At 51.3% G+C, this 121005-nt stretch overlaps 1 protein-coding gene and 1 pseudogene across 2 annotated transcripts; one reads left to right on the top strand and one right to left on the bottom strand.

The window, feature by feature from the left end:
- Nucleotides 1-12756: 12756 nt before the first annotated feature.
- On the bottom strand, nt 12757-96838 carry UNC5B (unc-5 netrin receptor B). Of its 2 annotated transcripts, XM_090278153.1 has the most exons (17): nt 96315-96838; nt 31339-31563; nt 26905-27048; nt 26329-26432; nt 24860-25040; nt 23965-24132; nt 23152-23316; nt 22904-22936; nt 20915-21109; nt 20258-20647; nt 19526-19613; nt 17675-17843; nt 17310-17543; nt 15650-15799; nt 14864-15028; nt 13864-14045; nt 12757-12922 (listed from the first exon to the last, which is right to left on the bottom strand). In XM_090278153.1, the coding sequence occupies exons 1-17, from the start codon at nt 96391-96393 to the stop codon at nt 12757-12759; spliced, it is 2838 nt and encodes a 945-aa protein (XP_090134279.1). In that variant the 5' UTR covers nt 96394-96838. The 2 variants fall into 2 exon arrangements, with proteins under 2 accessions (XP_090134279.1, XP_090134280.1); XM_090278154.1 differs by lacking the exon at nt 22904-22936.
- On the top strand, nt 96392-100887 carry LOC150010239 (small ribosomal subunit protein eS8 pseudogene; annotated as a pseudogene).
- The last annotated feature ends 20118 nt before the right edge of the window (nt 100888-121005 follow it).

The raw sequence follows: 121005 nt of genomic DNA, 5'->3' as shown, positions 1-121005 counted from the left end.
GTTGTGTGCTGCTCTATATAGTGAATCGTATTCCGAAGTGTAACAAGGAGTTAGCAGAATTTATTTTTTAGTTTATATACGTACTTATTTCCTTTCCTTCAGATCATCTCTGCCTCTGCTATTTCTCGTCGTAAGTGCCTAAACAAACCTGACTCATTTTGTTCTATCTGTGGCAGTTTCACCATTCCCAAAGGACAAACATCAGCGCATTTGTCAGGCAAGCCTATTTTGCATATTTTAAAGTAAAACTTGGTGATCAAGAGAAGTCTTGGGCCCCTCACAAGGTGTGCAAGCAGTGTGTCGAGAGTTTATGGATGTGGACGAAGGGAACACATGATAAATTGCCATTTGGTATACCTATGGTTTGGCGAGAGCCCAGAGATCGTTCAAGTGACTGTTACTTTTGTATAGTGAAAACGTCAGGAAATAACAAGAAAAATAAATGTAAAATAGAGTATCCTAGTCTGCCATCAGCTATATGCCCAGTGCCTCATTCAGCTGAAATCCCAGTGCCAGTTTTCATTGAACTACCCTCTTTCAAAAAACAGGAGTATGGTAAAGAACTAAGTGACAGCACCAATGAAGATTTTGAAATCAAAGATGACTCAGTTTGTAAGGGATTTGATCAGCCTGAGTTGAATGATTTGGCATGAGATTTGGGACTATCCAGAAAGGCTTCGGAACTCCTAGCATCAAGACTGCGTGAGAAAAACTTGCTTGAAAAAGGAGCGAAGGCATCCTACTTCCCATCAAGAGAAAGTGCATTTCTGCAATACTTTCAAAGTGACGGTGACTTTGTGTATTGCCATAACATACATGGTTTAGTGGAGGAATTGGGAATTCCAATCTATAACACAACTGAATGGTGACTGTTCATGGATAGCTCAAAGCGGAGCTTGAAGTGTGTCCTCCTCCACAATGGCGATTTATTTGGTGCAGTCCCAGTTGGCCATTCAGTTTGTTTTCATGAAGAATATGAAGACGTAAAGAGAGTCATTGATCTGTTGCAATATCACAAGCACAATTGGATTATCTGTGTTGACCTTAAAATGGTCTGTTTCCTTCTTGGTCAGCAACGTGGATACACCAAGTATCCCTGTTTTCTGTGTATGTGGGATTGCAGAGCTCATGAGAAGCATTGGGTGGAGTCTAACTGGCCTCCAAGATCTGACCTCAAACCTGGTGATCCAAACATTCTATGTGAGCCACTTGTTGACAGAAAGGACATTATATTCCCACCTCTGCACATAAAACTGGGTCTCATAAGCAATTTGTTAAAGCTTTGCCTACTGAAAGAAACTGTTTCAAGTATCTCATTTTGGCATTTCCTAGCCCGTCTTTGAAAAGATAAAATACCTTGTATGTTTGGTAGCAGAACTTTACTACTTGTACACCATTTGACTTACAGTAACAATATATAGCCTTTCTATGAATAAAATAACTCTAAATAAACACTATTCAAGTAATTTTTTCTTTATTTTCCTTTGTATGTACATTTTGTATGATTTTTGGGACAAAGGGAGAGTATCCTGTACCTTAAAAAGTTGACGTTATAGAGAAAAACTGGAGTCATTTTTGGATTCAGCTGCCAGAAGTTAGTCAAAAACAAGTGTCAGATCCGACTCAACGAAAATCACGTTCCCCACTGTGAGCAGTACTGATTGCTGTCAGAGGAGTGTTTGCTGAGCTCCTGCTCTGGCTGCCCGTCCCACCCACCATGGGACCATCTCCTTAAGTCCAACATGCCACCCCATGAGGCAGGCACTCTGGGTAGCCTCAATGTTGCACATGAGGAATCAGGTACACAGTATCTGGCTCAAGTCACAGTTAGTAAATGACAGAGACAAGATTCACATCAATGCCTTTCTGTCTCCAGAGCCCAGTCAGGGCTCCATCAAAGGTAGTTGGCTGCGAAGGTCACACAAGTTCTTCATCTTACCCAGAGTCTGCTGACCTGTAGGTGACCAGATGCCAGATGAAGCAGTAGGAAGAGCCAGAATATCCAAGGAAGTCAGGCCAGTGGATGCTGAGGGCTCCAGGCGTGGGGTTTGTGGGCCGGTGCTGCCATCTTGTGGTTTCTCCCTGTCATTGCTGCGCTCCTGGGCTGGGCTGGGCTCCATTTCCTGCTTTCCAGGATTTACCAGACCCCCGAGCAGGGGCCATGGATGCCGGGAAATATGAATCAACCATAAATGCTGGCCCACAATTCTCTGCTTCCACACCTTGATCAAGCCCCCACTCTGACTTTAACTACCTCTCCTTGCTGTGTTCAACTGCTCCCTCTAGGAAAATTCTGAACCTCCTGCAGACTTTAGTCCTTGACCCCTCTCTCTTCCCTATGGGCATCGGGCATCTTTCCATCTACTTAGATCCCATGGTTCATCATTTTAGTAACATCTTAGTAATACCATTAACGCCCATGTCCCTTGTCTCCTAGTGGAACTGCTGGCCAGCCCTGGGCCAACAAACCTACGCCTGAGCGATGGAGCCTCGCCGGAGAAAGTCCCCTGTGGATTCACGATTCCCATCCTGAGATGCCTACAGGATCCCAGCAGTCCCTTAACATGCCTGAGCTCCTGTCTCTGTGAGAACTATTTTGCCCTGCCCCCCACCGTGGACACACCCATCCCAAGATAGCCTTGCCTCCTGTCTCCTACTTAACAGAAAATACAGAAGCCCCAGAGAGGAAATCCTGAAACAGGCCCCATCAGCTCCTGTTCTTCCCTCTCCCCAGTCGTAACTGTCTTCCTCCACCACCGCTAGAGTTGTGATACCCTGCCTCCTGTCATTGGGATTGTGTGGGACTGAGACTGGACCTGGCTTACCTTCCACACCACTCTGGAGAACAGGGCGTGCCAGGCTCACCTCTGTCCACACAGGGCCTGCACGCTGCCCGGCCCAGAGTGGGTGACTGCTGAATGAGGGACTGAAGCATGAGCAACCAGGAGCTGAGGTGTGTGGGAAGATCTGAGATGCTGAGAAAGAATGGAAAAATGGGTACGAGGTGGGGCAGAGCAAGGTGGAAGGTGCAAGGACGATGACTAGGGTGCTAGTGTGCTCATCTGGGTGGATGATGGGGCTTCTACTGGGTCAGGAAATGCAAACAAAGCCAAGACATGGGGACAGAACACGAGTCTGATTTGGAAGGTTGGGTTTGAGGTACCTTTGAGGCCAGGTAACGATGTCAGGTAGGCATCTAGAGCTCAGGGGGCAGGCTGGGGCTGGAGGCCTAAGCTCGGGTGTTGTCAGCTCTGGGTGGTAGTTGAAGCTGTGGGTGTGGATGAGATAAACGAGGAGGAGGGGAAGCAAGAGCCCAGGGCTGTGCCCTTGGGTCTGTGTTTCCCCCTCGGCAAAGCCAGGAGAAGAGTCTCTGAGCTGCCCATCTCCAGAGTGGCAGTCGTGGGGCTGATTCTGGAGATCAAGGAGGGGACTGGTGTGAAGGTGTTTCAGGAAGGCCATGGGGTATGTCAGTCAGGGGTGGTGCTGGCTGGGGAGGCAGGGCTGCAGCTGGGCTGTGTTCCCTACTGTGTGGGGCTGTGGCCGGAGCCCTGAACCCAGAGTCAGAAGAGGATTGGCTCTACTCATGTGGCTCACTGGCCTCCTGGTTACATGAGAAGGAAAAACATGGGGTGCCACTGACGTAATATACTTGAAACAGCTTTGTGATCTCAGGTGTCTGCAGATGCAAAGAGCCATTCCTTCTCATCTTCACCTAATAGGGCAGGCTTAGACTGTATAAATAGATGTATAAAGCTCATAATAAGGGAGGTGATAGTAAAAATTCAATGATGCAACTGAGATTGATGCTGACAAAATGGAAAAAGGAGTAATTCTTATTACTTTCTTAATATTTACACTTACCATCTCATTTAATTCTTACAGTAAATCCATGAATATTGAAGGCCCCAGGGATTTAAGTAATTTGCTCAAGGTCACGTGGTTAGCAGATGACAAAATCTGGGTTCAAATCCAGGTCAGGCAGATCCCAAAGCTTGTCCCCTTAAACTTGAAGCTGAGCTGGGATCAGGGATAATGCCAGGTTCTGTTTCCTGAGTATCCTCAGTGCCGAGCCCTGTGCTCAGCTCCCACATGTGTTGGTGCCTTTATGCCTCCAATGTTCTATGATGTGAAAGTCGAAGACACAGAGGCAGGCCACCAGGGCCCTGAGCAGCACAAAAGGGCACATGGATGCTGAGCCATGTCACGTGAGAACTGGGGACATTTAGCTGGAAGAAAAATGGTTCCAGGGTGGACCATAAGAACTGTTTTCAAAAATATTTTAAAAGCTGTCAGGGAGTGGAAGACTGCCTTATTCCTGTTGAGAATAAAATCAGTCCCTGCAGTGAAAATAAGCCGTCAATGAACTCCAGCTATTATTACTATTGGAAGTAGTGAGTTCCCCATCTCTGGACGTACTCAAACAGATAATATATAAGCCCATGCCTAGGTCATTGTGGAGGGAATTCTGCCATTGGATGAGGATGGATTAGATAGGAGCCAAGGATCCTTATCTCTGCCATCCTCGAAGTCTGTGAAATAGATCCTGATGAACCCCGGTTGTTCTCGGGGGGCAGCCTCTGCCCAGTGTAACCCTCTTGGGTAATCACAGTATTTACTGGTGTGAGTACTGGGCATCTATCTCTGGGCACCTGGTAGTAGGGGAATTGCTGGGACCTGTGGGGCTGGCAGCCAAGCCCTACTCTGGGATTTATCAGGCAGAGGAAAGGCTCCTGGGAAGAGGACCAGCCAAGGCCCCCATCCCATGGAGAGAAGCAGGAGGGGAGCTGGAGCAAGAGCTACTGTCCCTCTGATGCAACCTGGGGAAAGAAGTGCCCGGGGGTGGGGTGGGGCTTGACAGTCTGTAGAGAAGGCCAGGGCCTTGGGACCCGGTCCCAGTCACGAACGCCTGAACCAGAGCAGCTCTGAGACGGACCCTCCCCTCCTTCAAAACCTTTTTTCAGCTCCCCACAGCCCAGCAGATCACAAACAGGGAGGGTCTTGTCTGGCCTACAGTTTTAAAAACGAATTAAGCCAACAATTACAAAGGGAATGATTTCACATATACATTTTAATCCCGGTGTCTGATTTCTCAAAGCAGGAGGATGGAGCAATCTGGGCACTCACTCCCGCCTGGCAGCATGGGATTGAGCCAGTAGTGTGGGCTTGCCCCTCCTGGCGGGCCGTGTGGTCTCCAGTCGGCCACAGGCCCCACTTCTCCCTCTCACTCCCCTGTTGCCCTGAGGCTAAATGTGGGAAGCCATTTAACAGAACACATCCTCCTGTTTCAGTCAGTGCAGACCCACGCTGCTAACAGAAGTGGGAAGTGAGCAATGTGCTGAGGTAGCCTTATGTTTCAAGAAACAGCCAAGAGGGCATATTTCTTGCCTGTGAAGTGTTGACGTGGCTGCCTCTCTCATTCACATGACCCAGCACGCTGGGTGACAAAGACATTTGTTTTTGACCCTCGGCCTGTGGACCAAGCCCTGAGGCCTGCCATGGGGCACTTTCATGACCAGTCCCAACACTGAGGAGCAGATCAGTGAGAATCTAGAGTGTGTGGTCTTAAGAAAGCCACACTCCTGTGGGCGTTGGGTCAGCAAGGCGCCTCTGTCCTTCCCTGCCCCCCAGCCCGATCCTGCACCACCTCTGACTCCACCAGCCCGCCTTCCCTGCTGTGGGCTTTCTCACCCTCGTACCTGTGATCACGCTGTTCCCACCATCTGGTGGCTCCTTGGACCCAGCCCTCCATGCCCACCCCATCTCTACCTGCCTAAATGCTACCACCTTCAAGGTGGGCCAGCTGGAATCACCCTCTCCCTCCTTCCTGCTCCCCATGCTCTGCTGGTCCTGTTCTCAGGCCGGCCGCTTCTCGGTCCTGGCATACCAGCTGGGGGATTCACTTATTCTGTTGGGAGCTGCCCAGGCCTGATTCAGCAAGCCCCTGCCCCTGGGCTATGCCCTCCTATGGATTAGAAGCTTCTTAGGCTGAGAAACTGGGGTGAGCAGACTCAAGGCACTCACAGCGAGGCCTGGGCTGAGCCAGCCCCCAAGGCTGTCAGAATAGCGGTGACTCACCGGGTGCCCTCCCCCAGAGTACCCCATGTCCCAAGCTAGGGTCCCTGAGAGGACACCAATCACCCCCCTCCATGCACACACCCAGACAACATCCTCAGACTATGTCAGCACCTCTGGCAGACAGCGGCCTTCACATCTGCTACCAGGACATAAACATCTTCCTAAGAAATTTCATAAAAGAAAGTTGGGGCAAATTTTTGCCTAAAAGCGTCTTCCATAAAATGCATAATTGAGAAACTATGTGTCAGGGAAACCAACTGGTGTTCTAAAATAAAGTCTCTTCTAGAAAGACTTGCTGGACCCCAGGTTTACTCGGGGGCTCCTCTGATCTTCCATGCCTCCCTGCCCTCTTTTCTGTCTCCCCTCTAGACCGTGGGCTCTGAGGGCAGTGTGTACCCAGCTCTGGTACCACAGAGTGACCAAACAATGTGCAAGTCTGTTGTTGGACAGTGAGCAAGGAACCCCATTCCCTGCCCTGTCAGTTTGTGTTTTGAAAATTAGGACTTGGGAGCTCCCCCTGCTCCTGGAGTGTGGGACCCAGGGCAGGGATTATGTTAGGGAGAGCATCCCTTTGAGAAGGGTCACTCAGTTCTCTGGGTCCCAGTTCAAAAAAGACTTGATGTGAGATGCTTGTGCCAGTGCAGGAAGTGACAAGGGGTTTGATGGCAGCTATTCCATAAAGTGACAAGGGAAGAGGTCGGGAGGGAGGAAGATGTCCCTGTGTTGGGTGTGGAGAGTGGTTGGCTGAGTCTGTGCAGAGAGGGGAGCGGGAGTGGGGACATGGAGAGCAGACTGCCAGGGTACCCCAGTGACCTGTGTGGGGAACTCTGCGGCCTGTAGTTAAAAACGAGGCCAGAGTCCCAGCACGGATGGGTTGAGCCTTAGCAATCCGGACAAGACTGTCCTAATAACACCAGGGGAGGGAACAGTTGGGCACGTCCATGGAGACATTGTTAAGGGAGCTGGCTCTCCAGGGGCAAAGCCAGCTTCAGTGTTGACAAAACGAAGCTCCAGTTATTGGAAAAATAAAACTATTTCACATTTATACCTTGAGGGGTTGAGAGCCTTGGATCAAATCCATTATATTTAAATATTTACATGTACAAATGCTAGTTTCTGCATAGATCTTCCTTAGAGGATATATAAGTGGAACAACTGTCTCTACGGGGGGAGGGAGGACGGGAGGGGGATTTGATTTTCACCTATTCTTTTGTACCTTTTGAATTTTTTATACCATAGGCAAGTATTACAATATATTTTCTATTAAAATGGGCAAAAGTTTTTTTGTTTTTTAACTTTGTTAAATGGAACTGGATGAGGTTTTCCTGAGTCTGAGCTTGGGAACTAGAGTTGAAATGGGTTTTCTCCTCTTAAGGCCCCTAGCAGCAGAAGGGGCAGCAGCTGCCTGTCCCACCCGGCAGCCCTGCACGGGCTACAGCTGGTAGCCCGAGTTTGCTGGCTGTGCCCGATCGGCTGACGGAACACGTGTGCCAGCTGTCACCTCACTGGGCAGTACTTGGTCACAGGATTGGAACCAGCCCATCTTTTGCTCACAACTGGGTTTTCCTTATCTACTTCTGGGACTGTGACAGAAGAGGGCTTTCACACCCCTGCCTAGAGCCAGGGCCCCCCAGATTATGGAATGCCAGCCAGAGGGCCCTAGCAGAGCTGCAGATCTAAGGCTCACACTTATGGATGGGGAGACTGAGGCTGAGGGGAAGACGGTGACCTGCACAGATTCAGGACTAGAACTCGGGTCCCATGCTTCCCAGGCCAGAACTCTCTGAATGCCACCAAGCAACAGGTGACAAGGAGGGGTCTTCCTGCTTAGGCAGTGGCAGAGGGTTAAGGGATTTAAAGGGACCCAATAGCTGCCTGTCTGTGGGAGCTACTTATATAAAATACCAGCCCCGCCTCTGACTCTGCCACTGCCTCCCTGGGCTGCCGCTCCCACCTCTGGCTACATCCCCCATGCTGGCCTTAACACACACACACACACGCACACACACACACACTCTCTCACTCACACAGCTGTCCCCTTCCTCTCCTCCCACCCTGCCTGACCCACTGGAATGTGATGGCTCAAGATACTCTGGGTCCCCAGGGAATGATGACAATCTGAGCTGATGGGGCTGTGTATGTATAGGTGTGTGTGTTGCCTGCCCCACTAGGCCATAAGACCCCAGAGGACCTAGCCCCCAGGGGACAGCCAGGTGATAGCTGGTGCACACCCCAGAGACACAGGTCCCAGAAAGTTGGAGCTGGCAGGGCTCACAGGAACATAAAAAGGTTGAAAACAGGTTCCATGGCCAAATATATCTCAGTCACCCTGTACTGATATGAGGAAATCAGCTTCTTCAGGTGGGACTTCTCAGAGCCTTTAATGTGCTGATGGACACTGGCTCCCCTGACAGGGCCAGAGGGTGCCGTCACCATTAACTGAATCCATTCACAGAGCAGGCGACGCATGCTGGGAAATGCTGGCACCAGATGCAACTCACAGAGGGCAGAGGGGACTAGCTGAAGCATGGCTGCTGCCGGTCATCTCACACCTCTGTGCATGTTAGAAATAAAAGCCCCCTCAAGACACTTCCTTCTGTGGGAAAACAAACACCAATGCAATTTCATTAGAACGAGATCCTTTACTGCCACCTGCTGGAAACACCTCATAGAAAATACAATCCTATGGGAATGGCACCACCCTCCTGCTAAAGTACTCTGGTCCAGTGTGTAACCTGCCCAACCACTAAAGGCCGGCCTCTCAGCAGTCCCTTTCCTGCATGAATGCTTAGGTCTCAGGTGAGTTCTTTGAACTGACTTCCCAGTATCAGCCCCGCTGGGACACATGCTTCTGAACTTCTCACAGGCAGACAGGGACACTGGGGGCCTCGTCTCTGTCCGTCCGTCCTGCACATCGCTGAGTCCTGGGAAGGCTCAGACGACTGACCCCTGAACACATTCCTTGCATGCTTTTGCACTGAGAATACCAACTAGGGAGCAGGGACTGAGATCCAGGTGCAACACGAGCTTGAACCTGCTATGTGAACGTGGGGGAGTCCTCATCCCTCTCTGGGCCAGTTTTCCCTTTTGTAAAATGAGGCAGTTGAGTTTGATCATTCCCAGGAGCTCAGAGTCCTGACAGTGACCTCCCTGCCCCCAAGCCCCTGGAATTTTGAGAGAAGTGGGAAGGTCACTCCCAATTGCTGACAGTCCAGAAGACAGCAGAATACAACCTGGAGTCTTTTATTAGACTAGGAAATATAATTTATTTCATAAAAATTAATTTTGTTACAATAGGAATGCTAAGTGTTATTTACAGGTTGTAGTTTACAGAATAAACAGAGGTGGGATTGGGGCCATTCCTGCAGCCCTGCAGCCCCAGGACATATAAGCATGTCCGCGGCCCAGGCAGGGGGTCCAGCCCTTTGCCCCCAGGAGAGCTGCTCCCTGACCCCAAGCTCCTGGATCACCTCCCCTCAGAGGACCTGCTAAGGGACCTGGCTCAGTTGCCTGGTTGCTGAGGGGAGGGGGCAGGAAGGTCCCGGATGGTCCAGGAGTCGGGAGGGCTCCCATGACCTCGGGAGGACCCTGCTCTGGAACTCTGGATCCTGGGCACTTTGAAAGAAGGCAGAGGGAGAGGCACGTAGAAGATACACTGACTGACCCTGTGGACTCGGAGAGGGCAGAAACAGCACGCCAACCTCTGGATGTCCCAGCTTGGGACTCGAGGAAGGCACACTCTCACACAGGAGGGGACACGTCCCTGGAGGAGAGCCCTGATGCAGCTGTAACAGCACACACACAGGGCAGTGCACACACACGCAAGCACCAACGCACCCCAGAGACAGACAGAGAGACATAAACACCCACGCGAGGGCCATACAGGCGCCACAGTGGGACCTAACCTGCCACACTCAGTGTACGTGGTCCCGTGGGACAGCTTCTCAGGCCTGTTCCCACCCCGAGGTGGGCAGCATGGGAATGTAGTCACAGCAGACTCGGTAGATGGATGAAGCCACTAAACCCTTTCCCGGCTTTTTCTATAAAGCTGGACAGTCTGAACCTTCCCAGGAGGCTCCAGCCAATTGCTTCTGTGCTCCAGGCCCTGATGCACAATTTCTAGGAATCGGATCAGTCCTTGCAGGCACTGAGCAAGCCAACTTCTGAGGGCTGGGTGGGCAGACCACAGAACTTCTACCCACGAGGGTTCCCATCCAAAGTCTAGAATGATAGCGCCAGGACCCACAGGGCTTCAGACAGCAGCTTTGAGGCCTTCTAGCTGGAGAAAGGAAATGAGGCCCAGAGAAGGCAATCACATGCCGGAGGTCACATAGTTTAATGGCAAAGCTGAAGACCGAGCTTTGGTGTTGGGACTCCAAGCTGCCTGTGGGCATGTTGGAGCCTGTGATGGGAATGGCACTGGTAAAGCCCCTGGCGGCACTCGTTTCACTGCCCTCAGCTCCATGCTGTCACACAGGCCCCTGTGACTTGAGCTAGGAGTGACTGGGGAGGCTTAGCCCCAGTGGGCAGGAACCGCTGATGTGCAGGACTCACTGCTTTTGCCTGAGGCAGCATCCACATCGGCCCTGGGGTCAGGAGCTGGGGTCCCAGCCTCCATGCAGGCCTGTGCCCTTCAGCAGTCCTGACACAGGGAATCCTCTCTCAAATCTCTGAGCAGGACCTCGTCTGCCCACGGCTGACCCGCACCCTGAGCGGGGCAGGGAAGCCAGGCTGGGGACGCTGGGTGGGACTGCAGCCCTGAAACCTCTTTCCTCTCAACAGACTAGACTTTCAAAGGCCGGGAGATGCCCAGGCTGGTTCCAGTGTTTGCTCGTGGGCCTGCTGGGGCAAGCCCCAGGGCCAGTGCCCGGAGCTATCAGGGTAGCTTGCACTTGCTTTGCCTGGGTGCCAGGGAGAGGCCTTTGACGAAGTCTCTGAGCCAGCTGTAAGTGCTGGTCCCAGTCATTGTCAGACAGCTGAGAAGGGACAGGGATGCATCCCTTACCAATCAGGGACCCTGCTGGCCCCTCAGGACATCCTAAAATAGGCTGGGGGGGGGGTGCCTGTCCCTCCTCTCTGACAACCCTTCCTGTTCAAAGGTTACCCACCTCAAGATCTCCCAGACTACAGAGGGAGGGTGAGAGAGAGGAAGGGAGGTGACTTCGGAGAACAGAGTTGGGAAAATCACCCTCCCCCTGCCCCCTCCACTCCGGGCAGGCGGGCGGGAGGGCATGTAAAGCACAGCCAGGCCACCCACCTCCCAGCCTCCCAGGCTGCAGGGCTGCTGCTAACACGTTCCTCAAAGCCACCCCAAGGCCCAGAACTCAGGCTTCTGCTGCTAGAGGCCTCTCATCCACCCCTTCTGTCTCATAGGAGAAACAGGCTGGGGAGAGGCAAGTCCTAGATTCCTGGGAACTCAGAGAATGCCAACCTGCTCCAGCCTACCTATTCTAGGGGCTGCTGGGACGGGGGTGTCCTGGCTGGCCCCACCTTAGGGTGAAGCAGAAGAGGTGTCCACGGGAGACTCTCATCTCCCACATCTTTGCGAGGGCCCCACTTCTGGGCCATATCCTTCTCTAGAAGCCACCAGATCATGATGTTGGAAACAGTCTCCCTGGCACACAGCTGGCCTGGGCAGCCCACATTTTCCATCCTAGGGCCCAGAGGAGCCTGGATGGGGGTGGGGGGGAACCCCACTCCACTCCAGAGCTCAGGACTCCTTGGCTTCATGGATTCAGTGTCTCCTTAAGATTTTAAAGGAAAACATGTACCACAGCTAAGTCCCCACCTAAGCCTGTACAAAGAGGAAACTGAGGACTTGTAAGAATTTAATCTAAGATGGAATTATTAGCAGCAAAGTGTTCTCTGTTCAGTCTCTCTCTCCCTGATTCACACACACACACACACACACACACACTCAATCCTGGCCAGAACCATGAGCACGCCCACATTCATCCACACTTAAGAAAAGAGTTTTCTATTTGTGTGTGTTATTTTTCATTTTCTTTCTTTTTTTCTTAAAAAGGACTTATCCAAATATCTGGATAATATATCATTTGCGTTTCCTAAGAAACTGGGTTTTTCTTTTCCCTTGTGGTTTTGGTCTTCTTCTTCTTCTTCTTCTTCTTCTTCTTCTTCTTCTTTGAGACTTACTAGCAGTATGAAGCTTGCTTTCTGTCTTTCCTTTTAGCTTTTGGACAGGATAAAGCAGTCTGTCTGAATTGTACTTGACTCTTCAAAGAGGAAAATGGTGTGAAGACAGAGGGCTTAGGGAGGAGGGAGAAAGCAATAGCTGAGGAAGAAAATTAACAACAAAACTAAAACAAACTTAACCCAGAGGTCCCAGGGCTGTGAGTGGAGGGTGGGGATGGAGGGAGGGCTGCCCCCTTGCTCCCTTAACTGCTTCCAGAGGCCTCAGCCCCACTCTGGTTTCTGCACGAAGGTCTGAGGTCAGGAGGGACAGCAGGGGTGGGGAAGGAACATCAGGGCCTCCTGACACCAGAGTACACGGAATTCCTAAGGCTGGTCGTGGTCTGGGGTGGGGCGAGGGAGGAGGAGGAGGAGGGGTGACTCTGGCTGTGAGCTGGGGGACAGCGGAGGCTGAACTGCCCCCTAGGAAGCTGCCTGGACCCCCCAGCACCGCCCCCTGCCAGTCCCTACGAGCCCGCAGTCTGGGACAGCTCAGCAGTCCCCGTCAGTGGCCACGGCCACCAGCATCTCACTCTTGCCCATCTCCTCCAAGGCACTCGCCAGGCTATTGAGGTCACCGTCATCCTGCTGCAGAGCTTCCCAGAGATCCAGGATCACACCTGTGGGGCTTGCTTTGGTGGCAAAGTAGTTCAGGTACCTGGTGGAGGGAAGGACACTGGGCTGCCCAAAAGCTCAACATGTCCCGGAAGCCTGGGCGTGGGGAGAGCACAGGGAGGTGGCAGGACTGTGGGCTCACTGCACCTCTCTGAGCTCTAGTCTCTTCAGCTCAAAAATGGAAACTGTCTAGTTCACCATCACTCATCATCTTACTATTATCACTGAAAGACACTGTCCCCAGGAGAGACTGTCAAAACCTAGAACTCCATTCTCTCTTCTTCCTACCTTCATTCCCTGCCTGAGCTCGCTCTGTGCTCTCCCCTGAGAGTGGGAAAAAAAGCCCGAGACAGCTTCGTGAATTCCACCCATTTCTAAATAAGATATCTTAAAAAAATTTTATTTATTTATTTATTTATTTATTTATTTTTAGAGATCGGGAAAGGGAGGGAGAAAGATCCACGTGAGAGAGGAATGTCAGGATTGGCTGTCTCTCATATCAACTAGGCCAGGGGGCTGGGAGAACAAACCCACAACCTAGGCATGTGCCCCAGCTGGGAATCGAACCAGGGACCTTTCACTTTGCTGGAGGACACCCAATCAACTGAGCCACACTGGTCAGGGCTCTAATAAGGTGCCTTTATAGCGGCACTTGCTCAATACAGGTTTGTTAAACGGTTTCTCAATAAGTATAACATTATTAATAATGATTATTACTGCCATTATATGCATCCAGCATTTTAAGTTTTCTAGAAGGGTTTTGACATCCTCAGCAAGCATTTTCAGAGCACCTGCTCTGTCTTGAACACTGGGGCGCTGATGGTGCTCCCACCTAGCTGGTGCCTGGCTTGATTCGACTGTCACAGGCCAGCACTACCAGCACAACACTTCTCAAGGAACAGGCATCTCAGACTTAGCACACTCGAAGGGGAGGTAAAAGTGAGCTGTAGTTTGGACAGACCCAGCCTATGTCCCAGCACTTACCGGTCCATGGACAGCTTCTTCGCCAAGAGGCGCCAGTCATTGCCCCGTGAGCTGGGGGCATCCAGGCTGTTGCATATCTTTTGGCGGATAGACAGTGGGATCTTGAAGGCATAGGGTCCCAGCTGGGTGGTGAGTGTGCTGCTAGGGGCAGAGCAGAGGGCATCCAGGGAGCCAGCAGGTGTCTGGAAGGGCAGCGGTCAATGGTGAGAGGGTCAGAAGGTTCTCCCATGCACGGTGCTGGGCATCTGCCCCTGTCACCTTCCTGCCTTGAAACTATGAGCTCACGAAGGCTCCATTCAGTCCCTACCTTCTCTGGATAGACCCCAGCTGCTTAGTCAAAGGCCTTCTCCCCTGGAGGGTCAGACCCTGAGGGCCAGGGCTGCATGCCTCACCCCCGGCCCTCAGGGGGTATACCATGCTAATGTACTGCTCAGGGTGAATGTTAATGCAGCCTCAAGATTACAAAGCCATGAGGAGCCCCAGGTATGTAGAAAATGAAATCAAGAATTGGAAGTGACTTTCCCATGATCACATGCCAAGCTAGCAGCAGAGCTGGGTCTAGACCTGTATCTAGTGCTCTTTACAGTGTCCTACCCGGGAGGTCTAGCACTGTCTGCCTGGGTGGCCTGGTTTTTGTGGACCTCAATCCAGATTTATGATGCTGGAGAGCTGCAGGCTTAGGCCAAGCAATGACCTGACACAAGGTCAATGGGACCCACCCTCCAAACCTATTTTTCCATCACCCAGGTGGGATCACTGCATGTCTCCCTGGTGATTGTGAAGACTCAGTGAGATAATCTATGCCACCTGGTACAGAACACATCAAGCAGAGTGGGCCTCAACAAATGTAACACATTGTTAGCACAATGTGACAAAGCCCCAGATCACACGCGGAGGGTGAGGGGTCATCTTTGTGTTGATGGTGCTCCCACTCAGACGACATTTCCACTCACATGTGGGGAGAGCATGAGGGTCTGCATGCTGTAGCCCCAGCCCTCACCTCTGCCAGTGTGGTGTGCAGCTGGAATATCTGGCCTTCCCCTTCCACCTGCCGCACACAGATCTTGCAGGTGAACTCTGTGGAGGCCAGGCTGTGCCTCTCCAGGGTAAACGTGCAGTGAAGGGCCTTCTGGCTGCCACTCCAAATGTGATAGAAGGGGATCTCCTGGGGAAGGAGGGGAGTCAAGGTCAAGGAGACAGGCCAGCCTGCCCTGGCCTCAGGGAGTGGACATGGAGGGAGGTAATGGGACCAGTGTCAGGGAGGACTGGGATCTCTCAGTGGGGCAGTTCAGACCTTTCCACCTAGATGGGCAGAGGAAGGGTTGGTCAAAGATCCTTCAGCTGAGAAAGGGAAGAAGAAGGCATAAGTCTGAATGTGTGAGTGTATGCGTGTGTGCGCCTGGGGTAGGAAGCCGATGGACTCAGTGGTGTCACAGATGGGTGGGGGCAGAGGGATGTGACCATCATAGATAAGTCTGGACAGTCTGCCAGGCCTAAGTGCTCTTAGAGCCGGTAGGGCCTCTTTGGAAATGATGTGGACAGACATTTGTGCATGGGCATGTGTGATGGGTGGGAGTGTGAGAGTGGCTGTCAGTGGTACCGAATGTGGGGATGTGCCTAAGGATGACTGGGAAGGGAGCGTGGCGAGGGGTGGGAGGGAGATGGAGATGGAGATGGAGGGGCAAGGAGCAGAGCCTGGGAGGGGAAATTGGTCTTCCCTGGGCAGATCCCCAAGTGTGCCCCCTCTGCAGCCCTAGACCTCCCCCTCCTCCGGCCCAGCCCCCACCTGGTATTTGGCCAGCAGCTTGCTCCTCCAGTGAGCATGGGGGATGTCATGCAGGGAGAGGCGCAAGTTATGGTAACTGTTCTTGAACAGCAGGGGTTTTGGCTCTTCCACAAGGTAGCCGCCCAGGGTCCGCTCCAGCTCTAGCACCTCCTGTGGGTCAGGGTGGGGGGGCAACAGGAAGAGGGAGTCCATCACACTCAGCCAATGGGGCCCTTTCCTACTGTAAGCTTGGGAGTTGAGACAGATTTGGACAGAAGGAACCAGGCTGTAACATTGTGGGTAGGGACCCACCAAATCACAGGACTGGGTATTTGGTAAGTACTCGTTTTACAAGGCTTATGTGAATATGTGGATGAAGAGACAGAGAAAAAAAAGGATAGATAAGTGGATGAATAGTGGAATGAATGTGTAAATGGATAGATGGATGGACTGATGAATGAATGGGTAGATGATGGATAAACAGAAAAAAAATGGGTAGATAAGTGGATGAATAATGGAATGGATGTATAAATGGGTGGACAGATGGACTGATGAATGAATGGGCAGATGGATGATAAACAGAGAGATAAACAGATAGAGACAGAGAGATGGATATACAAATGGATGGGTGTAAAAGAGGACAGATGGAAGGAATGGTAAATGGATGGATGTGTAAAGGCTAGATGTACAGAGGAACTGTTGATTGAAATAGTATATAGACAGATGGGCAGAAAGTTGGATGGATGGATGGATGGATGGATGGATGGATGGATCAATAGATGCATGGATGGACAGACAGACCAGGACTGTCAGCATGCCAAAATATGGCAACTTCCCTCTTAATCTCAACCCCATTCTCTGACCAAAGCTGGGCATTAACCAATGCTTCCATACCAAGAGATCCAGGCTACAAGGCCATTTCCTAGGAATCTCCAGCCCATTATCGGCCCTCCTGGGATTTCAGGCCAGCATGGTCCCAGCAAGAGACACTCACTTTCCCACGAGGCCTTTTCACCTCTGTTGCATTAGTTGGCAACTTGGAACTTGAGACAAGTTCATGAGACTGGGACAAAGGAGCTGGAAAGGAGCACCTATAAACAGGTGTCCTCCACGTTTCTGCCCCTGTCCACTGGACAATTTCCAAATTCCTTGGCATGGCCCCAAGGGAATTGGGAAGCTGCGCTCTGTCTCTCCAGCCGCATCTTTCTCCTTCACGCATCCTCTGCACGTTTTGGTCACATGGAAAGACACACACACCTGCTTTTGCCTAAGCTGCGCTGTCTCCTGTAATGCACTCCATCCTCTATCCAGTAGGCCTATTTCCCCTCTGGAGCCTGGCAGCTCTGCTGTGAAGCCCTCCCCAACAACCTGGGCCCTGAAAGCCCCTTCCAGGCTGGTGTCACCATCAGGGACCACCTCTCTATAGCCCACCTCTAGCCTGGAAATTGGAGAGGGCAGGACTCGTGCCTGATTCATCTCTGTATCTTGAGAGTCTGACACCATTTCAATGTTTGATGAAGGAATGAATGACTGACTGAGGCTGCTGGTGATGGAGGATTGCCTGGAAGGTACCATGATCTTGGGGCAGGGGATACTAGAAGGTACCATGCAGCTGGTTGGCTGGGGGTGATGTACCTAACAGGGTTCCAGGGCTGTGTGGGTACCTGTGGCCTGGCCTTACCTTCAATGTTACAGGCGTGTCCTCTAAGCAGTAGACCCTGAGGCTGTACTCCAGAGATGTGCAGAGGGCTGGGGCGAAGATGGCCAGCTGGAGCCTCTTGACTGCTGAGTGGGAGTAGGACTCACCCGTGAACACATAGGTGCCCAGCTGGTCTAACAGGATGTGGCAGGACCTGGCCTCCAGCTGGCAGTAGCAAGGGGTATCCAGGGTCTCCTCGTCCAAGGTCACCACCTCCTGCAAGGTGAGATGTGGGTGGGGTAGACAGGTCATGGTCGGAGCTCTGGAGGGGGTCCCTCCAGGTTGGGCCAAAGGGAAAGGAGGCAGGTTTGGAGTGTGGGTCTGGCCCCCCGGCTTGGGCTCCTCACCTCCCAGTGGCCTTGGTGGGCCTGGGTCTTGAGCTGGAAGATCCATTTGCTGGCACTGACTTCGGCACAGTGGGGTACCGTGAGAATGATGGGGCGGCAGAGCAGGAGGCCTGTGGGCCCACAGGTCACCGAGGGGCTCAATACTGTATGGGTTCCTTCTGAAAGTGGGCTGGGGGAAGGTGGGAGGCAGTGAGGGGAGGACCAAAGAGCTCAGCCAGGGCTTAGGTGAGTGCTGGGCTCCCGCTTCTCTCTCTGCTACTGGGGTGACTGAGGGCAGGTCTCCACCCCTGGGGTTACCAGGGGTTGGGGGTTAAGGCGAGCAGAGAAATAGCATAAACCCTCAGATTGTTTCCAGACTTTTGCTATCACACAGCCAAATCTTTGCTCACATTTTCAAGACTCTGCACTCCTGAAATGTTTTCGAAAGGTGTTGCTAAACTGTCCTACGGAGCCCTGGCTGGTGTGGCTCGGTGGGTTGAGTACCAGCCTCTGAACCAAAAGGATGCTGGTTCGATTCCCAATCAGGGCACAGACCGGGGTTGTGGGCCAGGTCCCTGGTTGGTGGTGTGTGAGAGGCAACCAACTGATCGATATTTCTCTCCCTCTTTCTCCCTCCCTCCCTCTCCCTCTAAAAATAAATAAATAAAATCTTTTACAAAAACTACACACAAGTACCGCTCTACCTTCCCACCAGCATGCCATGGAGGGCTATGTTCCATGCTTTTGCCAGTACAAAGGCATTGTCGTTTGAAAAAAATCTTTACAAATTCATGAAGCAAAAATACTCCCAATGTCTTCTGGCTGTTTGAATTACTATTTGACTACAAATTAGGTTAAACAATTTCTCATAACCTATTGGCCACTGTATGTGTGTGCATGCATGTGAAAGCATAACAGAGAGTGTGTGTAAATCACTTGTTCATTTTACTTGCCCATTTTTGTACTGAGATGTTCAATTTTTCTTATTGGCCTATAAAACCTGTTTAAAAGTAAGGAGATTAGATTTTTGTCATATTATGGCCAGTCTGTAAATTGCCTTTCAAGTTATGAGAGGGGACTCAAAAAAAAAACCACAAAACAAAACCACAAAAAACCAGAATTATATCCTGGAGGGCAGGCCCCTGGTAGTACAGGCTTCCCCTGCTAGGTGAGTGTTCTAGGATCCCATCTGTATCAGTGTACCAGCTGGAGTTGTTGTGAGAGGCTGTGTTCGGCTTCAGTGAATTTTTTTGAAGATCCTTTCAGCACGTTTACCCACTTCATGATGAGTGACTTACAAGTGCTCCTGCCTACACTGTGCTGAATGTTCAACAGTTTTTGACCAAAAATGACATGACCCCTGTGCCCCAATCTCCCTATTTACTCAATCTTGCTCCAAGGGACTATTTTGTTTCCCCGGATGAAAAAAATCCTCAAAGGGAAAAGTTTTACCAATGTGGAAGAGGTGAAACAAAAAAATGGCAGAAGCACTAAAAGGCATCCAAATTGATGCATTCAAAAACTATTTTGAGTAGTGGAAAAACATCTTGATAGGTGTATTGCATCAAATGGAGAGTACTTAATGGGGACTGAAGTTTAAACATGTAACAATAAATACACAATTTTTTATAAATAAGTTCTGGATTTTTTTGTGCCCCTCCCCCCCATACATGATTTGTTGTGCTGGTTCTGCAAGTTTTAGATGTGAACATAAGAAGATCTATCAATGTTTTGCTTGAAGGACTAACGCAGGCCTTAGGACCAGGCTTAGAAAGGGAGGAGGGGATGGTTTGAGCTCAGGGTAGGCAGGCAGCAAGGAGGGAGGAAGGGCAGGAGAGAAGCACAGGTTAGGGCTGGGGTCTCTCTACTCACAGAGTGCTTTCTGCCTTGTTGATAAGGAGGTACATTTCGTAGAACTTGCCCTGGGGGATGGCTCCATTGGGTACCAGCAGGCTGACCCCTAGGAGGAGAGGGAGGTCAGCAGCGAGGGGCTGAAGGGAAACCAGGAGCTTAGAACAAGGGATGGGGGGCTAGCACCCAGCTTGGGACAGAGAGAGAGACACCTCTTGAGCTCCAGGTGGTCACCAGCAGGGAATGGGGAGAGAAGGTCTGGGGACTGGGTGCAAGGAGAGGCCAGGTCACTGGCCACAGAGGGCTTGCCAATAACACAGCGGCCTCCAGCATTGTGATGGGCTACAGACATGGGACAAAGACCTGGAGTCTGAGCATCTCAGTGCTGGCTCCAGCCTCGGGTACGATGCTGGGTACCTGTTAACGGCTGGCTTTGCAACACGAGATGGGCACCCCTGTCCTTTCTGATGCCAAAACCTAGACAGCTTTCTAGGTTTGTTGAACTACATGGGGTATTCTCCCCACTTAACAGATAAAGAAACTGAGGTTTAGGGAGTGGCTGGGCCAAGGTTCCCCTGCCATTGTGAGGCAGAGGCAGGCCTCAAACCCAGACCTACTATTTTATAGTCACATCTTTTCCCGGGCCTCACTCTCTCCATCTGTGACATGGGATCAGGGAAGTCCTATCTTATGCTGGGGCTGCCCAGAGGATGTGTCGAGGCCAGGCTGACAAGCAAGCAGAGAGGGACCCACCTGTGCCAGGGACGCTGAGCCTCCCGCCCAGGCAGCCAAAGGTGCCGCTCACACTGCTCCCTGGGTCACGGGGCAGGCCCAGAAGCTGCTGGGAGCCGAGGCTGGCACTACGAAGGTGCAGGAAGTGGGTGTCCCGGGAGAAATCACCAGGGTATGTGCCAGGTGGCATCACCCCCAGAAGGTCAGCCCCATCTGGCAGGCCTGACCCCAAACCGGTGGTGCTGGAGCTGTAGACCTTGATCTTGAGGTTGGGCAGGGGGTCCAGCAGGGGCGAGTTGGTCATGGGGATCTTGTCAGCTGAGTCCTGCAAGGCGTACATGGGCCCTCGATAGATGCTGGCAGTGGCTGTGAGGTCCGGAGGCACAGAGGGGTGTAGGAGCTGCGGTTGGTCTGTGGGGGCGGTGGCTACAGTCAGACCCCACTGGAACATCCAGCTGCAAAAGGCTTCAGGGACTCATCAGCCTGGGCTCCTCCCTTCCTCTTCTTCATCTCTCTAATCCATACCAATCCACATAGCTAACTCTAGAACTAACTCTGGAAAACCCCAGGTGGGAATCAAGAGCCCCCACTCCAGTCTAGCTGGTCAGTCTGTCTGCCACGCCCCAATGGGGCCCTGTCACCCCCAACCTGCCACCCCAGGTGTTCCCAGGTTCTTACTGGGCCTTGCAGTCTTGAAGTTGACTGGGTGGAAGCCTCCAGTAAGGGCGGCAGACGAATCGGTGATGTCACTGTCCACATCACGGCAGTTGCGGCGGTACACCACCACCCCTACCACCATGAAGACGGCCACCACCACGAGGACGGCCACCACGATGCCGGCGTACAATGCCACATCCCCCGAGGACTCCAGGACTGCAGGGACAGGAGAGCTGTGTGAGGGGCAGGGGCAGAGACCCAGGCCCTGAGGGAGCCAGGGAGGCCCAGGGTGCCTAGGCAGAAGCAGGGCCTGGGTCCCGGTCTGATCTCTGCCACTACAGATGCTGACCTCAGGCGAGACTTGAACCACTCTGAGCACCAGTCTCTACAAGTAAAATGGTCTCCAACCCTCTGCCCGGCTCCCCTCTCAGGGTGGTGAGGAGAGGCAAAGTGGCTCTTGGCCGCTCCCTGCTGAGGAGGAGACAGGTCTGTGGTCCAGTCACCAGGGCCTCAGTCTGTCCTGTTGGAGCTGGGGTCAAAACCAGAGTCTCACTTGCAGCCTGTAGCAGTCTCCAGAGGACCAGACGGCCAGGCTCTTGCTGATGTTTGCAAGTGATGGCTCCGACCCACCCACCTCCCATTCTGTGCTGAGGGGTGGGAGGCAGCTCGGCAGGTGGAGGTGGAGCAGTGGGAGGGGGATGAGATGCAGGGAAATGGGGTGGAGAGGAGGTGAGCAAGTGGAGGGCAAGGAAGGGGCTCAGGGAGGGTGGCCCTTGGTGCCCTCCCCCAGGCAGGCGACTGGGCTGGCGCACATCCAGCTCTGATGGGGTGGGGCAGGGCAGGCTGCTGCGCAGCTGGAAGTAAGGCCAGATAGCCGCCACTGAGCCGGAGCCAGGTAGGAAGAGGTGAGGGGCAAGACTCTGTCTAGAGTGAGGCTGTGCAACAGAACTTTCTATGATGATGGAAACATGCTGTGTGTGCGCTGACCCACATGACAGCCACCACCCACTTGTGGCTGGTGAGACTAGGGAACTGGGTTTTAAAATGTATTTAACATTAACTAAGGTAAATACAAGTTTAAATAGCTACACACAGCTAGTGGCTACCACACTGGAGTGCTGGTGGCACCTGTCTGCCCTCTCCTCTCCCTGGGCCCTTAGGGAGGCAGGCTGGCCTTCCATGCCTGACTCCCTTCAAGCCCCACTGCCCTGGGGTGGGCCTGGGCCTTTAACAAGGTGGGGCCTGACACCTGCCCGCATCCTCAGCCTCTGGGACCCCTTCTGGCCTCAGCAGCCCTCAGAGCTGTGCTCTCCACTCTGGGGGCTTATAGGTCCCTGGGCTGGGCTCTGCCTCCTGATGTCCTTGCTGACCACTGGAGCCTCTGGCCTGAAGATCCGCATTCACTAATTAGTCAACAGCTTGGCCCCCGCAGTGAGCTGGGCGAGGGGCTCACTGCTGATTTTATGATCCCAGAATTATTTGGAAATTGGGGCTTAATTACCACAAGCCAATCTTCCCAAGTGGCTTTACTGCTCTGGTATTAGTGCAGTGCAGACTCTGGGTGTCAGAGGCCGAGCCCCTCAGGGAAACTGAGAGCCTTCAGCCCAGCTGCTGGGGGTACCACGCAGGGCACCGTGATGAACAGGTTTGGGCCTGCCCCCTGGCCCTGGCCCAGAGAAGGAAGACCAAAGGGATGGGGCTAAGAGCACCAGATTTGACCAGGAAAAGTTTCAGTTCAGACTCTGGATGGATCCCTGGGTAAGTTCCTTCTCTTTGAGACTGTAAATGGGAGGGTTGAGGTGATGCCCTAGGGCCTTTCTGTCAGCCAAGGGTCTGTCTGTCTGCCTGTCACGGAGACCCTGACACCCACAGCATTAGGTCCTAGGAACCGCGTGGAGGGCTGGTGGAGGGGCACCTCCCACTCCCCCTGCCCTGCTCCCCACCCCACACACACCCTGAAAAAGCCAGCCAAGCAGAAAGGAAAGAGGACAGCCATGAAATGGAACTTACGGTGGCTTTTGGGGTCACTTAGAGTTTTCTTATCTGTCGAGGGAAATAAAGGGAAAGACAATGACACAGGCAGCAGGGAAGGTGATGGAGAGTGGCATGGATGAGACAGTGGGTGTGGTGGGTGGGCAGAGGCCCCGAGGGGCTGCTGCACTGCAGGCTGGGCATGGAGGCTTGGAGGTGAGGCTGGGGGTTCCTTCATCCAGCTCCAGAGGCCCCGCCTGGGGGCCCCCCTCATGCCAAGGACTCACTTTGCATGCACAGCCCACCGGTGCAGTTCTTGGAGTCGAGCAGAGTCCCGCTGCAGTCTCGGCCTCCGTTCTGGGGCGGGGGCGCCATGCACTCTCTGCTGCGCCAGTGGGCACACTCGGTGCTACAGGCCGACCACTTGCTCCACTCTGTCCACGCTCCATCCACTGTAGGAGCACAGCACGTGGCACATGGGAACACGCACACATAGACACATGCACACACAATTATGTGCACAGAGCACAATAACGTACCACAGAGGCTGCACAGAGAGCTCCACGCCATATCCACACAGCCCCATAACCCATGCACAGTCAGGTGCATAAGGTGGGCAAAGAGAATGCAAATAGATGCATAATGTCACTCACACAGATGGAGCCCAAAGCACACGTGTATACACAAGGATACTATCCAGGGTGAAGACACCACACTGCTCACACAAATATGTAACCAAAGAGAGCCCACAGCCAGACAGGCATGGACAGACACAGAGGGAGATGCAGTCAAAGACAAACGACAACAGGGTCAAAGTCAGCAGCCCCGGGGTGCCTGACAGTTGAGTGCAGGACCACCCCACACACCCCAGCTCAGAGCCTCTGCCTCCAGCAGCTCCGGGAAGAACAACAGGCCAGAGGTTATAGTACCTATTCAAGCCCTTCCAGCCAGCTGTGGGCCCTGGGACAGGCACCTGCTGTTCTCCACGATGGGGAGAGAATGGCTGTCCTCACTGGCAAACACCACAGCACAGAGGACAGGGCTGGGGGCCAGGCAAAGGCCCGGATGTGGGCAGGGTGTCACCTGGCCAGAGGCCTTACCTGGGCACACAGTTGTGCAGGAAGTCTTCTGGACGGCCTGGCCCTCACAGAAGGCTCCTCCGTTGAGCGGGGTGGGGTTGGTGCAGGTCCGTGTGCGCTTCTGCCAGCCACGGCCACAGCGGTTAGAGCAGGGTGACCACTCTTCCCAGCTGGACCATCCACCGTTCACTGTAGGGGCAGTGGGTGTCACCCTGTTGGCCTGGCTCTGTGACCCCGAGGACCCCTAAATCCCACCTCTCCACCCTTGATGAGTCTTCTGCTAAGGCTGGCCCTTCCTGGTTAGGCCCCTCCTGCCTGCAGGGCGAGGGGCTCAGATATCAGCAGGCAGACCTGGCTGCACCAGAGGGGACCGCAAGGTCATTGTCTATTCCCTGCCCGTTGTACAATGGCAAATGAAAGTCCAGAGAGGGTGGACACCCAGGGTCACCCCATGAGCGATGGGGACCTGGGGCTGGAACCCAGTACAGGGCTCTTTCTACAACACTCAAGGTACCTCAGCTGTGGCCCCACCTCTCCCACCCAAGGGGACAGCAGGGAACAACCTACAGGCCTGGCCAGCAGCCCCTAACTCTGCTATGACAATAGGCTTGGGCACAGGGACTCTGACTAGGACCTGCCCCAGCTCTGACTCCAAGAGAACTGGGTCTTCTCCTTCAGGGACAGGCAAGGGGTCTGAGAAGGGGCAAAAGTTCCTGGCTAGGGATTCAGGGGTGCCTGACTTGACCACTAGTTTGCTAAGGAGCCTCAGTGGAGGTATCGCTCCTCTCTGGGCTTTATCCTCCCCACCTATTCCCCAGGGTCCTGCTGGTGTCCTAGGTAGGGTGGGATAGGTGGCTATCTAGCCCTGGGCTCTCCCTATGCCTCAGCCATGCCCGACCCGCACTCTGGCCCGCACCATAGACGATGATCGTGGCCGTGGTGCTACGGCGCGTGGCCACCATATTCTTGGCCACGCAGGTATAGTTGGCTGTATCTGACAGGCGGGCCTGGCGGATGATGAGGTTGTGGTCAATGGTGAGCAGGAAGTTGGTGTCCTGGGTAGGGTCAATGATGTCCTCATTCTTGAGCCATTCTACCTGCAGAACAAGGTTGAGGGGTATGAGGGCCTGGTGCCTGCTCCCCTGCCTCCTGGGAAGTGCGCCCTCTCCAGAGGGGCAGGGCGGTCTGTCCATAAACAGGACAGCAGTTTTATCTATGTCAACCTGCAGTGGGGACACAGTGAAGCAGGACCTCCACAAGCCTGTCACTGTGCTGAACACTACAGAACACAGTAGGAAAGACGGCCACCTACCAGCTGGGCGGTCTTGGGAAGGGCCTTACACCTGGCCTCAATTTCATCAAATATAAGGGAATTTAACAGCATCTGTCCCACAGGGCTGTTGTGAGGATTAAATGAGTTAGTATAGCAAGTGCAGAGCATAGCACCTGGCTCACAGTAAATATAAAATGAGTGTTAGCTAGTAGCACATGCCTTCAAACTTCCCATACTGACTCCCTCAGCTACGGTGAGAGGCCTGGCAGGTGACTGAGAACATGGTCCCTGGGTTCAGGTTCCAGCTCTGCCACTCGCTAGCTAGGTCACCCTGGGTGACCACTTCACCCCTCCCAGAGCTCTTTTCCCAGCCATAAAATGAGATGATGACATCCACCTTGTAGGATTGCTATGCAGATAAACATGCCAAGTGCCCAGCACACATGGGAGCCCAATGAGGGGTAGCTATCATACAGGCTGCTTGTCTGAGCTCACTGTGCAGATAAGCGCACGAGCTGGGGGAGGCTAAGTGGTTAGAGCAAGTGCTGGGGTCAGACGGGCTGATCCCAAGCTGGAAACACAGGGTCCCGTGTTCTGCTGGCATCCCTGGTGGCAAAGCTGCACTGCCCCCATGACCTGCTCTCATTCCTGGACCACCAGTGCAAGAAGCGGGAGAAGCAACCTGTCTGGAACGCAGGAAGAGTGGTGAGAAGGGACGGGTGGGCACTGCACAGGGATGCAAAGGCCAATGGTAAGGGGTGGGGGTGGCCAGCTTGTTGGGTGAGTACACACTCAGAACATGCATTACGAGACTCTTTTCTGTCTAGAAAGCTGGGCCTCGGGTGCTGGGTGGAGCAGGAGGAGACAGTGTGTATGGTCGCTTCCTCTGAAGGAGCCCTGGGGGTTCCTGACCCAGCCCTACTCCATCCCATGGGTTACGCCTGTAGAGGGTCCAGCTGGGGTCTGGCAAGTGCTGAGTTCTGCAGAGGCTGTGGTTCCTTTCTCTTTGAAACGGGGAGCGCTCTGGGAGCCTGAGGCATCATGGCTGGTGGTAAATACCATGTCCGGCTGGCCTCTGCCATGCCCAGGGTTCCCCATGTCCCCACTCTCACCTCAGCCACAGGCACCCCCTCCGGTGGGCGGCATTGCAGGAGAACCTCGTGGTCCAGGGGTACTTCCTTGCTCAGAGGCTCCTGGTCGAAGTTCTTGCGCAAGTCTGGGGAAAGGGAGAGGGCAAGGCGCACTCAGGGAGAGCAGTCGGGCAGAGCGGGAGATTGAAGTACCCCACTCTAACCACGTGGTGGCAGTGCAGACCAAGGGAACGTTCATGGAGACCCACCTGGGGAAGATCCTCTTCTCTAAAGTGGGGCCTTACCAGCTGAAGTTGCAGCAACAGAGTTCCCTCCCTGACTATGGGATTCTAAATACATGGTGGCCCGGGATGGTAAGGAAGCTGGGAGCTTCCTTAAATATAAATAGATGTAGGCCTTTACAAATCTGTGGGCCAGAGGTGGCCCAGGTTCTGGGTCTAAAAGCCCTCACTGAGCTGGTGTCCATGGGCCTCCATGTCTCTGTGGTGGGCGTCGTCAGCGAGATATCCCCAGAGATGTGGAATTCCCTCTTCAGGATCCACAGGGAAGAGAAAAGGGCGCGGGGAAGGGAGCGGGGGTGCTGTCAGGGCGGCCTACATGCAATGCGGACGTAGGCCCGGCGACTTCTGGTGGTGCCCCCGGAGCTCCAGGCCACGCACTGGCACCAGTAATCCTCCAGCCCGAACAGCTCCTCCACCTGCTGCCGGGACACCTCGATCTTTACCTCTCGCGCCGGCAAGCCTGGGAGCAGGAGAAAGACACCGTCAGGGGGAGGGTCTGAGGACCCAAGACAAAGGACACCGCACCATGACATCTCTCTCCTTCCTACCCCCCAGGCCTTTTGGCTCCTCTGCCAAGTGCCTCTCATTCCATCTGTTTGTCTCATCTCTTTTGCCTCCACCCCGGTCCTAGCCACCACGAGAAAGTGCAATGGCTAGAACAAGCCATCTTTCCCCATCCAGTCCACTTTCCACCCTGCAGCCAGTGTGTGCTCTTCAAAACGCACAAATGGCACATCGCTCCCCTGGTTATGTCGCCAGTCTTCTCAGCGTGAAGACCCAGACCCTCTGCCTGGCCCCAGGCCCTGCACCATCTACTCACTACAGCCTCACAGGGCATCTTCCAGTCCCTCGTATTACCCTGGCTCCTCTAGCCACAGGGTCTTTGCACATCCAGTTCCTTGCCTGGAACTCTCTTCTGTCCTCTCTGTGTCCAGTGAACTCCTAGTCAGCTTTGGGCTGGGCCTCACTTTTGCAGGGAAGCCCCCTGACCCTGGTCCATGCCCACCGGCTCTCGGTGCCCCCTGTCCTGCACCATTGTCCTATGCAGCTATCATTCCTGTCCAGCATGATTTCCTCTCAGCACCAACCACTGTCTGGAACTGTATTAATTTTTTTTCAGATTTTTTATTTTTAGGAATATAATGAGCAAAATAAACTATGGAACTGTATTAATTATTGATGCACTCATGTGTTAACTATCTTCCCACAGGAGAATGAGCAGGGGCTTTGCCTGTCTACTGCTGTGGCCAAGAAGAGGGGCTCAACACATATGTATCTGAAGAGAGCATGCAGTCTCTCCCTGGTCCTGATCATGGCTCAGGAGCCTGACCTCTCATTGGTTCCCTGCCAGGACCTAGAGACCTCCCTGGATAATTGCATCCACTAGCCCACAGAGAAGGAATCACTCTTCTGCCAACTCTCCTTTGACAAAGTCTTCCATGCTCAGAAAAAAAGGGAGCCCCCTTGAATTAGGGTGCTCACCTTAAGTTCGTCCTCAAAGCTTGTGGGAGAATGGTTGAGCCTCCTCCTCCCTGACTCCCGTCTCAGATTCCTAAAGCTGCTCCTCCTTGACGTGATGTGTCCCAGCTCACCCTTCCGTGGTTACACATGGGTTCTGATAAGCCCCTTGAGGGCAGGGCTGTCGACTCCACATGTGGTCACTACGGCATGGTGGTTAAGCATAAAGCTGGACAGATGGACCAGTTAGAATCCTGGCCTCACTCTCACTCCCTGGCTGTATGACCTTGACTGAGTTATTTCACCTCCCTGAGCCTCGGTTCCCTCATCAGAGTAAAACACTGAGGACAAACTCTAAATGAGTCATGGCACTTACTCTGCCACAGCACACAGCTCCAGGGGGACAAAATCAACTGTCAGATCATTTGGACCTCATCCAGCCCTTCCCTTTTACATGTGGAGAAACTGAGGCTCCGGAAAGAGTAGGTGGCAGGCCTGACACCCCATAGCAAATTGCAAACAGAGCAGAGATCAGCTCTCTTGGCATCCTGCCAGGTTAGAGCTCTGTCCCCTAACACAGTGGTTCTCAACCTTCCTAATGCCGCGACCCTTTAATACAGGTCCTCATGTTGTGGTGACCCCCAACCATAACTAAAGCATAGTGATTAATCACAAAAACAATATGTAATTATATATGTGTTTTCCGATGGTCTTAGGCAACCCTGTGAAAGGGTTGTTCGACCCCCAAAGGGGTCGTGACCCACAGGTTGAGAACCGCTGCCCTAACACATGACCTCTCTCTGAACTTCTTCCAACAAAGTCACTGCCTTAACTCTCCTGCATCACGGGGAGTGGCTGACCCTGGAGCCCCTCCTGATGTCCAGGGACATAAATGGGAGGGGGTTCGGCACACTAGCAGTGGCTGACTGGAGTGCTGCTCAACAAGGGATGCTGCATGGCCCGGGGCAGGAGAGTGGGGTCCCTGACCCTTATTTTCCAGGTGTTGAGCCTGTAAGAGTGGTTCTGCTCAAGGGGACCATCCATCCAGAAGGTCTCAGCAACATCCACCAGTTGGACAGGTGGAAGCCATCATCCTCGGGTGCTTGACACCTTGGTAGGAGCCCCAGCAGGCAGGGCTGGGACCTTCAAACGTGGGCTCCAGCACCCGGTGTCCGCCCCGGTAGGAGGGCCACATAGCAGGTGTGCCCCTGGACTAGGACACAGAACTGGGCTGTCTGCTACAGCCTGGCATGCACTGCCACCAGTCCCGCCTGTCCTAGATGAAGCTGTCATCCTCTGTGTTTTCAGGGCTTCAGAGGGTGCCAGGGAAGGCCAGGGATGGAGAGCAGGAGGCTCGATCAGAACCAGTCACACTGCTGCCAGGCAAGTGGCCCACAGGAACACTGTCCGTTCTTTGTAGAAAATGGGGACAACAGTGCCCCAAGGTCTAGGGCTGGAGGGGCTTGTGTGGCTGGTAGTGGGGATTTAAGAGCCATGCTGTTACTATTTCTGATAATCACAAGGGCTGTGAGGGTCTCCAGCAGGGTACACTGTCCCCTTGCTCTGCCTGGACCCCCACAGCTGACCTCTGATACAGGCCAGAGAAACTCAGGAGGACAGAAAAGTAAGGACAGGTTTTTAAAGAGGACAAGAAAGACCCAGAAAGAAGATGGGTCCTGGCACTGTGCTCAATGCTGTACAGACACCACCTTGTTTCATCGTCATCAAGACCTTCTATCAACATCACAGTTTACAGAAAGGAATGAGCTCAGAGAGGTTGAGTGACTTCCCCAGAGTCACGCAGCCAGAGAGCAGGAGCAGCTGTAGTATGTTTTTTTCTTTTAAAAATTCCTTTTTTATTTTTAGATTTTGGGTGAGAATGGAACTCCAAATCTATTTTTAAAAGTTCTTTTAAAAGTTTGGTAAAAAACACATGACATAAAACTTAGCATTTTAACCATTTTTAGTTCAGTGGCATTAAGTACATTATGGGGTATAATTTTAGGCCTGGTAGGAGTCAGGAAGCACCTCACCTCCTGAATCAGTGCCTGTGGAGGGAGGGAGGAAGGGAGAGCTCTGTGAGGCTGCAGGCTGCGGGGGCCAGGGGTACCCACTGATTCCTCAGGGGCCCACGGCACAGAGAAGGTGGTTGTGAAATGTGTGAGCTCTTCATAGAAAAACAGAAGTTGGGGAAGGCAGAAAGAAAGAGAGAGAGTAAGAGAGAATGTCACACAGAGGCTGAAAGAAGGGGAAAGAAAGAGAAAAAAAATGAGGGTGGTAGGGGAGAGAGAGGGAGAGAGATGGGAGAGAACATAAGGAAAAAGACACAGAAAGACACAGGAATAAGAAGGGAGAGGCAGGAGACAAAGGAAACGTGTGGGGCGGGCTAGAAAAGCAGAGAAAGGGTCAAGGAAGAGAGGGCAAAAAGAAAGCCAAGTGCTGGGGCGAGGGAGCCACCTTGAGCCTGGGGTTGGCTGGGGCTGCCCAACTAGGGCCTGCAGGTGACCAGCAGTGGGTGGCCCATTCCTGTCTTGAGCTCTGGGAAAGACTTTACCTGTAAGGATTCCTCTATTGCAAAAGGGTCTGGGGACAGACAAGGCCCCCACTTGGCCTTGGGGATACCACTGGGGCAGACCAGGCTCTGGGAGATGTGTGGAGCCCAGGTGCTGCCTCCTGCTGAGCACCCCTCAGAAGCAAGGGGTCTAACGCTTCCGATGCTCTCTTCTCTCCCTCAGGGTTTGGGTTACAACCTAGCACCACCTCTATGATTATTTGCTTAACATTACTAACCTCTTTTAAACTAAAACAATTTCTATGACGGAAGTGTTGTATCATTACTGTGAACGGAGGCAGTATTACTCCCACGAACAGAGAAGACCTGTAAACTACCATGGCCTAGAATCCTGTCAGGTGCTGCCAAGGCCAGGGCTTTCACACAGAGCCAGCTCCTCTCTGTAAAACAGGGTGCAAGCATGTGCTGGGGCTGCTGGGGAAAGAGCCCTCCCTGGTCCCTGCTGAACATGCTCCCTGATACCAGCACGATGGAAAGAAACTGGAAAAGGGAACCAGCGCTCAGCTCAGCAAGGGATTAGGTGCTATTTCGTCGGATCATCCTAAATCGGGCTGGGACATGCGGCCAACCCTTAGGAAACACGCATCTAGGGTGAACCACAGAGGGGAAACTGAGGCCCGGAGGGGCTCCACGGCCGCATAAAGTCTCACACAGAGTCTGTGGTGGTGCAAAGCCCAGGACCCAGTGTACCTGACACCTCTGGGCCGTGGGGCGACTCACCGGTGGCCTTGTCCCGGCTCTCCTGCGTGACGTGGTCATTCTGGCTGACCCACTCGCCATTGCACTTGAAGTAGATCTGGGTGGCAGGGACGGCATGGCAGCTCAGCTCCACCGGCTTGTTCTTCACAATGTAGGCATCTTGCGGCTCCTGGAGGAAGCGAGCCAGCTGCTCCGCAGGTGCCGACTGGTAAGAGTCAGGGAGCACCTCGCCGCCTGCGTCAGTACCTGTGGTGGAGGGAGGGGGGAGGGCTCTGTGAGGCCGCAGGCTGCGGGGGCCAGGGCACCGCTGATCCCTTAGGGGCCCATGGCACAGAGATGCCCTCTGTGACCTGGGCAAGGTCTGGCCCTTCCGGGCCTCAGTTTCCCCATCTTTCCCTGCTTTAGGAGGCTCTGCTGTGGAGCCAGTTTCAGATCAGTGATGTTGCTTCTTTACAGATGGAGAAATCAGGGTGGCCTGGGGAGGTAAGGCGACCCCTCAAGGCAAGGACACCCCCAAGGCCTTCCAGCCCTCCCCAGTGTCCCCTGAACTAGCCCTAGCTGGCCTGCCACCCCAGTTTCCACTGGTGATACCATAGGAAGTTTGAGGCTACCCCGAAGCCACAGCTACCCTTTGCAGTCCCAGCCAATCAGGCTGATGGAAGTGGGGAGAAGCTCAGGGGCATGATGGGGGTGGGGTGAGGAGGGGTGGCAGCAACAGGCCCGGGCTTCCTGGTACAGCTTGGCAGGCCTCCTCCTCTTCCTCCGGGAAGTCCAAGGCAAGTGGCAGCATGGAGCGGGAGACAACCTTCCCAGCAGCCTCCACCCTGAGCCTCCCTCCTCTGGTCTGGGGCTCTGATCCACCCTTTAGCCTTTCCCACCTCAGCCAAATCCACACCCTCCACCCTGAAGATGAGAAAACTTCAGAGGCTGGGAACACAGTGAGGCTGTCAGTCTCCTCCCAAAAGGCCAAAAGACAGAAACCCTGGCTGCCCACCTCCCTGGTAAGAACAGCGCCCCAGGAGGTGAGACAAACAGGAAGGGAGAGCAGCCAGCCACCCCCAGCACCAGGGGCGGGAAAACCAGGCTGGGCCAGGCTATTGGTTCACAGTCCACTTAGGAAAATTGACTTTCCGATGCCAAGTGCCAAACGATCAAGCAGTAGGGGACTTTCAGTGGGGAGCTTGTCTTCCTCTGCTAACTGCCCCAGAGGAAGCAACAAACTGAGCTGCAGGGGTGCCCCTGTCTGCTCCGCCCTCACCAGCGAGCTCAGGCCCTGTCACTGTCCCAGTGCTCCGGTGCCTCAAGTGGGGCCAGGGTCCTGGAGCCCAGAGCAGAATGAACCAAACATGCCTGACATGCCCAAGCCGTGTTGTCTCTCTGTGCACCAGCTAGGACGCAGGGCGCTGCAGGAGATCTGAGAAAATTCATGGGTTGTCACTGGCTCCAGGCTCTGTGCTGTATGTGTGTGTGTATGAGAGAGGGGAGTGGAGGGAGAGGGAGAGGGAGAGGGATCAGGTCTTAGGGGAGAGAAGAAAAGGCCAGTTCCATCCACTATGTTCTGTGTGGTCCAGGGAGAGCCCCTTAACTCCAGCCTAGTTATTCCATCTCTGAAGAGGGCAGGGTCATGAGATAACCATGCACGAGTGCCTAGGAGGGGCCAAGCACATAGTAGGTACAAGTTACTGTATTAAAATAGAGACCAATACTCACCTCACATTAGGCGCTTTGCTTACAATATTTTACTGAAAATGTACCTAATTTTTGTAACAAGTTTGTAAGTTATGTTATATGCGTCCCCAGTTTATGGATGGGGAAACTGAGGCCAGAGAGGTTAAGCAGCTTGCCCAAGAGCACACAGCTAGCAAGAGGCAGAGCCAAAATTTGAACCCAAGAAACAGACTTCAGCATTCCAATTTGTAATGTTGCCCAAGACTCCACGCTGTCTATCACTGGACTCCATATTCTGTGGGTGTCCCCTAAGAATCCTAATAGACCCTATAGGGGCCAAGACTCTATAATGATGGGGGCCCTCTCACCAAAGGTCCAGCGAGGCTAAAACCATCCTTCCTGTTTCAGAGCTGAGAAAACTGATCATCCATATGAGGCAAATGACTGACCCAAGGCCAGCTGCTTAGTGGGAAGCTAAACCAGAAATAGCACCAAGGGTTCCTGAAGGCAGGCCAGGCTCCCCGATACGCTCTTCCCTTTGCTAGACAGGGAGACACCTTCTCTGTAGGTAAACTGGGAGCCTCTAGGGCCTGGGAGCTTGGGCACTTGGTGGTGAAATGACACAGTGCCCAGGGAGCTGGTCATGGGTCTCCCAGTGGCCTGAGAGCGGGTCACTGCAGCCTTTCCGCCAGGCTAGGCAGCTCTAGGGAGAGCATGCTGGAGCCAAAGGGCCCTGGGCAGCAGAGAACTGCCAGGCTCCAAGCCCGCCTCCCACCACCAGCATCCTGCTCAGCCACAGGCCCGAATTCAGGCTTCAGACTCAGACACGCCAGGGTCTGAACCAGACCTTAATGGCATCAGGCACCTCATCTGTGACATGCGGGAACTGGACCTCCCTCTGAGGGGTGGTGACCACAACAGAAGGTGAGTGGGAGCCCCTGAGTGCAGCAGTATGCTCACCCTCCCTTCTAACCACGTGGGCCCCAGGACCCAGGTGACGGCTTCCCTGGCTCTCTGCGGCACTGCAGGCTGTATTTATGACTGTTTTACAACCCTAATGCGGCGTATTTATAAAGCAGGCACAGACTCGACGGAGGAAAGTAAACACTAGCCATCCATTAGTGCAGCGGGCCCTGCCCTCCCTGCCCCACCCCTCCTCTCAGCCCCGGCCCAGTTCATCCCTGGCCTTGGCAGGAATATGGTTCGGCATCCTTGTCAATGCCATCATGGCAGTGCCGGTGGCTCTCGATGTAGCTATTGCCCCCTTGCCAACATCCCCACCCCCTAGGCGTTCTAGAGGCAATGCTGCCAGGAGCAAAGGAAGAACAAAGGGCCGGCCCGAGCTTCCTCCCCAGAGGGACCGCTGGCAGACTACAGGCAGGCCAGCATGCAGTAGGTACTCGGTGAATGCAAATAAAGGGGGCTAGAGGCTGCTGCCAGGGCTTGGGTAGCAGCTGAGTGGGGCCCCTGCCCTAACCGCTGGACACTTCCCCTCCTCCTTGGCCTGGCTCAGGCCCTAGCAGATGAGCGATGCTCCACAGGTGTCCCAGATGAGGGCTTCCTAACCCTGCCCTGTAGAAGCCAGAGTGGAGGGAGAAGAAAAATGATGTCTCGGGGTTCCTGGGCGCTAACCCTGCCAGATGCTTTCAGAAAGCATTTCATATAAACTCACTGATCCCGTAACAATCCTAGACAGAGGTTCCCAAACCTTTTTGGTCTTTAGGGTCCTGGTCATTTTTATACAGTAATTTTTCTTGGTATTTTTACTGCAAGGCCAAAATAAATGCAGAGTGGTTCTGTTTATTAAGTAGTTAAATTCAAAGAGCGATTGTGTGTGCGCACACATGTGTGGGTATCCTGATTCCTTAGAAGCCATTTGAAAAAATAATGTACATAAATTGAAAGAAAAAATAGTATGTGTGTTCCATTCCTAAACAGCCACAGTGATGCACTAATGGGGACGTGTGCACCTGTTACGCACTGCGTACATTCTCAAAGGCTGAAATTGGAGTGGACACTGCCACCCTCATAGTTTGTCTCAGGGAACGTCCGAATGCCCAGGTCCCAGCTTTGCAAAGATATGATGCCCTCTAATGGGAAGAAGTGTGATGTAATGCTGAAGTTAGAAGCTATCTTGGGCTAGTAGTTGTCGCAGTGGCTGGCGGCTGTCCAGTATTGCTGTGTTTCCTGGAAGATTAAAAGTGTCTCGCAGCACCCCTGTGAATTTGCCGTGGCACCCTGGGGCGCCTTGGCACCCCGTTGCAACCACAGCCCTATCCATTAGGTGCTACAGACGAGAAAACTGAGACCCAGAGGGTTTACGTAACTGGCACAGGACTATAACACAAGGAAGTAGCAGAGCTGGAAAGCAGATCCGGGCAGTCCGATACTTGAATCCAACTTCTGAACCGGGAACTGGCATTGATGTCCACTATTGGCAAGGTACTCCAAATACTTCAGCTGACTTACTTCTTGCAACCCTCACGGTGGCGAGTATCTTCCCACTTCACAGAAGACACGGAGCACCAACGCGGGTGCTTGAGGCTGCCTGGTCCGTGGGAAGAGGTCAGGCTCTCACTCACCATCTCCGTGGCTTCACTATAGCGCTCCCCACCGCTCCTTCTCTCCAGAGGGAATAACATACCCGAGAAGAGCATCCCTGGGAGGACACCTTGCCTTTGCCAGGCCAGATCTGAATTTCCTGCTGGCAGGAAAACGTCCCACATAAAGGTATGTTTTTCTAATAGCAGAACTCATTTGGATCTATGGTTGCAAAACCGCAACCTGCATTAAAACTGTAAACACGAATCGCCCAACTAGCCCAGGAGGAAGGTGTGGGAGATGTTGCCACAGACGGTTAACACACAGGAAAAGAACCGTCACTGAAGTCAGGAGCCCTGGGTCTGTGCCCCGGCCAGGCACTGGCATTGCTGTGTGGCCTTCCCCTCAGGCCTTGGAGAGCCCAGCTGTAAAATCAGGAAGTTGGTTGAGTCAATCTCTCAAGACCTACTCTAGTTCTAATCCTGTGAGACTTGAAGATTCCTTATGGGGAATCCATTAATGTATGACAAGGTCCCAATGTGCACATTTTTGCTTCAAGAAGTTAATGTGCTTAAAGTGGTGTCACCTTTCTTGCCATTTTAATTCATGGCTCAAACCCCAGCATATCCTGCGGTCCTAAGACACAGTGTGGGAGAGATGGGGTGGGAGGAAGAGGGATGTGTGCTGCTGGGGTCTCTCCATGCGCCGGCCCACTCTACCCAGGCTCCAGATGAAATCAACCACCAGCGCCTCTGGGTGGGATCTCTTGTGGCCACCATGCAACCCCCCGCTTCTAATTCACCTATACCCGCTTATATGAGGTCTCTTGTCAGCCAGTCCCTTGGCAGCAGATTCACAGGGACAGAGGTCATACTCCAAGGGCCAACTGGTACAACATTCCCCATCAACTCCTTATCCACCCTTGACTCTCATACCTCCAGGACCGGCGCACACCACTGCCTTTCTCGGCTAGGTGCGCCTTTGGACAGACCTAACAGAGAAGTCTTCCTTCCTTTCAGCTGGAATTTGCTGTCTGAAGTTGCAGCCATGGCTACAATTTTAACCTCCAAGGTGACACAAAAACAGTGTGCTTCCTGCTCCCCATGACAGCTCCCCAGTCTCTGGGGGCTGCAGCCTGCCCTCCCTGGCCTTCTCGTCTTTCTGTTGAATTTTCATGAGACACAGCTTTGCATCCTCTCACCACCAAACTGGCTTCCTCATGGACAAGTTCAATTTTGCTCACAACCCACTGAGAAGTTGGGGAGGGCAGCTGAAAAGGGTGGGGTCTGGCAGGCACCTCCCTACTTCTGGCAGCTCGAAGGCTCCTTAGCAGATCTGGCAGCTGCTCAGGAAGGGCAGGACCCACACTGCGCCCTTCCTGGTGTTCCCCACAGTGTCCAGGACAGGGTGCCTGTCCCCTGGGGCGGTAGTGGAGCCTGCAGGAGAGAGTGGGGAGCCTGAGCCCGGTCTCCACAAGCAGGCCTTGTGCCAGGCCACATGCCTCTTCCCAGGGGCGGGGCCTTGGCGGTACTGAGCGTGGAAACACACACAGGCTGCCACCTGGCAGGTGGGAGGCCCTGATGCAGAGGAAGATGAGGCCACAGGCTTGTTTATGAGGTGCCAGAATCTAAGCCACTAGAATAAGCAGAAGCCAGAGGCCTTGGAGGCGGAGAATGTGGTTTCAGGACAAAGGTAAAGAAAGCGTATTTCCCAGAGCTACTGGAGAGGAGGAGGCTAAAACTGTAGTGTTCAGACATTCCTGAATGGGAGGTGGTCCTGGCTGCTAGGGGAAGGCAGAGAGCCGGCAGACCTCATTCAAACCCTCGCCCTGCCACTGAGAAAGACCCCGGGAAGGTTGTTTTACTTCTCAGGGACTTGGTTTCCCCACCCATAAAAAAGGGGATAACAGGTGCTGCCCTATCAATTTTGAGGTGTTGTGAAGGTCAGCTGAGAAAACAGATGTAAATGTGCTCTGCTGCCTGGGTGGTGGCCGTGCCGAGGGGGCGAGACCAGGCAGGAAGTCTCTGGCTGTGCTGTGTGGGAAATCCTGAAACCCCCATACTGGCAGGTTCCTTGGCCTATAGCCATCTGAGACCCGGCAGGCTAGAAGCACGGAAAGGAGATGCTCCAAGGGGCCTGGATCCCTCCGTTCTACCAGCTCAGAGAGGGGAAGTGACTAAGGCAGCATTACACAGCAAATTAACAGCCCAGTTGGACCAGTTCCCGATTCAGAGTGTGGAGGGGTGAAGCACAGCCGCAGCAGGGCTGTGGGTAAAGGCTTGAGCCCTGCCTTTCCCACGCCTGGGACGAAAACTCACTATCATCCATCTCAGCCGGGTCCACCTCTGGTCAGCCCTCTTGCCCAGGGCAGAGACCTCAGCACCAGGCTGCCGTGGTTTGGTAGGGAGGGCCTTGACACCCTGCCCGATGGTTTTTGTCCTAGGTGGGTGACAAGACCAGGCCTGGGTCTCCAGGCTCAACACCAGGGGGCAGGCGACTGCAGCCAAGCAGGGCCTTGTGTCTCTGGAGCTGGCTGGCATGAGGTGGTGCCCACACTGAGGGACAGGACTGGGGGAGGGGGCGGCCAGGGGGAGATGAAGGAGAGAAAAACACCCCACGCTGGGCACATTTATCATCAGCAATCACAGTCTTTCTCTAGCCCCTGGACACCGGCTAATTCTCGCCAGACTTGACCTCCCACTGCATGGAAAATCTCTTCCATTCACTTCGAGGCTGATGTGCTCAGTGGGAAGTGGGGAGAGTGGGGGGAGAGGAGCCCACTTATTATTATGTTTTAAAAACACACAAACCCCACATGGAAGGACCCCTCCCTGGACACAAAGCCCTTCTTCCATCTGGCCCTGGCTCCTGGCGGCTACGGGGTTCAGGCTGGGGCCCCCCTCAGAGGTGGTTACAATGGCCGTTACTGATGACAAATGGGGGCTGGCGGGCTTGGGGGAGGCTGAGTTATTCCTAACAAAGAAGGCCCCTTGCGCGGCCCTTTTCCCATACCCTATGCAGACTGTCCATGCCATGACATCACTTCCTGTGCAGGAAGTGGCCTCAGAGGGCCAGTGAAGGCAGGAGCTGGCATCCTAAAGGGGGTGTCCAGCTGACCCTGAGAAATCTCTCTTCTGGAAAGACTCAGGGGTAAGCAAAGAAGCTGGTGGGAGGCTGGGGACAAGGCCCCAGGGTAGGCCACATTCTAAAGCCTGGGCCCCATTCTAAAGGGGGCCACACTACTTACAAAGAAAGGAGAGACACTTTGTTTACTGCGTCATCGGTCTACCCTCAGGCTCTCAGTGGTGCCTGGGGAGGCTGTATGCCCTGTCCATGGGCCTAGTGCCTCCCTCCAGTCCCTTCCTCTGGACACTGGGCTCCCTCAGCCTAGGCCTGGGTTCCTCTAGGGCTAACTTTTGATGCCCCTTCCAAGTCCCAGGTCTCGGGGTGTCACTGTGCCTGTAGGCCTGGGCCGTGAGGAAGGAGGATTCATTCTGCTAGTCCTTCCTCTCCCAATCAAGGAGCTCAAAGCCCTTTCTCATCTTTCATACTCCAGATAATAACATTTACCAGCACACGATGTGTAACATCATCATCAATACAACAATCCTGCAAAGAGGGTGTTCCATTTCACAGATGAGGAAACTGGGACTCAAAGAAGTGAAAAGACATGCTGAGGCTCAGAGCTACCAAGAAACCCCAAACTCTTCCAGTTAAACTTCAAGGCCTCCTTTGGTCAACAATGCCCTGGAGGGATCAGCAGGGGGCAGCTATTTTTCTGTCCATTTTGCAGAGTTCACTAGCTTGCTGGAGGGGAAGAGGGTCTCAACTTCCTAAATCCAGCACTCAGCCTCCCTTCCTCTGTGGGCTGAGAAGCCCTGGACTTGTTTGAGATGTCACAAACATCCATCCTAGTCCGGGAGGGGCCCACTGCTAGCCTGGTGCAGCCCCTAAGAAATCTCACTCAGACACACATGCTCACACCAACAGACCCATTCCGATTCCCCACCCAAGGTCCCAATCCACAGTCATCTCCCCTGGACACCCAGAGAGCCTCACCCAGGCTGGGACAGTGACTCTTTTCCTAAGGCTGCCTAAGTCCCTGCTTGAAGACAATGACAGTGACTCAGGCCTGTGGGGGACCTGTTACTTTATTTGGTCATCTTCTCCCCATCCAGAGTTGGGATGGGGCAAGTTTGAATTGCAATTTTAAATTCCACCAAGCACCCAGGTGCTCGGGTCCTACCTCAGGAGGCCTTCCCTTCCCTCCCCCGCATCCAGCCCATGGTGCTGCCAGGTAGACCTTCAAGATGTGCTTCAAACTGCACGAGCATCCACCACCACCTCCTACAGTCTTCAAGCCCATGTCCTTCTCCCCAGAGCCCTCCTCACTGTGCTCCCTCCTTCCCCTCCTGCCCCCTCATAGCCATTCTCTTCATAGTAGCCCAGGTGATCTTGCAAAACAGAAATAAATCACTCCCCTGATTACATTCTCCAACAGCTTCCATTTGCATCTAGGATGAAGTCCTGACCCCACAGAACCCTCAGACTTCATGTGCTCATGTACCATTCGCTGTGCACCAAGCCACCCAGCAGTTTCCTGTCCCTTGAACTTGAACCTGACTTCTTACCTCAGGGCTGTGCTCTCCTTTTGGAACACACCCCTCAACCATGTACCTATATTCCTGTGGCTGACATTTTGTTGTTGATATTTCTGCTCAAGAGCCACCTGCCACCTCCCCAGTGAGGCCTTCCCTGACTACCAAATGCAAATTCATCATCTACACTGTCTTGTGTTTTCTTTTGTGTGTGTGTGTTTTGTCTTTTGTCATTGTTGTTGTTTGTGGTTTTGGATTTTTTGGGACATTGCTCATCTCATTGAAATTACCTTCTTCCTGTATTTGATTGTTTGATGCCAGTGTCTGAAGAGGTCTGCTCTCTGGAAGGCAAGCTCCCTGAGGGCCTGGGAAAAACTGGTTGCTTGTTTATCTGGACCTACTGGGGACACGAGACTTCCTCCAGCTGTACCACCCAACCTCCCTGGAAATGCCTGGGCTGGCAGGTGGGTGTAGGAGGGAGCAGCCAGGGGCAGTGGGCATAGGCTAGACTGACCTGGACATGGGAGCTAGTCCCTTTGGAAACTCCATCCTGTAGGATGCCACCAACTGATGGTACATCAGAGACTATCTAATCACTATCTTCTAGGATGGAGACCAGAGAGGGTGTAGCCTGGCCTCTGATCACACAGCAACTGAGCAGCAGAGCAAGTAAGAGAGATGGCTCTAGACTCCCAGGGAAGATGGGGGGACTTTATTTTGAAAAACAACCTTTTCCTTCTAATAAAAACAGGTTTTGGTTTTTTTTTTTGTTTTTTTTTTTGCCTTTTATGATTCCAATTTAGAGAAAAATAAGGATGAAAATAAAAGTCACCCATTTTCATCCCCGGTTTATCAGAATTAACACTGACATTGGTCCTCACTGCCTTTTTTAGAGGCATACGTATTTTGTTACTTAAAGGTGCCTTACTATATACAGTTGTGTGTTCTCTGTTAGCTGAGGCCTTTTAAACCACAGCAAAAGGCACCAGGCATCTCTCTTTCAGCATGGCCACACACTTGGACGGGCACAGGCCAGCTGGGCTGACTCTGGCCTTTCAGGTCGCTGTAGGTACCTCAGGATGCAGAGCAGGCTGGGTGACTGGGCAGAAAGATGCTGGCGTCCTGTCCGTCTCCCGGAAAATTCAAAACACACATTGGTACAGCCTCTAGCCCAGAGGCTGCCTGACAGGGCAGTGGTTATGTCCCTGCTGTCCTTCCAGGAGAACTGTCCCCAATGGTGCCCTGGAAAGTTCAGGGTCATTTCTGCTCTTAGAGTGCCCTGAGGCACAAATCTCTTCTGCCGTCTCGGAGTCGCACTCTAGGGCTGAACTGCCCCTCCTTGCGGAGCGAAGACAACCACCAACACATTGCGAAGTGGAACTATGATCCTTGCTCACTGCTGTCAGCACTGTCACCACGCCTGGCCAGACCCTGCCCCAGTGCTGGCGGTGGGCCGCCTTGGCGGCCACTCAGACCCTTGGAAACGAAACCCTTAGACCTGAACCCAACCTTTCACTTCCACAGGGGACACTGAGCCAAGAAAGGGGCACTAACTTGTCCATGGGCAAACAGCCAGTCAGTGGCTGCAGCACCCCCTGTGTCTCGGCATCATGTTGGCATAAAGAGAATCACAGCAGGGAGGAAAAGGGTTACCTAGACAGACCTTTGCCAATCTGTGAAGTGGGGCATAGGACAAACAGGGAGAGAGGAACAGAGGTGGTGGGGAAAAGGACAGAGGAAGAGAAACCTGAGCGCCACGCAGTGGGTGGTCAGCGAAGCTGTGTATGGGATTCTCCTATCTGTTCTGAACCTGGAATCTACTGGGGTTACTGTTGGCCCTGAGGACAAGGGAAGAAGGTGGCCATCCATCTCTGCCTTCATTCACACTCTTGTTCTACTTCTTCCACAAGGCCAGGAAGGCAGACCTCATAGAATCTGGCTTTCAGTAATACCCTGGGGGCCAGAGGTGACGAGTAACTGGCTCAGGTCACGTGGTAGGCAGGAAGCAAAGCTCAGACTGCAATAGGGGCACTCTGGCACTCAGCCCAATGCTCGTCCTGGTGCTGGGCTTGGCGAGCCCAGGGGAAGGCATAGATGTCTCCTCTCTCTGGTGCACCTCGAGGGAGGTGAGGCAGTGGCAGGGACCTGCCCCTATTCTTCAACCAAGCATTTCCTGAGTGCTTCCCCTCGATCCTGCCTATAGTAGGGCCTGGAGAGTAATGACCAAGCTTCAGCAAAGGTTCAAAGCTAAGGATCCAGACATTGTGACTCGGGCTTGCTTGTGCTCAGTGGGCCTCCAGCCTAGCTCCGTAATCATGTGATGATCCCTCCGCCTGCCGACTCACCATCAGTGCAGAAATAAATCTCCAGTTTTGTCTGCAGCGCCCTCCTCTCAGTCAAGGAGCCAGCCTACTTCCTCCAGGAAGCAGGTTTTGACTACTTCCACTTTGACTGCAGCAGGAAGTTTCATTCTCCAGGCTCCTAAAACCCCTCCTGTTTTTTGAGCAAACCATTTCCCTCCGGGCCTCGGTATTCCCTTTGGGGAAGTGGGATCACTTTTACTTGCTTCAGCCCAGGGTTGTTGGGAACATTAAGGCCATAAGTGTTCAACTATTTTGCCAGCTAGGCAGCCCTGTGCATCTGCTAATTTTGATTATTGCTTTTCACAGTAAGAGACGGTGGGCGTGCTTTCCTGGGGCTGCCGGGGCACTGCCTGACATCCTGACCACCAGCTCCAGGGTTTTCCTCTGGGTTCTCCATCCCGCCTTGCCCCGGCCTCCCAGCTGCGCCCTGGCCCATTCTATGATGACTCCAAGCTGCAAAAGGCTGATGCAAGCTGGAAGGAGGGAATGAAACAGACTGGAGTGGGGCAGACAGAGCTCCACCCTCAGCCCCGGGGGACCATGGCCCTTCCCCTGCCAGCTTGTTTGCACCTGCTGATGTAATCAGTGGGCCTCCTTGGCTCAGGGCCTCCAAGTTAGAGCCAGAGGAAGGGTTGGAGGCAAGGGTGGCAGGCCCGCAATGGCATGCACCACGAGAGGGCTCTTCTCCAGGGAAGGGGAACTGGGTCCAGCAGAGGGGGGGAAAGACCCTGAAGAGTGGCATGAATGAGCAAATGCCTTGGGGTAAGCAGGACCCCAGTACTGTCACTGTGTCACTTCAGGGACGCCGTTCCCTGTCCCTGAGCCTGGTACATGACAGGCACTCAACCTGTCACTTCGTGGATTTCTTGAGGCAAATAAGGAAGCCTGAGGGGGAAGAAGAAAGGATGGAAGGGTAGCTCCATGGAAGAAAAATGCCAGAACAGTACTGGCTGGCCACCAGCTCATTCATTGGGTGACTTCAGAACAGCTGCCTCATCTCCTGGGGCCTTGCACTGGCGAACACAATTTTCGTTGAGTTAGATCTGACACTTGTTTTTGATGAACTTCTGGCATCTGAATCCAAAAATGACCCCAGTTTTTCTCTATTATGTCAACTTTTTAAGGTACAGGATACCCTCCCTTTGTCCCAAAAATCATACAAAATATACATACAAAGGAAAATAAAGAAAAAAATTACCTGAATATACTGTTTATTTAGAGTTATTTTATTCATAGAAAGGCTATATATTGTTACTGTAAGTCAAATGGTGTACAAGTAGTAAAGTTCTGCTACCAAACATACATATTAAGGTATTTTATCTTTTCAAATGACGGGCTAGGAAGTGCCAAAATGAAATACTTGAAACAGTTTCCTTCAGTTGGCAAAGCTTTCACAAATTGCTTCATGAGACCCAGTTTTATGTGCAGAGGTGGGAATATAATGTTCTTTCTGTCAACAAGTGGCTCACATAGAATGTTTGGATCACCGGGTTTGAGGTCAGATCTTGGAAGCCAATTAGACTCCACCCAGTGCTTCTCACAAGCTCTGCTGTCCCACATACACAGAAAACAGGGATACTTGGTGTATCCACGATGCTGATCAAGAAGGAAGCAGACCATTTTAAGGTCAACACAGATAATCCAATTGTGCTTGTGATATTGCAACAGATCAATGACTCTCTTTATGTCTTCATATTCTTCATGAAAACAAACTGAATGGCCAATTAAGACTGCACCAAATAAGTTGCCGTTGTGGAGGAGGACACACTTCAAGCTCCACTTTGAGCTATCCATGAACAGTCACCATTCAGTTGTGTTATAGATTGGAATTCCCAATTCCTCCATTAAACCATGTATGTTATGGCAATACACAAAGCCACCGTCACTTCAAAAGTATTGCAGAAATGTACTTTCTCTTGTTTGAAACTAGGATACCTTCGCTCCTTTTTCAAGCAAGTTTTTCTCATGCACTCTTGATGCTAGGAGTTCTGAAGCCTTTTTGGATAGTCCCAAATCTCATGCCAAATCATTCAACTCAGGCTGATCAAATCCCTTACAAACTGAGTCATCTTTGATTTCAAAATCTTCATCAGTGCTGTCACTTAGTTCTTCACCATACTCCTGTTTTTTGAAAGAGGGTAGTTCATTGAAAACTGGCACTGCGATTTCAGCTGAATGAGGCACTGGGCATATAGCTGATGGTAGACTAGGATACTCTAATTTACATTTATTTTTCTTGTTATATCCTGATGTTTTCACTATACAAAAGTAACAGTCACTTGAATGATCTCTGGGCTCTCGCCAAACCATAGGTATACCAAATGGCAATTGATCATGTGTTCCCTTTGTCCACATCCATAAACTCTCAACACACTGCTTGCACACCTTGTGAGGGGCCCAAGACTTATTTTGATCACCAAGTTTTACTTTAAAATATGCAAAATAGGCTTGCCTGACAAACGCGCTGATGTTTGTCCTTTGACTGGGAATGGTGAAACTGCCACAGATAGAACAAAATGAATCAGGGTTGTTTAGGCACTTACGACAAAAAATAGCAGAGGCAGAGATGATCTGAAGGAAAGGAAACAAGTACGTATGTAAATTAAAAAATAAATTCTGCTAACTCCTTGTACTCAGACAAGAACTCGGACTACACTTTGGAATACAATTCACTATATACAGAGGCACACAACCTGTCACCACACTGTCTCATGTGTCACTGAATAGCCTAGACAAGTATGAACTTGTCGCTGGTCTCCAAGGTCATTCCCATCCCCACTCAAGGGAGGTTTGCTCTCAGCCAGTAGGAGAGCACTAGTGCTTCCCTCGATCTAGGCTCGATCCAGCCTAGAGTGGTCATATTAAGATAAGCTGTACAGAAAAAACTTGATGTGATAGAAGAAAACTAACTGCAGTTTTGAAATCAGCGTGCCTGTTTAACTCTAAAACAGCTGAAAAATTGAATTCAATAGAAATTATGTTAAAAATTGTTCCCCTGTGTTATCTGTAAGATGGGCATAACATCAGTGTGCCTGCCTCACAGAGGCAGTTGGGGACCATAGGTGTGAAAGTGCACAGGACCCTAAAGCATGTGGATGGTTTGGGGGAGCTAGGGAGTGCTGGAGGGGGTGATTCTCACCAGGAACCTGGGGCTTCCAGGGGCGGGGGAGGGGAGGTGGTGCCTTGTCATCTGTGCTCTCTGCCTGGCCTCAGGAACCTCCCCCTCGGGAGGAAGGCACAGAAGAGGAGCAAGCACACGCCTCCCCAGAGGCCTCCAAGGAGCCATCAAAAACATGCAGTTGGTGAGGGACCAGAGCCAAGACACACTCCTGAAAACTGCAAGGCCATCTGCATGTAGCCGAGGGCCCTGACCCCATGAGCCCAGGGTCTGGGGATCACCCTGTTTCCAGACTCCAATTCTCACAGCTGGTTTCCAAGGAGACAACTTTGCTCTTTCCCTGAGAAAGGGGAGGAGAAATGCGCCTCACCTAGTTCATGTGCCTCTTTGCTTGATATTGAAGGCTCCTGAAAGACAGACACCAGCCAGGTGGGGAGGCGTCCATCTAAGCCTTTCAGACCCCTCAGCCTTGGGGGGCAGGGCGGAATGGCAGGGCAGAGTGGGGCTACCTTCTCAGGGTGGAGTGGGGCCCTTGGTTCTGCTGGGTGGCTCTGGATAAGGAGCTGCACTCAGGACACATGGGTTTCCTGGGCCACAGAGACCCACCTTTCCCTTCAGCACAGCAGCTTTGTGTCCTAGCAGGTTACGTGGGGAACCAGTAACAGCTTCAGGTTAACCTGCACCCAGGCACTGCACAGAGCACTTGGTGTTCATCATTTAACTAAATTCTTCCAACAGCCTTCAAGGCAGGTACTCTCATTATAACCCCTACTTTGGAGGAGAGGAAACTGAGGCACAGAAAGGTTAAGGATCTTGTTCAAGGTCACAGATTAGGGTTGTCAGCACTGAAATCCAGGTCTCCCTAACTCTAAGCCCATACTCACTGACCTCTATGCCAGTGGCTCTCAAACTGTAGTGTGTACCCGGATAGCCTGGAGGCTGGCAAGGCCCAGTGTGCTGTGGTTTCCCGCTTTGCAGGCCTGGGCGGGGCTTGAGAATGTGCATTCCTAAGAAGTTCCCAGGTGCTGTGGAGGGTCCACTGCTTTATGCTCTCTTGCCTCCCAATAGAAATATAAAATAGCACACGTAACAGTGCTTAACCCAGGTCAACGTTCTTTCCCTGAGCACTTCTATGATTCAGCTGGAGATCCTTCAAAGGGAACTAAAGGAAGTACCTGGAGGCATGGTGCCGTCTACCTGAGCCCGAATCAGGCCTGGTGCGTGGTAATAACTAATGCTGATACTGACAGCCATCCCCTGTACCTGCGTTCTTGCAAATTACTTAGCCTCTCTGGGTCTCAGTTTCCTTATCTGAAAAGTGGGGGTGACAGTATTTCTAGGAAGGATTAAACACGTTATACACACATACTGCTTAGAGAACTGCCTGGCACATCGAGAAGGCTTATTGAGTATAAGCTGCATTATTATTATTACCATTGTTAATATCTATATCATCTATATTATCTTTCCAACAACCTGGGAGGTTGCTTTCTATACCCACCTCCATTGGTTACCTGAAGTCCCTCAGGGGGTATAAGTAACTTGCCCGAAGTAGCTAGGAGGCAGAGAAAGGATGGTAAGCCAGGTTTGGAACTCCAGTGGTTGGAACTGTCCACCATGCGCAGAGAGAGATGCCTACCCTGGCTGCTTCCTCTGGAAAGGATGAAGTTATTCTCTTACTCATGTTTCCTGCCCTTTCTTCTAGACCCTGAAGCTTAGCCCAGGGTGCAATCAGTGTCACTGGTAAGGGGAGAATGTCTCCCACAGGGAACCAGAGGCTGTGTAAGCCACCCACACTCGCTAACATGGGGCAGCCAGGCCCCTTCCCTCCCTCCCGGTCTGTCTGTCCCCTGGTCTGCTCCTCCTTACTGGGTACATTCAAGGCTTGAGGGCTGGCTTGATCCAGCCCCTGAAAGAGAAAGGTCATTTGCTTCTCCTGCGACCCCCTGTCCCCACATCCCCTGGGACCCCAAGTTCAAAACAACAGAGGCTTCAAGTTGCCCTTGATGTAAAGGTTTGGTAGGTGGCTAATTTTAGCTGAGAAATATTCGGCATTTTCCCAGCCGCTGTCACTGCCGCACTCTGAGCTGGACAAATGGCCTTGGTTTTCCTCCCCAATTGTTCTCGGCTAGGGGGCTGGGAGCTGACTCCAGCTCAGGACAATTCCCTTTGTGTCTGCTTCCGGGTGGCTCCTAATAACTCAGTGAAGGGGATGGGACAGCCTGGAGCTATCAGCCCCACCCCCATTCAGGCTGCTGGGCCCCTCCCTTCACAGAATTAGGCATCCCAAAACATCGCATTTAAATGGATAGGACTTGCTGGTAACAGTCTCCTTAAATCCTCACTGGGGTGAGGCAGAGAGGTAAGGCTTGTGGCCTGAAGGGGCCTTCCTGTAGACAGAAAGGGAAGCCACAGCCCAGAGAGGATGTGCCTGGCTTAGGGTCACACAGCACTGTGACAGAGCTGGGCCTGGGCTGCAAGTCTACAGACTCACAGTTCAGTGCTCTTTGCGCCACGAGCAGGAGAAATCCTACTGCTGTCTGTTTCAGCCCAGTGTGGGGACACCGCAGAGGGCAAGATCCCAGACTGCAGGCTTCCCATTCTCTTGGCCTCCAGGGCAAACCCCTGGAATGCTCCCTTATCACCCCACTTCACTCCCCTCACCTGGCTGAAGCCCTGTCTTCAGGTGTCTTCAGAATCTCACCTTAAAGGTCACCTCCTCAGAGAGCCAGGTCCTCACTGTGCACCGCCCCCAGCTACATGGGGGCCCTGGCTTGTCCTCTGGTATTTTTCTTCTCATGGCCCTTGTCACCTTTTTTTCATTATATACTCATTTGTGTATTTCCTTGTTTAATGCCTGGGTCCCCATCAGATCCTGGGGTCCTTGGGGACATATGCATGGTGACAGTAACAACATTTAGCCATCTGCCTGGGTTCTGGGGCAGTCCCAGAGCTCCCACTGTGCCAAATGAGTCTGAGGGAGGGGGTCCCTGGGGATTAACTGGGCAACTGGGGACACTCAAGGCTTGGGACAATGGCCATCTGCCATCCAAAGTGGATATATTCAGATATTTTCAGCAGCACAATGGCCTTCATCGAGCTTTCTGCCTGAACACCCATTCCTGGCTAATGGCATGTGTATGCCCACTACTGACCCCAGTGCCAGCTTGGCACACAGTAGATGCTTAATAAATGCTTCTTGCATGAATGGATGAACCTCTTGGGCTCCTCTGGGTGGATCTATGCCCCACCCTGTTCTCGGATGGCTCTGGAAGCAAGAGAAATGAGCCATGAAAAAGGTACCCACTGCCCAGGGCAGCCCCACTCCACAGGGCTGCATGCTGGCCTCACAGCTCCTAGCTCCGCCCGGCCCCCCACCGCTACAGCAGAGACCCAGCACACTATAATTAGAGTCCTCCTTCCAGGCTCTGGTAATGAGGGGTGTCGGGTGCCAGCCGTAATTACAGCCTGGTTAAAATGAACAGGAGCCGCCTCCAAGCCAAATTACAAAGTTTTCAGCCGGACTCCCTCCTGCCCCGTTCCCTTTTTATGGGGCTGGTTAGAGAGGGAGTGAGGAGTTTACAGAAAAGACAGCTCAGACTGGGGCTGCGGTCTTGGGAGAGTGGAGAGCTCACAGTATGCATCTGTGTTGCTTTAAAACTGTCCTTGAACCACCCTCATTGAAGTTCCCATCCAAAGCCAAGGTCAGGATGGGCAAAGAAACCAACTGAGGCTGCTCTCCCAATCCTTTCCTCAGAGCTTCATCTAAGGCTGAGCACTCTGTCTATGGCCAAGCTCATGGGCTCTGAGCATTTGTACTTCATGGGCACAAATACCGTCACCCCTATTTTCCTAACCAAGGTCAGTGCGTAACTAACTTGCCCCACATCACAGTCAGTAAGAGGCAGACCCAGGGTCTGAGCCAGGCCCACAAAGGGAGAAGGTTCTGGAGCATAGGAACACTCCATTTCAAGCCCCTCGCTGCACTGGGCACAAGGTGGGGCAAAGGGAAGGGCTCAGTGAATCCAGAGAATGATATGTTTTGCAAGTCAAGACCTGAGAGGCCAAGTGAGTCCTTCCCTCCCTTTTAGAGACAGAGAAATTGAGATTCCGATTTCCACTGGCACGTCAGGATCCAGAAGCGGAGCCGGGATATGGGAGGCCTTGGTGTCCTCAGAATCTCAGGATGGTAGAGTGCAAGGTCTATAGAGAAAATCTAGTTCGGGGGCGAATACACAGCAGCCTGGTCCACCCAAGGCTGCGGCAGACGTCACTGATACGGCCCTGGTGGCATGCCTGGCCAGGGCCTCAGACTCCTCAACACAGGACTACACTCAGCCATGCCAGCCAAGCAACGAAGAAAGGCTCCACCACTCCTCCTCCGATTAATCCCTGCCCACCTTCGGTTCACCCAAGGGGGAAGCAGGGCCCAGAGCTGGGGTGACTTGCCTCAGTAACAGAGTGGCTCTCGCTCCTTAATGACCAGTCTCCTTGCACCCTCAGCCCAGCCCTGGCAACCCTGGGCTTCCTGTGTGGAGAAGACGCAGCCCTGCTCCCCACCGTACTGACCCAGCCGGCTGGTCTGTTGCCCTGACCAGGAGGAGGCTTTCGTAAGGGATTCTGGGGGAACAGGCTTGCTCACCGTGGAGATGTCCTGGTGCAACAGTGGCAACCACTCCACATGCCCGAGCTGCCACCCCTTCCTGGGCCTCTTGGCTGAGCCCTCCTCCCAGCCTGAAAAGCTGGCTCCCGCCACCCACTGCCCACTCACTGAAATTGGCCTGTGGTGACTCAGTCTTCTTGCTACCCACCCCCCTTCTTCTGCCCCTGGCGTCCCCCGCTCTGACAAGCCTCTTCAATAGTGCCTTTGATCAGGGCTCTCCAGGCTTCTTAACAGGGACAGCCTGCTGCCTTTAATAAGGGGTATGTGGAAGAGTTGGATCTTGGAAGACAGTGACCATGACCGGATGGCACAACCCCAATTCCTCACTTTTATGTGACCACCCTCCACCCCCAGCCTCACCCGATGACCAAAGATCCTGGGTCCAGAGCCTTCCAGGGAAGGCGCAAAAGCCGCTGAGATTTCTGGGAGGTGCCTGCTTCACTTGGCTGTGCCAGTCCTGGACCCGAGGCCATTTTCAAAAGGACACTTTAATTAGGAAACAGGGCCGCCAGCCAGCGGGATTACAGGCCACACCCAGAGCCATCAGAGGCCTCTAAACGCCCAGGCCCAGCCTGCTCTCTCACCTCCACTTACTGCCGCCTCTTCCATGGGGTTGTGGGGAGGGGAGGTCCCTGAGCACCCCTACTTGCTGCCCCCATAGTGAGGCCCCTGGAAAGGATGTCTCAGGTGTGGTTTCTTGAGCTGAGTTTTGGATCTCAGACATGGAAATAAGGGCACTGGAGACGGTTGGCAAAAGCAGAGAAGCCGCCCTGTGGGCAGGAGGTGGGGAGCAGTGGCCACCCTATGCTGGACCACGGAAGGGCGTGGGCACCAGAGCCTCCACCCTGACCCTGTGTGGCCCCAACTCTCTCCACCAGAAGAGACAATGACAAAGGCTTGTCTCCTAGAGGCTCTGGCTCAAACCCAAACCGTGCTGTGCCAGGTGTCCTCCCCAGGAGACGGTGTTCTCCCACATCCAAAATGGGCAGACAGAACTTCCCAGGGCTGTCTGCCCCTGAATGTCAGGAGGTGGGCAGAGGGCCCAGGCCCACTGATCTGCCTGAGCTTGGCTGCAGCTGAGGCACTGTGCCCCATAGGTCCTCTCTGTGCCTGAATTTCCTCCTCTATAAAATGGGGAGATCCACATGAATTTCCCAGGCCCGTTGTTCAGATAAACAGAGTCATATATGTGAAAGTAGTCAGTGCAGGGTCTGACTGGGCGCTCAGAAAACTTGGCTTAGGTTTAGGTCCTGCCCATATATCACCTGGCTGTGTGACTATGGGCAAGCTACTTCCCTCTCTGAGCCTCAATTTCTTAATCTTTGGATGAGGTGAATAGTAACCTCTCAGAGATGTGAAAAGGCTTTATAACCTCTAAAGAGCTGTCTGAGTCTTAGTATTATTTTTTTCTAATGAATGGCTATACTTACCCTCCTTCCACCCTGTCACTGAGGTGAGGCTGGGCCATTCCTAGACTGGTGACATGTGGCTCACACGCCCTCCCACTCAGCTGCCCACCCTGAGGCTCATCCCATCCTCTGTTGCCTGCAGGCTGCTTCCTGGATAGGGAGGTGACTGAGGGTCCTTGGGCAGGAGGGAGAAGGTGGGGCTTTGGATGCTTAGTTCTCTGGGGGGAAGAAGGGTGGAGTTTCTGTTCAGCAGGTCATCAACCCCAAGAGAAAAGGCAATGTGGGGCTGGGGTGGAAACAGGGTTAGGGACCTGAGAGACTGAGGAAGGTGGGCATGGGCAGGAGCCAGCCGAGTAAAGCCTGTCCTTAGTTCCCTGGAATGTCCCCAAGAAGTGTGACCTTGAACGAGTCCCTTCCTCTCTGTGGACCTTCTCCTTCTTCTGAAAGGATGCTCTCCAAGTACATGGCTTGTCCTGCTCTTGGATGTTCAGGAGTGGAGGGGTCTAGGAAAGGCCCAGGTGTCCTGGAGGAGTCTCAGGGCTCCATATGGAGAGATGTGGGTGATTAAAAACTATCAGGCCTTCACCCCAGCTCTCAGTGGTAAGAGCCTAACACACCCAGGAGAGGACCTCAGCAATAACAGCTATGGCATTTTAGGCAGGTGATTTTTACGTCTCTGGGCCTTGGTTTCTTTACCTGTAAAATGCAGCTGTTAACAGTCCCTAGCCTAGAGGATAGCTAGGAGGAATAAATGGGATCATGTGTGGAATACTTAGTCTGGTGCCTGGCCCAAGGTAAGCTCTCAAACAATTTCCAGTAGAAGCAGTGTTGACCTTGGGCATGTCGCTTCAAGTCTTTGGGCCTCAGTTTTCCTGTCTGCAATGTGGGTTATAAGGACATCGCCTAACTCCAAGAGATCCCGTGTGAAAGGCTTCGGCACAGGACTGGTGTATAGCAGGCACTCTAGACATCTGTGACCTGGCAGAGTTCCCCACACACCTGGCCACAGCGCACCCCGGTCCCAGGGAGGGGACAGAGCCTGGCCTCTGCCCTACAATAGGCTCAGTGGTTTTCTTGCTCCTTCTGCCTGTCAGGCTCCAGATAGCTGCTGGGCCCCCAGCCAGGGGCAAAACTTCCAAACCCACACAGCACCTACATGTAGCACCTCCTCGCAGCACCTGGCATGAGGAGGCGGGAGCTCATTGCCCAGTGGTGATGCCTTCCACCCAGGGGCTGGGAGCAGAGCATGGAGCTGGGGCCCCGGTTCTGCCCATTTCACAGATGGGACATGTCACTGAGGCATTAGCCACCTATGTGGCTAATCTTGGTGGACCTGGAGGGGGAAGAGGTCCAAGAGAGACACCAAGGATCCTTAGACACCTGACCAGAGAAAGGCCAGAGCCTCCCCTTTACTTAGGCTTCTTCTCAGCCCAAAGTTCCTGACTCACTGTCTCTGAGGTAGGTGGGCAGAATGGTCCCATTTAACAGATGAATGAAAAGGCTCAGGAGAGGCGAGTGGGAGGCCTGGCTCACATGCTGAGCTGGTGGCAGAGTAGTGGTCTGACCCCAGGGCTTTTCTGCTTCCACCACAAGGCCAGGCACACTGGACAGGGGACACGAGCAGAGAGGAGCCAGGCCAGATTTAGGGGTGCTGTTGACTCTCCTCCCACTTGCCCCTCAGTGCCTGGCAAAGAATGAGAGCACCTGCTGATTAACAGAGGGGATCCTTTGAGGTGTGGCTTTCCAGGGCTTCCTCTAACTTGCCCCTGTCAGGGTGGTTTACACTGGCTGCTGGCCCCTCTTCCCCTCTTGCTATTGGGCCTAGCCCAATTCTCTTCCTTAGGAAACTCCCTTAGTCCTGGGGCCAATCCTCCTCCCTGTACCGCAACTGCCTCTCCCATACACACAACTCCATACTCTCTGGCTTCTTTGTGTTCTTCCTCTCCACCCCACTAGGCTGCACCATGGCTGGAATGTTTTTGTGACATCCCAGGAGACAGGGGACTTAAGCTCTTGCCTTAGCTCAGTAAATGACAAACTGTGTGACCTTGGACAAGATGCTGGCCCTCTCTGGATCCCTGCTTGCCCACCTGTCATTGAGGGGTTAGATGAAAAGTTCTGATGTTCTGTGAATATCAAAACCCACACCTAAAGTACAGGCTGGTAGGCATCTAGAAGCTTGGACTCCTGGCTCACCTCTTGGCTCCCCACAGAGGTCCTGGAGAATCTAGTCCAGGGACTGGGCTGCCAGGCAGTACCACCCTCTGCACTCCCAAGTCCCTGCTTGGGCTCCATCTGCTTTCTCAGAGCCATCAATGTGTCTCTGTCTCTGGCCTCTGCCCGAGTTCCCTCTGTTCCCTACTCCATCTTTGCCCCAAAGCAATGTGGTTGACCCTGTCACTGAAGCCAGATCCTGGCAGAATTATTTCCCTCTGTGCTGGGTTTCCATTAGTATGTACACCAGGCCAGGCGGGGTGGGGTGCTGGGGGATGAAGTAACATAAATCATTGCGGTTCTCTCTCCCAGCCCAGCTGCTGACAGCCTGGGAGCTCTGCTGGCTCAGCTCTCTCCCTTCTTGGAGAACCTGGGACCGGGGGCAGTGGCACAAGGGTGTGGCAGACACACAGCCCCTGACTCCATTACCTCAGGGCTATGACATTGGTAGAGCAGCACCCCAGCTCCCTACAAAGTGTTCCCCGATGATCACTTAAGGAAGGGGACATGGCAGGAACTTAGGTAAGTCATTGAGACTCAAAGCCTCAGTTTCCTGATCTGTAAAATGGGGGTGATCATATACCAGCCCCACAGAGTTCATGGGAGAATTACCTGAGACCTCCACCCCCCACCCCTGACACACACACTAAATGCCAGATTAAGACTTGCTAAAGAGTGCTTGCCCCTGTAGGGGCTCAGCATAGGCAGTGGGGACCTGCTTCCCTATGTTTAAAGCCACATCTTATCAACTATACTCTTCCTTTTTGTAACTGGACAGGAACAGCTCTTTTCCTTGGGATCCAAATTGCCACAGGTGGAACAAATCTCAGGAGAGCTTCAGAGTCAGACCCATTATTTGGGAAGGCTGAGGATTCAGCCCAGGCCGGTAGGTGCAAGAGCCTTTGGCATCCTCAGTGAGCAAAGTTTGGTTGAGAAAATTAAATGAGATCACAGGGGTGATATTAAAAGAGCAAATTGCTTTAAAGGGCTTCCGCTTGTTCCAGATCTCACTGCAGATGGATGGCACTAATTACCAACAAGGAGTGGCCTGCTTCGTAAAGCAGGTCCCTGGGGCCCCCCAGTGTTTCTAAGTAAGGGACTGCAAGTGAGAGCCCTGAGATCCTTTTGTCTCCAATTCACATTCCCTTCCCCCAGAATTCAGGGTACCTAGTGGAGTTTGGGAGTTCGTGCTGTACGGAAAATACTTTTTACCATCTCCCGGGCCCTTGCACATCTGCTGGGACCTCTGAGAATGACAAGTTGGGGTTGACTCTTGCTCCAAATTCATAAAATAACATGGCCACATGTCAAGGAGGGCATGTCTTCTCACCTAGAATTCCATTTCTGGGAAGCTCTTCCAAGGAGTTCAACCAAGCTGCATGCATGGAGATGCTCACTGCAGGGTAATTTACCAAGGTCAAACGTCGAAGAGTGGGGAAACTGAGTGTGGAAGCTTCTCAGGTATTAACAGTGTTGATTATAAAGTCTATGAAATCACAAGAGAAAGGTTCGCGAAATCACGTTAAGTGAGGAACTAGAGTGTAAAATGAAACATTTGATTCATTACTCTGATTACACCATAAAGCCAACCTGGGCCAGAACCTAAGAGGGGACATACTAATAAGCAAGTAGTGCTTGGGTCAGGGTGGTGAGATTATGGCTGATTATTTCTCGGAACTTTATTTCCCATTATTTGGGGCAATATGGCAACATTATCTGGACTGTATAAATAAGCAAAGTGTTCTTGGACCTAGAGGTATTGGGGTAAGGGCCAGAGCCTGATGATTTTTCAAAGAGTCCCAGGGATTCTAGCAAGTGACCCCCAGGCTTTTATTTTGGAAGCAGAGTGAACAGTCTAGGCTCCTCAGGGCTAGGAGCTCATGGCCAGTGGCCATCACCCTCCTCCAGCACCTGTTGCCCCAGGAAGGCTTGTCTGGGGATGCTCCATTGTTCTCTGGCCAGGAGGAGGGTGGGGGACAGGGAGGATGGCTGTTCCAAAGCCAGGAAATAAATCTCCCCCTACCGACCCAGCCTCTCCATTCAGTTAGGCTTATTGATGGAGACCCGGGGGGCCTGGAGAGTGCAAGCAGCCTTCCCAGGTCGCGTGAGAAAATTTCCCTGCGCTGGGCCCATGCCGCCTTGCAGACTCTGGGGGCCCATCCTGGAGGCTTCCTCTGGCTGTTTCCTGGTGTTGTCAGCCCTGTGCCTCCACAGCAGCAGGACGCTGGGCGTCCACAGTCCCAGAGCTGCTTGCACTCATCCCCTATCACCACAGCCCCTGTGGACCCTGACCTTCAAGTGGATAAGACCAGGGCCTTATAGGATCTGATCGTCTGTCAAGAAGAGATCCCCATGAGTTCCCCTACTCCCCATACCCCTGCCATGCTAGAAGCCATGGGTATTTGTGTATAATTTACATTAATTTGCATAACTACCTGCTATAGTGGAAAGATCATTGAACCAAGAGCCAGAAACCTTGGAGCCTAGTCCCAACAATACTACTAACACGACGTGACCTTGAGCAAATTTCTACCCTCTCTAGGCACTGGTCTCCCCATCTGCTAAACTGGGGACTAGACTGCTGGTCTGCAAGTTGACATGACACAGTGGGCAGGAAGAAAGACATGCATGGAGCAAGGAGGGGGTCTCTGGGACCCCTCCTCTCCCACGTGACCCCCACCTGGGACAGGTGCTCCCTGAAGGCCTCCCAGAAGACATCCCTGAGCCACATCCTCTGGTGTCCTGGGTGCGTCCTGGACTACCAGTGAGCACCTCTCACCCAGGCTGGCCCAGGTCCCTGGGGAGGGACAGTGCTCATGGTTCTGTCCAGCTCTCCTGTCCCTCCTCCCCTTGGCAGCCCCAGGGAAGCCAGAAGCTTCTAAAACCCTGGAAATGCTTTGGACCAGGTGCTAGGGAGCTTGCCAGGGCCCCAAGGAGAGGGAGGCAAAACCCCAAGCTGTCCAGGGATCAAGTGGATTCAGCACACACACTCACAATCACACACACCACCACTACTGCTGTTGCCGCCACTGTAGTCTGGACCAAAACAGTGCCGGTCCCAACATTAGACTGCCAGTCCCAACATCTGCCCCGTGGCCTTCCCTATAAGCCTGCCTGCCTGCTGCAGGTACTTCCTAGGCAAGGGAAAAGGAGCCGGTAGACAGAAAACCTCATTCCTGGAAAGATCCGCCACTGCTATTGCTGTTCCTTGCATCAGGATCTCTGGGGCATGGTGTCGGGGGAAGGGCAGGATGCCAAAACTCAGGGAACTGTCTACCCAGGCCCTGGGTCTTGTGCAGTGGGGTGGCCAGGACTGCACCAGGCTATGGGAAAGAAGGCTGTGGGCTACTTAATGGCGGGGCTGTGGCACTTGTGCTGCACAGTGCTGAGAAGGATTGGGCCTTTAGAGGTCCTCTTGAGGCTGGAGTCGACAGTGAGCAAGTGTGGGGAACAGAGGGGACAGGCCCGGAGCCCACTGTTGATGAGGATGAATGGGATAGGTGGTGGTGGGGAGAAGGTAGAGGTGGGAAATGCTCTGGGACTGTGGAACCTGTGCTCTGCCCCACTCCTCCTACCCCTTGAGTTCTCTAGGGAAACCCCCTCCCCTCTCCCCGCCTGCCCTGTACTTCCTTGGAGGGAACAGACCACCAGGGTCTGACTCAGGCCCTGGTTGTCACTGGAGCTCCCTCAGTCACTTCTTCCCGCCTCTCTGGTCTCCAATGCCTTCACTCTCCCCATAGCTCATGGGGACTGTCTAGGTAACTCCCCTGAGGGGCCTGGCCTTGGGGAAGTCACTTTACCTCTCTGAGCCTGTTTTCTTCCACTCCAAAGTATTCTCAGGATGAAATGAGGCAATTTAGTACACACTCAGTACAGTGCCTGACACATCATAAAAGCTGGAAAACTGCTAGTGGCTGTTATTATTAGCAACCTCTCTGAGCCTCAGTTTCCTTTTGTACAATGCAATCCATGTCCTGCCTTCACAGGGCTATTGTGAGATTTGGAGAGAGGAGAGGCTGAGGGCGGAGGCTGCTGCTCTCAGGGCCTCGTGGTGGGCAGCAGGTCAAACCCTGCCTGCCCTGGTACAGAGCCACTAAGAGAACACCTGCTGTAGCCTGGTACTCTATCACAGTTTCTGCTGCCCCAGGCCCAAGGATGTCCCACTTGGCAAAGGCAAAAACTGAGACCCAGAGGGGACAACAGACCAACCTATAGTCACACAGCGAGTGAGCAGCTCTGAAGGAACTCGACCAGGAAAGCTAAAACCCAAGATTCAGACACGACAGAAGAGAGTATTAACTCTTTACCTACCCCGCCCCTTCCCTTTTTAAAGTACAGACATTTGGGAAAATATTGTAATATATATGATACTTATTTTAACTCAGATCTTAAGTCACGTTTTTTGTTGCAGGTGGAGGGACTCCATATATCTCTATTTATTTATAAAACTGGCACCTCTGGTGCACTTAAAGACACACAGTCCCAGAGAAATAAGGTCAGTTTGAGAGCAAATGAAGTGAGTGGCTTGAAATATACATCCCAGCCTGTAGGATTTTTTTCAGAGAGAAAAAAAACTTGAAGAAAAATAAAATATCATCCCTGCATCTTCCCGCTTGTGTGTCACTGTGAGCCTCTCATAGGACAGGAATCATTTCTTGGTTCATTCATTCCTTTATCTGTCCAGGACTGACTGTGGGGCAGAAGGTTCAGGTGGGGACGGAGTTCAGGGGCTTCGCAGGGACTGTGTACACTCTACCACTTTAATCACTCTGTCTTCGGGCATGAGTAAAACAATCTTGAGAGATAGGCAGCATTTTCAAGCAAACTTATTAAAGTGCAGGCGACCTCTGAGACACAACGGAACATGGCGGATTCTCATTGCCCGTCGTGGGGCAAATAGAAAATCACCCCCACAGATAGGGAAGTGTGCTCGGTGGCCTGCGAGTCTGAAGTCCAGAGCAGCTGCCAGAAGAAAATGTAATTTGCCTTTAAATGCCATTTACCAAGTGTTTCTGTTGCACCAACCATCACCAATACTAAAGGGTAAAATGTGGAAATTTAAAAGTTTAAAAACTGCACAAAGACTTATGAAGACTGTAGCTGCAGGGACCTACACAGACATACATCATCAATGTGTCTGTCCGAGCTTCCCTGAGTTGTCCCTCTGTCCCATGGACCAGCACAGAAAGAATGGTTTTCAAGGGGTAAGGAAAAGTCAAGTGTGTATGTTTTGAGTGTGTGTATGTGTGTATGTGTATGTGTGTGCTGTGTGTTTGTATATGCTTGGGGTATGTGTGTATGTGGCTGTATGTGGTTCAGTGGGAGTGTAAGTATGTAAGCACAGGGAAGATTGACGAGCATGTGCTGGAAAAACTGCCTTCCTTACCTTGACTCCCTGGGCAGGAGCCAGTGTTCTCCAGTTTTTCCAACAAGTACTGGAATAACCTCTGACAGACTACCCCTCTCTGGGTCCTAGCACCCATATCAATATGTTTGGAAGACTAAAATGAAACAGAGACAGCATCAGACATGACTAATCGATTACAGCAGTCTTTCTGACTGAGCCCAATCTTAGTTTCAGACTTGACACAACTCCTGGAAGTCATTATTGCTTGTTCAGCGTCAGTAGGCAAGAGGACACCCATTTGTCATCCCTGAACTTGATGGTCTCTATAGAGGCCCTTCTGTTTCTAGCATGCTAGAAGTATTCCCTTCTTCAGCTGCTTATCTTTATCTAGCCCTATGTTGAATCTGTGGAAGATGGAGATGTACGTTCTGCTCACAGGAAAAGTTATCATCTATTTTGGGCACTGAGCCCCAGGAGGGGGTTAACCCTTCATGAAACTACTAGAGTAACAACAGCTTTGTGATTTAGCCCTGGATCTGTGATGGCAAAGACCTGGCTCCAGTGCCACCACATCCAATCCCATGCCCACAGCAGACATTCTAATTGATGTTGACCTTTAGAAATAAGTCCAGATGCGGTCCCAGAATTTTTCTTAACATAACACACCAGGTAGTCACCCTCGGGATTTCAAAACAGCCACCTGAGATAAACCGTTTTTGTCATTGCTGCCCTAGATTTTGAGGTATAGGCTATACAGGCCTCGGGAGACCGGGGTTATCGGGGAAGGCTAACTGGGAGAAGCAAGAATTAAGCTGGGGCTTGAGTAAGCACTCAAACACCCAACCCAGACCAGACATATGAGGAAGAGGGAGAGGCCAAAGCTGGAGAGTGGCGATGGTTAAGTTTCCTTGGGAGGACTGGAGACATGCAAGCCAAGGCAGGTAGCAGCCTGTTTGGGTCCAGCAGAACAGCTCGAGGGCCAGGGTCAGCCCTGGGGGCCAGATACAAGAGCCTCTGGTATCTGCCTCACTGATACTGCCCCCACATTAAAGGGATCCTGGGCAGTCAGGCCTGTGGCCCCTCATGGTAGGAGGCCTTCAGCAGCTGGGAGGCCCGGGCCCACTGGGGTGCATCACGGGTTCCCAGTGCCCGTGCCCTGCTCAGGAGTGCATGGTAGGGTGCCTGTGCCCCAGAAGTTCCCTGAGGGGGCAGGGAGATGGGCACCTGTTGTCCACACACTTTCTATCAGGCTCCCTTGAGCTCCTCTCCTGAGCCCAGACATGTGTTCAGGGAAGGGAACCGCATTACCCCATGCCCGAACTTTACAGAGTGGGAGGAAAGAAATCTGGGCTCCAAACAGCACCTGATGAGGACTCTTACTAGAGAACGCTCTAAGTACTCTTTCCTAACCTTCTGCAGGCTTTGTTTTTCCCTATCAACTAGACGTTTGCACTGCCTACTACCTACCTCCTAGCCACCTTGTGCTTTGGGGACCATTGGGGAGAAATGAGGGGTGATAAAGGGAGGGGCCAGGAATCACGCCAGGGGCTCTCCTGGAGTTAGGGATGACAGCTGGGAAGCCATGTCCTCAGGGATAGCTCTAGGTCCAAAGAGCCTTCCCTGGACAGCAAGGTCTCCACAAAGAGCTGCAAGGAGCATTCCCACAGGGTTAGGGGCCATTTCAGCTGACACTGAGCCTGGAAACACACCCTCACACACAGGAACATTGCTCTTTGTTACTGCTGTCCCCACCCCCTGGGAAGCCCCCAGCCCTTGCAAGCTGGTGCTGGGACAGCTGGGCCATAATTCAAGGGGCAACTAGGAGTTGGCAATTCTGAATGGGCTCCCTTTGGCAGCCTGACTGTGTCAGGGCAAGAGCTCAGCTGCTGGTGCCCAGGCTGTAAGGCTCTGGTGCCAAGGCGGGTGGGCAGCACGCCTGAGATGCACAGGAGTCTGGAGCTGGTGCCAGCCCATGGCATGTGAGCAGGCTGGAGAAGGGGGCAGATCATATTCTCATGTGTGCATTCAACCCTGGGGTCAGTGAGGTGCTTGTGTGGGGCTGCCCAAGGAGGAACAGAAAACTAAGACCCAAAATGGTCCACCTGCACATCATCTGCGGCCCCCTGGCCTCTTTGCCAGAGAAAGCTATATTTGGGACCACCCGGCCGATCGATGCAAATACAAGCGTATGTGTGTAACACTTCCCGTAGGAATAAATTAGGGTGTACAGGTAGGAGGGCAGACGGCAGGTCAATGCGGTATGCATTTCATACCTGTGTGTGTGTATATAACCTGTTCCTCTGCCTCAGTGTGAGTGCATGTAAGTGGATGCATGTCTGTGTTCACTGAGTTCAGGCATCCTCCTGTGTGCATGCATGAACATGTGCGTGAGTCTGTAAACATACATTTATAGGAGCCGCTTTTCAAACAGAGACCTTGGGGTGTAAAGGAAAAAGATGAGATTCAAAAACACAGAGTGTAGCAAAACTAGCCAGTCTACTGGGGGTTGTTATACTAACTGTGTGTCCATTCTGCCTAATACATAAATTACTAATGTAAATTAAAGGATAATTGAAACCCTTTAGGCCCACATATTTAAATTATTTAATAGGCAGTCAGAAATGGAAGAAAAAGGGAGGAAGAGCTGAGTTTAACATCCAGAGAAAAAAGTGCCAACTCAGGGAAAGAAGGGAAGGACAGGCCTCCCGCTGGTCCATCCTTCCTGGATTCGGGTGAGGGTGCATAGGCCCCGGGAGGACCCCAGGGAGGGGCAGCCCTCTGGCTCTGAGGTTTCTCTCTCTGGCTCTGTCAGCACTGCCTCATTCTCTCTCTTCCTCCCTCCCCTCCAGCTGTAGCCTTCCAGAACATTCCTGCTTGGGGAAGTGAATCTGAGGCCAGAGGCAAAGCTGCCTGCCTAGACAGGGATGGGACGGTGGAGGTGGGGGGGGGGGGGGCTGCCTTCTGCTCCTCAGAGGTGCTGCCACCAGCAGATGAGAGCCAGACCAGGGGCACAGGGGCCTCAGACAGTTTCCCAGGGTGAAGTCAGCATCTCCTTCTCAGAAACATTACATGCCTGGCAAGGCAATGCTTTGGAGTCCTCAAGTCCACCCCTCATTATACAGAGGAAGATGAAGGTACATAGGAAGAGGGGAATCGGCAGCTAGCCAAAGGCAAGTGTGGTGTTCCCGGTACTCTTTCCTTTCCCTGAGGACTTGAGAGGGGTCTCCCAGATACAAGTAAGACCCCAAATCACTAAGGAACCTTACTGCCCTTGGCACCAGACCCAGGGGCAAACCAAATAAGGAAGCATCTCGTTTGTAAGGCTCTATCTGCCATCTATCACTTGCTGCCTGGTTTCTCATGGACTCCTATGGCACAGAACTCCCAACTACATACAGGTTCCACTTTGGGGGCTGTGGTCACTGCTCGCATTCTTGTCAGAGCCTGGGGGCTAGAGACCAGAGGTGAGGAAGGCCCAGTCTCAGGTTTCTGAAACAGCTCCACTGGGCTGGGAGTGGGTATCAGATTTGCTGTGCAGAAGGTCAGGTGTGCGGAGCTCACAGAGGGCGAGACCACCAGCTGACAGAGCCCTCAGTGGGAGAGAAAGAAGCAAGCCAGGCCTGTTGATTCTCCTCTCCTCTCAGGCCTGCTACCAGGCTGGGGTGGTAGGACCTGCTGGAGGGGCTGGCCAGAGGGCACATGGGCCCTGACCCTCTCTTCAGGGCGAGTTCCAAGGGCACCTGCTCCACGAAGCCCTCCACAAAGTGCTGGAGATGATCATGCCACAATCTGAGCAACTGCCACCTCCCTGTGACCTCTCTGTGCTCAGGCACTGTGAGTGCTTTTGAAGCAAGAACTGACTTTTACTATCCTTACTGCCTCAAGCAACCATTGCCAAACAGCTGGTGCTCAATAAATGTTTACTGATGAGCTTCCTGGACTACACTGCTGGGCCTGGACATGCCTCTGATGGACAATTAGGGCCATCAGCTTTCTCATTCGGGTTGTGCTGGAATCTGGGGAAAGACTGGAGGCTGAGACACTGCTGGCGCCGGCGTTCCCCAAGCAGTAAGGACATGATCAGACGGGTCCGGACGGCTGCGGGTGGGTCCCTGGTCACACAGAGAATGGGCAAGAGAGTGTGGATGACTCAATGCCAAGCCCTCCCTGCTGTGGGGAGCACAAGGAAACGGGAGTGGTGAAGAGCACTCTTCTGGGGAGGCTTCTGGCTGGTTGGCTGCCTGCTGGCTTCCCCTCTCTGTGTCTGGGTTAGTCTTATTAATCCTATAGAGAAAGACTCTCGCTTAGTCTCCCTCAGAAGGCAAGTGTGGTATCAAAGAATGGCGGAAGTGAAAAGGTTCTGACAAATATGGAGTATTAGGATGATTATATTCATTCTTTCATCCTTCTCGCCTTCTTTCCTCCCTTCCTTCCTTCCATCCATCCATCAATGCACTTGTCCCCTCTCCTCTCCCTTTCCTCTCTCTATCCATTCCCTCACCTAATCATTCATCCACTGATTACTGATGAAGTATTTAATATGTACCTAACCTGACATGTGACTTGGTCACCTTCTGTAGCACAAGAGCTCAAAGTGCCCACAGGGGCATTTCCTGTCTCAGCCCCACGTCCTTCAGAGAGGGCTTCCCCGCCACCCTGACCCCCGTCCCATTAGGACCTCATCTTTCCCTTCGCTTGGAGAGCCAAAGCCATCCCTCCAGAAGGAACCTCTGGGACCCTCTGACCCAGGGGTCTCCACCTTGCTAGGACCTCTCTACTCCCCTTATAATCTCAACCTTCCAAGCCTGCAGCACCTCATTCCCACAACCCCACCTTGTCCATGAAGGAACTCCCGTGCGCTCTATCCTTGCTTGAGGGGAAGCCTTTGCCAACTGGTAGTCTCCTGCATTGGGGTCTGATCTTTCCTTAACCTTCCAAAGGCAGCAGGACTCTTGTTTCCCCAGTTAAGCCACCAGCTGCCAGAGGTCAAGGTCAAGGCCAAGCCAGGGTCTCAAGTCTCTCAGGGCACATCTACCCTGAGTGAGGTGTACAAGCCTGCCGCAAGCCTTTGCTGAGAGATGGTCCAAACACTGGACATGTGTAGAGTTTGACAACTTAGGGAGCAATCAAAGCCCCAGGCTGCTGAGGCCACATAAGAAATGAGCAGAGCTGACATTATCTGCTCTGTTTTCATAGGAGGCAGGACCACATACTAGATAAGGCAGAGACAGGAGAACACAGACTCTGTGGCACCCCACCTGAGAGCCCAGATCTCCTGGGGATGAAGTGAGCCAGACCAAGCCCAGAGGACAGCTGGGGGCAGGGCAGCGACTAAGGGCCCAAGAAGCAGAGGATAGGGCTGGTCCAAACCTCTTTACCATAATGCATGGCCAGGCTGGCCCAGCACTCAGCCTGCTGCCCTACTGGCTGCCAGGAGTGGGATGGATGACATTCTTAGGACAAATGCACCCCTCGGCTACCACCAGCAGGGGATAGCTGCACTGCCTCCTCCCCCAGCCCACTCAGGCTCCAACCACTGTGGCTCCAGGCCTCCTAATCTGTACCACCAGAGCCTACCTGGGTTTTGCTAAGCAGGGTCTGATGGCAGTGTCTTCCACCTCTGAGTCAGCCCCCTTTATCTTAACAACAAGGCAGAGCTGTCCCAGACCAGCACTTCTCAAACTTGAAGTAGGTATGAATCACTTGGGCTCCTACAGAAATATTGACACTGATGCCGGAAGTCTGGGGTAGGACTGAGACTTTTTAGATTTCCAACAAGGTGCTGGGTGAGGCTGGTCTGGGGACCACACTTTGAGTAGTGAAGCTCTAAAGGGTTCTCTGCTTTGAGCTCCAGTTTCACCCCCTCTTCAAGAATATCCAGCCCCAGGTTCCCAGAGAGCCAGTGTTGTGGAGAGAGAACACGTCATATAGAATAAAAGGAAATCTTTTCAAAAGTGGTCCCAAGGGTGGGGGGAGTGGAGGTCAGAGAGAAGAGAGCCAGGGGACAATAGTGAATAGACTTGGGATTATTTCCTGAACTCTGACTCCTCGTGGGAACAAGGTTATGAAAAGCTTTTCTTAAAATGGTTATTATTTAGTGGGCTGTCCAAAATAAACACACACACGCACAGCTCGGAGCCAGGCAGGAAGTAAGAAACATCTGGGAGACATCTGTCTGCTGGAAAACTAGGAAGCAAGCTGGGGAGGGCCAGACCCAGCAGGGGGTGGTCTGCACGCCACAATCACCCAGACGCACACTGCCACGCCAGCACACACTGTGCTCCCTGGCACAGCTGTAAACACAAACAGATAAACATGCACGCACATGCACTTGGGGCCTCCCAGTGACCAGCAGGGTCCCTGCTCACAGCGGGGCTGCCGGAGAACACGGGTTCTCGGAAGCGGACGTCCTTGCTGTCGGCATCCGCCTTCCCTCCTCCCTCTCCTCCTGGATATTATAATATTTATGACTTGCCTCTCCGAGTGCGTAAGCTGAGCGTTTTCCTGCCAGCCGCTCCCTGGTTATCCTAGAAAAGCAGCTGGGGGAGGTAGAACAGGCCCTGGAGCAGGTGGCAAGAGAGCTGGGGGCCCTCCTGCTCTGACCTGAGCAGGGGCAGAACCCAGGACAAGTCTCGAGGGAGGCTTCTCCAGGCCTCAGGTTTTTCCTCTGCAAAATGAGATGTGATTCTCCTGCCTGGCTCACTGCAGAGAGAACACTAGAGAATACTCATCTAACTGATATTTACTACAAGCCTTTTGCAGTGTCAGAAAACTGCTGGGTGCTGGGTATCAGGTGTCATTCATGAAATTATGATTCAAACCTCAGTATCCAGGTTTAGGGTGTAGCCATAAAGCCCGAGGGGTCCCAGGGTGGGGAGCTACCCTGTCCGTGTAGGCTTTGGCCAGGCTGCAGGGGACGTACCTGCTGCACTGTCTGAAAGCTGGGGCTCAGAAAATTCCTGCTGATTGGGTACTGGGGTATTCTCTACCATTTCTGTATAGAGAGTGATGTGGGAAGGAGACTTGGAGGGCAGGGACCTTGCACTATGCTATTCTGTGTCCCCAAAGATGTCTGGTACAGTACTAGCCACAACAGATAGCTGGAGAGTAAATAAATGCAGAGCCATGAGGTTGTGGAAAGGGCACAGACTGGAGACAGATCCAGGGGCAGACTCTGGTGCTGTCGCACATTATCTGAGCCACTTTGGGAAAGTTGCTTCACTCTCTGGGCCTCAGTGTCCTCCTCTACAAAATGGGGAGAACAGGGCTTTGCTCCAAAGGTTATATGACATGTCGGGCCCTTCACTCAATGTCTTGTCTGGTGCTTGGTTAGCAACTCAACAAATGTTATTATTACAAGGCACAGAAGAGATTTTAAGAGCAGTTGTCATCGACTGTGGTCACCGTTACTGTGGCTGTTATTTTCCTCTGTTGCACAAGGTCTTGAAACAAGCAGGAAGCCTTCCTGCCCCATTCCACACCTCCCCCACCCCCAGCTCTCTGGTCTACCTGGCTTGGCCATTCAGGTAGGATGGGCTAGGGGACTGTCTGTGAGGACCCCCTCTGGGAAGCACAGAAGGGGACTAACCCTGGCTGACTGCCCACGCTCTACTGGACACACAATGGGTGTCGTTTTTCCAGAAACTTCGGAGCTGTGCTAGCCAATGCAGGTTTCACTAGCCACACGTGGCTGTTTACCCTTCAATTAGTTAAAATGAAGTATTCAGTTCCTTAGTTGTACAGCCATATTTTCACTGCTCAATAGCCACATGCAGTAGTGCCACCATATTAGACAGTGCAGGTAGAGAACATCCCATCCCCACAGGAAGTTCCACTGAACAGTGCTGCTCTAGAGGAGGGTGTGATGGCCCCCTGCAGACAGGGAGGCTGAACCTGAAGCCCAGGTTCTTTCTGCTTGGCCCTGAAGCTGGCCCCCAGACTCTTCAGTGGAAGTCTGGGTCCTGATCAGGTGTTTCACTGTCCTGCCAGTTGCTCCGCTGCTGGCAGGCCATGCTCAGAACAGACGGGTAGCACACACGGCTGGCTCTCCCTCACCAGGCCTCACCGAGGTGCTTCCTGTGCCATGCGTGTGAGATTCTTGGGGCCCCTGACAAAGAGCACAGGCCCAGGGGTCTGTAGGGAACAGATGCGGCAGCAGGCACTCAGCCTGCCAGGCTAGAGCCCCAACCTTCTGCAGGTGCAGCTGGGTCTCAATGGCAGAAGCACCATGTTCCAGATGCAAAGCATTCCTTCTGGAAGGCTGGTGCTCTCATGCACTGTCTGCCCCTCTCAGAGGGCTGGAGGGGCAGACAGTGGCCCCTCTGCACTTGCCCATGGTAGGGTCAGGGAAGCTCATGTGTGCTGCCAGCACAGTGCCTGATGCACGGTCAGGGGATACTACACAGGAAGAGGGACAGCAAACTGGCTGACTGAGCCCTACTCCCCCTTCCTACCCCCATCCACAGTGCTGAGGTTAGCTCAGGGAAAAGGGCTTCAGACCTCAGTAAAACAGATCATAACATGGGCTTCTCTGCACCCTTGGAGCACCAAGCCATGTGCAAGCAGGTCACTAGGAGTCAGGGAGGCCAGGCAATTCTCATTTCCTCACTGTGCAACTCAGGGCCAGCCCCACATCCTCTCTAAGTTGTAATCTTACTGGAGGTGATGGATAGGATAACAGGGCAGTGGCCTGGGCTATTATTATCCCCATTGTTAGAAGTTTATTATTAAGATTAACCTGACTTTAACCCATTCAAATGGCCCAGGAAACACCATTACGATTTGCATTCTTGGGCAGCACTTACAGGCTCTGGGCCTCAACTTGGGCAATGGTAATGGCAGGCTCCTTCCAGCTCTGAAAGCCTGTGATTTAAAGATAGGGATCTTCTGGTGAGGTGCCAGGCCAAGAAGATGTCGGGCCTTCTGTCTTGGTTCTAGTTACTACTGTTATTGTTCAAGTCTGGCCCCTGCTCCCAGCAACAAAGCAAGACATTCCTGATAAGCACATTTCCCCTCCCTCCCTGCCCTCAGATAATACCAGGCTACCTGGGCAGTGCTCAGCATGGGGGAGAACAGCAAAGCCAGTCCCAAGGGCGGCTCCTGGCCCTCGAACTCACTCTGGCTTCTGGCTTGTTCCCTGAGCAGACCAGGGCCACTGGAGCCAGCACTAACCAACCTTGGACATGGTCAGCCACTAGGTTCCATGACGTAAGCCAGTTCTGTGACTTCAGGGGGTTGAACTGCAGTACAGACATGGAGTACCTGAGGTGGTCTTCAAATGCCTTTGCAACAAGCTGAGGCTCTGTTTAGGACGTCTGAGGTGGGGGGGGGGGGGTGAGGGGGAGGGCTCTTCTGTGACCACAGTTATAGTCTCTCTAAGGGACCCCTCGGGCATCTGTGACCCACCAGGCTTCTCAGAAAGGCTTGGTTGGGCAACTTCTCCTCTAGCTGAAGTCAATCACAGCAAAGCCTCAAGATGCAGGCTCCGAGAGCCAGAGAAGGCAGCCAGGCGTGACAGAAGAAACGCTAGTAGAGCAGTGATTCCACATGTGGGGTCTGTGGCGTGCTGCCAGGGTGTGCAAACCCCAGCTGGTTATTTGGCACATCTAGAAGATGGGGACAGAGTTCCTGCCTAAGCAGGCTTTCAGGATTAATGTGGTCGACACAGGTAGAGCGTGTAAGTGGAGACTACCATGGTGATGGACTCCTAGAAACATCAAGTCTAAAACTAAAAGAACCACAGAATCGTAGACTCCGATGAAAAGATGCTTAGTGGGCTTCCCCAAACTCCCCTGCAGACAGGAATCCCACCCAAGTCTTCTTTGGCCCTTGCGGACTAAGTACCAAGGAGCCTGCCTCCTCTTACTTTTTAAAGGTTGTCAAAGGAAACTTCTTTTGGTTTCTCAGGCCACAGGTGTTCTTGGGCCAGACAGAGGATGGTCAGAAATATCAAATGTACTTCTGTGTTTCCCCGTCCTCGTCCTTCCCCTGGTCTCTTAGCAACGAGACGGCATGGTGGAGGGGTCGTGGGGGCGGTATATGGTGGAGTAAGAGGAGGATGTCTGTCTGGGTCAGAAAGGACGCAAGTGTCCGCTGGGCAGAGAGGAAGTCGTTGCTGCTGGCCTCTGCTTAGACATGACCCTAACAGGAAGCAACTGTGTGGGTCCCTTGGGAGGCCAGAGTGTGAAGGAGCAGAAGGCAGACAAGGGATGGACACTGGGCCTGCCAGGCTCGCTACCGATGTCCACCCTGCTGGTCCTACGCCCGTTCTTGAGCCTACCAGAGGCAGGCCACACAGACCACTTCCACAGCTGGGACACTGGTTCCCTGGGACACTGCCCACGCCCTGAGAGCTTTCCTTCCTCACTGAGGATACTGGTCTTCCAGGAGGGAGGGGGAATTGGGGCTCAGGTTGTTACATCAGCAGAGGAATTATAGTGTCCTTAGTGGCAGTAGCTGGTTTAAGGCCAGTAGAAGGCAGAGGAGGCACATTTGGGCTCAATACCAACATCTGTCCAAGTTGTCCAAAAAAGAAGCAAGCCACATGGCAGGTGAGTGAGAGTCCCATTGGGGGTGGGGAGCAGAGGTTGGCATGTGAGAAGTGCAGTTCACAATTCTGGGGCTTCTGGGGGGGCAGAGCTTCAGAGGGGTAGGAGAGACCGTGGCGCAGGAGGTAAGGACAGGGAGGGGAGGCTGCTCAGCAGGGGCAGCATCTAATGTGCCGCTCTCTCTCACCTGTTTAAAGCCTCCAGTCTAGCTGTCCTGCTTCCAAGCATCCCACAGAAAGCACCTGCTTATTTCTACTCAAGCCCAAGGCTAGTCTCCCCTACGGGGTGGGCAGCTCCGTGGGGGGCAGGCCCAGCAGTTTGTTTGTTTTTTAAATCCTCACCCAACAATATGTCCACTGATCCTCTTAGAAAGAGGAAGGGAGGGAGAGAGAGAGAGAGGGAGGGGGAGAAAGAGACAGAGAGAGAAACATCGATTGGTTGCCTCCCACAACTTAGGTATGTACCCTGACCAGAAATCAAACCTGCAACCTTTTGGTGTACAGGACAATGTCCCAGCCAACTGAGCCACCTGGCCAGGGTAGGCCTGGCAGTTTATATGTAGAGGGTGCACATGGAGAAATAGGAGAGGCCCCCGTGAAGCTGAGCTGTGAAATCTAGACTCTAGGCTTACCCAAGAACCCTCTGGCACCGGCTACCACACGTGACTCAGGAACCTGCTGCCCACTGCCCACCTGGGGGACCCCTGCTCTTGTACTGCTGAACAGAGAACAGTAGTGGGTATGCGTGTTACTGGATGGGGTCTGGACCAGGAATGGGTCTGCCCACCAGTAGGGTGTAGGTTCTTCATTTCGTGTAGGAAAGATTTCACAACACAAGTCCAGGTGATTTGGGGAGTATGTTTATTAAAGCTGGGGACAGTGTAACAAAGGAGGGGCTTAAGGTAGAAGCAACAGGAGACAGTCAGAGAGAAGGGAAGCCTTGGAGATAGGATCAGGGGGTAAGCCCGGGACGAGCTGCCTCTGCCTACTGCTCCCCTGGTTGCAAGTCTCATGGGGCCCCTTAGAATTTAGGAGAGAAACAGCAGAGTTACAAGGCATGGATGTGCTCTAGCAAAAGCATGCTGTTTGTCCTTTGTTTTGAGGCTTTTTACCTTTCTTTGGCTGGCTGGAATCCTAGGGGAGGTCTCAGGGAAGGGGTTTCTTAATAGAATATTCCTCAGCTTTGTAGGTGTGTCCTTCAATATGTTGATTCACCAAAATGTACATATAGTGGGGTCAAGGGTTACTTTCTGGTTAGTTTCATTTTTTTTAAGAATGTCATTAAGAACGTCACTGAAGAGGGACCAGGACTTAGGCCGTTCTGTCCTGGAAAGGTCTGGAATGTGTACACCATTAGCTCCTAAGTGTCCTTGGTTAGGGAAGGTAAAATCTTGTGATTTCTTAGCTGACTGTACATTGCTCGAATCGTTTGGCTTTAATTATTTTGTCTCAGTTTCCCTTACTCTACTTGTCAAGAAACCTTCCTACTTCTTACTGCCCCGCCACACACAAAGTTGACCTTCTCAGCTGCGCCCTGCCCGGCTTCACACCCAGCTAATATTGGCATCAGGAGGGGCATGGCATGCACTTCTGTGCGCTTCTCAAGGACCTTCCAGCTGACCCTCAGGGCCTTCCATCAGGTTGGAACTAGTACTAGTGGGGGGAAATGGGCAGAGACGTGAAGTGACCTGCTCAGTGACACATGTAGGTGGCTCCGAACTACTCAGTAGGGTGGGGAACCACAGCCTGCCACCCAGCAGTCCCCTGTCCCACCCACCCTACAAATGAGATACTCCCGTCAGTCTCATTCATCCCCTGTGCCTGGGTGTCCTGCTGATTCAGGAACCCCTCCCTCATTACCTGGCTCTCCTGGGGGCGGGGGGGGGGGGGTCCCTGTTGACCTTGCATGATTGAAGAAATTTCCCCTTCCCAAGGCTGATGCTTAAAAAAAACCCACCCTACTAGCCCCAAAGTCATTCACTGCCTTGTAAACCCCAGCCTCCAAGGTGTCTGCACGGTGACAGGTGGTGGTAAGTCAGCCTCTCCTGGGTTATAGGCACCAGGGGCAGAGGATAGGTTTAGGGTAGCTAAAGGACAGGCCACTCAAACTTGACCCCATACCCTCTCCCACCATCCACTATCCAGGGCAGCTCAAGGGCAGGGAACTAAGCAAGGAGTTATCAGGCCTCAGTTTCCAAGTGGGAGCTGGAGCTGGAGCTGGAGGGCACCCTGCAGGAGAGTTCAGATGCAACGGGGAGGGGAATGAATAGCACTGAGCAGGCCCCCCATATACCTGGGGGACATCTGTGAGTGTGAGGAGGTCACGGGAAGCCTCCTGAATGCCTGGCCAGGGGTTGACCCTGACCAAGCCTGCCCACCAGTGTCTCTGGCTTTCACACCCCCTGTGGTAGCCATCGGCACTCTCTAGAGTTCTCCAAGCAACCTCTTCCTAGGGCTCCAAATGTAGGGAAACTGGTGTTTTCATTAGGAAGCAGGTTTTCCATGGTGGGAGGGGCCAGGGGGGGCGCACCAGGGCCCGCTCATTTTTAATGATCAGACTCATGTTTATTTAGTTTCTGAATGTCCTCTGGATTTCTGCCTAAGGGAGGTACAGGCAGCCGGGCTGTTTGTGGTGAAGTTAATGAGGCGACACAGTAGAAGCCACCTCCTCTACAGCCCCACCGTGGGAAGAGGGAGCCCCTCCTTACCCAATTACCTGCCCTACAGGGGCCTCTCCCCACCTCCCTCATCCGTCCTAGCTCAGGTTACCATCCTCCCTCCCCCTGACCCACCCAACTCACCACAAATGAGGAAAATGGACTGGCTGGCATTTTATTTTTACTTGCCTTAAGGTAAGCATTAAACGTTTTTAAGACAGAAAAAAAGAACTTAAGGAGCCCTAGTAAAGACCATTCCTGCCCCCAATAAAGCTTTCCCTTCCCAACCCTTTAGAGACAGGCTGAGGAAGGAGGCAGGAGGTTCCAATGCAAACCTTACTGCGCACCTACTCTGAGGCAGGCTGAGTGCTGTATGTGCACTTCACATCATAAGAGCTAACACTGAATCCTTACTTCTCTTACCCTCACTTTACAGATGAGAGAATTGAGGCCTTGAGAGGTGAAATAATCACCCAAGGTTCACATGGTCTGTAAGAGGCAGAACTGGGTGTTGAATCCAGGCTACCAGACTCCACTGAGCAATATCCCTTCTCTACATAATCGTATTTAAACTTCATGCTGACTGACGTTATGGGGGGAGATTGGTATTCACTCCATTTTGAGGCTGAGGATAAGTCTCAGGTGGGCTAACTAACTTGTCCAAGGACCCATGGCTAAGGAGTGGGGAAGGTGGCATTGGAATCCCTACTGTTGCCAAGAACTTGTCTACAAAGCCTGAGTGCTGGTGACCAAGAGAGGGGGACCCTTGTGGAATGTGTTCACAAATCCCCATGGCTCACACAGCTCCCAAGTTCAGGTACCGGCTCCTTAGCCTCTGCCCTCCATACCCAGCCTGGGCTTCTGGCTGCCCTCCACTCCGGTCAGGCCCAGTTTGCCCATTCACCTGCACTTCTCATTCCCACGTCCCCCAGTCCTGCCCACATTATCCAAGAAGCTCTGGAGACCCGTCTCCTCTTAGCTAGAAAGAACGTGAACTCTTTCTTCACAGGCAGCCATCCCCTCTCGAATCAGAGTTCTGTGAGCTCCGTGGGGCAGGTTCTCGGTTCCCCTCAGGCTAGGCACAGAGAAGGGAATTAGAAATAATGGGGGCTTCCCTGGTCTCAGGAGGAGACATCAGGAGCAGACCCCTTCTATGGCCTATGTGAAGCTTCCACTGGCTTTCAAAGAGCTCCAGGGACCCCTGAGCTGGTGCCTTGCCACCCATCCCCCCTCCCAGAGGAGAAGCACAGCTAATGGTGAAAGCAGTGAAGGAGAAGGAGTGGTTAGAATGGGGGCTCAGGCAGGGGGAGCCCAGCACTCACTAGTGAGGAGGCCACTGCCTGTGAGGGTGGTTGGGAGAGCCCTGGGCCCAGCTCCGAGGAGCTCCGAGAAACGCTTTACGACTTTCTAAGTGGGCACTCTGCTGACAGTTTAACGGCCAGCTCCCCCCAGCCCTGGGCTTCATATTTACGAGCTGAAGGCTCAGAGGGGGAGGCTCAGGAATCCAGCCCACATCACCAGATCCTCAGCCCTCTGGCTCCAGGGCCAGGAAGCCATAAAAAATGATCTTGCGTTGCTTCCCTTCCCCCAAATGGTTTTAGGGAGTGGGGGAGGAGATGGAGGGTGGAGGCTGGGGGCAGGGACTTCTCCAAAGCAGGCAGAAGCAAATACACAGGAGAGCAATGGCGGACCCCTCAGCCTCCTGACACTCCACTGCCCAGGCTCCTGCAGCAGGAGCTGCTAACAGCTGAAGGGACTCATATTTATAGGGTATCAACTCCAACATTGCATTTAATCTTCACAATGCTGGGAAGTTTGACGTTTGGGAAGGTGGTATCTGTCTGTGGGTTCAGGTATCCGCTGCTCCCTCTTCCCCCTGCCTGCACTGAGAGAAAGCTGTATGACCTCATTCCACACAGGCTGCCTCCCCAGTTTACAGCCCAGAGAGGGAAAGAAAGGGACTTATTCAAGGTCACAAAGCATGTTGGAATAAAGCATGAACCTGAATCTGGGGCTCATAATTCCCAATGGGGTGTGGGGACCAAAATGCAGACTCCTGACCCCTGGAAGACAGAAGAGCATCTGACCTGCCAGTGGGTGAGATGAACCTAACCCATCCTGGTTTTGAAGCCGTCTCCCTGTGTGTACATTGCCTGAATGTGACCAGATGCTGTCTGGGCCAGTCTGGGCACTCTAAAGGCAGCGTTTTTTTTGTTTGTGCCAGGTCCTAGGCCCAAGTGGTGAGGAGCTACCTCTCCTTTTCAGGCTGAGGCTATGCCGACCATGGCCATAAACTGAGACCAGCACCCAGAGCTAAAGGCTGGGCTCTGGGAGCCTTCTAGCACCCTCCCTCCCCTGTCCCTAAGTGTCCTCAGCCTCTGTCTGGCCTGGAAAGGGCCAGCGTCTCCCACAGGATGTGGCCGTCTGGCTGGCTACAGCCTCCGCCACATCGCCCACTGGGCACAGTCCAGGTCCAAGGCTGAGCAACGCTGACCACGGAAGCGACCCTCCCTCGCCCCCTCCCAACCCCGGACCACATACCTCTTTTCCCCACTAAGTGGGTCAGTTTACCAGGGAAAACAGTCCCCAGCTTTCTGCTCAGCTGGGGGTTTAGGCTACAGTGGGGGCTCAGGAAATGGCCCTCAGGCCCCTAGTGGGTGAGGGGAGCTAGCAGGGCCTGCTGGTGGCTGCAGGCCTCAGGCTCAGCCCCAACCCCCTTCTCTGTGGTCTGGATCCCTCTCTGGTGGCCCCCTAGTGAGGGGCTGTCTGTAGATAATCAGGGAACAGATTCGGAAAGAAGGAGGAAAGAAAGCACTCAGGCGCCAGACAGGATCCTTATCTTCTGGGGTGGAATGTTAGTGGCAGGAGCCCTGCACCAGAGGCCCCGCATCTGCAGCCAGTGGGAGGGGGGGACTCGCCCTGGGCAGTGTTGGGGAGGGAGGGGGACAGGGGGCCTGTGCTGGATCAGTGGAGCCAGAGGATGAATCTGGCCTGCCCAAGACGGGGTCTAGATACCAAGTCTTCCCCTTCCCAGTCCCTTAGGCCCCACTTGTCCAGACTGGCGCTGAGTCCTCCGCAAGATAACAGCGGAGGAGGGGCAGAGGTCAGTCAAGACTCTGGTCAAGGTCCCTGACTGGCTATTCCTCAGCACTCTTACCTGTAGAATGGGGGTGAAAACCCCCACTGCCTCTTGCATAGAACTACTGGGATCCTCCCCAGAGATACCATGTGAAAACCACACGTGCCATGCAAAGGAGGGCAGGGCCTCCCTGCTGGTTCTTACACAGCTTGGGAACCCAAAGGAAAGCTGTGTGAGGGCCTTCACTTCCTGGACTGGTCCCCCAACTTTCAATGAAACCCCACAACATGGCAGTGGTACCTTTCACAGAGCGGAAAGCAGATTTTCTGACGGGGCATTGTTGTCCCAGGGTAGTCCATAAACCAAGAATAGGGCCAAGGGGCTTTCATCCCCTGGCTTGGACTTCTCTGGGGCTGGGATAATCCCAAAGATGAGGGGTCATCTCTGTGCACCCAGCAAAGGCCCTAGAGAAGGGCCTTGGCAGTGGCAGGTAAGGACACAGGTATGAGATGTAGGTTCAAATCTAGCGTCTGCCACTTTCTGGCTGTGTGACCCTGGGTCCTCAACCCCTTCCCCAGTCCTTATCCAGGGCCTTCTGTTTCCTCATCTGTAACATGAGGGAGATGTCTTTTCAGCTCTAACATTCTGTGACTTGATGCTTGACCTAACTAACAGTTGGGTCTCTGCCCCTGAACACTTGAGCTATAACAAGAAGAGATAGGAAACACACACACATACACACATCAAAGAAACATCAAACTAAGTGTGACCCATGCATCCTGGAGCATTCTGGGGCCACCTATATACACCCATGGTTCTAATTTCCTGGTGGTCTCAGCCAGAAACAGAGGGGACAGCCTCCTGCTGGAGGTGGGCCAGTTCATGTCCCAGGGACAGGCCAGAAATGCCAGTGAGTGCTTGACAAAGACAGAAAGACTTTGGAGATTAAAGGCATGCTCCCTTGTGCCTTCCCCACACCCCCAACCCCATGAGCGTCAAGCCAGCCTGTCCCCCAGCTGTCATCTGTAGGGACTGGTCCTCATGAGCTGCTGCGGCAGCTGGGGGTGGGGTGGGGGGGCAGGCTGCAGAGCCATGAGGTGAACTAAAGCCAGTCTGGGACAGTGCTGCACTGGCTTGATTTTGGAGCTGGAGTGAGTGATGGACAGGGGACAGGGAGGGAGCTGGGAGGGAGTAGGAGGAGGAGGCACAAAGGCACAGCTAGTGGGAAGGGTCCCAGCATTTTCCAGGCTGTTATTCTGGGCAACTTTTTATTTATTCAGAGGCTGGGGATGTGGCTTAGCATCTGTCAGCTCAATATTTATTATAAGCACGTCAGCCTTGGGCCGTGGACCCTGTGATGGCCACCGTAGACCCCTGTCCCCTGTATCCTCAATGCCAGGGCCCACTTGAAAACCTTCAAGGAAGAGCTGAAGGGTAGTACCTTCCTAAAAGACCACCTAATCCAACTCTTTTGGTTTACCTTTGGGGAAGCTGAGACCCAGAGAGAGAAGCAACCTTGATCAAGGTAAATAAGGCACTCTGGGATTTCATCCCTGGTCTCCTGGCTTTCAGACGCCAGAAGAGACAAATGCCACTGGAGTAAAAATACCGCAAACCGTATTTGAGAGATGTGACAGTGATCTGGCACCCAATCCCTGACCAGGTACAGGCAGAGCCAATAGAAATCTTAGCACAAGGTCACAGCTTTGCCACGGGAGTCTTTTATGAGGTACTCGAATTCCAATGGGCCTCAGTTTCTTCCTCTGCACAAACAAGGAAGCGGATATCCACACCAGAGCAGCTGTGAGGACTGCAGGAAAAAAAGACCCCGTAACTGCAAAGTTCTGGACAACTGGAATTTGTTTCTTGCTTTAGATGCTTCATAGTCTGGGGTGGGAAGAAGTAAGGCAGAATGGCCGTGGGGGAAGTGGTGTCCGTCCATGGCCATCAAATCCCTTCCTTATCATAGCCTCCAAGGCGAGGCAGGAGGCAACTAGCAGATCAATAGCAAGAGCATGGTCTTAACCAACTGGAGACATGGAAATGACCCAAAGCACCACTGGGGTGCCAGTTGGCAGAGCTGGTGGTGACATCACACTCCCACCCAGCTCCAAGCCTTCCACCAGCCATGAGGTCAGCTTGCAGAGTGCTGGCACCTCCCCCACCAGCCACGCGCTGAGCCAAGAGGAACGTGGTACTGCCAGGGCCAGGGCTGGGTGCCAGCTCAGATTCCACGGCTTCCTCCCGCACACCCCCCCTCTGCCATTGCTTCTCCTGCAGCCCCCCTCAGAGCATTTCCCCCATAAACACAAGATTGCTATCTCATGTAACACATAAGCTGTAGTGTGAACTTCTGGTAAATGAAGATTTTATTTAAAACTGTGTGCTATCAAGGGAAAGGGGGAGACAGGTTCCAACATAACTCAGTCATTTTGCCAGGAAAAGGAGGTACAGGGGCTGTGCAGAGAGCCACCAGCCCCTCCTGGATGTCATTGGAGAGGGGCCGCAGGGCCCTGGGCAACCCTCCCAACTCATCTATGAGGGTCAAACAGGATATCACTTTATCTGTGCAGCAGGGGAGGGAAAAGAGCTAACCCCCACCCCCTTGCTTGTTTGGGTTTGCCACATGGAAACAAGAGTGGCTTAACCTTGCCGGCTTTCCAGGAACAGCAGGACTTTGGACCAGAGAGGCCTTAAAGACAACTGGGGTCCTGGGGTCCCCCTACCTTAGCAGCATCACACAACCACCTGGGTTGCGCTTAAAGCTCCCCATGCTCAGGCCAGACTCTAAACCGAAGAAAGTCGGGGTCACTGGGTAGGACCTACGCAGAGGTGATCCCATTGCTCAGCTAAAGCTGAGAGCCTCTGAGCTTGTCTCTTTTTAACAAGAGGTGGGCATCTGAATCACCCGGAGTGCTCTGTCTGCGTTCAGATGCCCAGAACCTGTAGGGGTGAAGGCCAGGCATGTCGACTTTGTAAAAACTCTAGGAGGTTCTTGTGGACAACCCTGATTATTCCTTCTGAGCACCTGTGCATCAAGAACCCCTCAGTGCCGGGCCCTGTTCTGGGCATTGAGAGAGACAGTGCAGTGAGTGACATGGCCCTGCACTCAGGGAGTGTAAATACTAGTGAGTTGACAGACGAAGTAAACTAGCAGGTACGTACACAAGTAATAACTTCAGGTGGTAACAAGTGCTAAAGTTCGCTGGCCTGCGAACCAAAGGGCCGTTGGTTCAATCCTGGGCACATACCTGGGCTGGGGGCGTGTGAGAAGCCACCAATCGGTGTTTCTCTCCCTCCCTTGCCCTCTCTCTAAAATATATAAATAAAATCTTAAAAAAAAAACTGGGAAGGGCTCTCCGAGGAAGGGACATCTGAGCTGGAAGACAGGAAGGAGCCAGCCACACCAAGTTTGGTGGGAGAACACTCGGTATACAGGCATGTTTACTGACGTGGGAACTGCAGACTCCTGGCAGCTGCAGAACCCATACTCTGGTCAGCCCTCTGTTTACAGGGTCCTAGCTGGACAGGAAATGCTGGGAAGACATCGGTGGTGACACAACTGCCTTCTCTGGCACTCAGGAAGTTTTACAGGCTGCTGGGCTGAGGGGGCTTTAGAAAACGACCAGCTGAACGCTGCCAGGGACCTTAGTTCACTAGTCCAACCCCTGCAGTTAACAGATCGGGAAACTGAGGCTCGGGGAGGGCGGTGGTTTGCTTTGGTGTGGCATCTCACCTCTGAAAGGGCTGTCTACCCCTCCCCCCTCTCCCAAATACCCTGCTGTTTTCTGCTCTTTGTATAAACAACCTGCGTATTATTCCAGCCATGGTACAAGCCCTTGACACACCCAGGGAACTCTCTGAGTGGGGGAGGTCCCTAATCCCTCCGAGGGTGGGAGGTCCTTCCTCCCACACCAGCAAGCCCTTCAAAGGCCAGACAGAATGGTGCCAGATAAGGCCATGGAATTTGGAACTTAATGGGATCTGGAATTTCCCTTCTGGGGAACGCCGGTCCCAGCTGTCCACCCATGATGAGCACAAAGGGACATGTGTGGCATGCTCTAGGGAGGGGATGGGTGGCCCAGGTACACAAGGTCAGAGGCCAAATGTAGCAGGGAGGGCATAGTGGGCAGAGAGAAGATGGCTGGCTGTCTCTGGAATATTCCTGCCCGGGAGAGGCAAGCTGAAGCATCAGGTCACTCTGTGGACAGACCACTGAAAGTGGCCACTGGCTTGCTCTTGCTCAACCCTGATTTCTGCATTTGAATGCAGAAGAGCCAGGAGGCCCAGAGGCCAGGGGGTCTGTGTTCTGGGGTTAGGAGCTTACTTCCCTGGCCACAGAGTCGAGAAGAGTTCCCGTTCAGCCAAGAGGTGGAAAGTTCCCCACTCTGACCAATCAGAGCTAAAGTCCTGACTGCTCCTCCAAATCTCTTGTAGAGTTTCCTGGAGATGAATAAAACCTGGAGGCAAGACAGGGTGCCCTGGAAGGACAATCTGGAATAATCTAAAATGCTTCGTTTCTTCATCTTTCTCAGCCACTCAAGAGCAGAGAGGCGCTGGGAAGCGTGGAAAATCAGGCAGCCACAAGTTGGTAGGTAACTTTGGCAGGTCACTCCCTATGTAAAAGGGGTGTGAAAACACTACCCCTGGTGACTTCCTGGGGTTGTTGAGAAGCTCAGAATCACATGTGAAGATGATTTTTGCATGAAGTGCTCCATGCCTGTGAGAAACAAGCACCACTCCGACTTGGGTGGGCAGAAAGCCAGAAATGGCATGCGGCTGATGCTCATGACCAGCTCTCACCCAAGCAGAGGGGTCATCAGGCCCTCATGTGCCCCTTCATAGAGTCTATCAGGCTATATGGAGTTGCTGAGAAGCTCTAAGGACTGCACTCCCTCTCCCCCATCAGCACTACAATTCCCTAGAAGGAGCCTTGGAAAGAGAGTCCAGGACAGTGAGATGGATATGCCCAAGCACCTGGGGACTTCTATTTAGACAACTCTTCAGCAGGGGTCAGGGCACCCAGGGGCTTGGGTGAGAACTCTGCTCTAGTGGGCTGTGATGGAGAGAGGTGCAGAGGATGGCTTCCTTCAGGCTTCCAGAGGCCCCTCTCCCTGGAGAGGCCAGACCCTCAGCTGACCCTGCCCTTTCCCAGTCTGCAAGCTGTACAGGGCTCAGGCGTGTGTGTGGGGGTGGGGGGTGAGGGGAGCAATTGGGATGGGGAGGATTCTGACAGGGTGTGTAATAAATGACTTATTGACTGGTAAGCAGAGTTCTCAGGGCTTGGAACATGACCTTCCAGCAATTCTGCCCTCCACTGCCTTGCCCAGGGCCCCCTCCTGCTCTGCGTAGGCTGAGGTCTAGCTCAGCCCCTTCCCCCAGACCAGTCTGACCTGCAGGAGCAAGAGGCAGGCAGAAAAGTTCCTGCAGGGCTCCGAGGTGGCCCCAGGGCTGCTAATGATCCTCCCCATGCAGCCACGTGAATGTACACCCTCTGGGACCAATGCTTAAAATAGCACAGGCCAGGGAAAAAGAGGCTGACTGATTCTGGCTGTAACAGGCCTGTGGGAAAAGCCCAGTTCTATCCATCAATCAACAGCTCTTTATTGAGACCAGAATCACATCGGTGGGAGATTCTGCATTTTACAAAGCAGCTCCAAGTTCTTCTGTTCTCCCATCATGCAATCCCTCCACCAGTTATCATAGAGCCGCCAACACTCACCAGGACATCCTGGAGGTACAGAGCCAGTAAGACCTTGTCCCAGCACTGGGGAGTGGATGCTGAGTGGACTCATGGGAGGAGCACTGAATCTGGAGTCCAGAGATGGGGATTATACCTAGACTAGTCTCTGATACAAAAACTGGAAGGTTAGGGTCCCCAGTCCCCATTTTGGTCTTAAGACCTTCCTCCAAGAGTCATTACAAGGATCAAATGAGACAATGTGTGCAAACTGGGGCAGGTGGGCATGAGAGCAGGTCCAGAGTTGGAGGGAGGCCAGGGGCTCAGAGCACCTATTACACGCCTGGCATACAGGTGGAGTGTACGTTGACTGAACCCTCGTAAGTCAATGTGACAGCAAATTAAGCAGCCACCTCAGCATCTTCCGCAGCTGTGTAACTCTGTATAGAAGGCAGGGATGTGTGTTTGCGTGCGTGCATGTGTGCGTGCGTGCGTGCGTGTGTGATTCGCAGGAACTGAAAAAGGAGGATCTGAAGCTTATCTGAGGCCCAAAGAGCAAGCTGTAGACCCTGCAGGTAAATTAATAACATCATACCCCACATTATGCAAAGCCCTTTGCACACCACTTCCTCTCTGTGAGGTGAGGGGTGTGGGATTCATTGTCCCCCATTTTAAAGAAGAGGAAATCAAGTCCCAGGACTACATGGAGCCAGGAGTCACAGTTCAAGCCTAGGCAGGACGGCACTTGTGTATGGATCCTGCCCCTCTCCATCTTACATAGGGGCAGCATAGGGAATGTGTCCCGCACGTAGGTTCACTGCTTGCATCTATAAGCAGAGTTGGGTAGGGCATCTGATGAGGAAGTAGAAGGTATTCAAGAGGCCACAAAAAGACAATGAGACGAGAGGTCTGGATCTGGCCTGGTCTTACATCCATTTCTTTCTTACACAAGAGGCAGTATCCTATAGGTACCATTTTGTGCTTTGCTTCTTTTACTTGTCAGTATGTTTTGGGAATCTCTCCATATCAGTTCATAGAGACCATCATTCTTTTTCATAGCTGCATGGTACTCCAGTGTGGAACAACATTATAGCTTATTCAACTCCTCTACCAGGGCATTCAGGTTGTTTCCAAAGTTTTGCAATTACAAACAATGCTGTACTGAATCAACCTGTGCATACGTATTTTCTGTATTGATAAAGGTGTATCTTAAGGGAAGATTTCTAGAAGTAAGATTGTTGGGATGAAAAACAAAGCAATATATATGCAGTTTTGTTAAGTATTGCCAAATTATCTACTGTACACAAAATTGTACCAATCTGCATTTCCACCAGCAATGTCTGAAAGTGCCTCGTTCCCACAGCCTCTTCAACAGTGTGTGTGGTCATACTTTCAGTTTTTTCCAGTCTTATAAGTGAGAAGTGATATTTCAGAGTTGTTTTAATTGGTATATTTCTAATTATGAGTGAGTTTTAACATTTTTGCATGTTATATCTTACTTTATGAATTGTCTGTTCATGTCTTTCATCCACCTCTTTATCAAGTGTTTGGTCCTTTGTCCCTCAGTATTTTAGAGTGCTTTATAAATTAGGGATACTAGTTCTTTGTTAACATTTTCCCTCAGTTTGTCAAATATTTTGTCTTTCAACTTTCTTTAAGATGCTTTATTGTGAAAACAAGATTTTAAAAAATTTGTATGTAAAAAATGATCAATTTTATATTTTATTTCCTCTGGACTTTGAACCATAGTTAGACAGCTCTCTCTCTACCCCATCACTAAAGAGGAACTCACCCAGGTTTTCATCTAGTACTTACTGGTATTACTGTTTATTTTTAGATCCCTCGTCCATTCGGAGTTTATTTTTCCGTATGGTGTGAAGTATGGAGCAAATTTTATCTTTTTCCAAATGGCTACCCAGTTGCCCCAGCACCACTTATTAAAAAGTCTGTTTTTATCCCAGTGATCTGAGATACTACCTTTGCCATATACATTTCCACGTGCATTTGGGTCTGATTCTGGACTTCCTCTTATCTTTAACCAACCTATTTTCCAATTTGCACACCAGTTTTACACTGTTTTAATTATAGTGTTTTAACATCTGGTAGAAATAGTTTCACTTTTTCTTTACCCATTTTTATGCCTCTAATTGATTTCTCTTGAGTAATTGCATCGGGTAATACTTCTAGGATAGTGATGAATGGTAGAAGACATGATGGGTCTCCATGCCTTATTACTGATATTAATAGAAATGTCTTTAAAAAAAAGATTTTATTTATTTATTTTTAGAGAGAAGGGAAGGGAGGCAGAGAGGGAGGAAAAGAAACATTAATGCATGGTTGCCTCTCGCATGCCCCCAACTGGGGACCTGGCCTGCAACCCAGGCATGTGCCCTGACTGGTAATCAAACCAGTCACCTTTTTGTTCATAGGCCAGCACTCAATCCACTGAGCCACACCAGCCAGGACAGAAATGTCTTTAGTGTTTGCCCATTAAATAAGATACTGGCTTTAGGACTAAGGTATATCTATTTTATCAAACTATATAAAAAGTATTCCTTTTCTCCTTGAGTGTTTATACCATAAACGAGGGTTCAATTTTGTCTAAGGTTTTCATAGCATTTACTGAGAAACATATGATTTTGTTTACTTATATTCATTAATATATGATATTAATTTGGCATATTAATAAAGTAACTTTAATTGGTCAATATTAATGGATTAATTTAAAACCTACCTTGAATTCCTAGAATAAAACAGATTTGATCATTGTGTATTATTTTCTTAAAAAAACAAACAAAAAACAGAAAACAAAATGGAATTGGGTACCAATGATGACAGCTACCATTTATTGAACAGTTTCTCTGTTCTCTACATATATTATTATCTGATTCAATTCTCAAGAATCAGGCTTTATTATTCCCATTTCACTGATGAGGAAACTGAGTCTAACAATGGTGAGGTAGCCTGGCTAACATCATGCAGCTAGCAAATAATAGACAGGATTGGATCTTGGATCTCAGTAATCTCTTGGCGGCATTATTTGGCTGTGATTTCTATATATTAAAATGTTTATTGTTTGATATGATGCTGGATGGGGAACATGTCTGTAGGAACTGGAGGGAAGGTCTATCCCTCCTTCCCATAAGCTGTGCTCCTGAATCTACACCACCGAGCTCCACAGAGGAAGGGTGTGAGGAGCTGGTGAGCACTGCCAGCAGGTGTGGGGTCAGCAAGCAGTCTGCAGGACGCCCTCTAGTCTGCAGGGCAAGATAGCAAGCAGTCCCCGAGGCCCGCCCAGGCCCCTCCTAGCCTCAGCTTCACTGCATCTTGGCATTTCTGTCTCAGGCCTCACACAGTGTGGGGATGACTTGGAGAAGGAAGACAGATCCAGGGTGGTGGTGGGCTGCATGGGAACAAAGTGCAGAGAAGAAAAGCCTAGCCCTCCACTCCCTGCTGGTCCTGCCTGTCCTGTTTTCTAAGAACCGGCAGCCGGCCGAGGGATTATGTAACCTCTGGTGGGCATGGCAGATGGCGTGCTGGCTTGGACACATCAAACCCGGCACCGACACTAACCTTCCCTGACGTGGCACCCCGGCCTCCTCTGCTCTGGAGTGTGGAGCATGGAGAGGGATGGGAAGCGGCCCAAACTGTTGTCAGCTACCTCAACAGCCATGGCCAGCCAAGCAGGCCATGAAGAGATGCCAGGGCCCACACAGCAGCGGGAGGTTCCAGACAGGGAAATGGAAGTGTGGGCTCTCCCACCCCTGCCCCACAGCAAATAGCTCTCAGGACACACTGCACAGCCCCTAGGGTAACAGACCTTGCTCTGCCAGCCTCCTTCTGCCTCAGATCAGCGGCCTCTGGGGTTTGGAGAACAGTTCCCAAAGCACCTCTCTGGGTGTTTTTTCCCTTAGTCCTGCCAAGCATTCAACTGCTTTTATTCCTTTTGCTTATGGGTAAACTGAGACTCAAAGATGATGAATGATTTGACTGTTACAGAGTTGGCCTTATAGATGGAGTTTCCAGACACTCATAATCCAGCATTCTTTCTAAATACATATGACAACGCAGTCTTTGCCCTCACTATAACCCCCGTGACTGATCACCATGGGCCATCTTGAACCTTATGTTTCAAATATTCCCCATGTCAAGAGGGAAATATAGGAGAGAAGGAAGGTGTAACCAGAGACGTGTGGACAGCTTTCCTCTCAGGTAGGAAGAAAAGGAAACTGACCTTTATTGACCACGCCCCTCCTTGTTTGATAACCCTTTGGTTTGATATCCCCCATCAATCAATCAGGGCCCCTATTTTACAAAGAGGAGATGCAGGCTTAGGGAACTGCAGTTAGGGACAAAGCCAGGACTTAACTCAGTTTTCTAACTCCAGGGTGGATTCCCTTCATTTGGACAGATGAGGGAACCGAAGCCCAGAGAGGGAAAGTAACTAACTCTATGCCACACAGCAGTATGGCTGGAATTAGAATCCAGGTTTCCAAATCCTCAGCTCAGGGCCTTTTTTGCTGTTGTCTCTTCTATATGGTGTGTGTCTACAGAAATGAAGCATACCAGCAGGAAAATGTGGGGTCAGATTAAATTTGCAGCAGGGATCGCTGTGCCCAGCAACCCCAATTGTCTTAGACTGCCAGGCAGGAATTCCAGATTGGCCTGTGGTAGGGGCTCCCGGCAAGGACCAGCAGGTGCCCAGCTGTGAGGGTGGTACCTGGGCCAGGCATACTGCTGCCTCAGCCAAAGGCCAGGCAGGCTGCTTAATCTCCCAGGGATGCTCCGTGAATGTTAGCACTGGGTGCCAGGCCAAGGAGAGCCTGGCTCAGCCAGATCCTGCAGCCAAAATGTTCCCCTGCACCAAACCCAGCTTCTGCCAAGAAGCTGGCGGTAGTTGCTCTGGAGGGCTGAGGGCTGTGGTCAGACCCTGCCTATGGGCCTTCACATATATCCTCTCAGCCCCCACCTGCCCCCAGGCCTCAAGGCCAGTGTCCATGCAACAGGCATTTTCTTGAGCCATAAGAAGGCAAGGTGGAGAGGAATGATCAGTGGGCTTGGGAATGCAAGTAGGGGACATTAAAAGGCCCTGGACCAGCTGTGCCATATGAAAGTCACCTTGCAGGTAAGTACATAGTTTACCAGCCCAGCACATGCCTGCCCGTCTGCTTTCTCTACACAAAGGGGCCAAGGTCACTTGACTGTAGTATTTGATTAATTCTTTGTGGCTCCACTGGATTTAGTGAATAAATTCTTTCTTACCTAGGGGCTCTGACCACTGAAGACTCAGCTCTGTCTTCTACCATGCCTGGTACATAGTAAGTGCTTGAAGACAGAAAGCAGGAGAGAATGAAGGAAGAGGGAAGGTGAAGAGGAAAGGAGGCTGCAAGCAAAGCAGAGAGAATCTTCTAATTCTTGGGTTATTCATTCGCAGTTGCAAGTCCAACACAATTATGGAATGAATCACAGCAACCTCTTGGGTAAATAAGATCTGCCCACGAGTTCCTCATTCATCCATTCTACAGTATTTGCAGAGCACCTTCTGTGTGCTGGGGACTGTGCTGGACACCAGCAACATGCAGGTGAGCAAAATCAGACAAATCAGACCCAGTCACCCTAGTCACCTAGTGTCACAGCTTCTCTCCCATCTCTAGTTGTTTTCCACCCCATCTTGCGTTGACCCATGGACCCTGCCTTTCCATCCTCAGGGTCCTGGCTCTGTGACAAGGAAAGGGAAGGGTGAAAGGCTGCCCCAAGAACATACCTCTCCCTGCAGCCCTCCTAAGTCACTAATCATGCTCTCTCTTGGAGTCTCACCCTGCTCTGCTGTCAGTGACCAAAGCTGGGTGTGGGGAGGGCACCAGGAACAACTTTTCTGATTTCCTGACTCAACTTCTTGTAAGCTCTGCATATTCCATGGGTGCGCAAGCCCCAGGCTAGGCAGGCAGGCACCTCTGATCACATTACAGAGATGCCTTCCTTCAGCTCTGTCTCCTGTCCCATAATGCCTCCAGACACCCTCTGGGCCTCTAGGGGTTGCAGGCTCCTATGTGATCTCAGCAGAACAGAAGGCGTTCCTCCCAGACCTTGAGGATGCCTCCTGGTATCTACCAGGCCCAAGTGGGCACCGGGGAGCAGAAAAGCAGGCTCCTTCTTTGTGCCCCTCTCCCTGGCTCTCCACCCAACCTGGAAGCTGCCACCTGGGATTCTGTTTCGTTGCTCTCCTGCCAGAGATGTAGAGAGAGAGAAGCAGGGCCAGGCCCAACCCAGGGGTGAACCAGATCGAAAGTAGGGGAGAGGCAGGAAGGGGGGAGGACAGTGGAAATCAATGGAAGCTACTCTGTGCCAGAAATACATGTGCTATCTCACATCATGGTCTGGTGACGGTGGTGGGGTTATCCCCACCTCCTAGATGGAGACACCGAGTTTCAGAGAGGCTGTACCTCCTAGCCCAGGCATGTACATAGTAAGAGCAAAATCATTTTAATTCTGAAGCCTTGGCTCTTTCCACTTTACTAACAAGGATCCTGGCCCCAGAAGTCTTGTTTTACCAGATGATCAGATATGAGTCAGTGGTTGAATCTGGAATTCGTTTCCTTGGGAAGATGTGCCAGAACTTTCCATCCCTTACCGTCACATACACGTCTCCTGCCAGGAACACCCTCCGGGTTTACCCAAACTCTGCTTGTCCTTCAAAGGCTAAATGCCACTGTTCTCTCCTCCAGGAAGCTTTCCCTGACCAGTCACCCAGGCCCACAGGACTTTCTCTTAACAGCTTAAGCATTTCCTGTCATGTCACCCAATATCTGGCACCAATAATGCTGACGACAATGATGACAGTGAATGTTACTGAGCATTTTAGAATGCGCATGCTCTCACTCATCCACACAATGATCTGATGAGACTGGTGTTATTACTACTCCCATTTTACAAATGAAGAAACTAAAGCTCAGAGAAGGTAGGCAACTTGCTCTAGGACACACAGACAGATGGTGGCACGGTCAAGATTTGAATCCAAGTAGTCTGACTGCAGTCTGCCCTCTAAGCCCCATGCCAAATCTTTCGCAGGACATATCTATTTTCGCTCATCCTTGAATGGGCTCCTCTCTGTTGAACCATCATACACTCCTTGTGCACCTCAGCATCACAGGCCTGGTGCATGGCTCATGCATCAAGAAGCAACAGAAAGCCCATCAATTCAAGGATCAATCAGGCCTGGGCTTTGCCACCTCTGACCCCAGAGCCTAGTATTTACTCAGAGTTGTAGGGCTGGGCTGTGTTCTAATACCCCGTGTGGGGACAGGACTGCTCATTCCCCACCCCCAAGTTCAGTCACCGCCACCCCTGAGAAATGAAACACTAAATGCTATGGCCAGGACTGGGCAACCCGTTCCTGCTACATCCTCCAAGGGCCCCCTTGATGAGGGTGACAGGGTGGAGGGAGCCAAGTGCCTCTTCTTTCACGAGTCCAGGCTCCTTCTGCTGGTGGGGTTCTTCTCTGCCTCCTGGATCCTGCTTAGTATCTGGGGCTCTCTGAAGCAGGAGATGCTTATAGAGCAGAAAAAGGGGACTGAGGTCCCAGAGGGTGATTTATGGCTTCAGAGAGAGAGAGAGAGAGAGAGAGAGACAGACAGACAGACAGACCCAGGGCCACGTAACGCTCACAAGGGCATTCCAGTCAATATACCGACTTTCTGGAGGGGCCTCTTAAACACAGGTGGTTCTGAGCCTTGGCTACCTCTCTCTGTCTTTCCCTGGCTGCTGGGGCCTCTTCATATGAAACCAGACCCCCCCACGCCCCCCCAAAATAAACCTACAGCCCTTGAGGGTCACCCTTCCACACTTCCCCCACCCCAGAAACATAGATGGCACTTGACCAAGGTGACACAGCAGAAAGGCAAAAACAAATCTCCGAATTGCCAAGTCAGGAACTGCTGGGTCCGGAGCCTTCCTGCCTTCTCCCCCCACTCAGCTCCCCTGGAGGAAGATGTCTCAGGCACCACAGGCCTCTCTCGGGAGGCTGCACCTCAGGGCTCCCTGAGCCATGCTGCGTGCTTTAGCGTACATCAGGTCACATGCTGCTCAAAACAACCCTGTGAGGTCGATAATATTATCCTCATTTACAAGTGAGGAAACTGAGGCACAGCACAGTTACGTGAGCTGCCCAATGCCACAGAGTTAGTAAGTGGCAATGCTGGGAGGCTATGTTAACCTCCTCAAAATTCCAATTGGCTAAGCCATGCCTTCTCTGCGCCCCATGCTGGGGAGAGGCTTTTGTGAGGAGGGGCATGTAGAGGGACTAGGTAGGGGTCCTAGAGGTAGTAATGACAATGAGCCTTCTCTTTCTGACTGGATTGCGAGAGTGGCTGGACTTTGGATTCTGTCCTTTCCCTCTTACCTACTCTGCATCTCCAATGGGAGCATGGCTGAAGGCAGAGAAGTAGACCACCCCATGCCCCTACCTCCAACATAATTCCTTTCGAGGTCTTGCCTCAGGTCCCAGCCCGCAGTCAGAGGTAGCTGAGAGAGGCAGGTCTGCAAGGCCCAGGAGTGGGAACATGGCCTGGGGCTGGCTCACCAAGGGTTGGTGCCCGCCCAAGAGGGCAGTCAAGCAGATGCTGATCGATTTCCCGAGTGTGGGAGAGGTCTGAGGCCAGCACTCTCGCCCAGGTGTCCCAGCTAGCTAGCCCTCATCCCATCTTCTCTTCAGGACATGCTCTTGGAAAAGGAGATAGGCAAGATATGGCTCATATCACGCCCCCAGGAAGCCCAAGGCTTAGAAGGTTCACTCTTTGCTGTGCTCTTCCCTGTATATTTTGTTGCCTTCACTTGGCATCCTAGGCTCTCTGAATGTTATTTACCATTTTTGGAGTAGGCATCAGCACCCTGCACAGACAGGGACTTCCTTGAGGGCTGGGGTCAGGGGTGCTCTGGCTCTGACCTGGGACCTTGGTCAGCTTCCTAAATGGGCACCTATCTCCCTTATTGGGTTCTTACAAGGACCAAGTGAGGTCCCACCCATAAGAGGGTTTAATAAGCTGTAAAGCAATATGCACATCAGTGGGGCTGTCTCTGCTCCACACGGCACATCTTATCCTAGAGTTAAGGATGGCAGTCCTCAGTATGGGCAGGAGTTGGAATACAGGGGAACCCTTTGTGACCAAGGAGGGAGTAAGGACAGTGGAGCCCTGTGTGTCTGTGTGTGCATGTGTCCTCTTTCATTGCTTTCACGGAGAGTCCCAGCCCAGCCAAGCCTGCTTGGGTTGCTCTTCATTAGGGTTGCCACTCATTCAAGTTCAGCCTGACCCTTCTGAAGCCAATTCTAGGAGACCTCACTCCTCTTGGAAGGCTGAGGCATGTGCCCTGCCAATGCTCTGGGTAAGCTGGGAAGTGACTGCAGCAGACCCCAAGGCTCAGGTCACTGTCATCCTGGGGGCTCCTGGGCTGTTTTTAGGACCGATCGATGGCCAGCCTTCCTCCTTGTGGCGCAGCAGAGCACACGCTCAGGCAGGCCTATCCCATCTGTCCTCAATAGGAAAGCTGGCCTCTGCTCTTCCAATTCTAGAACCTGGCATTGGGACCAAACCCTGCTCACAGCCCACAGCACAGGGCAGATAAGGTCTCATTAGTGCTGAAAGGGCAAAGAGTCTGGGTCCCATCTCCAAGAGGCATCCCCAACAACAGATGGAGCTTCCCCAACCTGGGTGACTCACTGTCCTCACTACACATACCTAGCTCTCTTTATATACAAACACACCACAGCTGTGCTCATGTGCACACTGCACATACCCCACACACCCAAACACACACAGGCATCTACATCACACACCCTGGGTACAAAGGGTGTAACCTCCTCAACACACACATCTCTTCCTCCCGCACAGATCGCCTCCACACACACTGAATACCCCAGCACAACACCACACCTACCCTCACCTCCCACTGCACACTCCCACCTCCACCCACCTCCTTAATACAGGTTCTCACCCCCCCACACACACACACACTCCTTAATACGCACTCTCACACCCACAACCCGCCTTCCTAGAGAAATGAGCCAAGCAGTGACGGGGAAGTTGTGAGGCGCTGGGGGCAGCCTGTTCTGGGAGGTGGAAGGAGGAAGGCTCAGCGCGCTTACTCCTCTGGCAGTGGTGTGAGAGCTTCCCCCCATCCCCACCGGCTCCAGCTGACAATTTAGCTCATCAAGAGAGGGGGACAAGGGGGACGAGGGGGATGAGGGGTGCAGGAGAGGAAGGGCAGGAGGAGAAGGTGGGTACCAAGGTGTGTGGCTGCTGCAGCGGCAGTGAGCAAGCTATGGAGATGCTAATCAGCCTGCTAGGTCTGCAAGGGTAAATTCTGGAACTCACGGCAACCCGGTGCTTTTGGCAAGAAGGAAGAGAAAAAAAAGGGGTAGGGGGTGTGGAGGGGCAGTTGAGAGGCGGCTGATTTATGCCTGCACTTCAGCGAACGGTTTCCGCTGCCATTAGCATCTCCGAAGCTGAGGATCAGAGATAAAGAGGCGCAGCGGGGGACCTGTGGACTGACCTCTCTGGAGCTAGTGTGCTCTTGGGGGGGGGGGGGCAGGGGTGGAAGCGGGGCACAGTGGCTGGGGAGGAGCTGGAAAGGAGTTCGAATCCAGTGCACTGCCCCACAATTAACAGCAAGGAGCCAGGCCAGCTACCAGATGCCAGGCTTCTCCTGAAAAGCCCAGAGGGACCCACCTGGCTCTCTCCAGCTCACGCTCCCCAAAATGCGCCTGACAGGGAGAAATTCCTGGGGCTCCCGGGGAGGGGGCACCTGGCAGAGTGCAGGCCCCAGGGGGCAGGCGGTGGTGTCCCAGTCCCAACTTCAAAAGGGTGGAGTGCACAGATTCCCTTTAGCCTCCAGAAACTGTCCTTCATTGTATTATTCTAATTGTGGAATTTAAAATTTTCCCTTTAAAAGACCCCCAAATAACAGAAAAGCACAGAAAGCACTTGTTTGGTTTCATTTTGCCTTCACAGCTTTAATGACTCCCTTTGTGGAAGCTGTTACAGAAACTGGTGAGGAAGAGGAGGCGGCGGCCAGGAGGACCGCCAGCTTGGGCCTCCACTGCTCTGCTGGCTTCCTCCTCTACCCACTCTGTGCATGGGGCCACCCAGCCTCGGTAGCAGTTCTCTCTACTCCCCACACCCAGCCACAATGGGCAAGGTCCAAGTCCCATCCTAGCACCCAGCATCTCCTTCCTTTCCTACAGGCCTCGGTGGCCCTAACCCCAGGGCTGAGGTTGAAAAGACCATATGTTTAGCCAGCAGGCCCTGGCGGAGGCTCCAGGACAAACCATTCAGAATCACCAACCTTGCTCTCTAAGCATTGGGAAGGAAAGGGGGTGTGGAGAGGGAGGCAGAACTCCTCTTAGGCCTAACAGCCAGGAACAAGTTCAAAGTACCTCTCAATCCCGCAGAAACTCAACAACAAGGTGAGGTGGAGAGGAAGATGGGCCCGAGGGAGCTTGGCTTGTGATTTATTTTATCGATACTTGCTGAGAGACAGGTGCTGGACAACCAGGGGTGAAGCTATCTTTGGGCACTTGCCTTGGCTCAGGACCTCACCTCTGACCTTTGGCCCTGTCTTGTTCCTCTTCTCCAGGGCCCATGCTCCCAACTCTCTTCTTTCCCTTATCCTCCTACAAGTCTGTCTAACACACCTAAAGCAACCCTCTCTTAGGTGGTAACTGAATTTCAGAATCTCAGGCCCAGGCCCCTGCTGGCCACTCTGCTGCCCAGGTGGAATGAAGGAGCCAGACGGACGAGATTGAGGTTTGTGAGGACTGAGTTCCAATACCAGCTCTGTCTCTGAGCCCCAGCGTAACCCTGGGCAAGTCAGGGCCTGTCCCAAAGCTTAAATAAGTGGGTTGGAAAAAGGGGAATTGTTTTGTCCTACAGAATTCCCAGTTTGGGGGTGGGCATAGAAGAGAGGAGAAAGATTACATCAGAAATTCCTCCCCTGCAGTGGAACTTTCACTTTAATGAGAAACCCATTAAGACATGTTTTTTAATTGAATTTTTTGGGTGACATTGGTGAATAAAATTATATAGGTTTAAGGTGTACAATCCTATAATACAGCACCTGTATATTGTATTGTGTGTTCTCCACCCTGAGTCATGTCTCTTTGCATCACCATTTATGCCCCTTGGACCCTGTCCTGCCTCTCCCCACCCCCCCATTTCCCTCTGGTAGTGACCACACTGTTGTCTGTCTATGAGGTTTTTGTGGGTTGCTTTTTTTTTGCTTAAACCCATCACCTTTTTCACCCAGCCTCCTTCCCCCTTCTCCTCTGACAGCTATGTCTGTTTCTACTTTGTTTGTTAGTTTATTTTGTTCATTAGATTCCACATATAAGTGAAATCATATGGTATTTATCTTTCTCTGACTGGCTTATTTCCCTTAAGAAAGACACTTGATTTTCCATTTGTTTAAGTGAGATGGGTGTTTGGTACAGTGCAGAGGGAGCCAAAGACAACCATCACTCACACACACGAAGCAGAGACACTAGGAAACCTCCGATTTTAATTGTGTCTTAAAAAGAAGTGTTGTTGTGACACCTCAGTTCCTTCTCAACCATCCCAGCCAGAGGCCAAGGAAAGGCTCATTAAAAGCTCCAGGAAAGGTTGAGGGGTAGGGCAGGAGGAGACTCCCAGAACCAACTCAGCTTTGAAGTGGCCTCTCCTGGTCAGTTACTTGCTGGCATGTCTTTCTACATGGATTTTATGGTTCCTAGTTTGATTTCTGCACCATCAAGTTTCATGCATTAAAAAACCATTCTCATATTCACTAGGGATGGGGTGGAGGAAAGGAGGTGCCTGCCACTTGAGGGGGGGTTCCACCAAGAAAAAGCCCCCTCTGAGTGGACAGCCTTCTCTGCCTCAGCTCGATCTCAGGCTCCTGGGAGAGAAATGGGTGGGGCCACGAGGAAGAGTCCAATGTGGCCTGAATCAACCTGGCTATTGGACAGGAGCCCTGCATAAAGTCTGTGATCTGGATCTGTGGGCAAGTGAAGACAAGATGTAAAGAAAGCCAACACTCTGGCTTTGGTTTTCCTCATCAGTGAAATGGGACTCATGAGTGATTCACTGGGAAGACCCAAAGAACATTTTGAAAGATGCTCTGTGCATGTGGCATTAGGGTTTTGGAGGAGGAAGGGACACATTCTCCCTCTGGAAGTCAGGTTTCTAAGGGCCACAAATTCTGAGCAAAGGGAAGCCTGCAGGCCAATCCCAGCAGCTGGCCCCTCTCCAGGCTGGTGGGCAGGCAGCCCCTGCCGTGCTAAGTAATGAGCACAATTCCAACACCGGTTTTGCTTGCTAGTAAGAAATCAAAGCCCAGTATTAGAGGCCATTCTGGCTGGGCACCATTCGTGCCCAAATCCATCAAAGCCCTGGGCTTGGGGTTTCTTCTGGGGTAGGTGGGGGCTGGATGCTTTGTTAAGCAGGAAAGGCAGTTCCCCAGCTGCCAGTACTTTGCAGCTCCAGAGAACTCTAGGCCAACCAGTCTTTCTCCTGCCTCCCTGAACCCCCTACCCCCAGTAACCCCAGTATTTATTCCTGCTGCTACAAAAACAGCTTCCCATGACCCAACCCTGCCCATGTGCCATTTACAGAGACTTCACCTACCCTTCAATCACCCTCCCTCAAACACCCTCAAACCAGAAACCAACAACCCAGCCCAGCACCTCCCACATCCAACTGTACTCTTTGTATCAAGGTTGGTCATTCAGCAGCCTGCCCCCCACCCCCATCATTACCTTTCAACTTCAAAACACTGCTTTAAATACCAGAGTCTGCCCAAATCATAATTAACTCGGATCAAATAAATGATTATGTCGTAACCTTACAACACAGGGCTGAGAAAAAAGTGGGGGGGGGGGTGTGCAAAACCAAGCCCTCACTCCTGGGCCGTGGGAATCATTCATTCCAAAGTGAGGAGTCTCTGAATCGCTGTTTATTGGGGGGAGGGGGCGAGGAGGGGGCGGATGCTAACATCCCAGCGGAAGGTGGAGGAGGGAGGCATTCGTCATCTCGTCCACTTTCTGCACCAGTTTTCCTGCCCCATACTCAGCCTCAACTCAGAAGAGTCCGTGAAAGATGTCCGCGCCCCACTCCCACCCCGCCCCAAGAACCGGGGCGCCCCGCGGCCGCCGCCAGCCCACCTGCTTAGGTTCCGACACCAGGGAGAGGCCGGTTCCCGCGCATCCGCCGGCTCCCGGGAAAGACGCAGCCCAGTCAGCCACGCTGGGCCCAACTATTGACGAGCGAGATGCATACTCATCTATGGCGGGGCTGTGTTGGGGGTAGGGTAGGGATAGGGACTTTATTTTAGGAGCCCACCAACCCCTTTAAGGCATCTTGCTGGGTCCAGAGAAGGAGCTGTACCAAGGCGAGCGCAGCTTGTCAGCTCTCCCGGCGGGGAGAATGTCAGTGATCCATTAAAAAAAAAAATTCCGCAGGGTCATTACGTACCCCGCCCCCCAATCACACATACACAACCCCCAGGGGGGGAAAAAAATCCTTCCTGTGGGTCTCAGGATCTCGGGGAAAGATGTACGTGCAGGATTCAGCCCTACCTCCTTCAGTAGCCAAAGCCGTTCAAGCCCGCCGCCACGGCTGGTGGAGCGGACCCGAGCTTCCCGTGCTCCGCAGAACCCAGGCTTGGAAGTTGCCGGAGAAACGCAAGCGAGCGTACACACCTGGCCCAGGCGGCAATAGTTTTCCTGAGGCGGCGCCGCCCGGGGCGCGAGGAACCAGGGGATCCCCTGGAGGCGGATCCTCCCGGCGGCGCAGACCCCGACTCGGGACACCCGTTTCAAGTAAAAGAACTGATCCCTTCCAGGTGCGAGCAGGAGGCTTTCGGCTTACTTTGAACCCCATAGCCTGCGCCGGCCTCTCATCTCCTACCCAACGAGGTGGCTGCGCCACCGCCCACTCTGGTGGGGCAGAGAAATATACCTTCTAACTTGAGCGCCCTAGCCGCTCCCACTGTGCGAACCCTACGTGGCGACCGACCACCTCAAATTAGGACCAGAGTGAGAAGCAAGGGTCCTCTCGTCCCCCGCCCCCGTGCCCGATCTCTCCTTACCTGCTTGGCTCAGTCTCGGGTCCCAACAGAGCAGCAGCGCCAACAGCAGCGCGCCCCGCGCTCCGCTCTGGGCCCACATGCTCCCGTGGCCCGTCTCGGGCGCCTCTACCCCGGGGTTCTCTTCCTGGCCCCAGCCTCGCCGCCGCCGTCTCCGTCGCCGCCGCCTCCTCCACGCCGTCCTCCCCGGCGTCCGGCCGCGCCAGCCCGTGCCCTCCGTGGGGGTAGCGGCAGCCACGCTGCACAGAGGGCCGCCTGGCGCTTGGAGCGCGCCGGGTGCTGGGTGCCTGCTCTCCAGCCAGGCTCCGACGCGCCCCTCTCTGCGCTCCTCAGGCTTCCGGGATCCGTGCGCTCTCCGAGCACCCACCCTCTGGCTCCGAAGTTGGGCGACCGAATGTGAGTGCGCTCACCCGCGCTCGCAGCGGCCGACGCCGCGCCGTCCGAGCCCCCGTGTGGTGCGCCTCTCTGCACCCCACCGTAGCCCGCGCCCTGGCGCCCTCACAGGTCCCCGCCGCCTGCCACAATGCCGAGCGCTGCGGCTCGCTAGCCCTAGTGAGTCCGCGAGCCCGGGGGTACCGCGCGCCGCGGGGCGGAGCCTGGGCGGGAGTGGGCGGTGCCTGCGGGGTGTCTTGAAGGGGGAACCGACGGCCACCTGGGCACTGTCTCGACAGTATTGGGGGACCTGTTGGGGGGTCCTCGCGAGACGCTGGGCCCAGGGCATTGGAAAACCTGGCGGCTGAATTATAGCTGGGAGTGGAGCCTGCTTAATTTTGTTTTCCAAAAATTAAGGAAATGTACCTTTGTGCTCTCCGTTGGCTTGGCTATATCAGCTTTCTTCTCTGAACTCAGGACTCTCACTTTTAGTTACCCGGTGTGTATTAAGCTCTATGCCTTCCACATGTGAGGTCTTTACAAAAACTCTTCATAAATGTCTTGGTTAAGCTGGGGTTTACGGCCATGTGAACTTGGGCACAGATCTATATTATGCTGGTTGGCCCTACTTGTCTGTGTGACCTTGGACAGAACTGTTTACCAGACCTCTCTGAGTCTTTTGCAGCACTCAGGTCCTAGGACGTTAAAAACCCAGCCCCAAGTGACAGTGCAACAGAGGGGAGAGGGCAGCCATTTTTGGCTCAGTGTACACTTGGGCTTTGCCCCTTACCTGCTGTGTGACCCTAAACAAATTACTTAACCATTTTGATGGAGAGTAATGATAATAACTATTTCATAAGGGGATGTAGCATGGAATTAAAAAAAATATATGGAAATTACAGCACAAATGTCAGTAATCTCTCTTTCCAAGATCTCCCCTCCCAGCCAGTCTGATTCCTGGGGAAAAGTTCTGGCCACACTTAGGGCAAGTGGAGCTAGGTGGAGTTTGGGGATGGGTGCCTTGGCACTGAAACCCAGAGACATTAGAAAGGGTGGATCAGTGGAGACTTTCTAGGTGCCAGGCGTGGGTTAGGTACTTTATATGCATTACATCAGTGAATCCTCACAACTCTCTGAGATAAGTACAGTTTGTATCCCCATTTTATAGATGAAGGACCTGAAGCACAGAGATATAAAGTTATTTGTCCAAGAACACACAACTTTGAGTGCATGAGTAAGTGAATGAAAGGACAAGATAGATGGGACTGAAAAAACACAAACAACCCTCTGAGCTGGGGAGCCCCCACTGCCATGACTCCTCTGGGGCTGGATTGGGCTGTGAGAGGGTGCTGGCGGCCAGGAGGACTGCCTCTTCCACCTAGGCCTGATCTGTTCACTACTTGGAATTTTTCCAGAGCTGGTTCTGGAATCAATACTCAAATACAGATGTGATGGGCTGCTTCGGGAAGGGGTGAAGGAAATTAGAGAGGGGTCCTGCCAGGCACAGAAGACAGTAGAGGGCAAAGTGTCCCCAGGGGTGTTCCCTAAGTTGGAAGAAAAAGGACTCAGGGGCAGACCTGCAGGCTGGAAGGAACTTTGTGGGTGCAGAAAAGCAACAAGGGCCTGCCCCAGCTGTTTTCTTAAAGGAGAGGTAAAGGCAGGACTTCCCAGTACCTGCCTCCATAACACTGCCCTGTAGGTTGGAGTCTGGAGCATTTGGGGGAGGGTATATGGGGTCAGTCCACTTCCCCAGCCCTCTGCAACTGGCATCCAGGGTCAGAAGGGTGGATGTGGGTAGAATGGGACTCCCTAGGGAAGAACTTTGGCCAACTGAGAAAGGTCCCTATGGACAAAGGTAGGTAGGTTATTTTTAGCTTGGCCCAGGACAGCCCAGGTAAGGGCAGTGGATGAGAGTCAATAGCTTATCATACCCAGCCAGCTCCACCTATCCACATAGCTACAAGCACCTACACACACACACACACACACACCCCTAGACACAGGTACAGGGCACAACTGGCTGATAGACACCTACAAAGGTACACACAAGTCAATATAGAACAAAGGCACACAGGTGCAGAATGACTCTCCCCAAAACATCAGTATGTAAACAGGTACCCAACTGTGGAGACAGCCACATACCTAAAACACAGGATTCAAAAAAGCACACACATATACCTCATCACAGACACAAACACATACACAGGCACACACATCCAAAAGCACTAATACACTCTTAGGCAGAAGAAGTAAAGATAAACAGGTATATAGATGCTTAACTATCACCAAGAAACACAGGGACACAGGCACCAAGATTCACCCTCTCCAACCTGTGAGACTGGCTCTTCCTTGCAAAATGCTGATGGCTCCCTTGCCCACTGTGCTCTCTGCCATACCCATTGGCTGAGACTCTAGGACTTGGATTTGTTATCCCCATTGATTGCTGTGTGTGTTATATATCCTCCTAGATTGTTAGTGTGAATAGCATATTAATGTATGTTGATGTTTTACCTTGAGTGAACCTGCAATCAATAAAAGCTAAGTGGATAGCATAGTAACCTAGTGTGACTCCTCTATTCCTTGGTGCTGGGTTGCTCAGTAGGCAGCTAGCTGAGCAGTCTCCTGGCTGACTTATAGGGAAGACTATATTGTGAAACATATGCTCGTGACATTCAGGCAGTGATTGCACCAGGCAGATCTCCAGTCCAAGTGTCAGGTTTCATGACTTTAATTTCTGGCTGGAGAAATGGGGGAGAGGGGCGGAGGGGAAGGGCAAGCAAAAGGAGTCATCATTCCCCCTTCTCCTGTGGGTCCCAGCCCCACTTCCCTCCCCAGCCTAAAATCTCTTTCAATTCTTGAAATATGCCCATGGGAGGTCCCAGACCCTGTCTTCCCTCTCGAACTCCAGCATCAGGGTAGGGTACTTACCACATTGGGGATCCCTCCAAAACTCTCCTGCACCCCTTCCCATGCTGTTCAAGTGTATAGGAGAATGCCCCTTCCCCAGCCACCTGCAACTAAGCAAATCACTAAAGATGGGATTGCTCCACAGCCTGGGAGTCTCCTGGGTCCAGGGAGAGGACTTCAGAGGAAGAGCCCACACCTTTCCCTGGGACAAGAGAAGGATAAGCAAGGCCCAAAGAATAACACATTGGAGTAGCTGGATTAAGACTTATTCTAGGACGTTCCTAAACCCAATTCCATTAGACTCACAGCAAACAGGTCCTGATGTGAGTTAAGAAAGCAGATCATGCAGTGAGCTGCTTGGAGGCAGAGGTACCCCCTTTTCTTGTTCACCATTATATAAGCAGCACTTAAGACATGTCCTGCACGTAGTAGGCATACATTAGTATTGATTGAATGGATATATCAATGATGCTGGGAAAGAGGGGTTACCGGTCAAAGGGCTTACAGCCTTGCCAAGAGGTGCTAAAAGAGCCTCCTACCTCCCATCCATTCCTGGGCGACTGGGGATGGGGCAGCTTTTGTGCAATATAGCTGCTTTGAAATCAGTCACATTTTTTACAAACTGGACCGTGACTCCTTGCATTTTCTCTTTCCAGCTGGCGACAAGCCACGGGCATCTCTCGAGACAACTGGCACAAGCGCCACAAACCCCGGGGGGGCAAGAGAAAGTCCCACTGCAAGAAGCGGAAATACGAGCTGGGACGCCCTGCGTCAGCACTAAGATCGACCCCGTTGTATACACACAGTCCGTGTGCGGGGAAGCCACAGGAAGTACCGAGGCTTGAGGCTGGCCTAGGGCAGCTTCTCCTGGGGCTCAGAGTGTTGTACATGCAGAACAGGGGTTATTGATGTTGTCCGCAAAGCGTCCAACAACAGACTGGTCCACACCCAGACCCTAGAGAAGAACTGCGTCGTGCTCACGGATAGACAGCACACGCTGCCGACAGCGGTTCAAGTCCCAACATGCACTGCCCATGGGCCGCAAGAAGGGTCAAGCTGACCCCTGAGGAGGAAGAGATTTTAGACAAAAAACGATTGAAGAAAATTCAGAAGAAACGTGAGGAATGGAAAAAGAATGCCACAATCAGCCATCTTCTATAGGAGCAGTTCCCGCAGGGCCAGCTTCCTGCGCGCATCCTTCAGGACCAGGCCAGCGTGGCCGAGCAGATGGCTCTGTGCTAGAGGGCAGGGAGCTGAGTTCCAGCTGAGGGCAATCAAGGCCCAGAAAGGCAAATAAATCCTCTTCCCTCCTTTCTTAAAAGCTCATGGAAAATAAATAAAGTAAAATAAAATAAAATACAATACTCATGTAATTTAAAGGTGTTTATTCTCAGGGAAAGAAAGAAAGGAATGAGTCACAAAGCCAGTTTTGACCCTTAGTAGGAACTGCAAATACTTCCAGGGCTCCCTCCCTTCTCCCAAACCAGAAGAGTGTGTTGGAGCCAGAGTTCTGGAATCCAGAGCTGATAGGTGCCTAGACCTGGGGCTGCCCTAACCTGCTGGGAGAACTTGGACTGGCTGCTGAGCCCTTCCAAACACCGGTTTCCTCAGTCGTAAAATGGGAACAACAACTAGCTCATAGGATTAAAAAGAATATACAGAAATCCCCTACGTTGTGCAAATAGAAACTACTAATGAAGATTAAAGGCAGCTGTCGGGCTCCCGCAGGCTCGGCTGGCGGCTTTGGATGGTGCCTTCCTCTGTGGCCGGTCCCTTGTGCTCACCGGTGCCACTAGGCGGCGCGCTGCACCTCACACCTCCTCCGTGGCTCCTTCAGTCTCCATCCTGCGGCTGCGGGTCCGAAAGGAAGAAGAGCCCCTGGTTTCCACCTCGGGGCCGCCCTGTAGTGGGTATCGGCCCCCAGATTGTCACGGGGAGGAGCCTCTCTGACGACTGGGTTTGCAGGACCTTGGGTGGGAAGGTTTGGGAATGAGTTCACAACCCACTCCCAACCCAGCCCGACCCCCTCCACGGCCCTCAACCTATCCAGTCCAGAATGGACTCCAGAAGCCTGGACCCTGGGGAGGGAGGTATGTCAGGTTGAAGTCCTCGACCTTCTACCACTATTTTGTAATAATATTATTATAGATAATGTTGAGCACTGTCTGTGTGCTCAGTGCTATCCTGGTCCTTTACATTCTGACAACCTTATAAGATATGTAAGTACTATTATTACTCCTATTTACTGGATGAGGGAATTGAGGCAGAGTGGTAAACTTGTCCAAGGTCACATACAGCTAGTAAATGGTGCAGCTAGTAAATGGTGTGGTGGAGAATCAAAGACCGACAGACTGAATCTCAAGCTTGTACTCTTATTTTTAACTGAGACAAAATTTGCATAATATAAAATTTACTATTTTAACTATTTAAAAGTGTACAATTCATTGTTTTTTGGTATATACATAACGTTGGGCAATCATCACTACTATCGAATTTGATATTTCATCACCCCAAAAAGAACCCATTCTCCCCTCCCCCAGCCCCTGGCAACCAAGATCTATTTTTCATCTCTATGGCTTTGCCTATTCTGGGAATTTCATATAAATGGAATTATACACTATGTGGCCTGGGTCAGGTAGCTTGGAATCATAATCTCTACTAAATACTGTAACAAACTTTCTCCTCCCATTCCCCACCCCCATACAGATGTTTTTTCTTCCTTGTATGGGGGGGCTTTCTCTCTAGAGTTCAAGAGCTTTGGGATCATGTGCAATAGATCTAGGTTCAAATCCTGACTGTGTCTTAGACAATATACTATGTTGTCTGTCACCTTTTGGTGGGGAGAAAGAAAGGTGTTTTCTGTTGTTAATTTTCAAAAATAAACTTTTCATTTTAGAAATTTTAGATTTACAGAAAAACTGCAAATATAGTATAGACAGTTTCCACTTACCCCTCACCCAGTTTCCCCATCATTAGTATCTTACATAGTATGGTACATCCACTACAATTAATAAACCAATATTGATATATTATTATGAACTAAAGTTAATCGATTTCCCTAGTTTTTACTTAATGTCCTTTTTCTGGTCCAGGATCCCATCCAGGATACCACATTACACATAGACATGAGGACTCTGAAGGCTTCTCTTGGCTCTGACAGTTTCTCAGACTTTAATGAACTTGACAGTTTTGAGGATTATTGGTCAGGTATTTCATGGAATGTCTGTCTTGAAGTTTTGAACAAGGGACGCTGTTAAAAGATAATTTTGCACCGGGTCCCACAAATTATGGAACACAGAGAAGGCAGGTGGAGCCAAGGCTGGGGCATGCTGTAGACTGGCCAGCTTGCCTCTGTACTGAAGGGGTAGGGTTGAGTTCTGTGCTCCGAAGAGGGAGCTGGGAGCTAGACCCAGGGGAGAGAAGGACGCCATAAACATGGAAGATGGTGTATCCCAGGCACACAGAACAGTGTGAGGAAAACCTAAGGTCAGGAATGTGGATGGCGTGATCAGGGGCTAGCCAGGTCCTGGTCCTTCCACTCCAACAGCATAGCCACCAGGCGATGAAGGAGTAGAGAAAGCAGGAGGGGAAGTCTCTCAGGGAGGGCACACGCTGCTGTGCTAGAGATCGATTCTGTAGTAAATGGGGAGTCAGGGGTGCTGACTGAGCTGGAGAGAGGCCTCATGGGAGCTGTGCGTAGGGAGGTATTTCAGGCTGGGGTGTAGGACAGACTGAGGAGGACAGTTTAGAGCAGAGGAGGATGCCAGTGAGATTTCTTTCTGCCTCCCAGAGACCCTGGGCCAGAGCTGCAGATGGTGGTGCCTGGGGACTCTGGGAAAGAGGAAGTCTCTAGACTTTGATCCTCACTGAGAATGGGGATTTGGGAATGGGGGATGTAGGGGAATAGAGAAAGAGGGGTTGCGATGGGAGAGGTAGTGAGATGAGGAGGAGGGGTGAGTTAGAGAGATGGTGGAGAATTTGGGTTTGAACACAGTGAGTTAGAGGTGCCTGTGGACTTTGCAGCACACAGCTGTGAACGCGGGACTGACCGTGCTTACAGGAGTGGTCACTGTTTTAAAAAAAATAACAAGGCAAGCTACTGTATACTGAGCAATTAGGGCAAGCCAGACATCATACCAAAAGCTCTTGCTGACTTAGCTCCTCAACCTCCATTATAACCCAGGAGGTGTATACTATTATCATCCCCATCTGAAAAATAGGAAACCTGTACCTCAGCTAGAGACAGCTGCCAGGGTGTGCTTAGTTCTTTCATCTTTATTCAATTTTCCATTGTTCATCTCCATTGTTCTTGGAGGTAGGTGTTAATCACGGACCCATTAAAGTGGAACCTGAGGCTCCCAGAGGGAAAGGGACAGCTGTCAAGTACTGACTCTCAGCTTTGAGCCCATGTTCTATGACCAGTCCACACTGCCAGCCTCTTCCAGGCCCTGCCTGGAGTTATGAGTGGGAATCATCAGTATAGGGATAAGAGGAAGAGGAGACAGAATAGTCAAACAGGGTTTAAAGTAACAACATAGACCTTTCAAACTTTCTTCTATTTTATTGTTTTAAACATTTCAGTTGGAATATAATCACGTAAACATCAAGTCACTTTGATAAAAGCATCCGGGTACTTCACATTTGTCTTTGAACTATCATAATACAGATCTTGGCATATAAAAAATGCCTTTGCCATTTCAGATATGTCCAATTTCAGAATTGTTTATGTGATGCTTTCAGTCATGTAATAATGGATGGTTAATCAAATTAAATACAATATTTATACTATCCAGAAAGTACAAGATAATGTAAATAATTCACTCCATGAGATTCATATTTAAATCAACTTTTTACAAAATACTATCTTGATAATTATAATTCTATAAAACTTTCATTTGGGCAAAAGTATAATCACTTAAGTTAAAGCAGTTCCTTAAACTAAAAATGAGAGGTAATTCAGAATTAATTTGGGAGACAGAATCCCTGTGTTTCTTCTTGTGGGCCTCGATTTTCAGTAGCAGCTTCTTTTGGATTATTGACAACAGAGATCCTTATTGGAGGAAGAGGCAGAGGAAAGAAACCTGATAGCGAAGTAGAGAGTGTATGCGTTTTTGTGTGCATGCATACAGGGTGAATAGTGAAAAACTATCTTTTGAATACTGACGCCTTGATGAGGGGCCAGATGGGGAGCGCTCCTTGTCAGATCCTCAGCTCTATCTTCCTTGTAACATCAGCAGTCAACTCATCTGGTTCTGAATATTTAGAGTTCTCTTTGTTCAGCCCTTTTGCTATAAATCGATTCTACCCTGAACTATGATGTTGGACCCATTTAGCTTTTCATTGGTTGTTTCTCCATCTGCTGTTCCTGATGACTCTTATTGCTGGCATCTTTTAAGTAGAATTCGAGGCTGTCAGTCTGAATATGGATACAGAGCTATATATTTTTCTCTTAACATAACTAAGCTTTTCAAGACTTTTACCTGTTCTTTCATGTTGTTTGGTAAGTTGTATGCTGAACAATTTTTAAACAAGTGAAAATTTCTGCTCTAAATTAGGAGAGCTATAAAAACTTCCAATGATTGCTGCCCAGAACGTCATCATCCAAGGACATGTGCAGAAATCAGGACTCGTTGTCTAGTTGGTGTTGCCTGCTAAAACCAGGAGAGCGCAGTGGTGAAAGTCATGGTTGGGGAAAGAAAGAGTGAAGAACTAGTACACCCTTGTTCCTGCCCAGTGCTTCCTTTTCTCTCTTTTTTTAGAAATCCGAATGAGGTGTAATTTACATATGGTGAAATGTACAGATCTTAAATGTCATGTTCTATGACATTTCATAAGTGACCGCAATCCCAATCAAGACATGAACATATCCATCATCTCAGAATTCCCTCCTGCTTCTTTCCAGTCAGTTCTCGCCCTGCAGAGGAAGCCAGTGTTCTGATTTGTAACACTGTACATTAGTGTTGCTTATTCCTGAATGCCATGTACATGGAATCAAATAATATTTAGTCTTCTGAGACTGGCTTCTTTTGCTCAGCATAATGACTGACATTCATTCCAGGTTGTTGTGTTGTGGTAATAGAAGTTCATTCCTTGTTATTACTGAATAGTATTATTTGAATACGCTATAATTTGTTTATTCATTCTCTTATAATGAACATATGGATTGTTTCCCATTTTAGTCTAGTATGAATAAAGCTGCCATAAATACTCTTGAACAAACCGTTTGTGTGTGTGTGTGTATACATTTTCATTTCTCAGTAGTAAATACCTAGGGGTGAAATCACTGGGTCATCAGGTAAGTATAAGTTTAATTTTATAGAAAACTGCTCAAACTGTTTTCCTAAATTACTGTAACATTTTTATATTCCCACCTTCAATATATGAGAATTCCAGTTGCTCCACATTCTCTCCAACATCTGACGCTGCCAGTCTTGTTAATGTTAGCCAGTGGGTGTGAAGTGGTATCTCAATTTAGTTTAATTAGCACTTTCCTGATAACTAGTGATGCTGATCACCTTTTTATATGCTTATTAGCCATTTGTATATCTTCTTTTCTGAAGGATCTGTTCAAATCTATTGTCCAATTTTTATTGAGATATCTGTCTTTTTATTGTTGATTGGCAGGAGTTCCTTAAACATTTTGATTACACGTCCTTTGTTAGACATGCCTTGCAAATATTTTCTCCCTGTCTATAGTTTGCTTTTTCATTTTGTTAATGGTGTGTTTCAAAGAGCTAATGTTTTAATTTTTAAATTGATAAAAATCAATTCTACAATTTTTTTCTTTTATGGTTATTGCATTTTATGCTGTAAAGATATTCTCCTCTTTCCTTCCAAATGTTTTATAGTAATTAGCCTTTATGTTTAAAAGTCTACCCATCTTTTTTTTATTGAGGTATAATTGACATCTAACATTATATTAGTTTCAGGTGTACAACATAATGATTCTATATTTGTATACACTGCAAAATAATGACCCTATAAGTCTAGTTACCATCCATCACCATACAAAGTTACAATTTTTTTTTCTTCTGATGAGAACTTTTAAGATCTACTCTCTTAGCAACTTTCAAATATACTATACGATATTACTGACTATAGTCACCATACTGTACATTATGTACCCATGTCTTATTTACTTTATAGCTGGAAGTTTGTACCTCTTGACCTGCATAAGTCTATCCATCTAATTACTTTTAATATATAGTGTGAATTAGAAGTTCATTTTTTTCCCTACATGATTATCCAGTTGTGCTAGCATCATCTTTTTTTAAAAGGCTTTCCTCCCATTTAGTAGGTTATCCTTTTGTGTGTATTGTTACTGGTTTCCTTTGCTGTGCAAAACTTTTCAGTTTGATGTAGTCCCATTTGTTTATTTTTTCTTTTGTTTCCCTTGCCTGAGGAGACATGTCAGAAAAAAATACTGCTGAGAAAAATGTCAGAGGTTTTACTGCCTATGTTTTTTCCTAGAAGTTTTATGATTTTGAGTCTTATATTTAAGTCTTTAATCCATTTTGAGTTTTTTTCCTTGTACTTGTATAGGGTGTAAGAAGGTGGTCTAGTTTTATTTTTCTGCACATATCTGTCCAATTTTCTAAACACCATTTATTGAATAGACTGTCTTTACTCCATTGTATGTTCTTGCCTCCTTTGTCATATATTAATTGACCATATAGGTGCGGGTTTATTTCTGAGCTCCCTATTCTGTTATAAAGTACAGCATAGGTAATACAGTCAATAACATTGTGAAACTATGTATGGTGCCAGGTGGGTACTTGAAATATCAAGGGGATCACTTTGTAAAGCATGATTGTCTAATCACTATGTTGTACATCTAAAACTAATGCAAAATAATATTGAATGCAAACTATAATTGAGAAATAAATTTCTTTTAAAAAGGAAAGAAAATATTTTTTCCCCATTGAATTATTTGGCCAGCTTTATCAAAATCAATGGACTACATAAGTGTGGATCTATTTCTGGATCATTTATTCTGGTTCATGAATCTGTTTGTCTGCTCTTACCCCAATACCACACCATCTTTAATACTATAAGTTTATAGTTAATCTTTAAGACCTCTAACCCTGTTTATCTTCTTCAATATTCTTTTGGGCCCTGGCTGGGTAACTCAGTTGGTTAAAGCATTGCCTCGGATATGCCAAAGTTGTGAGTTAGATGTTCTTTATATATTTCTAGATTTGATTTGCCAATATTATATTAAGGATGTTTGTATTGAAGTCTCAAGAGACTTTAGTCTGTAATTTTATTTTTTGTAATTTCTTTTTGAGGTTTTGGTGTAGGGTCATGCTGGTATCATAAAATGAGTAGAGAACTGTTGCTTCCTTTTCTAGTTTTGAAAGGAGTTTGTGTAAGATTGATATTCTTTCTTTCTTCTTTTTTTTTTTTTTACATATTTGATAGACTTCACCAGTGAAACCCCTTGGGACTAGTATATTTTTGTTGAAAGTTTCTCAGTGTTTCTTTGGTGTTTATTGCTATATGCATCCTCTTAGAACTGCTTTTGCAGCACCCATAGGTTTGGGTATGTTGTATTTCCATTTTCATTTGTGTCAAAATATCTTTTTATTTCCTTATTTATTTATTTTTTGATACATTGGTTATTGGGAGTATGTTGTTTAATTTTTACATATTTGTTAGTTTTTCATCTTTTTGCTTGTTATTGATTTCTAGTTTCATGCTGTTGTGGTCAACAAAGAGCCTTAGGGTGATTTCAGTTTTCTTGAATTTGCTAAGACTTATTTTGTGACCTATCATATGCTCTATTTTGGAGAACGATTGGAGAACGATCTACAATCGTGTGCACTAGAGGAGAATGTGTATTCTACTGCTGTTGGATAACATTTTCTTTATACATCTGTTAGGTCTTTTCAAGTCCAATGTTTGGCTCAAGTCCAATGTTTCCTTGTTGATTTTCTGTCTGGATGATTGAGCATATAAAGCAAGGTTATATTTCACTCCTTGTATTTTTTTCTGGATAGTAATCATAAATATTTTTTAAATATTTTAATACATATAAGGAAGTAGAAAAATAGAAATACTTCCTCTGTCTTATGGCAAGGAACAGATCAGTCAGATTCTTCCTAGGCTGAGTTGATTGGTGTTGGGCTTCAGCTTTAATTAGAGTGAGTTTACCTGCGATTAACTCTATTCCCAACCTCAAGTGCAATGAGCAGGTTTTTGATCTTGCTGTTGAGCTGGGAAAGGGGTTGGCTGAAGTTTCAGATGGTCTTTTTGTTTACATTTGGATTTGATTCTGACAGGACCATAGAATTAAAGTGCTGGAAGAAGGCACAGCCCCACGTGATTTTCTGGTGAAGGTGAGGTCAGACTACTGAGGAGTCAGACTTACTTGAATTGGGATCTGAGCTCCTCTCCCTGACAGCCGTGTGACTTTGAATAAGACCTCTAACCTGTCTCACCCTCAGTTTCCTGTCTTGGAAGTGGGCTTGATGCCTACCTTATGGGATTATTATGAGGAGGAAACGAGATGCGGTATGTGATGTGAATGGTACAGTGCCTGACACACAGTAGCTCTTTTTCACGTTATTCTAGTCCTCGGAGGTCAGAGTACTCGTCTCTCCTAGAGGGGTTACATTAGCCCCATCTCTTACCAGTGGCAAAAACAAAGGGGACCTTGTAAGGGCTTTAGTCCCCTCCCCCCTTAATTGCTACCTGTTCCTCCTTCAAGCCATCACCCAAAATAATATTGCTTGATATGAACACTTGGCACTTTTTATCAAGCTTATATAAAAGTATATCTAAGAGTACTGTTATAGGTTGAATTATGTTCACCTCTCAAGAAAAGATACATTGAAGTTCTAATCCCAAGTCCTCAAAATGTGACCTTATTTGGAAATAGAATCTTTGCAGATTTAACCAAGTTAAGACAAGGTCATTTAGGTGGGCCCTCATCCAAGATGACTGGTGTCCTTATAAAAGAAGAAATCTGGACACAGACACAGACAGAGGGCAGATGGCATGAAGACACACAAGGAGAATGCCATGTGAAGACGCTGGAGAGATGCAGCGAAGCCCAGAAACTTCAAGGCCTGCCAGCCACACCAGAAGCTAAAGAGAGGCAAAAGAGGGTTCTATCCAGTCTCAGACGGAGCCCAGCCCTGCTGACCCCTTCATCACAGACTTAGCTTCCAGAAATTAGCCTCCAGAACTGCAAGATAATACACGTCTGTTTTTTAAGCCCCCCAGTTTGTGGCACTTTGTTGTGGCAGGCCTAGGAGAAGAATTCAAACACCTGTAGGAAGTGTTACTCTATTGACCCTACATGCAACCAAGTACAATCCTTCTCAGCCCCTCTCTATGCTCCCTCAATATCAGAGTATTTTCCTTTGAGTCCCTCCTCGTTGGGGTTCTGGAGCACCACCTCTTCCCCAGCTGGAGAAGAAGCTACCAGTCCTCCCTTCTCTTTCGCCCCCTGTCTCATTCTGCTCTCACCTTCCAGGAATCACCTCTTCTCTTACTCTCCAAAGGGGGCACCTGGACCCACAGGGAGGCAAACAAGCCTTGAGTCCCTCCTGTGCTCCTGAGCTCTGCAATATGTGGGATCTTGCAGCCCCACCTTTACAAGAAGGGTGCTCCTAGCCCTTGTTTACATGTGAAAAGGGATTGGGTAACCTGTGCAAGGCCAGATGGCTCCTAAGGGGAATGTCAGGAACCAGATTCATCTGTTGTTGCTCCAAAGCCTTCCTCTTTGCCCTGCTCTGGGCTGGCCTGTGCTGGGCCTCTGTCCTCTCTGAGGCTGTCCTAGGAGGCCTGCCTGGTCTGGTTAAAGGACTAGCCACAGTCTTCAGGCATTCTTGCTAGGGAAGCAGATTCTCTTCCTGGTGGCTGTGGTTGGGCAGGATGGCTCCCTTGGGCTGGATGGTCTTTTCCTGTTGAACAGTAATTTACTGTCTCCCACTGATCTTACCTCAGGGGAAAACATGCTGGGAAACAGAGTAGCAGCCTGCATGTGTCCTCTTAAGCACTTTCCTTTCTTCATTTTAAAATCACAACCTGATGCTAGTCAATTGCATAACGTCCTTTTAATTTTTTTTCATCCTCCATTATCTGACCTGAAAACTCCCCTGATAGCTGGTTGGATCTTGGTAAGATGGACAGGACACTGGGAGGCCTGGGGTCCACTTTTGACTTGTCCCGTCATTCCCTATGTGACCTGAGACAGCTCACCCTGATGCTGAGGGCAAGAATAATGGCTCTGTTTACTGAGCCCCTGCTATGCCCTGGGCTCTTTGCACAAGTGATCTCATCTACGCTCAAAGGCCCTTATGAGGTAGGATGGGTGGGGGACACTACCATGTGTCAGAGGTGAGGCTCAGGGAGGCCACCCAATGGATATTGTCAGGCCTGGGGTTTAAGATGAGGCCAGTCAGCCCGAATGTGTCCACCACACTGCTGCCACTTCTCCCTTCTGGGTCTCAGTTTCTCCAGTTGTGAATGAGGGATGGGACTAGATGGTCATTAGACCCCTTCCAGCTTCGTGGACAAGTGGCTTCATCCTTGTCCCCTAAAAATCCCTTCTCCATCCAGTAGCTAGTGACCCTTTAAATTATAAACCAGATCATGCCCCTTGGAGAGTCTGCAGGGGCTTTGTTTATTAGTCTACCTGCTTATTGTGTGTCTTCTCTTGAGGACAGAGTCCTTGTCTGTCCTCTCATGGCTGAATCCCTGGCACAGAGCACAGCGCCGGGTGAACAGCAGGCGCTCAGGCAGTCGCTGTTGAGGAAGTGGAATTGGGAAAGCGCGGTGGCTGGGCTGAGAGGCAGGAGTGGGGCTGGTGGGAGGTGAGCTTGCGGGGGAAGCATGGCTGCGTTGGGTTGGTCCTGCAGCTGGTTGGAATCTCAAGCTTGTCTACCTGAGTATTAGTTGCAGAAAGTGATGACATTGGTGAAATTGGTCTTTGGTTCTTGGGCTGAGTCCCTTGACTGTCATCCCAAGCCCAACTCTGCCAGATGCCAACTCACTATCACCAAGGTCTTATTTGATGAGCTGTTTTTGTCTTATATAAAGCTACCTGTATTTTCACAAGATCTGAGTAGAAAACGAAGCATTGGGAATCCAGAGGAATGAAATGGTCATGGTAAAATTTTAGACATGGTGAAAGACTAGAGGGGACATATTTGGGGGCAGTTAGTGACTCAGCAGGACCTTCAAGCCTTGCTAGTGTGCAGTGACTCACTCAGGAGGGGGCTGCCACCTGAAGCAATGCGGCTGCTCCCAGGTCTCAGGAGGTGCGAGGCAGTGGTCTCACCCACACTAATGGTAACTCTCTCCTTCCTCTCCATTGTAGACTGTGGTCATCTCCTCACCTCCCCCAACCCCACCTCCTCATTCAATCAAAATGGACCTGAAGCCCAGAAAGGGTAGTAACTTCCTGAAGTCATACATTAAGATAATGGCCTGTGCTATATAGTCTGATCCTTCTGGCTGCCAGGTGTTTCTCCTCCTCAGTGATTTCCATCTGTGTTCCAGGGAGTGCCAGGGTTCTGCAGAGGGAGCTGCCGCAGAGTAGGGTGGTGCAGGGGCTATTGAGTAGGATTTCAGAATCCCACTCTCTCCTTAAGAGTAGCTGGTTTACACATTAGGGAGTCTGTTTAAAGAAAGAGATCCACCACTAAAAGAATCATGTTTAGTAACCACCGACCCTGGTAAGGGGTGGAGACTTTGGAAAGATGGAGGCAGGAGTCTGGCCCCTTTCTGAGCTGGACAGGCAGCTTCTGCACCATCCCTGGGTTTGATGCCAGAAGAGAAGATCTAGTCACTGGTAGTCCAGGGAAAGAGCATGTGGGCAACTTGGCATAGAAGAAGATGATGATTGTAATAATAATGCATGTTAGTGTGTTTTCAGCATTGTACCAAGCATCTTTCATAATGGGTACCAAATTGATGTTTGCTGACTGGAAAAATGAACAAGATGGGCCTGTTCCTGTAGAGAGGCAGCAAGTAAGATGCCCGAAGTGTTCAGAGAGAGAGGGGCATATTTGAAGAGAAATGGGAAGCAGAATGTTTGCAGCCGTCACTTAACATCTTGATTGCAAACCCAGCTCTATGTAGGCTAGCTGCTTCCTTCTGGGTGTTGGGTCTGTGACTGGGTCTCCTGCCTCTGCATGTTTGCACACGCAGGGCTTCTTCCCCAGCCTTCCTCCCCTCCATAAATGCCTGGTCAACATCAGGTGTGGGATATAAGAGGGGATTCCAGGAGACTCCTCACTTGGGTAAACAGGCACAGAGAAGCAAATGTCTCTCCCAAGATCACACAACAATTCCAGTCTAGTGCTGCAGCCTCTAGAAACTGCCTTGTTTGAAATTTTGGCCTTTAAATTCTCTTCCTGTGACAAGGACCAGGTCAAAGGTGATTTCAACAACTAAGTGAAAATCTGCCCCCTGGAAAGGATCCAGAGAAACTAAGGACAGAGAGAAATGTAACAGGACAGGCAAGTCAGTCTGGTTTCTCCCTCAGCCTGGGGAAGACTGGCTCCAGCCTGTTCTCCCCGTGGGCAGATCCTGTTGAGCTAGGGAGTTTTGGCAGCCCTGGGACCCTAGGTGGCCCTGCACACTGGTGGCCCAAGCCCAGACATTACGAGGCAGGGACTGGGGTTCTCTTTCACTGGTCTGTGTATTCCTTCTACAGCATCAGAGCTGACAGGTCTGACGTGTGTCACAATGTGCTCCCCTGGGAGCCCCCACAGGAAGCCTGCAGAGGCCTGGGCTTATAATGCTGCCCTGGACCTGTCTGTGCTGCGATTAAGTGACAGACAGGGAGGCAGAAGGGGCAGATGATGCCTGCTTTTCATGACTGATTGAATTTAGGACACTTGAGGCAAGGGGCCTTCTGACAGCTCGGGGTGGTGGTGTGAGGCACCAGAACCTAGAACCAGAACCCCAAGTCACACACTGCAGTCGCAGACTCTGGGTATCTTGAATAAAATACACTTATAAAGTCCTTGGTATCATACTGCTTTAAAAAATGTTGGGATGAAAATGGGGTATCTGAAAGTACATAGAAAGGACCCTACTCACTCTTGGGGAGCACGGCAGACTTCCCAGAGCCACTCAACACCAGAGTCACTTAATGGATAATGCACATTCTAATGCTAAATTTAGGCCCGCATTCAAGACCTTCAGCTCTGTCTCATTGAAACATAACATAAGTCACATGTAATTTAAAATTTTCTAGCAGCTATCTTAAAAAAGGTAAAAAGAAACAAAGTAGAATTTTATTTTTAATCCTCACCTGAGGTTATGTTCATTGATTTCAGAGAGAACGGAAGGGAGAGAGGAACATTGATGTGAAAGAGAAACATTGATCCATTGCCTTCCACACACCCACAACAGGGGACTGAATCTGCAACCTAGGCATGTGCCCTGCCCGAGGGTCAAACCCACAACATTTTGGTGCATGGGATAATGCTCCAACCAACTGAGCTACCCAGCCAGGGCACAAAGTGGAATTAATTTTGGTGTATTTTATTTAACTCAAATATCCAACATATTATTTCAACATGTAATCAATATAAGAGCTATTAATAGTTACTATGTTCCTTTTTAAAATACTAAATCTTCAAAAAATGGTGTGCATTTTACATTTAAAGCACATCTCAGGTTCAATGCTACATTTCATCAGAAATACTTATCAGTGTTTAGATTTCATAAAATTTACAGCAGAAAATTACCCATGTTGTTCTAAATGTACCAAAAAGTCATCCAATGGTATGAGTTTTAAATTAAAACATGTTTTGAGTGAATTAAAATTAAACAAATTAAAACTGAAATGTCAGGTTCTTAGTCACTCTAGCCACATTTCAAGTGCTCAGTAGCCCCTGTGGTTCGTGGCTACTGCATTGCACAGCACGGATAGAGACGGCCATCTTCAATCTCATCTCCAGCCTTATCCTCATCCTCCCCTTCCCTCCAGCCTCTCCTGAATGGGCCCAGGTATTCTCTCCCTGTCCCTTCACACAGGTCACTCCCCAAGATGCCCTCTCCTCCTACCTACACCCCCTGCCCCAGACTCTACGTTGTTCCCCGCCACGAGCAGGGGATCAGGCATGAGCACTCCTACCCTAAGAGTCCCTTACTTTCATTGTGGCCTGTCATTTCCTGTCTCTACCACCTGTGAGGGCTATCTGTCACTACATGGAAAGTTACAGCAGAGCTGGAACCAAGACCCACCCTTCCGTTTTCCCAGATCTCTTCCTGTGCCTCTTCCCCTCATCCTCTTGCAGCTGGGCCAGGTGTGACGGGAAGCAGACACAGCCATGATGCTCTGAGACCTGATGCTGGTGCCCTCTCTGACTCCCTCCTCTGGGGCTTTCCAGGCCTTGCCTGTGGGAGGGGCCAGGCCCACACATCCTTGCTCCCCTACTTTCGAAAGCTGAACTCCGGAGCAGGGAGAGGAGCTATTGGGGCGGGGGTGGGGGTGCTTACAGGAGGCACTGAGGCTCACTGAGAGAGGGTATGGAAGTTCCCCAAGAACAGCCTCTGCACCTACTCTGACTCTGACCACCCAACCTCTCTGGGCCTCCCATTTTCCTATCTGCCCAATGGGACCTCCTCATTCTTTGAAGATGGTGACCTCTGGGAGGACAGCAAGGTGGACTTGCCAAATCCAGTACACACCTGCACCTGCCTCTTTTAACACCCAGAGCATTTGCTCAGCTATGCCCCGGGGCATATTCCTATAGCAATCACGTTCAATCCAGAGCGGATCTGAGGCCCCTTGTATCGTACGTATGGACCCCCGTATCACCACCAGCTCCTCCCCTGTCAATTCCCCATCAAAAGAAGGATGAGCTCTCTCTGTCCCTCAGTTTCTTCTCCTTGAGAGGCTTTTTGCCTCATTCTGGCCCACAAGCTTGGATGGTGTCCTGTAAATTCCAAACATTGAATGGGTCAGCATCTGCAACCCTTTCAAGTGAACACTCACACTTGCCGCTGTCTTCTGTGGCTCCTGCAAGCCCAGATATCCTTGGACCTAACTTTGTTCAAAAACAAGAGATAGGTACGTTATGCGTGCATTTGCAGATTTGACTGGTCTATCCCACCGCCAGCTGTTCCTATACCTGTCGATGCTTCTACCCTGAGAAATTACACAACCATGTCAAGATGGGGAAGTGGGTCATCTAGCATGATGCCTGGCACATATTGGGGGGCTTGATAAGTTGAAAGAAGGCATGAACTTAGTGTCCTAAAAGGAGTAGGTCAGAGGTCCCTCTCTTCGCATGGATCTTTTAGGGAATGGAAATGTGATGGACAGATCTAAGGAGGGAGGCGGGCACATAGGAGGTGCCTGAAACAATTATTGAATGAATGATTGAATCTTCCCAGAGCTGAGACCAGTCCTGCAAAGGAGCCCAGAGCCAGCTGGCTACAAGGCCCCCTGGTCAGCCATTGCCAAGGGTGTGCCCAACACACCCTAGACAGGGTCACTGCTCTGAGGCAAGGACACCTGGCACTTACTCTCCAGCCAGCTGACTGCTGTACAGTTGTTGCCAGAGTCTGAAACCATGAATGTGCCCACCATATTGAATTCTTTTTAAGTGTTATGTATTGTGAATAAAGTAACCCATAGTGTTACTATTATTTTTGTGTGTGTGGATCATGTAAAACAAAATATGTCAGTTTCCTTCTGGTCTACCCTTGCCAATGCAGACAACTAACCTCTTAACCTCTGTTAACAGTTTCCAGGTGCATTTCTCAACCAAGTCCCAAATTTGTGCAGACATGTCAATTTATATCAACATGGCTAAAATATCTATTTTTAAAAACAAAAATGGGATATGCTTTATATTTGGGTACACCTTGCTTCTCCACTTGACATTATCACGTTGATGTTATTGGAGGTCAACACACAAAGATCTACGTCATTCTTTTCAGTGCCTACATAGTGTTCCATAGACTGGATGCATCATAATTGGTTAGCCAGTTATCCATCAATGGACATTTTAGTTGTTTTCAGGTGTGTGTGTGTGTGTGTGTGTGTGTGTGTACACAAGCTGTACTTTAAGGCTACCTAGGCCAATCGGCCTCACAAAATGCTCTCTCTGGGCTGCACTTGACGTCCCTGCCAGCAGCCTCGTAACGGGTGTTGTCAGTCCCCAGGATGCTGGAGGCCTGGGTGACAGTATGGATGGTGTAGCACCTTGTGCACACTGCTGGGAAGGTGGGCAGGCAGGGCATGCAGATCGGCAGCATCCCCCAGCCTTTCTCTGGAGACACTGCCCCCTATCACGGGCTTTGGCTCCTCCTGGACCCCTTCCAGTCTCCAGAGGAGAGCCAGGAGTGGCGAGGTAGAGGAGAATGTCCTAGCCGGAGCTGTGAGGATGAAAGCAGAGCAGCACCTCTGCGGCCCCAGTCTGGCAACACAAATTAGTCCAGGGCACTTGGTACAAAGAGATGGAGATGGTATTCTCCAAGGCACAGCAAGGGCTGGGAATGGTTTATGAATAGTCCCTTCCACAGTACTGGCCTGGCCCTGGGCCCAGCTGCCAGCCCAGCTGTTGTGGGCAGATAGAACTGAGGTGAGGGTGGCTTGGAGCTGACCCACAGTCCTTAAGGAGCCAAAGGAGAAGCTGCCAATACTGGCAGAGAGGCCGGAGGGAGCCCCAACCCTGTGCCTGTGGCTGCAGCTCTGGACTTGGCTGAGGTGGATGGAGAAAGCGGCCCCATGTTGACATTCCCTACCCGCCCGCAGGAGAGAAAGTGTGGGGGTTCAGCTGCGTTCTTCCCTCTCCCTCCTGCTTGGAGGATGGTGCGGGGTCAGCCAACGGGTTGGGTCAGGGGTGGGGAGGAGTGGGTGATAGGTTAGAGGCATCTGGGGACTTGGGAGGAGAGGAGATGCTATTAAAAAAGTGATTTGTTGTGTGTGTTTTTTCTGATTACAAAAGCAATGAATATTCATTGTAGAATATTTGGAAAATAGAGATAAGCACAAAAAGCAAATAAAACCCCTCCTAATCTCCCCATTCAGGGACACTCCCGTATCCAGTGTGATGGTTAAGAGCCCAGACTGGGGGCCTAACTACCTGGGCTTGAATCCTGTCCAGCCACTAACTAGCTGTGTGACCTTGGACAACTGCCTTAACCCCTCTGTACTTTACTCCTAGCATTGCTAGGAGGACCAAGGGAACATGCCTAAAGCTCTTGGCATATCAACAGTGCCCAGTAAGTGTTAGCTATTGTTATGGCAATGACCCCCCATATGTCCACCTTTTGTCTGGCAGTTTCTCAAACTTAACCTGCTTAAAACAGAAGTACAGGTTCCACTCCATTCAAACGTCTGCTCCTCCTAGCGCTCCTCCATCTCACGACGTGGTACCCCCAGCACTTGGGTGCCTGGCACTTGGAGTTGTCCTTGAGGCTTCTTTTGGTTGTCAATCAGTCTACAAGAGGCCAGAGAGCAGGAGGAGGAGGAGGAGGAGGAGGAAGGGGGAGGAGGGAAGAGATGATGGCAAGTAGGAAGGGGGAAGCCAAAGAAAGATTGAGGAGTAGTGAGAGAAAGAAACTCATATCACTGTCTTGCCTGGGAGTGAACATAGTGACCCCCCTTCCCGCAACTTGGGTTCTCTGCCTCAACCCACTGCATCACCCTGGCAGGCATGCTGCCTGACTGGCCTCAGCCACCTCCCCTTGGCTGCAGCCCCCACCTCTCCATTCTCTGTCCTATCAATAATTTATGGCTTCCAGGGTACAATAACTATCAATAATGCACAGGCAATAATGTTCTAGAGCTCTCTGCACAATTGTGTTATTCCTGATGTATGCAGGGCTGGGTCCTGGCCCTGGGCCTGCTGACCATTCCTCCCCAGCAAACCTGCAGTGCCTCAAGAGAAGAGCTGGGCTGGCCAGGGTGGGGAGGGAGGGGGTCAGGCTGGGGTACCAGCTCTGCCCACCTCACAGAGCTGTCTCTTCTAAACACTGAGTCACGCTAGGCCTCAGACCTCCCAGATGGGGCCTGCCTTTTAGTCTAATATTCAGATAGGCAGGGAGTGCCTCCAGAGCCCACTCCAGTGGGCAACTATTAGTGATCCTACACCTACTTGGTAATCAATTTCTCACCTGTAAAATAGGGCTACTAATACGCAGTCTCCCCCCTCCCAACCACACTTCACAGTGGTTTGGGAAGAGGCATGATAGATAGTGCCTTGGAAAGTTGAGAAGGCATTTTGCCAGCCAAGACCTACGTACAGAACAGATGTCTGAGGGTGGACATTATTGCCATTTGGGAAGCGCGTAGGCCATACACTTTGGGGGCTGGAGAAGAGGGAGTAAAACACCGGGAACACATAGACCCGGTGCTCAAAGCGCTTCCTGTAGGGGAAAGGCAAGTAATACTCAGTGAATGAAGCTTGCTGGGTGTGGGACTGGAGAGCATGGTGGGGACTGTGGCAAAATGGAGATGCATGCCCTGTCTAAACACTCAGCCACAGCAAATGATGCCATGTGGGTCCATGGGTCTAGTGTTACAATGTTCGCTTAGGTATCAAGAGAAATGGGGATGTGTATTTTTATGAAAAATATGACTTTTACATTAAAAAATTTAAGTATTGAAAGAAAAGGAACTGGTAAAGCAAATCCATCAGTGGGCAAATCTGGCCCCACCTCCTAGTTAAAAAAAGTAGCTACTTTTTCTGTTTTTCCAAGAAGAGAACAATTCTAGCCAGCACAGAGCAACCAACAGACTTTGGAATGGGAGTTGGGGAAGCTGGGTCTGGTCCTGGCCCCACCTGGGTGCGTGGATGGCATGATTTCTCTTCTCTGAGCCTCCTCTTCCCCTCTGTAGAATAGGAGTATGAGACTCAATGGACGATGAGCTTCCTCCCAGCTCTAAGGCCAGTGTAGAATTATTTCAAAGATCCAGATGGGGTGTCAGAGTCTGGGGGCTTAGCTTTCAGCAGGTGTCATAGCCCAGGCTGTTTGGGGTGGGAGAGACTTGGAGGCACCCCCCAAAAGTAAAGGATGGGGCAACAAACTGCAACCCAAGGCTTCATGAGACTCTGTAGGCTACAGCCCTTGGGTCATCCTTTGGAAGGCCCTCACAGGTGAGACCTCCTGGGTATGGGTGTCCTTGATCTTTGGTAATTAGACCTTCCAGGCAAGGTTATGTCAGCTTCTCTACAGCTAACTTCTGTCTATGGCAAATTGATGCTGGCAGACTAACATCAGCAGTGGGCCTTCTACCTGCTAAGCTTGTTATTTTGCTTACATGTCAAAGCCTCAAAATAATCTTGTGAAGTAGCATGATCCCCACTTAAGAGAGAAAGAAAAATTAACGAACCACTAAGGCTCAGGGAAGTTAAGCAACTTACCCAAGGCCACACAGATAGTGGAAGACCATGAATGTGAGAGCTATAACTCATATCAAAATGTGTCGAGCTCCAAATCTCAATCCCTCACTATATTCTTCTGCCCCAAATTAGATTTGAGGTGCATGTGCTGTCTGGAGTGGGACTTGTTTCTGTGGGTGGGAAAGGAGTGGGGGAGCTGTGAAGAGAAGCCCACCCCCCATCTGCAAAGCTGGGATGAAGCCACAGGGAGGTGTAGGGAGCTCTCTGGGTCATGCTCTGCACCTCCAGCTCCTCGTGACCACCCTGACTGAGGGCAGGCAGAACAAACTGTACCCAGAGTCCAGAGGGGGATGTTAACGCCACAGCGGAACTCTGAGGTAGGGGTCCTGGCTCTGTCAGCTCTGTGAGTCTCAGATCCTGGGTCTCTGCTCCCTGATGGGGCTATTGTGAGAATCCAGGCATTAGATGCTCCATAAGCATTTGTGTAAAAATGGAACTAGAAAGAGAAGACCACGTTTTAAATTACCTTTCTGCTTCCTTGGTATTTTGGTTGGGGACAGGAGCATGGCAGTTGTTAAAATAACATGACCTGTGTTTTACACTACTAGTTTGTTTGATGTGACATACTGGTTAAAAAAAACAATTTTTAAAAAGAAAAGGAAAACAAAAGTAAGTCAAGGTGGGACTGTGGTTCCCAGACTCTTAGCATTAGATTTAAGGGTGGGGATAGGGTAGGGGGCTGGGAGGGTTGGAAGAGACTGAGGTCAGCTGTTTGCTGGCCCCCTGGCTGTGCAATCACTGGTGAGCCCACCCTGGGGACAAGACTTTTATTTGGGGCATCCAGTCACTAGAGCTAGGGATCAAAGGACTCATCCCATGCCAGGAGCTAGAATCAGACAGGTCCCAGAGGACCTGGACCCAGCTGCCTATGGCTGGCCACCTGGGGAGAGCCCTGCAGACTGAGTCTCGGGGGGCCTGAGGCTGAGGCGGAGCAAAGTGAATCACTTGGAAGGATTCTGGTTATTTAAATTGCTCTCCTATTTCTCATCACTCATTTTAGATTTATCTTACCACTTTACACCACGAGGTCC

The sequence above is a fragment of the Furipterus horrens genome, unplaced genomic scaffold, assembly GCF_987537825.1.
Source record: "Furipterus horrens unplaced genomic scaffold, mFurHor1.1.pri manual_scaffold_5, whole genome shotgun sequence".
Lineage (NCBI taxonomy): Eukaryota > Metazoa > Chordata > Mammalia > Chiroptera > Furipteridae > Furipterus > Furipterus horrens.
This window is presented reverse-complemented; position numbering and strand designations above follow the sequence as displayed.

What these genes read in the sequence shown, in the direction of transcription:
- UNC5B (XM_090278153.1), bottom strand. Translation starts at nt 96,393, where the DNA reads ATGTGGGCCCAGAGCGGAGCGCGGGGCGCGCTGCTGTTGGCGCTGCTG. An exon ending in GAGCCGGGACAAGGCCACCG is followed by an intron (nt 27,049 to 31,338) that starts GTGAGTCGCCCC and finishes TCCTGCTCCCAG; the next exon opens with GCTTGCCGGCGCGAGAGGTA. An exon ending in AGGGGGTGCCTGTGGCTGAG is followed by an intron (nt 25,041 to 26,328) that starts GTGAGAGTGGGG and finishes CTTGTTCTGCAG; the next exon opens with GTAGAATGGCTCAAGAATGA.